We start from the raw sequence: 121,896 nt of genomic DNA, 5'->3' as shown, positions 1-121,896 counted from the left end.
ATTCATGCATGCATGACAATTTAATTCGGTCATGGAATCATTCATTAAAAAAAACTCATTTAGGCATTTGTGTACACCTATGTATAGGGTCTGTGAAAATGGAGAACTCTGTACAGACTTATAAATAAATAAATAAATAAATAAATAAATAAATAAATAAATAAATAAATAAATAAATAAATAAATAAATAAATAAATAAATAAATAAATAAATAAATAAATAAATAAATAAATAAATAAATAAATAAATAAATAAATAAATAAATAAATAAATAAATAAATAAATAAATAAATAAATAAATAAATAAATAAATAAATAAATAAATAAATAAATAAATAAATAAATAAATAAATAAATAAATAAATAAATAAATAAATAAATAAATAAATAAATAAATAAATAAATAAATAAATAAATAAATAAATAAATAAATAAATAAATAAATAAATAAATAAATAAATACATACATACATACATACATACATACATACATACATACATAAATAAATAAATAAATAAATAAATAAATAAATAAATAAATAAATAAATAAATAAATAAATAAATAAATAAATAAATAAATAAATAAATACTAATATAATCAAGTATCGTGTCTGGGTGAAATAACGAGCCCAAATCCACTTCAAGAACTTCAAGAAATTATCCAATCAAGACAAGACAACACAAGTCAAGTTATGGGCCATATTGCGACCGATACCATGTAATGTGGTGTAAAAACAGAGGAATCTCACTAACAGACTTCTGTAAGACATAAAACGGACTAAATATGAAAAACGCAATTTACTCGATATTACCTTTTGTAACATGATCTTACATCTGTATGGCCAATGGCTGCAATAAAATCTATTATTAAATTGGTCTTTCTGATATAACTATGAGAAGGATTGTAGAATAGCCTGCGAAATTTGGACGACGGCCCAAATACAGTATTTGGACGGCCTAAACAATATTGCCACTTCAACACCGGTTCCTTTTGCGCCTATAGGGGGGCTCTGCTCTCATCAAGTTCGACAAGTGAGCTTGAAATCAGTTTAGAAGGCTATGAGAGTGCGGGACTTCTCCATTCAAATAATTTTGTCATTTACAAGGCCATGCATATGTCAATCGTCTAATGATGGCGGATGTCTCGTAAACATTTATCAGAATGAATTTTTATTTTCTTGGAGGATGATGAATTACTCGCCGGAGGAATGTCTAGACGAGGCGTGGATCTTCTTTGGCGCATAAACAAGAGATCCTTTGCTATCACTCTGTTCATGTGTGTCAGTTTTGTTTACCTTTCGTACTCGTTTAACTACTGTCTAATTTCCAACTTAAATCGAGCAATTCGTCACGTAAGTGATATACTTTGACAGATATGTGTGTGAGCTTGTGATGCTGTAGACTGTGTGTTTTGTTTTGAAGAAGAGATTACAAGCTTGATATTTACAACACAATTGCTGTACATTTCCTCATGCATTTATAACGTCCCCCTCTAGACGATATGGTTCTCTGAAGGACATGCGGGCAAAAAATAAATATTTTTCAACCTCAGTATTTGTTAATTTTGTCATAAATAGTCTATAATGGTCCTAACGTTGTTGGCCAGAATTAATAAGCGATGTCGAATTATCGAGATAGATGATCAGCAATCAGTCATTACCGTATTCTTTGGATTAGTTTTCCATTCATGTCTCTTTAGGAAGTTGTATTGGAATATCTTAAATGCATCTCTTTCCATTATCGTAGTTGCTGTTTCCAGCGAGAGGATTATTGCTTACATAATTTCATGTAAGGTCATCAAATGAACCCACTGTTAACTTATTACATTTTTTGGGGATATGCCTGTTTGCGACCAGTACCAGGAAGAACAAAACATCCCTGTACTGTTGTCTTCAGGTTTTCTGAATTAGTTCGATTATTAGCAATCGGTCTCAGTCAGTTCCTTTATAATATTAATGTAAGCATTCTTTGTGCATAGTTGCTCTCTGCGTGGGTAATATATAGGCCTATCACTATAGGAAGTCTAGGCAAGCGAACGTGCTTTAAAAAACCTTATTTTTTCTGTTGTATTTCAGGAGTTATTTATATTAATTGCTTTGTGTTTTACTCAATCATATCCAATTATATATATTTTATTTCATTTTTGAGAAAGGAGTAAAATATAGCCTGCTTGAAAGTGTGATTTACATATTTCACCTTAGGTAGATGGAAAGAGTAAGCCTATCAGTCAATCAGTCAACATTGATATGCATTTAGGGCAGTTGCCCAGGTGGCAGATTTCCTCTCTGTTGTTTTCCTAACATTTTCTTAAATGATTGCAAAGAATTTGGAAATTTATTGAACATTTCCCTTGGTAAATTATTCCAATCCCTAATCCCCAGTTTTTCCCCTTGAATTTCAACTTTATCTTCATAGTGTGATCTTTCCTACTTTTAAAAACACTACTCAAACTTATTCATCTACTAATGTCATTCTACGCTATCTCTCCACTGACAGCTCGGAACATACCACTTAATAATAATAATAATAATAATGACATAGTTGGTCCGTTATTGGACATTATACATTTTCCAGCTAAATATCAACTAATATCCAGCTAATATCAACATACCACTTAATCGAACAGCTCGTCTCCTTTCTTCCAAGACTTCCCAGCCTTTGTATGCAGTCAGGCATGAGTGTGCACATGAAGCAGCCTACTTCAGTACCGGTAATGACCATGTTGAGAATGTTATATGCTTGAGTAGTTTGTACTGTACTGTAGTCATTATGCAACTAGTTGCCACACTTTTTACTAGCTGTCACTGTCAGAATCAGCTAAGTTATTAGCAGCATGTGATTGGTCAGGATATCTTGTTTTGAGTCTTCTGAAAAGAGCGGAACATTGAAAGAAACACATGATAGGATAAACAGAATGATAGTTTAGTGTGAGAAGGAGAAATAGAAAGACTACACAAAAGGACTAGGACATTTTCCACATCTTCATACACTACTGTCTTCAAAGAGATCGGCTCTCTCCTCATCAATCCCAGTTCTTTCATATCCTTCCCGGCCGACAAGCTTTCTCTTTGAAGATGGCAGTGTATGAAGATGTGGAGATTGTCTGTGCTTTCTTTCTATTTCTTCCCCTTCCCACAGTGACATGTCTTTGTTTTGTTCTATTACATGTTCCCTTTGATGTTCCTGTCTTTCTAGACAACTTGATTTTCTCTTGTTTGTTCTTTTTTGTCACTGATGTATTCTTTTACTTTTATATGGGATAGAGCAAATTCCTCTGGCTGTAAAAATGCTGTTGGTGTTCTGATTTGTAATCCAGTTTCATGGCTAACTGGTTAGCATGCTGGCCTGCTTTTTAGTCAGAATCCATGTCGAGGCAAAAGTTGATACCATGCAACCCAAAGTTCATAACGTTATAAGGAAGTGGAAATTACGGAAATCTTACTTGGAGTTGCTTTTAGAGGAGAGATGTGTTCATTGCGATGTCTAGGAACCCACCATCCCTCCTCTAGAAGTACATTTACTTTTATAACCTAATAAAGAGCAGCACCCGGCATTGTCCATTGATAAAGTAGCTACTGCAATCCTATTGGTCTGTGTGAAAAGAATGTGATGTCATTGCCGTCGATGATAACTAGATTGCGTTACCAACCGCGGCTGAATAAAGGCACCATATAAAGGAAACGATGTGAAATACACTACAGCAGTAATTTTATATGAAACTTACCTAAATACAGTGGCGGATATAGGGCTGCAGCAATCTTAAGGCTCACTCCCACCTAGTAGAATCGAATCGAGAGCTGAAATTTCCACTTGACTGCTCATATCTAGCGGAACACAATCGAGCGGGATTCTATGGGAAACTTCAGGCTTGCAATGGACAGTCTGCCAATGGTTTTGTCACTAGCCAGACCTAACCAATCCAGATCAATCACTTTCTCACTGACCCCAAATTAATAATGCAGCTTTTCCACACTGTCCAACATAGACAGCGCTGCTATTGCCCTACAGAATGCTAGGGGCCTAAAAGCCGTTTCCGCAGCTGTGAGCTCGCATCTGGGAGATAGTGGCTTCGAACCCCACTGTCGGGAGCCCTGAAGATGGTTTTTCGTGGTTTCCCATTTTCGCACCGGGCAGATGCTGGGGCTGTACCTTAATTAAGGTCATGGCCGCTTCCTTCCCATTCCTAGGCCTTTCCTGTCCCCTCGTCGCCATAAGACCTATCTGTGTCGCAAAAAAAAAAAAAAAAAAAAAAAAAAAAAAAAAAAAAAAAAAAAAAAAAAAGAGAGAGAGAGCCGCTTCACAGTCCTAACCTCGGGGCTTGTGCCCCCGAGATCCCTTTTGCTTGATCCCAGTCCAATGGTTTTGTCACTAGTCTTAGTTCCCAACTAAACAGTTTGGCAGTGTTGTTGACCACTCAAGGATGTACTCATGTCCTCAGGGAGAAGGCCATGAGAGAAACAAATGGCAGTCATTCTGTGTGCAGCTGAATGTAGTGAGAATTGGGTAGCATGGCGTCAAGTATTGATCAATGTCTAACTGGTTAACATCCTGGTCTTTGGTCTAGTGGGTTCCAAGTTTGATTCTCGGCTAGGTCTGGGATTTTAACTTTCAGTAGTTACAGTATTTCCTCTGGCTCAGGGACTGGGTATTTATGCCATTTTCAACATTAGATTTCATTTTAGTACTCTACCCCAGAAGCGATGCACACCTCTAGTGTCTCCAGAGAAGTGAATGGAGAAGCGCTCGATCCAGGAGCTCCTTGGATGAAAGTTATGTAAGAAGAAGAGGAGAAGAAGAACAACTCTGTCCCTCACAAACACATATGTCGCACATGGGCATCAACTCAAAAGACTTGCATTGCTTCATAACTTTTGCATGTGCACATATCAGAGTCTCGTAGAATATTGTATTGAGGTCCTGAAGCATACGACATGCGTGCAGATGTCAGCAAGGTGAATTAGCTTGGCACTACAAGCTGTGCAGCTATAAGCTTACATTCAGGAGATGATTGATACAAACCCGTACATTTGCAGCCCTGAAGTTGGTTTTCCTTTTTCACACCAGGCAAAAAACTTCGCTACAGTATTTGGCATGATACTTCAAAAAAACATGTCTTGATCTCTCTATTTTATAACACTCTTTGGAAGTTTAAATTCATATGACTGCTGGATCAGTTGATTTGGTTCAGCCAATATTTCCTTGAGCTTTTATCATTCTCTTTCTGAGGAAAGGCTCCTAGTGTCAAACTTTGTGACTCAAAGTGAGAAAATTCACGATGTTAATAATATTGAATAATGTAGTAAGCGAGTGGCTGTGCAGTTTGGGTCACATAGCTCTCAGTTTGCATTCGGGAGGTAGTGGGTTCAAACCCCACTGTCGGCAGCGCTGAAGATGGTTTTCCGTGTTTTCCCGTTTTCACACCAGGCAAATACTGGGGCTATACCTTAATTAAGGCCACCGCTACTTCCTCCCACTTCTAGCCCTTTCCTATCCCATCATCGCCATAAGACCTATCTGTGTGCTTGTGCGACATTAAACAAAGGGTATAAATAAATTTTTAAAAATGAATATATAATACCACAGCAGTTTGTCATTAGATGTGAATCCTCTCTTTGAAATCTGTAATGAGTCAGTGAAGCACATTCAGAATGCCATAAATTCAGACTTTTATTAGTCATTAATATTACATAATATTATTAGGCCTACTATTTTACTTGTTTTGAATATATATTCAATTTCATTTCTTAGAAAAAAAAAGAAGGAAACCAACATATCATGATATCTCTACCTATTATTGTACAAATCTTATTTGATAATTGTTGATGAGGCTAAGAAATTGGCAGCGGCGTCCCCCTGTGGGTGGTGGCAGTAGAGCGTGGGTTGGCGACCACGGGGCCCTTAGCTGAGTCCTGGCATTGCTTCCACATACTTGTGCCAGGCTCCTCACTTTCATCTATCCTATCCAACCTGCCTTGGTCAACTCTTGTTTTTTTTCCAACCCCGACGGTATTATGTATGGAGGCCTAGGGAGTCTTTCATTTTCACGCCCTTCGTGGCCCTTGCCTTCCTTTGGCCGATACCTTCATGTTTCGAAGTGTCGGACCCCTTCCTTTTTTCTGTCTGATTAGTGTTATATAGAGGATGGTTGCCCAGTTGTACTTCCTCTTAAAACAATAATCACCGCCACCTGGCAGGGGCGCCTGCCAACTTGATTTGTATGGGGGTCAAGAATCGATTTGAGCAGCTCTGATTGTACCGTAAGTTAGACCAGGCCTAGCACTTTCCAGTCTCTGTCTACGTTAGTACACCGGGCGAGTTGGCCGTGCGTGTAGAGGCGCGCGGCTGTGAGCTTGCATCCGGGAGATAGTAGGTTCGAATCCCACTATCGGCAGCCCTGAAGATGGTTTTCCGTGGTTTCCCATTTTCACACCAGGCAAATGCTGGGGCTGTACCTTAATTAAGGCCACGGCCGCTTCCTTCCAACTCCTAGGCCTTTCCTATCCCATCATCGCCATAAGACCTATCTGTGTCGGTGCGACGTAAAGCCCCTAGCAAAAAAAAAAAATCTACGTTAGTACGAGATTGAACAGCTAGCACAGAAAAAAACTAGAAATGTTTAACATACTATTCATTCTCAACATGTGGAAAGCCATGTTTCAGGAGTTCATCTTCAAGATGAGTGAGACGAAGACAGTGGTGATGGCAGTAAACAGAGTTGACTATCCAGCAAGCATCAAACTAACAAACCACTAGTTGGTGAGTATGGATACTTTTACGTATGTTTGGAGTATAGTCTCCAGAGACAGCCTGAGGAGAATTCACCTGCAGTGTGCAAAAGAGATCCCTCTTCTTCCAACAAGTAAGGATTCCTCTTTGGGATACAAAGATTTCAAAGAAAACAAAATTGACAATGGTCATCAATTACTTCATACTGATCTTGCCCATGATTTCGAAGCATGCATCCTCATGAAGAGAGACTACCCAAGACTATTGGTACAATGAGTTTCTCTCATCGGTTGGCTGGCAGGTACGCCTAGCTTATCTGTCTCCCGTTGACTCATCACTCCTTGCTCTGCGGCATAGCAACAAGGACAGCACATCGCTCACTTTATCCGTGCATGACATGAGATGACAATTAAAATTAATAAAATCAGTTAAGAATTGTATGGTTTCAGTTTTTAACATTTTCGTAGCCTACCATCCTGAGCTCTTCGAAATCCTGGCTTCTTGTCCAAGTCACCTTAGGGATTTTGTAGACTATGTTTTCATCTTTTTGCGATTTCATTTACTTTTTCCTCGTTAAGTACACTTTTTTAATACTTTGTTTCTTATCGAGTAAAGAACAAGTTCCTCTCAATTTGTCAAAGAGTTTCCGCACAGTCTCTATGTGGAGGGTGTACACCTGAAAATGATGTTACAAATCGCCCAACAACTTCCCTGCAAGACTCTGTTTTTACATAATTATCGTACATAAATACCTTTTTCTCTATCATGTACACATGTGGAGGCATTATGTGAATTATACCCCGAAGTAACACTTCACAACTCGAGAACAGTTGAAGCAACAGATCAACACTTTAACACACATTCTAAGGACAAACCTGAACTGCGAAGTGTGCGCATTTCCGTGCTATCGCTGCGCTGTGTAACGAGAAGTGATGAGTTAACCGGAGGCAGATAAGTTGGGATCACCTACCAGCCAACCGATGAGAGAAACTCACTGTATTTGGGATGAAGTTGCCAAAATCCACTCTGCAGAAGACCAGAATGGGCAAGTTAAGAAATGATGTGGTCAGGCAGAAAACTGGGATTAAGACATCTCTATTAGACAGAGTGGGCACATCTAATCTATGCTGATTTTGATGCATGATGATGAGGATGGAGCTATGAGAACCACCAGAGTGCACTTGGAGAGAGAGGTAGAAGAACTCCTGGTTGGAAGACCTAGAACCTGCTGATTGGGTATGTTCAAGACGTGTAGCTAGGGAATGACACTGGATGATATCATGAAGTGGAAGAGGCTCATCAACAGAACCTGAGAAGGTGGAACTGTAAACCAATGATGATTGTTCACATCCCAGTGAAGTTGTACGAGGGCCATCCGGTAAATAAGTTTCCCTATTTTACAGAAAATACAAGCGGGTTATTTACACTTGTGATATTTTATTTTCATACTACAACTCGTACACTACTTCTTCACATAGTTACCATTTCCATCCAAACACTTTTGCTACCTTGGCAGCAGTTTTTTGATACTTCGTCATACCAGGTCGTGTCCTGTCTCCTTGGCCAGCGGTTCACCTCCGCTTCCACCTCGTTATCAGTTACAAACTGCTTGCCTCCAAGGTGCAACTAGAGTTGTGGGAAGAGATGAAAATCACTTGGGTCAAGTTCCGGAGAGTAAGGTGGATGGGGAAAAAAGTCCCATTTGAAGTTCTGCAGCAAATCCTGGGTTCTTTGTTGTGAAAGAGCAACACTTTACGAGATAGAAGACCACGACGTTTTCGTTTGATTGCAGCTCCGAGGTTTGTAAGGACCGTGCAGTACCTCTCAGCTGTGACCATGTGTCGGGGCAGGTAGTCAACCAGTGCAGCACCATTACAGTCCCAAAAGACAGTAGCCATAACTTTGCCCATAGAGGCTGAGGTCTTGGCCCTTTTTGGTGCACATTCGCCAGGTTTCTTCCATACCATGCTTTGTCGTTTTATTTCTGGAGCTGAATTATGCACACAGCTTTCATCTCCAGTGACAATGCGGGAAAACAATTGATCTCCCTCTCTTTGAAGCATTTGCAGTAAAGCCTGGGCTGCCTTGATCCGTTGTTGCTTGTGAGCATTGCTAAGCAAACGTGGGACTCATCTTGCACAGACTTTTTGATTCTGCAAGACAGGATCATCGCAATAGTGGAATATCCAATTTCCATACCAGGAGGCAGTCAATTCATTATCTTCGTCCACCACGTTCTGAACTGCAAAAATGGCTGCATTGCCTGTAGCGGTAATAGGCCTGCCTCTGAGCTTGTCATCATGCACATTTTTTCTTTCTTCCAGGAACCGTGAATGCCAGCGATGAACCATTTGGATGCTCATGCATCCTTCACCATAAACACAGTCCGGCTCCATGGCTAAATGGTTAGTGTGCTGGCCTTTGTTCACAGGGGTCCCGGGTTCTATTCCTGACAGGGTCTGGAATTTTAACCATAATTGGTTAATTCCCCTGGCATGGGGACTGGGTGCATGTGGCGTCTTCATCATTTAATCCTCATTGTACCATTTGGATGCTCATGCATCCTTCACCATAAACACAGTTCGGCTCCATGGCTAAATGGTTAGTGTGCTGGCCTTTGATCACAGGGGTCCCGGGTTCTATTCCTGACAGGGTCTGGAATTTTAACCATAATTGGTTAATTCCCCTGGCACGGGGACTGGGTGCATGTGGCTTCTTCATCATTTAATCCTCATTACAATGCGCAGGTCACCTACGGGCGCCAAATCAAAATACCTGCACCAGGCCTCTCCAGAGGCCACACGTCATTCTATTCTACCATAAACACACACTAAATGGCAATGAATATTGATAGCCATTTCATTTTTCATCGTGAAAATGTGTATAACAGAACGGAGTTCACAAGCGGACATGCTTTCAAGTGATAGCTTTATGGCAGCTGGCACCATACTGGTGAACGCAGAGCAAGCACGTGCTGTTGACAGTCAAGCGCAGCTACCATACCCCAATGTAAGTTCCTACAGTAGCAACTTAATTTTAAAATTTGCAGAGAAAAAAATAGGGAAACTTATTTATTGGATGGCCTTCGTAATTCTACCTTGGAAAATAGAAATTCTCTTTGAGTGACAAATGCTTTAAATCTAAATTGCATTATGCAGCTTAGTAATCAGATTCAGATTTGTTGTCATCAATTAGCAGTTAGCTGCAACAGACATTGCCAAAAAGTTTTAAAAACCAATATGCTTACAAACAATAATTTACAGAGTAAAAGTTGAATCTGCCATTATGGCACTTTGCAGAGAAAGTGTAGCCATGAGGAAGGAAATTTACCCTGCTGGGGGTGGGTGCAGTAGAATATATCCATGTTATCTTCTGCCTGTCATATGAGGCAACTAAGGAGGGGACTCAAGGGGGTTCTCAACATGGGAGCACAAATTGGCGACCACGGAACCTCTAAGTTTGAGGTTGCTTCTACTTACTTGTGCCAGTCTCATCACTTTCAGCTTTCCTCTCGGACCTCCCTTCAACTCTTGTTCTCTTCTAACCCGGTATGTATTAGGTTTGCATAGAGAGTCTTTCAGTTTTTCGCATTTTGTGCCCCTTCCCTTTCTTTTGCCGTTTCCTTCATTCTTCGAAATGTAAGACCTATTCCTTTACCCTTCTGATTTGAGTAAGGAGAGGATGGTTGTCCAGTTGTACTTCCTCTTAAAACAATAATCACCACAACCGGAAATAAATTTATATGCTTAGAAATATTAAACACACATTTTGTCATTAATCAACAAATTGCTGTTGTAATAGACAGAAAGTCATGCGGTTAGGAGCGCGCAGCTGTGAGCTCGCATCCGGGAGGTAATGGGTTCGAACACCACTGTCGGCAGGCGTGAAAATGGTTTTCCGTGGTTTCCCATTTTCACACCAGGCAAATGCTTGGGCTGTACCTTGATTAAGGCCGCAGCTGCTTCCTTCCAGTTCCTAGGCCTTTCCTATCCCATCATCGCCATAAGACCTATCTGTGTCGGTGCAACGTAAAGCAAAAAAAAAGAGACAAACTCAGAAGAAAGGTGCACAGACCACCAAGGACTTTCAACTGACACAGTTCATTGGATGCTCACTGCAGAACAGATTACTTTTTATCACTGGGCTGGATAAGAGATAAGTTCAGATAAATGGTCTATCCTATGTTGTATAACATATATGACAATGACCAGCCAGTAAAAGTCCAAACCAATGCTATCATCTCTGCAGATGATGTGATTGCTACTCAAGGAAGAACATTTGAGGAAGTTGAAACTGCTAACATCTGCCCTTGAAGACCTAACAGACTATTATACTGCCAACCATCTGAAACTCAATCCAGGAAAAACACAAGTATGTGCATTCCATATGAAGAACTGGGAAGCAAGCAGAAAGCTGAACATTACTTGAAGAGGTCACAAACTGAACTATTATGACACACTAGAATTCTTTATAATTGTGAGGTTCTTCTAAAATTTTAAAATTAATTAATTTTTTTAATTAATGGTATCTTTTTTCAGGTATAATCTGTCAATAAATGTTTTCTTTTACAGGTATTTTCTAAATATGTTATACTGAATTAAGTTTCAGCAGACTGGAGAACCTCACAGCTATAAATTAAGTCAAAATTGAAGAAAATGGCTTCCATTAATTAAAAAGAGGAGGAAAAAAAAAAAAAAAAAAAAAAAAACAACAACCAGAATACTATCCATGTCTGACGAGAAGGTAACAGATACTACACTCTTAGCTATAAACAATAGTCACAACAGCCAATGCGAGCTCCTCCATATTCCTTATTAAACTGTTCATTATGACATACTTACAATAAATGTGTAACTAAAGCACAATTGCACTACCAATTTGAAACTTCACATCAGCACCTAAATTCGCAAGATTCACCATGTACAGAACCGATGTTTATCGTCAGGCCTTGAGACTTGAGATAGGCACATGCGCGGCAGCCGTTCTTATCCCTCGCACCTCGTACCCCACATCAGCGCGACTTCTTGTGAGACAACTGTAGTACCTTGAGAAAAACTGTATTGTGCCCTAACGTATAAACACCACTGTCGGGACACTAAGCAAAAGTTATGTACCAGGAATAACTTCTTTCGCAAATCACTCAACATTAGATGGGGAGCGCAGTCCAGTGTTCTGCAGGCATCTGCTCTGCTGCTCCAGTCTGGATGATTTCTGCCCATGCTAGCCAAGTAGACATAGCTAGGAGTCAGACCGCATTGTTACGGGCTGCTTATGACCTACACTGGTAAATAAGATCGTTCCGCTCCTGGGCATAGTGCCACCAGATGTAAGAAGACAGGAAGAAGTAGAAATTGAAAGGAAGAAATAAGGGGAAGACCCAAATCATCCAATGTGTGGTTTACACCCTCCTTGTTCAAGGTTGAAGTCGAGAAAGAGCTTCCTTCCAGCAACAACACCCATTACATCTTCAGTTGAAGCCCATTGGATTGAAAGTAACACCCAGTGGACCATGTCCAGCAAAGGAGGAATGAGTGGTAGGTTCCTACCTGCCATTTGGAATGTGGAAGACTCTCTACTGATTGGGGGTTACACTGGTAACGAAGAATGTGAATATGGCAAGAGGCAAGATTCAGTACATCTGATCTGTGATCACCTGAGTGAACCACGCAGTGAGGAGGATTTGTTCAGTGCAAATGACAGGGCAATTAAGGTTGCTAATCATTGGATAAGCCAAGTGTAAATATGTACTGATTGTGTATTTATATGTTTCTTTTATAATTGTATAGTGTTCTGGAAATGGATAAATAAAAAACATAATCAAATATTTGGAAAGGGAAATGCTTTTGCTTTCAGGAGATAGTGGGTTCGAACCCCACTATCGGCTACCCTGAATATGGTTTTGCATGGTTTCCCATTTTCACTTCAGCCAAATCAGAACTGTACCTTAACTTTGACCTAGACCTTCCCCACCCTATTGTTACTGATCCTGAAAACTTAAGCAAATAGAAAAAAAAAAAGAAGATAGTGATGGTCTTGTTACCTTATTAAGGTCTCATGAGATATACTTTACCAACATTATAACTTATTAATCCATCAGTAATTGGTTCTGTATATATAGGAATCCATGTATGCCATATTTTGTGGATATTTCACGAGCATATTTTAAATTTTTTTACACAATTTTAGAACTCTTTACTTCAGACTGAATAAAAATGTAAAGGAAATGAAACTCGTATATCTTGTAGTGATTAAATACACTATGTGATCAAAAGTATATGGACACTTGGCTGAACATGATGTACAAGTTCGTGGTGCCCTCCATCGGTAATGCTGGAATTCAATATGGTGTTCCCACCCTTAGCCTTGATGACAGCTTCCACTCTCGCAGGCATACATTCAATCAGGTGCTGGAAGGTTGCTTGGGGAATGGCAGCCCATTCTTCATGGAGCCCAGCACTGAGGAGAGGTAGCGATGTCGGTCGGTAAGGCCTGGCACAAAGTCGGTGTTCCGAAACATCCCAAAGGTGTTCTGTAGGATTCAGGTCGGGACTCTGTGCAGGCCAGTCCATGACAGGGATGTTATTGTCGTGTAACCATTCCGTCACAGGCCGTGCATTATGAACAGGTGCTCGATCGTGTTGCAAGATGCAAACGCCATCCCCGAAGTGCTCTTCAAGAAGGTGCTTAAAACATTAATGTAGGCCTGTGCTGTGATAGTGCCACGCAAAACAACAAGGGGTGCAAGCCCCCTCCATGAAAAGCATGACCACACCATAACACCACTGCCTCCGAATTTTACTTTTGGCACTACACACGCTGGCAGATGACGTTCACCAGGCATTCGCCATACTCACACCCTGCCATCGGATCGCCACATTGTGTACCATGATTTGTCACTCCACACAACGTTTTTCCACTGTTCAATCGTCCAATGTTTATGCTCCTTACACCAAGCGAAGCGTTGTTTGTCATTGACCTGCGTGATGTGTGGCTTATGGGCAGCCGCTCGACCATGAAATCCAAGTTTTCTCACCTCCTGCCGAACTGTCATAGTACTTGGAGTGGATCCTGATGCGGTTTGGAATTCCTGTGTAATGGTCTGGATAAGATGCCTGCCTATTACGCTTGATGATCCTCTTCAACTGTCGGCAGTCTCTGTCAGTCAACAGACGAGGTTGGCCTGTACGCTTTTGTGTTGTGCGTGTCCCTTCACGTTTCCACTTCACTATCACATCAGAAAGAGTGGACCTATAGTTCATTCCATGTTAAGAAAACAGTATTGCTCTTATGACAACAGGGTTGCCATATCGAACGGCTCCGCTCAACACCATAACAGGAAAATGGCAGCACATACATTTGTCAAATTCGGTATTTAAGTTCAAGATAAAAAGCGGAAGAAACTAAGCTGAAAATTATTTTTATGAACTAAACGGGACAGGGTATTTACAGGGGCTATTTTTGGTTTGTAGAGTATCAGAGGTAAACTATGGCACATAAAAGAACTCAGTATTGAATTGTAAGGCAAATTGGGCAGAAAATAGAAAAGTAATATATTTTGTGGAATCGAGGGGTGAAGGATGCATTTAATTGCATTTAACACTAGGTTTACCACAGCGGTCCAAATTACCGTTTTCAGTTTTGTTTTCTCTATCACTCTCGTTATACGGTTAGAACATACAAACCCTTAGGTGGCTTTTATTGATATTAAGTGCACTTTTTGGCATATAGCTTCAAAAACCCGTAACTCCTTTCTAGTTAGCGCTACGAGGTCGTATACCTACTTTTACCGGACGGTCATTTGACCAGTATTGCAGTAGCTACACGATCAGACTTTTGTGGCATTCATTTAGAACGGGATATCATTCTAACAAGCTGTTACAGTGTACTTTGTATGTATGTTGGGTATTCAGCCCGAAGGCTGGTTGGATCCTCAACAGGTTCACCATTAGCTGTCATAGATGGCCTAGGTGTCGCTGAAGAGGCGTACTAGGGAAATGAGGAGTGAGGTAGATTCCCGTTGCTTTCCTCACTGAGCCAGAAGTTGCTATTGCACATCAGTCTGCCAAGCCCATTGAAATGCGTGCACCAACCGATCCTATGAGAGACATTTTCACACCATTCATAGCAGGGACTGGCTGCATAAAGAATGGCATTACTAGCGTCACTCATACCTCAGCCACTTTCATATTGTCAAAGCCAAGTATAAGACTGAGACAGGTCAATGAAAGTAACAATTTTATTCTAGCCCATACCAGAAGACATAGTGCATTGTAAACACTACATCTTGCCAGCAAAGGCATACAGTGTACGTTATTACCGTTGTATCGAATAGAACTTATTGTTGTGCTGCAATGGGACAGCTGTTGGCTCTTTACAAACAATGATACAAGTACACTGACAGGAAAGTATAGTCATTATTTGTTCAGTAATGAAAGGTGTGCAATCGTAACGAGCAGTCAATTGTTGTGTTCACTCATTACAAACATTCAAACTAGATTTCCTGATTGTTTGTAATTACCCCGAAGAAACATATTTTCGCGTAGTCTGCAAATGGATGCCGAAATTCTGAAGCATAAGCATATAATTTCCCCATCACAATCATGCGATGAATCTGGGACTGATTTACACCTCGATAATTGCGAAGACGTGTGTAACTTGACAAACACAAATAGTTTGGATAGTGATTCTAGTTGCATCGAGCATGTAGAATTTCCATGTGAACATGAAATCACATAGCAGCCTTCGACCTCAAAGGTTAGGGAACTACCCGCCAAATGGCGACGGACGCACACTAGCAAAGCAGCTGATGACAAAGGTAAGCCTATTTGAATTTAGTCATTTTGTATTTACGTAATTCTGTGCATGATATCAACTACAGAAGGCCGAGCATACGGTGTGGTAAGTCAACATATGGGCATGGTCAGCATATGACGATCGGCGAGGAAGAAGTCGCTTTGGATGGAACAGTGCGGACTCTTGTTGATCTACAAAGCCTGCCAGGCCGTCGAGGACAGTAAAATGTACTGAGGGAAGTCCGAGGTCCCACAGGACATGCAAAACGCCACATTGAAGGAACTTGTGCCGGTACAGCTTGACGTCTTTTTATTGACGAATCCAAGCTGCGTCACATCGAATGATATAATGAGGTTGGAGCCCGCAAAGTTTTGAACAATCCTGAACGGACACTTTCTTTGGAAGAATTGGACGCTGTAATTGGTATTTTATACGCATGCAGAACTTATGGAGCTGACATGAACGTTGTCAATCTGTGGTCACAGAAGTGGAGTCCTGGAATTTTCTCCCAAACTGTCCCACGAAACAGTTTCCTGGATATCATGAGGTTTCTTGTATTCGATGGAAAATCTACCAGCAGGGATCACCTGAAAATTGACAGATTGGCGCTTGTATCTGTTGTGCGGGACACATTTATATCTAATTTTACTATTTGCTTCAGAACGAGTGAGAACATTACTGTGGATGAACAACTCTTTCCATCGAAAGCTAGATGCCCATTTATGCAGTATATGGCCAATAAACCAAAAACGTTTGGTATGAATTTTGGTTGGCTGTCGATGTGGAAGCCAAGTATGTTGTAAACGGTTTCCCCTATCTTGGAAAAGATGAAACGCAACCCACCGATTGGACTCTAAGTGAACACATTATTGCGTCTTGTGAGTTTTTCATCAATCAGGGAAGAAATGTGCAATGGGAACAAGACAGTTGAAAGGTATGCAATCTGTAGAAAACTGGTCTATGGTCAAGTTCACTTCAAAGGTGACCAAGCAAAGTGTGTGTGTACAGTGCGACAAATAAGTTGAAAAGCAAAAAGTGACATTCATGCAGATATGTATATAATGTAAGCTAAAGTGTGTAAGAAGAACATTCTGCCTTACTAGTGTACTTGTTTATTTATTCATAATAGTGTTTACAAATCATGCATGATAATGATGAAGTCATGGTCTATGATGTTTTTATACTCAATTAAAACCTTTTTCTGGCACCAATATCCTCAAGAAACTAATACGTGCCACTATCGGTCAAAATGACCGCTTCGGTAAAAGTAGGTAGAAAGAGTGTTTGGTAATCCTAGTGTTAATAAATTTCCCCAGGCAAAGCGAGGTACTAATGTGCTGTCATATCGCTCACAAAAAACAATAGTAAAAATTAAATGCGCTCGTAAAAAAAAAAAGAGTGGTAAGATTAAAATGCGTTTAAGAAAGAACAGCTAAATAACAAAACCAAGCACAAGTTATGCCATGATGTATCGCTGCACACCACAACACCAAACTCTTCAGTTACAACTTCTGTACAGTACGAAAATAATAGAACACATACAAATACTATGCAATATACAGCCAACTCTCACTCAACACAAAACAACTACGCACTGATTTAACGCCTAAAAACACACAAGTAAAATTATTTCTTGAATAAAATTACTGTGTCCACCTATTCAACACAATTATATTTTGTAGTGATTACAATCTACATGAAATATAAACACTAGTTAGGGACATGTTACACCCTAGTTTTGGGCATCTTCAGCCTAATACTAATCTTAAGGTCAAGTCTTAACTCTATTAACATTGGAACTTAATACTAAAATTTATGCAAATGCAAATGTGTGCGTATTGGCTAGAGGTTGATCACAGCGTGATTTGGAGTATCTCCAACTGTTTGACTAGAGATTGATCACATCGTGAATTGGGGCTTCTCCAACTTATGGATGAACATTAGGTTGAAGGTTTTACAGCTGGTTTGTTCAAAGGTAGTTATGGTCATTATCATAAGTATATTGTTGCAAAACCGGAACCGTGGTTAAAGTCGGTCGTGATGGATTTGAATATTCCTTTAGAAAGAAGCATGGTTGGACGGTAATGTTTAAACAATAATATATACCATGCAGAAATTGTCTTCAGCAGAGGGTGATGGAGGTTAAAATAGATGTAGGAAGGGGAAGAAGATGATTTGAAATGTCAAGCAAGGTAGAAGCTATAAACCACTGAAACAAGATGCTCAGAACAGAAAATCATGGAGGATGTCCAGTTGATATCTGTCTAAAGACAGATTCACAGAAGAAGAAGAAGAAACTGGAGTGATGGTGGTGATTATTGTTTTAAGAGGAAGTACAACTGAGTAACTATCCTCTATGTAATACTAATCAGAGAGAAAAAAATGGAAGGGATCAGAAACTTCAAAAAATGAAGATATCGGCAAAGAAAAACAAGGGCCACAAAGGGCGTGAAAATGAAGGGACTCCCGAGGCCTCGAGTGCTCTAATACCGAGTTGACCAAGGGAGGTCGGATAGGATAGTTGAAAGTGAAGAGCCTGGCACAAGTAAGTGATGGTGATGCAGATCTCTTTGCTCCTTTCACATTTTTAAAGTTACAACATATCTTGGTGACCATCATGGTACACAGCAGAGAACCTGTTTTGGAGCTCTTTCAACATCTCAGATGCCTGAAAGCTTCAGTGGAAAGGATGTATTTCTCTGTTACACCATAATAATAATAATAATAATCGTATGGCCTCAGCTACCGTGTGCAGACATTTCGATTTGACGCCATCTGGCTGTCTGCTCGTCAATTTCGACGTTCCGTTTTACTCTAGGTCCGCTAGATGGCAGACAGAGTAAACCGGATCTCTCTTGGGCGTCTATGGCTGAGATTTAATGAAATATTTCAAGACCCATGCATTCAACCATCTGGGTTCCACCTACCCCAGATGTCAGTGGAAAATACTTGATCGGGTTAAGACTGATCAAGGCAGATGTGGTGCTACACTCACCAAATAGGGATGAAGACCTCACTGAACTGTGATTACAGTGAGCAGTTAAGATAGTTATACATATTGCTGTTGAATGCCCACGTCAAGATTTCTTGGGCTCTTTGACAGATCTTCATTTCTCATCTAATGAAGCCATCCAGTGGATTTCTAATCTGTATTTGAATTTGTAAATATGTTATGATCTTGTGATTTCACTTTAATTTGCTTCTGTTATGTATGTAATGTGTGCTTATACCTTAATCACATATGTGTATAGACTCTGTAGTCCAATATTGGGTTGGGGATGATGTGAGATGAAATTATATGGTATGTTTTTATGGCCGGATGCCCTTTGTGTTGCCAGCCTCTGTTGAAGAGCTAATGAAGATTAAATTAATGATGGTGAATGAAATTGGGTAAGGAGGTAGAAGGAATCGACTGTGATCTGTGAATAGAAACTGTTCCGGCATTCACCTGGAAGTGAAAATGGGAAACCACAGAAAACTATTCTCAGGTCAGCCAGTGGTGGGATTCCAATCAGTCGATTGCTACTGATCTGAATTTAGGGTAGTCGCCTAGGTGGCAGATACCCTATCTGTTGTTTTCCTATCCTTTCTTAAATGATTGCAAAGAAACTGGAAATTTATTCAACATCTCGCTTGGTAAGTTATTCCATTCGCTAACTCCCCTTCCTATAAACGAATGTTTGCCCCGATTTGTCCTCTTCAATTCCAACTTTATCTTCATATTTTGATCTTTACTACTTTTAAAGACACCATTCAAACTTATTTGTCTACTAATGTCATTCCACACCATCTGTCCACTGACAGCTCAGAACATACCACTTAGTCGAGCAGCTCATCTCCTTTCTCTCAAGTCTTCCCAGCTCAAACTTTGCAATATTTTTGTAACACTACTCTTTTGTCAGAAGTCACCCAGAACAAATCGAGCTGCTTTTCTTTGGATTTTTTCCAGTTCTTGAATCAATAATCCTGGTGAGGGTCCCATACACTGGTACCATACTCTATTTAAGGTCTTAGCAGAGACTTGTATGCCTTCTCCTATACATCCTTACTACAATCCCTAAATACCTTCATAACCATGTGCATAGATCTGTACCCTTTATTTACAATCCCATTTATGTGATTACCCCAATGAAGATCTTTCCTTATATTAACACCTAGGTACTTACAATGATCCCCATAAAGAACTTTCACCCCATCAACGCAGTAATTAAAACTGAGAGGACCTTTTCTGTATGTGAAACTCACAACCCACTCATCTTCTAAATGCAGAGCTTGGTTCCATAGCGCTTAGTATATATCTTTATCACATCATGCTAAATCTATCTATAATTATAAAATGAAGTGTCTGTCTGTCTGTCTGTCTGTGCATGATGCCCAGCAAAATCTACAGCACGCATAGATCTGAAATTTTGAACATCGGTAGATGGAAAGGGGTCCGAATGCACCTTGAAGCCGGAATTATCATTTTCGCTTTCGTTGGTGTGTTATGAATGAAAAACCATCGGAAAACGTGCATTGGGATATGACAATCTAACGTGCTGTCACCAAAATGAATGCATAGAGTCGCTGTCGCTAGGCAACGTACATAAGATAGGTAGAGAACACAATATTCAAGGAGGCATTTTACGTCCAGGACGTAGGAAGCTGTTTTTGGTCTTATATGGTGTGAAGGCATGTGACGCTGTTGATGCTCTGCAATGAACACGGCTCTGAAACTGATGACGAATATTATTGAAGCCACCATCATGAGGTGGTGGTGGTGGTGGTGATTATTGTTTTAAGAGGAAGTACAACTGGGCAACCATCCTCTATTTAACACTAATCGGAGGGAAAAATGGAAGGGATCTGATACTTCGAAAAATGAAGATATCGGCCAAAGTAAGACAAGGGCCACGAAGGGCGTGAAAATGAAAGACTCCCTAGCCCTCGCAAACCTAATAGCGTCGGGGTCGGAAAAGAACAAAAGTTGACCAAGAGAGGTCGGATAGGATAGATGAAAGCGAGGAGCCTGACACAAGTAAGTGGAAGCAATGCCAGGACTCAGCTGAGGGCCCCGTGATCGCCAACCCACGCTCCAAAGTTCAGAGCCCCTGGAGCCCCTTTTAGTCGCCTCTTACGACAGGCAGGGGATACCGTGGGTGTTATTCTACCGCCCCCACCCACAGGGGGGCCACCATCATGACTGAGCATGCCGCGGACGAAGTAGTATTCCTCGGACTGTGAGTCCATTGATTAGGAAGCCATTTTCGGTCCACGACACGAGGAGCCATCAGCCCGTAATATTCGGAGTGTTTGGGTGTATGTGTGCGAAGCCCAGTCAAATCTTCGGCACACACAGATCTGAAATTTTGACATAGGACAATCGCTTAAAGTTGTAGGACTCCATCTTCGAAAACGGTGCTTTTGCCATTGTCAACTGTACGTAGATTGTTCAAGAGTTCGAAAGGCAAACACAATACAGTACTCATTTTACCTTCAAATGGAAGGACATTATTATAGTTCATTCCTAAGCTCTACAAGGAAACAATATATTTTGTATTATATAATAAGGTCTTTTACATGGTTTTAAGGTACCATCCATCAACCCGGTATCTTAAGCATTAAAAGTAACAATATAATAAAAATAAAATAATGTATTTCATGCAATTTACGTCAAAACGATGCGAGTTAATAAATATAAAGTTTAAATTTGCTTTTAAATAAATAGTTTAAAAACATCTAACGGTTGAATTAATAAACGCGGGCAAAGCCGCGGGCACATGCTAGAGTAGAACGCAGCCCGGAAGGCGGTTTGAAGAGGGTTGCGCAGTAACATTCGCGCGCTTTGTAGTATGACGTGTTTTCCGCTGAGCCAATAGAATCATTTCAGTAACAGGGGGGTGACACTTCATAGGGAGCGTCCGAAGCAGTTCCGAGATGGGCCAATCGATCTCCGCCAACTAGTGAAAACTAAAATTCTCTTTTAGAGTGTTAATTTAGAAGGCAGAGGTTGGCATTACACATTCAGTTGCGTGGTACAACAAATTCAAAACACAACACCGTTATCATTGCGCGCGAAGGGACCTTGGTCGTATGGTATGTAATAGTGCTTGTTAGACGAAAATTTGTTGAGATTCTTTCGCATTGAACGAGATTTTTAATCCAGTTTTTTGAGAGTATGGTGTGAAATTATAATTATACGCGTTCTTAGTGTGAAGAAATAGTATTATGATCATGAACGTACTTCACATTGAACTACCTAGCTGTTGCGAGTAAACGTCTGTTTGATAGTGCTTCTTACCTGCTGTTTGGAATAAATAAATTCAAAATATAAACTGTGTGCATGATGCTATGTTTTACTTCTTCCTTTCCTTCTCGTGTTTTCCATTCCCATACATAAAAGTCGTGGGAAGGGTTCAACGAACGAACGAAAGAATGAGGTTATGTTAGATCGTGATTTAGGCAAGTATGGGCGTTTTGGGGTTTTATACGAATTGCATTAACATTTTCAGTAATCAATGTTGCATTTACCACTTAATAGATGTAAATTTACATTAAAATGCGAACGGTGAAACAACGATACAAGCTAGCGTTATAACAGTATTGCCAACATACAAATACGGTAATTGCAATTTACTTTTCAATTAAAAGACACGAGAGAAGCTTTATATACAACTTTCCTACCGAAATGCAATCATTATCTCTATCACAATTAAAATTTTAACAAAGTAACAACTATCATCATCGTGTTTACTACGAGGTGCTAACGTGGGATTTATTTCCTTATGTTGGCAGAGAGAAAGTGGCCACTGTAGCTTCCATGACCTGTTTTCTCAGCCAACTTTATTATACAGGAGTTACGGATCTATTTCTCTTATATGATCCTTGTTTCAGTAAGAGGTGCCTGTTTGTGCTGGTCACGAGTGAATGTTTCGAGTTTTATTTGTAAATATCATAATCAACGAATTTAGGGAACTATTTGCGTGCGTACGATAGATCCAGGAAGAGCAAAAAGGCAAGTATTCCGTCGACAAACGAGGGAAATAGTATTTAAAGTGTATTTGTATTTGGTAAGCATGCAGCAGCAGGCGTTCATAGGCGGAGAAGGTGAGGAACGCCATGTTGCCACGCTTCGAAAGAAGACAGCACTCGCGAGTGGTATTGGCCTGCAAACAGTACAGATAAAACAAGCTTCGGAAATAAAAATAATGCGGTGTTCAGGTCGCCAGAGAAGAACCCTTAGAGGAAGAAGCCAGTGACGGTCCTCGATGATTTCATTAAAAATGTTCTGCGTACAATAATATATTTTGATATGTATAAAAACGGCGAATATCCTACGGCATTGAAACTGGACCGTCCATTTACCTTCCTTAATATCTCGAAAATTTTCCTCAACACTTTCGCGGGGTTTGATGTTAAATATTAATTTGGACTTTCACGAAACTTTTAAGCCCACAAAAATATAGGTCATCGCTTTGGAATTCAAGATATAACTGGATGGAAAAATGTTTACACATTCATGTTATGCTCTCTGCCCTTCGCCTTTCATTTCTCTCACCTTACATTTACCTTCCTTAATATCTCTAGAATTTTCCTTAACACTTTCGCGGGGTTTGATGTTAAAAATTAATCTGGACTTTTAGGAAACGTTTAACCCCACGAAAAATATAGGTCATCGCTTTGGAATTCAAGATATAACTGGATGAAAAAATGTTTACACATACATGCTGTTATGAGTAGCCACATTGACATCACCGCACCTCATACTTCTGTCTCTCTCTCTGCGCAACGAAACCGCCTTCCGGGCTGCGTTCTACTCTAGTATATATATATAAAATAAGAGTTTTGTCTGTACATTGTTCAGAATTTAAAAAGGATGGTATTTCTGTATCAGACGTGTCCACAGTAACAAGGAAATGCACTTTTACATTTTCCGTAATGTCTGTCTGTCTGTCTGTCTGTCTGTCTGTATGTATGTATGTATGTATGTATGTATGTATGTATGTACACGCATCACAAGAAAACGGCTGAAGAGAATTTAATGAAAATCGGTATGCAAAGTCGGGGAATAAGTCGCTACAATCTGGGCCATAAATAATTTTATTCACGCTGAGTGAAATGATAGTTTAGGGGAAGGCCTAAAATGTAATTGTCAAATATTTGTTATTATTGCTCGTATCTTAATGAAAATCGGTATGCAAATTCGGAGTAATAATTCGATATAATCCAGGCCATAAATAATTGTATTCGCGCTGAGTGAAATGGTAGTTTAGCGGAAGCCTAAAATTTAACTCTAGACCGTGGGTTCGAATCCCACTGTCGGCAGCCCTGAAGATGGTTTTCCATTTTCACATCAGGCAAATGCTGGGGCTGTACTTTAATGAAGGCCATGGCCGCTTCCTTCCAACTCCAAGCCCTTTCCTATCCCATCGTCGCCATAAGACCTATCTGTGTCGGTGCGACGTAAAGCCACTAGACAAAATTTAACTCTCAGATATGTATCTTATTACTGGTCGTATCTTAATGAAAATCGGTAGGCAAAGTCAGGAAATAAGTCGCTACAATCTAGGCCATAAACACTTTTATTCACGCTGAGTGAAATGGTAGTTTAGGGCAAGGCCTAACATTTAATTCTCAAATATTCCTGCTGTTAGTGGTCGTAAGGACAAATACTACATAACTAACGTTATACACACTAGCATTAAATTTCCGATCATTTATGTCTTATAGCCTACATTGTTACCGGAACGGATAAGATCACAGAGATATTCATGAATTTGGATTTTTGTTACTAAGTCCGCATTACCACCGAGTCACGAGAAAATGGGTGAACAGAATTTAATGAAAATCGGTATGTTAAGTCAAAGAATAAGGAACTACAGTCTACGCTATAAATAATTTTATAAGACGTCCTAATATCACAGAGTCGAAAGAAAACTAAATGTGAAGGCCTACAATACAGAAAGCTCATAAAATTGATCAACAATAACATTACATTGACTATTGTTTGTTGTGATGTGCTTTGTGTCTTTTGTTGCCACTCCCCTATGATAGATAGGATTACTGCTGCGTACCGAGTAATTTTTTACGTTTACTTTACGTTGCACCGACACAGATAGGTCTTATGGCGACGATGGGATAGAAAAGGGCTAGGAGTGTGAAAGATACGGCCTTGGCCTTAATTAAGGTACATAACAGTATTTGTCTGGTGTGAAAATGGAAAACCACGGAATACCATCATCAGGGCTGCCGACAGTGTGGTTCGAATCCACTATCTCCCAGATGCAAGCTCACATATGCGCACCCCTAACCGCACAGCCAACTCGCCCGGGTGTACCGGGTGTAACAGTCTGCCTGAATATTGGCGGGAAGTAGCTGGGGAGTTAGATAACTTTCTTCTTTAGCATGCTATTCCTCTGGTTTATAAATTTTCTGATACTACTGGTACGTAACATACTGGTACATCCTGGTCATTACAGCTCTGAAACTCTGGACTGTTACATCGGCACCATGGTACTGTTTATTAAAAGTGAGAGAATGTGAGGTTTTTAATTTGATCAAGTATTTTATATTATAACATTGCTTTTAATCGCTGCATTCCTACTGACGTTTTTGTACTGATCTATGTTGACTTCAGTTAGGAAAACCACAAAGTCAGTCTTTCTGAGAATCCTGTAGCGAAGCACGGGTACATCAGCTAGTAAATAAATAAATAAATAAATAACATATTTAACTTTGTCACACTCCAGTTTGACACCTAAAGCTGATTTGAGGAAAGATCTGTTTAGCTTCTGAAGAAATGTAGGAACACATGAAGCATTATTAACACTACATCATTCTGATCTTAGAAGACCAAGTAAAAGAATTAAGCGAGTTGGCCGCATGGTAAGGGTCGTGTAGCTGTGAGCTTGCATTGTAGCTCTGAAGATGGTTTTCCATGGTTTTATCACACCAAGCAAATGGTGGGGTTGTATCTTCATTAAGGCTCCGGCTACTACCATCCCAGTCGTAGCCCTTTCCCATCCTTGTATCCCCGAAAACCCTTGATGTATAAGCAATGGATTTTTCGTCATTAGGTCCATATTGATGAATATGACCTATTTTTAATGAAAGTTTTATTGACCATCTAATCAATACAATTTTTTTTGTGGCGATTAAACACTAGCAAAAAAAAAAGAAAAGAGCAAACTCATGTGCAAAAGATTTGTACTGTAGATGTGGAAAAGATGTTTGTTAACAGTTTTTGGTCTGGGTTCTTTGAGATTCTATAAGTGACTGGAATCAGATACAGAGAAAGAAGATATATATACAGTCGGTATAAAGGTCCAGACCTATCCCCTGGGATTGCACCATCAGGAATATTCTGCTACCACACTAAAGATGACAGGAAGCATCTGTAAGGAAATGAAGGAAATAAATTTGAAGAGAAGAAGAGATAGAATAATAGGACACAACTTAAGACACCCAGGTCTTGTTCAGTCGGTTTTTGAGGGAGGTGTAGGGGGTAAGAACGGTAGGGGTAGACCAAGGTACAAATATGATAAGCAGATTAGAGCTGATGAAGGATGCAGCAGTTATGTAGAAATGAAAAGGTTAGCTCAGGATAAGGTGGTATGGAGAGCTGCATCAAACCAGTCTATGGATGATGACTTGAACACCCATCATCACCCTAACTCCCCACAATGTCTCCCAATCCACATCTGTATATATAAAATAAGAGTTTTGTCTGTACATTGCTCAGAATTTGAAAAGAACGGTATTTCTGTATCGGTCATGTCCATAGTAACAAGGAAATGCATTTTCCTTTTCCGTAATTTCTGTCTGTCTGTCTGTCTGTGTGTGTGTGTACACGCATCACGAGAAAACGGCTGAAGAGAATTTAATGAAAATCGGTATGTGAAGTCGGGTATTGAGCCGCTACAACCTAGGCTATAAATCATTTTACTCACCCTGAGTAAAATTTAATTCTCGAATATTTATATCATTAGTGGTCCTATCGATAAATACTAAATAACTAAAGTTATGTAGAATTAAATTTCTGATCATTTATGTCATGCATTGCTACCATACCGGCTTTGATAACACAGATATTAATGAATTTGTATTTTTGTCGCCAAGTCCATACGAGGGCTATGCCGAAAGTTTTTAGCAGAGTGTGAGAATTTTTTTTTTTCGAAACAACAATTACAACTTTTCAAAATACTCTCCATTAGCTCGTATACATTTTTCCATTCTCTGAAACCACTTAGAAAACGTTTCAGTCCAAGCTTCTTTCGGGATGTCACTTAGTGCACTCTCGTACGCTGCAATGGCGAAAACCGCTGCCCACGTATTTTTTCCTTGGTCTTAGGGAACAGAAAAAGTCACATGGGGCCAGGTCAGGTGAATAGGGGGCATGAGGTAACACTCGCACTTTTTCCCTTTCCAAAAATCCATTGTTTTGGCAGCCCTGTTGCAGATGCATTGTCGTGATGCAGCAGAAGGTGCCCACTCTTGGACTTTGGGTGCTGTGACCCCCAAGTGGCGAAGACTTTGGGAAGACAGTCATTCACATACCATTCAGCATTGACCGTACGACGTGTGTCCAAGGTCACAGAGGTGAGATGCCCCATTTTCGTAAAACAAAAAAAAAGAAAAGTTGCCACCGTCTTCTTTCCGGAGCTCCGACTTCGTCGAACTTTTGTGGGTGGTTCCTCCCCTGGAAAGCACCACACAGAAGACTGTCTCTTCGTTTCAGGGTCATAATGGTAGACCCATGTTTCATCACTTGTGACGATATTGTAGGTATCTTCGGACTGCCCTCCATTGAATTTTTCTAGCATGAAATGACACCAGTCCACTCTCTCCTTTTGGCTTTCTGTCAGGGAATGTGGCACCCAGCGGGCACACCTCTTGGTAAGGCCTAAATAATCGTGAACGATGGTCTGCGCTGCTCTTGACTCAATATTTAAGGTCCCTTCAATGTCACAAAATGTAAGATGTGGATCTGCTGTGATCATTTCCCTCACAGTATCAATGTATTATTGAGTCGCAGCTGTTGCTGGGCGACCGGGACGAGGTTCATCTTCAATTGACTGCCGACTCCTTGAAAACTCGCGAAACCAATTTCCAACTATGGCTCTAGAAGGGGCAGCCTCATCAAAAACGCGCAGCAAAGAAGAATCATTGCTCGAAAATCGCGGCGCGACAGATCCATCTTGCACCGTGTCTGACTCAGTACTGCCTGTGCTTTCTTCCCTCGCTGTGGAGAAACTAGCGCTAGAATGGGTTTCGCGCGCATGTTCCAAGGTCGAAAAACATCGCTCTTTCAAATGAAAATAATCCCATTGTCCTCAGAATTGCGGTTTACGCGCTGCTAAAAACTTTCGGCATAACCTTCGTATCAACGCTGAGCCACGAGAAAATGGGTTAGCAGAATTTAATGGAAGTTGGTATATAGAGTCGGGGAATAAGAAACTACAGTCTAAGTTATAAACAATTTTATTCACCCTGGATTAAATTGTAGTTTAGGGGAAGGCGCCTAAAAATTAATTTTTAAATACCTATGTTATTGGTCCTTTCGAAAAGTACTACATAACAAAAGTTATAGAGAACACACTTTCCGACAATTTATGTTTTATTCGGTTTTACCGTACCGACTATAAGAGTGGTATTTCAGAGTCGGAAGAAAACTAAATGTGAAGGCCCTACAACACTGAAAGCGCATAACATTGATCAACAATAACATTACATTGGTCATCGTAGTGATGTTCTTTCTCTTTTACGCTGCCACTCAACTCCAATAGATGGGATTACTGCTGCGTACCGAGTATAACAGCCTGACTGAATATTGGTGGGAAATAACTGGGGAGTTAGAAAACTTTCTTCTTTAGCATGTCATTCCTCTGGTTCATACATTTTCTGATACCGTACTGGTGGTACGTAACACACTGGTTCGTCATAGTATTCCAGCTATTCGATCCCTACTCTGACGCGCGGTTTTGCATGAGAGTGTACACACTTAAGGCAGAAAGCTCCCTTGTAGTAGTAGTAGTAGTAGTAGTAGTAGTAGTAGTAGTAGTAGTAGTAGTAGTAGTAGTAGTATGCCCTGGTCTAGAATTACAGTTTAGGCATGTTCCAAATTATAGCACCACATTTCAGTAAATAACTCAAAATTCAACCCTGAAAAGAGCCGTTTCTTAAAAAGAGCTTCTTCCTATTTACTTTTATTAAATTCTACATTCATTTCATTCAAAATTAGCAGCGAAGAGGGGGTTTCTTCTCTGGCTTGGAGGCCTTCAAGTCAGACTTTTTCCACCGCCAGTGTAGTGAATTGAGATTTTGCGACTCATCGGGTACTCCTAAGAAACAAAGTAAAAGGGCATAGCTTTTGCCCTAGGACTCGCTACTATTCAACTCCCCCCCTCTCCCCCCGGAAAAGACAGAGTGTTCACGGATAATGGTTCTCTGCGCCCTGGTCATTCCAGCTCTGGAACTTTGGACTCTTAGAACGGCAGCATAGTACTGTACGTTAAAAGTGAAAACATATGTGGTATTTCACTTGATCGAGTATTCCATGTGAAATAATTGCTTTTACTCCCGCCATTCCTACTGACGTCATTGTAATGACCTTTGTTCATTTCAGTTGGGAAAACCACTAAGACAAGTCTTTCTGAGGATGTAAAAAGGCAGGTGGAGAGTGAGTGTCTGCCATTATAATGAAATTCCCCAACCTGATTGTGACTGATGGTTGGCAAGTGGGCCTACCATTACAGTGAAAGTTCCCTAATGCAGTCTTCATATGAGTAAAGACGTTTGGTTATTTCTCCTTGCGTTTCTAGGGTAACGGTAAGCGCTATACAACTTAATACAGTCTTGCTTACAACGTGTACACTACCTAACCTACAATTCTGTATATAGTGTAGAATTCCATAGCGAAGCACGGGTACATCAGCTAGTTAAGAAATATGGGTAAGTGGTTCAATCGTATTTCTTAATGTAAAAAAAAGAATAACTTCATTAATCCTGCTCAAAATCCTAATCTGGGTCATTCGTAGGAATGACTAGCTGCTGTACATGTCCTCAAAAGGTTAGCCATGCAAGTGATTCAGGTAAATGGAGAAAAACACACGTATCTTATTTATGTGATCACCCCAATGAAGATCTTCCCTTACATTAACACCTAGGTACTTATAGTGATCCCCATGAGGAACTCTCACCCCATCAACGCAGTAATTAAAACTGAGTGGACCTTTCCTATTTGTGGAACTCACAACCCGACTTTTAACCCCATTTATCATCATACCATTGCCTGTTGTCCATCTCACAATCCACTCAACTTCTAAATGCAGAGCTTGGTTCCATAGCAGTAGCACGTTAACACATGCGGGCACTCCGGTTGGTATATATCTTTGTCACATTATGCTAAATAAATAAATACATAAATCAATAACATTTAACTTTGTCACACTCCAGTTTGGCACCTAAAGCTGATTGGAGGAAAGATCTGTTCGGTTGTGAGAAATAGTCTCTATATTGACAGCCTTAACAAGCTTGTACTTCGCTCTAATCCTACCTGCTACAACTGACAGTGTCTGACTGAAGTCTCCCATGAATAGCATTGTTACAGTCCCCTTAAGCATGTCCATCTTCCTTATGTCTTTCAGCAACCAGTCTACTACCTGATTCCCGGCTAATGACAATCAGTTACTACTGATCTGCATTTAAGGCAGTCGCCCAGGTGGCCGATTCCTTATCTGTTTTCCAAGCCTTTTCTTAAATGATTGCAAAGAAATTGGAAATTTATTGAACATCTCCCTTGGCAAATTATTCCAATCCTTAACTTCCCTTCCTATAAACAAATAGTTGCCCCAGTTTGTCCTCTTGAATTCCAACTTTATCTTCATATTGTGATCTTTCCTACTTTTAAGTCAACACTCAAACTTATTCGTCTGCTAATGTCATTCTACGCCATCTCCCCACTGACAGTTCGGAACATACCACTTACTGTTGATAAACTTAACCATAATAGGTATTTTATTTGATCCTGTATTGACTTGTCTGAATCTGTTATAGAAACTATTATAGTTTTATTTTCCACGAACCTACTACGCTGGCGTAGCAGGGAGAGAGGTGATACTCCCACGTGGCGCGTCCCAGGTGGCGGATAGGGGGGGGGGGGGTCCTAACCGGCTTGCCGGCGGACTTGAGGGAAATAAAATACCTCTCGCGGACCAAACACAACCTCATGTGGGTGGGGATGCAGACGAAGAATACAACCCTGGCATCCCCTGTCTGTCGTAAGAGGGGACCAAGGGATGATTGTATTAGAACCGTGAAACTACTGGTGATTAGTACCATCAATCAGTCACTACTGATCTGCATTTAGGGCAGTCGCCCAGGTGGCAGATTTCCTACTGTTGTTTTCCTAGCCTTTTCTTAAATGATTGCAAAGAAATTGGAAATTTATTGAACATCTCCCTTGGTAAGTTATTTCAATCCTTAACTCCCCTTCCCATAAACAAATATTTGCCCCAATTTGTCCTCTTGAATTCCAACTTTATCTTCATATTGTGATCTTTCCTACTTTTAAAGACACCATCCAAACTTATTCGTCTAATGATGTCCTCCCACGCCATCTCTCCACTGACAGCTCAGAACATACCACTTAGTTGAGCAGCTCGCCTCCTTTCTCCCAAGTCTTCCCAGCCCAAACTTTGCAACATTTTTGCAACACTACTCTTTTGTTGGAAATCACCCAGAACAAATCGAGCTGCTTTTCTTTGGATTTTTTCCAGTTCCTGAATCAAGTAATCCTGGTAAGGGTCCCATACACTGGAACCATACTCTAGTTGGGGTCTCATCAGAGACAAATAAGCTCTCTCCTTTACATTTACAATCATATTTATGTGATTACTCCAATGAAGATCTTTCCTTATATTAATACCTAGGTATTTACAATGATCCCCAAAGGGAATTTTCACCCCATCAACGCAGTAATTAAAACTGAGAGGACTTTTCCTATTTGTGAAACTTACAGCCTGACATGTATCCCCGTTTATCATCATACCATTGCCTACCGTCCATCTCACTACATTATCGAGGTCATTTTGCAGTTGCTCACAATCTTGTAACTTATTTATTACTCTGTACAGAATAACATCATCAGCGAAAAGCCTTATCTCTGATTCCACTTCTTTACACATATCATTGATATATAAGAAAACATAAAGGTCCAATACCTAATACTGCCTTAAGGAATTCCCCTCTTAATGCAGTATTATTGGACCTTTATGTTTTCTTATATATATAACGACGATATTGGTCGACACGATTCCATAAGAAATAAAAATTCAGTCACTATTAAGTTGAGTTAACCTAGGTTAAGCTATGTTAGGGATTACATTAGGATATTATGTTAGGCTACGGTGGTACGCTAAATTCCAGTAGTTGGTTAGTGCGAGTAAAGCAAGTGTTGTGATCTTTAAGTATTTGTCCAGCCATATATTGTACTCTAGTGAGCATTTAAGATGAATGAAATTTAACTATAAGTAATAACTACAGGTACTGTTTAAGACTGCTATTAACAGCTGTGGTAATGATGCCAGGCTGGACACAAATTGTTAGTTTGAAGTGATAGCCTATTGTTTGTTGTGATTGGTAAATTGGTAAATGAACGGGAACAAGCATGTCAAATATATGTGAAACATTTCTACATTGCCTGTAGGGTTAGTTTACATGAAAAAGACTGGAATGAAATGGCGTATGGCTTTTAGTGCCGGGAGCGTCCGAGTACAAGTTCGGCTCGTCAGATGCAGATCTTTTGATTTGACCCCGTAAGCGATCTGCGCGTCGTGATGAGGATGACATGATAATGAACACGACACATACACCCAGCCCCCGTGCCAGCGAAATTAACCAATTATGGTCAGAACTCCCGACCCCGTCGGGAATCGAACCCGGAACCCCTGTGACCAAAGTCCAGCACGCTAGCCATTTAGCCATGGAGCCGGACACATGAAAAGGAAATTTTCGTAAACATCAATACCGGTACTACTATGACACATTTTCCTGTTATTTTTCTTGCTTGTTTTGAAAGACAATTCTCTTTCTTTGGGAGTTTTTCCGTTATATGTCAAAAATTTGGGTGGATTAGGGACGTTGAAAATTGTTGGGATGGAATTCTACTTGAGTTGTTTCCGTCCATCTGCCGTCTTTAGTTCAAATTGCGATTCTTCAAAATGATGCTAGAAGAAAATACATAATGAGACCTATAAATATAAAACATCGTTCATATAAACATATTATTCAGGAATAATACGAATGTATACTGTAACTTCACTAATCTCGCACAAGACGGAATTATCTGTAGGTTGCCATTTGTCACGCCTACAGTTTTGTACCCACTGAGCTCTCCTTTGCTTATCTCTCGGGAAGCGAAACACTCTAATTTCATCAGTTGCCTTATTTTGACAATTTAGTGCGGCGCAGTATCCCATTTTCCTACAAAATACAAGTAATAACTCACATCATTACATCGGGCACGCCCACATAACAACGACATTTAAGCTCGCGCGGGGAACACCATGGGCCGATTTTACTTGCGCGTAGTAGCGTAGTACCACTATGTTAGGTACCAAATAAGTTTGTGATTAGTAGCACGCATGAGCACCGTGTGGTCAGCCCACCACTTAGAGTGCACTGTCGGCTTTTACAGTATCTATGAGTAGCCACTATATGAGCGACACCATGGTTCTGGCTTGCCTATGATTAGTCCCCACTATGTGAGGAACACCACAGCATAGTACGAGTCCCTGTGGTTAGTACACTTATATGATGAACACCATAGGTTTGCGTTGCCTGTAAATGGTGCCGCAATGTGCGAAACACCATAGGTTTGTATTACACGTGCGAATTGCATTACCTGTGAGTAGTGCCATAATGTGTGGAATACCGCGAGTCTACGCTACTTCTGATTAGTACCACACCATGACAAATACCATGGTTCTACTTTCCTAGCGATAAGTACCATTATGAGAGGCCGATGGACCCATTTAGACTGCAAGCATGATCGATATTTCAGTATTGTGCTTTAGAAGCAGTCACTTGGTCAGTAATACTATTGTTTTACGTCAGTTTCTGTGAATGTGAGGCACTGCAGGTCCGATCCACTGATTGTTTTAAAATCATATCTATTCATTCTTCGTCCTCGCGTTTTGAATTTTGGTCAATGGAGGATTTTGGACTTTTAATTCGTCATTACATTTCGTCTCATTTTGGACCATTAGGGGCCGATGACCTAGATGTTAGGCCCCTTTAAACAACAACCATCATCATCACCATATAGTTTTATTCTGAGTCCACCTTGTCAATACACCTTATAATGATAGAAAAGTATTAATTTAACATACATGTTTGGGGAAAATCATCCTTTCCCTTCATTAGTGATGCTGAACTGACATCAAAATAAAACTATAATAGTTTCTTTAATAGATACATACCACTTAGTCAAGCAGCTCGTCTCCTTTCTCCCAAGTTTTCTCAGCCCAAACTTTGCAACTTTTTGTAATGGTACTCTATTGTCAGAAATCACCCAGAACAAATCGAGCTGCATTTCTTTGGATTTTTTCCAGTTCTTGAATTAAGTAATCCTGGTGAGGGTTCCATACGCTGGAACCATACTCTAGTTGGGGTCTTACCAGAGACTTATATGCCCTTTCCTTTACATTCTTACAACAATCCCCAAATACCTTCATAACTATGTGCAGAGATCTGTACCCCTTATTTATAATACCATTTATATGATTACCCCAATGAAAATATTTCCTTATACTAACCCTTAGTGTGCCGAGGGGTGCGATTGCGTTCCTCATGACTCCCGCTAAAATTGCTGGGAGCGCGATTGCGCTCTTCTCACTAGTGGCTTAATAAACACTTATTAATGAATATTGTTTCGTTAATGGGTGAAAAAAGTAGTTGTTGTATGATAATAAAGGCACAGGATTTTCATTATTGCATGCAGATTGTCACTACGTTTGCTTGTTCGAGTTTTATCAGTGCTTAAACTTGGTGAATGTTTTATGAAGTGTCGCTGAATAACTAGTAAAAATGGCAGCAAGGCATGACGCTGACGGTGATGTGTTCACGAACTATGACGAGTTACTGGACTATTTGAACACTTCACCCTTTAATGGGAGCGATTCCGAGAAAAATGACTCAGAAAGTGACAGTAGTGAGGTTATGGCGGGAACCGCATGAGTAAATGCTACGAATATACGAGGGTCATCCGGAAAGTAGTACCCGTTAGCGCCGCATGAAGAGCTGACGACTCGAGTAGCCGCTGGGCGAGGACAGACCGCGTCAGTGGCTTGTCTGCCTGCTCTGTGCGAGGTTGTGTGACGCTAGCATTGCCTTTGTTTTGTCTGTGATCGTTTAAAATATTTAAACAAATTGAGAACCCCGCCAGTTGTGAAGTGAGGGCCATGATTAAATTTCTTAATGCAAGAAACGTTCGACCTTGTGGTATTCATCGCCAATTAACGGAGGTGTACGGAGACAATGTGATGGGCGAGTCGTCTGTTCGGCGCTGGTGTCGCAACTTCAACCTGGGAAGGGGGAATACACACGACGAGGAGCGTTCAGGGAGACCATCTGTCATTACAGACCAACTGCTGAGCGCAGTAGACGAATGCGTGAGGAACGATCGGCGCATCACAATTGATGAACTCTGCGAACATTTTCCTAATGTGTCGCGAACAATTGTTCATGAAATTGTCAAAGACCATCTGCATTATGCCAAAAGATGTGCAAGGTGGGTCCCTCTCATGCTTACAGAGGATCACAAAACCAAGCGTATGGCTGCAGCACTGACGTTTCTGGGACGTTATTCCGATGAAGGAGACTCATTCCTGACTCGCATCATTACTGGGGATGAAACATGGGTTTGTTATGCATCAACTGAGAGTAAACGACAGTCAATGGGGTGGCATCATGCTCATTCACCAACCAAACCAAAAAAATTCAAGACAGTTCTGTCCACCAGGAAACTCATGGCAACCGTTTTCTGGGATCGCCGAGGTGTACTGCTCGTTGATTTTGTGGCCCGTGGAGACACAATTAATGCTTATGCGTATTGTGAAACATTAAAGAAATTACCGTGGGCAATACAAAATCGAACAGCGTGGTCTATTGTCTACAGGCGTCATTCTCCTTCACGACAATGCCAGGCCTCATGCAGCTGCGATAACAACAACTTTTGCAGCAATTCAAGTGGGAAACCTTCGACCGTCCCCCGTATATCCCGGACTTGGCCCCTTCGGATTTTCATCTCTTTACGAAGCTTAAAGACTTTCTGGCGGGAAAAAAGATTTGACAGCGATGAAGAACTTAAACGAGCCGTGACTACGTATCTCAATACGCTGGCGGCGGAGGACTATGACGCTGGAATACAAAAACTCGTCCCACGTTATGACAAATGCCTAAATTTGCTTGGAGATTATGTGGAGAAATAAAAATGTGTATATTTGTTAATATTTACTCCTGTGTCTTTATTGCGCAAACTTTCCGGATGGCCTTCGTAACTGAGAGCTCGGAGGATTCCGAACTTAGTGATGGTGCAAATGACGGTCCTGAGAATAAGGATAACGACGACGACGATGATAGAAGTAATGCTCCCCAAAGATCTGTGTTTCGGGAGGTTTTCATAGGAAGTGACGCTCGTTATCACCCTGTATCTGCCTACTTGGAAAATCCAGGTCCAAAGCATGCCCCGCCTTGCAATTCGAAATCTATTTCGTATTTTTATCTCTTCTTTGCTCAGGCTCTGTGGCAGTTAATGGCAACAGAAACTGATATGCTACCAAATACAGTAGAGACGATATGCGACACTCCGGAATTAGCCTTGTTAAAATGGGAGACAGTTCGCAAGTGGCGCTCCCAGTGGCGTGACCTGGAAATTCGCGCTAAATTCAAATATCAATGGAAATGTATATACGGAAATGGATAAATAAATTACGTCTAGAAAGAAAGTGTTACTAAGATATTAACTTCAAAGTTGCTAAAACAATTCTGGATAAATGAATGAAGAATTATTTAACAGGTTATTCTATAAAGACTTAAATTAGACATATAATCAAGATGTGAAATGTACTGCTGTGAAAGGATTTGATCTTTCATTTATGCATTACTTTTTTAGCTTTAGCACCCCTGCCTGAACTTTCACGGCTAAATTTATCTTTTTTCTCATTTAAAAGCATTGTATCATCACATTAGGACACTTGTCAATAAAAATATCGGCACATTCCTTACACACATGATTCAGTGAATTTACATTTAAGAGCTGGACAATTTTCATTTTAACTTGAAGCCTACTAACAGAAAGAAAATCTATAAATTTAGCCGCAAAAACATTCAAAATTTCCCTATAAGTAATACTTGCCATTACATTAGGGTAAAGCAAATTTGCATCATCATATCGTTTCAACAAAATATATACATTTCTTAAATCACACATATTTTCTTCAGTGCTTGACAACGCATTACGGCATTCCAAATGGGGTATCTTGGAACACAACCAGCCACACACATATGCATTTTCCTGAATTAAATCAAAACCCACAGATCACACCTACAACAACACATCAGTATTGAAGGTTAACTGCTGCGCTAATACAATAAAATAAGCTTATTTTAAGCCAGTTAAAATATGGGTCGCGCAGGTCAGAAGTTTAGGAAGTACCATAAAAATCTCTTTGTAACTGGAAGGATATATATGCAGATACAGTATTTACTTGCATTTTTCTTGTTATGAGGGAAACAGAAGACCGCGAATCCTTCTGCACCTTCTTAGTTATTACAGCCAAACGCAGCACATATATTTCCACTCATATTGACAGGAGATATAAAGGACTGACACACGCTACTATTTACTTATGTTAATGCAAACGCATAAATAACGCCAAAAATTTCACAAACAAATACGCGTGCTCTTATGACAGAATCAGTAACTCCAGGTCACTCCGCTAGACAGAGCTCTAATCGCTGTCCCTCGATATCTCGCAGTGTGTGGCGTATTGTCTCTACTGTATTTGATGCTACTCAATTCTAGAGGTAAGCACAACAATTGAAGCCGAATTCCCGCGTAAAGCAGTGGCGGCCTGTTACTCTAACGGAAATCAAAGGTTTTATCGCTGTATTGTTAGAGATGGGAATTACATGCAGACCGACAATGTCTTCCTACTGGAACACTGATTTTCGAGTCATTCCGTGGTTTTCAAAGATGTTCTCAAGGAACAGATTCCAGCTAATACTGAAATTACCGAGCTCGATAGCTGCAGTCGCTTAAGTGCGGCCAGTATCCAGTAATCGGGAGATAGTGGGTTCAAGCCCCACTGTCGGCAGCCCTGAAGATGGTTTTCCGTGGTTTCCCATTTTCACACCAGGCAAATGCCGGGGCTGTACCTTAAGGCCACGGCCGCTTTCTTCCAATTCCTAGGCCTTTCCTATCCCATCGTCGCCGCAAGACATATCTGTGTCGGTGCGACGTAAAGCAAATAGCGAAAAAAATACTGAAATTCGTCCACTATGTGAAAATTGATTCGTTGTCTCCACCAAGCCATGAGAAGTATGACCCATGTACTCGCTTCTGTCCTCTTGGGGAACACACTAACAATTTGTTCAGACACCATTACACTCCCCGCCAACACCTTAGCATAGACGAGTCACTTGTTGGAAGAGAATGTCATATTTCTTTATTGCAGTGTCTTCCAAACAAAACATAACAAATGAGGGATAAAATTCTGGATGCTGCTTGGGTTTCTTCTGCTCCAGCAGAGCAAAGCGCAATGTCGATAGGAAAAATATACAGAAACATGGACTAGCATTCTTGTTGTGACTAAATTACTGGCGATAGTGAAGGGCTATCATGTGGTAAGGGACGATTTCTTTACTACGATTAGTCTGGCCCAGCATGTGTCTCCTAAGGGCACATTCTTCACAAGTACTCTCCGGTGAAACAGGAAGGATATCCCTTCAGAAGCGGAAGGTAAATTTGCTATTGGTGAGGCTAGGTACTTTAGAAAGGACGAGGGTCGGCAGAAAAATCTAAAAAAAACATCCAGTTTTGTTCTTGTCTACGCATTCCATTGCCAAAAGAAAAACGACCACTAAACCAAGAAAGAACAGACCTCCTAAGGAGGTAACGAAACCAACAATTGTACACCAGTACAACTAGTTTATGGGGGATGTTGATAGTTCGGATATGATGCTATACATTTAGCTATATGAGCGCCGGACACTCAAATTTTGGAAGGAGGTCTTTTCAATTTTCGGAAAGTGGTGCTGAATACATATATTATCTATAAGGAAAACTGCTCTACCAGGAGAATGATGAGGTTAAATTTTACAACTTCCATTATTCTTGAACTCGAAAATGAGTGGATGTCAGAAAGGAATTATAGGATATTAACTTCATGATAATTGATCCGTATTGAACTGTGATTACATTAATAGTTAAATGTTCCATTCACAAGGTTCACCTATTCAATACAATGTTGTGCATTGTGTTACATTACATCTTTGATTTTGGTTTGAAACTAGTTTCGACACGTTAATGCCCTGAAATATAATACATTTTCAGCAGTAGGCCAACATATGCACGATTATAATCACAAATTTACAGACACAGAACAGGATATGGAAATCCTCAAGGTTATGCATAAAGGACCCCTCCTTAATCTAACGGAAAGCTGCTTCATACATTTTTGGATCAATATTTTAATCCAAACTACAATTTTAATAACGTTTCTGAGAGGCCAAATATTTTATTTAACCTTCTTATCACCGAGCTCGATAGCTGCAGTCGCTTAAGTGCGGCCAGTATCCAGTATTCGGGAGATAGTAGGTTCGAATCCCACTGTCGGCAGCCCTGAAAATGGTTTTCCGTAGTTTCCCATTTTCACACCAGGCAAATGCTGAGGCTGTACCTTAATTAAGGCCACGGCCGCTTCCTTCCCACTCCTAGCCCTTCCCTGTCCCAGCGTCGCCATAAGACCTATCTGTGTCGGTGCGACGTAAAGCAACTAGCAAAAAAAAAAAAAATGACCTTCTTATCAATATTTTTAGAAACGTCAAATCAAAACAATCGATTTTTCATTATATTCACGGCGCCTTCCCCCAGCAACTACCTGTATTACCACATCCCTCGGCCCCGCCTTAAAACCCCTTTCTTTCCCTTCCTTCCCCGCTCTTTCCACGCTTCCTGACGCGCACTTCCCCTTCAGTGTGTCCGCCGAACCTCTGTCTCTCTCTCTCTCTCTCTCACACACACACACACACACACACACTCCTCCGTGTCCGTCAGAAGGCACACAAGCCACGCTCCACACGTTGCAGCGCAAGGTGAGTCACATATAACTTACGCCATTTAATCGGTCCTCTTCCCTTCAGCATGTATCTAATTTAATTTCATGCGTAACAATCTTCATCAGCATTTAATAACACTTCACTGGAAGCACCAACTTTTTTTTTAACGGAATGCATCGCATCCAAGTGGCTTGCTTTAATGCCAGCGTATTGTCTTAATGTCATTGTGATCATTGTCTTCAGATCATTTGAACTTGTTTAACGGAATGAAACACATTTAAGAATCCATTCTTATTTTAATTCCTATGCGTTTTACACACGGTTCATTTTCATGCCATTGTTTGCATTGCTTTGGATCATTTGATGTAATTTGTGTTATGGCTGATGGCCTAGTTTTTAGGTCGAAACTAGTCGCAAACTAAATTCAAAGATGTAAAAAAACCATTACGGCCCGCTCCCACCTAGTGGAATGGAATCTAATCGAACCGAACAGAATTTGTTTTTAACATGGGAGATAGAGATGGCGATCGTCACGAGTCGAATCGAACCGAACGGAACAGGATTCTCTGCCCAGAGTCAGACTTGCTCTCCCAAGAATCAAGACCAACTACAAGCAGGTGGTCTTGCAAGAATATTTTTCGACTAGCGGAGCGGAATCGAAAATAATTATCAAGATTCGTGCAACTTCGTAGATGGTCGGGTCGAGATCTTTCGGACTACCATTTGGCGGCAAATGTGTATCAGCTTCAGCTGGAATGTCAGCTGTTTCTTGGATACGGTCGGGAACGTTCTGGTTTGTGACAGTTTATTTAACTTATTAATATTAGACACGGAAAAACTTCAGTTTAGTTCAAGAATATAATTTCCTCTACTACAAGACCCATGAGCATTACTGCAATGACGTAAAAATGCCTGGGAGAAAATAAGCAAGTCTATGAAAAACCAAACTTATTAGAATATTCAAATTTGTGGTAGGTTACTGTAGTCAATATAGGTACAATTTATTTCCTAATTTTCGTAGACTTCATCACAAAATCATGTTATGTTGCGAGTCCACATACAGTATATCAGTACGATAATTGACATCGCATCTCATATGGGATGTATCTTTAAGTGTTTATTATATTATATTTACAGTGAACGATTTCGTAAGTGGCATTCTCTAGGTTTCAACTTGTCGTATACAGTCAGTCACAACAGTCTACATACACCACCTACAATTCCAAAATATAGGATATTGAAAGGATATTTGCCTATTTAACCCTCGTAAACTAATTCTACACAATTTAATAATCTATTCTACCCATACATGTCCTGTTCAACAAAATACTTCCGGGAAGACAAATAGCAAAAGCGCATCTCACAAAAGTCAACATGCTCATGTGCCTAGAAAATATCTATGGATACTCGTAATTTAATAGTGAAATTACATTATGAAGTTAGATCTTATGGGAATATAGCGGAGATTGTGGAAAAGACTCGTGTAACTGTTCAAACAATTGTATGCAATTTCAAATTGAATGGTATCATGATGAATAAATAACATTCTGGCCGTCTACGCATATTAAATCACCGTGATGTTCGGTTCGGTCCGAAGACAGTGCAGTCCAATCCACGAACAAGTGCCCCTAAAGTAGCGACAGATATTGCAAACACTACACATAAGGCTGTACATCCCGAAACTGTAAGGAGTTTACGGACAAACGGATATCGAAGACGAAAGTGCAAGACGTAAACCTCTTATTACGGAGCAGAATCGGGGGAAGAGGATAGTTTGCCACAGAACATCTTGGGAAAGATGTTACGTTTTGGAAACGAGTTCTCTTTACGGATGGAAGTCCATACAAAGTATTTCGAGCAGATGGCAGTGGTAAAATATGGCGTAAAGCAAATGAAACCATGAAAACTGAATCTTGTACCAACCGTCAAACATGGTGGAGGCACTGTGATGGTATGGAGATTAATAGCGGCGGCTGCGGTGGGGAATTTTATTTTTATTGAAGGCATAATGGATCACAGGCAGTATCTCAACATATTAGGACATCTGAAAGCGTCTGCAGAAAGTTGAGGGCGTGGACGATAATGGATCTTTCAACAGGATAACGATCCAAAACACACTGTTCGCACCGGCCGAGAATGGATCCTGTATAACGTTCCTAAAAAAAATGCAAGCACCACCCCAGACACCCGATTTAAACCCAATCGAGCATATCTAGGCTGAAGTCGAAAAAAATGACTTCGCAAATATCGAATCACAAAGAAAGATACCGGTACTTTGGAGGATGTACTGAAGAGGGCATTCTCCGGAATAACTCCATCGATGACAGAACATCTTGTGGTATCTATGCCTAGAAGACTGCAGGCTGATATAGACGCAGGTGGAGGTCCTACGAAGTATTGAGAGTGAACACTGGTGTTGTATAGACTTTTGTGAGATGGTGCCTTTATTTCTTTCTACATTTTTGTCAATATAAGTACCTAAATGTTTACTTTTATGACAATGTTTACGTCACTGTAAAGAAGCAACGTGGTATAAAAATTCTTAATATTTATTTGTGTTTCTTGTATAGGTGGAACATTTACTAGGTGTATGTCAGACTTTTGTGACTGATTGTGTGTGTTCCTAACAGACTACTGGATACGAAATTGCTCCGCTGTGGACAATGAATACACTTCACGGTCTTTAATGTTACAGGGAGTTGGCCGTGCGGTTAGGGTTGCGTAGGTGTGAGTTTTCTTTCGGGAGATTGTGGGTTCGAAACCCACTATCGGCAGCCCTGAAGATGGTTTTCCGTGGTTTCCTCATTTTCACACCAGGCAAATGCTGAGCCTGTACCTTAAGGCCACGGTCCTAGCACTTTCCTATTCCATCGTCACCATAAGACGTGTGTCGGTGCGACGTAAAGCAAATTGTAACTGCATTAAAGTAGTTTTATAAATGATCACGGGCTCCCATTGCATCTGAAGTAGCATTTTGTCATGTAAAATTGAACTTTTTATAAAATTGTATGTGAAATAGTTATTGAAATTGCAATACAGTACCACAACTCTGAAGTAGGCCTACCGTCGTCCGGCCCCGCGGTGTAGGGGGCAACGCGTCCGCCTGTCACCCGGCGGCCCCGGGTTCGATTCCAGGCTGGGCCAGAGGTTTTTAATTGTGAATGGTCAATATCCCTGGGTGTTTGTCGTCCTTTACGTTCCTTTCCTCACATTCAACACTGTACACTTCCTCCATTCCAATTACACGCAGGTTCTTATCACATGGTGCGAGTAGGCACAAAAGATCTATATAGGTCAACGCCCTGAACAAATATAATTGTTTTAAAAAGGCTTACCGTCGATACTTCGCTCCATCGCGCAATAAACATTCAAATAAGTTTGAATACTCTCCGTTTGGCTCTCTCGTTAATTTCATGCAACAGAAACTTCTCCGATCTCTCGTATGTTTCTGACTCCTCACACCTTCTATCAGACCGTCCATTGCAGGCCTGAAGTTTCCTGTAGAATCCCGTTCGATTCTGTTCCCCTAGAGGCGAGCGGAGTGAAAATTTCCGCTGTTCGGTTCGATTCCACTAGGTAGGAGTCAGCCTTTAGTGTCAGAAAAGAACCTGTTATCTTCAGCACAACATCCGACAGATCCAAGTCTTCCCGGAGCGCTACTGGAAAAACTTCCGGGACGTAACCTAAAACGATATGCCGTGTGTATCGAGAAAGGTGGTGGACCATCAGAGATCCCATTTACAGTGCGTGAAGTGGAAATGAGGGCGGGAGGAGGGGGGGGGGTTCCACCCATTATGCTTGGGGTCCACATGCGTTAACAGTAGTAGTGACTGATGAAGTGTAAATATGTACTGTACATGATTTACTTGTAGATAGTGTTAAACTAATTCAATAAATACTAGGCAGAATATCCCGGTTTTATTTTTACATCTGACTACAACCAAGTACACATCTTAAGACATCCTGACACATTATTAGATGTGTACCTACGTATTTCAGATAACTTTTGTAGATCTGTACTTGAAGAATATCATCTGCTCCATGTTAATTTCCCAGGAAAAATGTTTTCTTCTCCAAATGTGACCTTAGTTGGTATTATTTGCTATCAATATCAATACAGTCAAACTTTCTGAGCAATTTGGGGCAATGATAAATTATCTGGATTTAGAATTTGGGGAATTATGGTTAATCTTGTTCAGCCTTGTAAATTGGTTGTAAAGCAGGTGGCATTCTTTGCATACCCACTGTAAATAGGTGCAGCAATAAGAGGGTTAACACCTAGGTACTTACAATGATCCCCAAAAGGAACTTTCACCCCATCAACACAGTAATTAAAACTGAGAGGACTTTTCCTGTTAGTGAAACTCGCAATCTGACTTTTAAACAGGTTTATCATACCATTGCCTAAACTGTCTGTACTCCCTTGTGGAATGAGGAAGTGAGGGAAGAGGGGATTGGATTGAGTCGTTTGAGGTAAGCATGTGTTAGGTGACAGTTTTGGATTACAAGTTGCATAAAAACCTGAGACATTCTCTCCCAGAATGTTTGAATTATCCCAACCACAGGAGTAGGTACTTAAGTAGAATGTTTTCTAACAGAATACTTATTATATATACAGAGCTCGATAGCTGCAGTCGCTTAAGTGCAGCCAGTAATCAGAGTGGGTTCGAGCCCCACTGTCGGCAGCCCTGAAGATGGTTTTCGGTGGTTCCCCATTTTCACACCAGGCAAATGCCGGGGCTGTACCTTAATTAAGGCCATGGCCGCTTCCTTCCACTTCCTAGGCCTTTCCTATCCCATCGTCGCCATAAGACATCTGTGTCGGTGCAACGTAAAGCAAAAAAAAAACAACTTATTATAGTAATGGAACTGTTGCCGTGGTGTCCTCATCCAAAACATTTAAATTGCATTCTTTCATAACCTGAGCCATTCTGCAATTTCTTGAAATAGAACAAACGTCTCCATCCAGTCACTCTATACAAGTTTTGAACACAATAGAATAGAATAGGATAATTATTATTGTTAGGCAACCAGCAGTTGCAATGAACAGTCACAGGTGTATAGTTACAAAATATTACAAGTATTCATTAATCACAGAAAATAAATACAACTATATACTGTACACAAAAGTTAAAATAAACATAACACTATTCCTCCAAGAGTGGTAAATAACTACCAGTACTAATTTACCAACGTGTTAGGATGGCATTAGCCTTATATAATAATTTCGTGTGGCTATTACTAGCCGAGTGCAGCCCTTGTAAGGCAGACCCTCCGATGAGGGTGGGCGGCATCTGCCATGTGTAGGTAACTGTGTTATTGTGGTGGAGGATAGTGTTGCGTGGTGTGTGAGTTGCAGGGATGTCGGGGACAGCACCAACACCCAGCCCTCGGGCCATTGGAGTTAACCAATGAAGGTTAAAATCTCCGACCCAGCCAGGAATCGAACATGGGGCCCTCTGAACCGAAGGCCAGTACGCTGACCATTCAGCCAACGAGTCGGACATTGGCCTTTATTACCCTCCTTGAAACAGTGTTATTTTTTCTTCAAATTCAGATACAGAGTAGAAGCTATTGGATGTCAACCCAATTTTTAAGGGTTCTTTTGAAGTTACATAGGGGCATATCCTTTACTTGGCCAGGTAGTTTGTTGAATAATTTAATGCCATTATACCTATAGTTTTCTTGTTTTTCTCAGCCTAACATGTGGTAAATCTAAATCGTTACTATATCTTGTGCCATATGAGTGTACATTACTGCGAGTTGTTAGGTTGAGATTTTCTTTAGTATTGAGTATACTCTAATAAATGTATGAGGGAAGAGTCATAATTGCAAGGTCTTGGAACATAGGTCTACAAGACCCCCTTGTGGCCTTACCTTTAATACATCTTATTGCCTTTTTTTGCCACTTGAACACATCTTAAGCCCCTGTTGAGTTATCCCATAACATGGTACCATACGATAAGTGTGAATGAAAGAAGGCATAGTATTCACTCAACATCTGACTACTACTACTAACTGATCCTTTAAATCTGCAAAGCAAAAATATCACTAGCCAGTATTGTACATAACTTTTGCGTGTGTGTGTTCCATGTTAATTTACAATCCAGATACAATCCCAATAATTTGACAGAATTTTGATCATTATTACCAAATACAGTAGAGACAATACGAGACACTCTGCGATATATCAAGGGACAGTGATTAGAGCTCTGTCTAGCGGAGTGACCTGGAAGTTACTGATTCTGTCATAAGTTTTTGGCGTTATTTATGCGTTTGGATTAAGTTGACAAATAGTAGTGTGCGTCATTTCTTTATATCTCCTCTCAGTATGAGTGGAAAGATATATGCTGTGTTTGGCTGCGATGACTATGAAATGCAGAAGGATTCGCGGTCTTTCTTCAGTTCCCCTCGTGACAAGAAAATATAAGTAAATATTGTGTTTGCATAGATATTCTTCCAGTTACAAAGAGATTTTTATGGTACTTCCTAAACTTCTGACCTGCGCAATCCATATTTCTGGTTTAAAATATCTTATTGTATAGTGCAGCAGTTAACCTTCAGTACTGATGTGTTGTGTGATCTGTGGGTTTTGATTTAATTCAAGAAAATGCATATGCATGTTTGTGTGGCTGGTTGTGTTCCAAGTTACCCCATTTGGAATGCTGTAATGCGTTGTCAAGCACTGAAGGAAGTATGGGTTATTTAAGAAATGTACATATTTTGTTGAAACAATATGACGATGCAAATTTGCTTTACCCTAATGTAATGGCAAGTATTGCTTATAGGGAAATTTTGAATGTTCTTGAGGGTAAATTTATAGATTTTCTTTCTGTTAGTAGGCTTCAAGTTAAAAGGAAAATTGTCCAGCTTTTAAATACAAATTCATTTAATCATGTGTGTAATTGTGCCGATATTTTTGACAAGTGCCTTAATGTGATGATACAATGCTTTTAAATGAGAAGACGAATCTAGCCATGAAAGTTCAGGTAGGAATACTAAAGCTAAACTAATGCATAAATGAAAGATCAAGCAGTTTCACAGCAGTCCATTTCACATCTTGGTTGTGTGTCTAATTTGTCTTCAAATAATAACCTGTTAAATAAATTTTCATTTATTTATCCAGAATTCCTGTAGCAACTTTGAAGTTAATATCTTAGTAACACTTTCTTTCTAGACTTAATTTATTTATCCATTTCCGTATATGCATTTCCATTGATATTTGACTTTAGTGCTGATTTTCAGGTCACGTCACTAGGAGTGCCACTTGCGAATTGTCTCCTGTTTTAACAAGGCTAAATCCGGAAGTGTCGTGTATTGTCTCTGTATTACCCAGACCTGAATTGATTAAATGGAAGTAGATCACTTCTGTCTTTTCATTATTTAGGATAAGTTTATTTGCCTGCAACCAAGAGGATGATTTGTGAAGCATTTCTATCCTTTCCTCCTCAACATATTTTAAGTCTCTATTGCTTGTTATGATAGTAATATCATCTGCTTAAAGCACTGACCTACAGGGTAAATTACTAACAATATCATTTATATACACAAGGAAGAGGAAAGTTCCTATAACTGAACCCTGAACTATCCCTGTTTTTACTTTGAGAGCCTCAGTTCGTTGATTTTCTACCAGTACAATTTGATACCTGTCATTGACGTAGGATGTAATTAATAACTCTAAATCTTTCACGCCATAGTAGCTAAGCTTACTTATTAGTATATTGTGCGGTACTGAATCGAAAGCTTTGCTGAGGTCTAACAGTGTATCACTTGTAATGTGGTGAGACTTAAAGCCTTGAATTACTTCAGTTACAACAGCTTCTAAGGCTTTAATGGTGGATTAATTTGTTCTGAACCCAAACTATGCAGCATTTAGTAAATTATACTTTTCAAAATATACAGATAGCTGTTCCTTCATACAGTGTTCTATTATCTTAGATATGATTGGAATAATTGAAGTGGGTTAACTGCCTGGATCCATAACATCTCCATTCTTCAACATAGGAATTGTACCTGTAATTTTTAGACAGTCTGGGAAAGTCCCCTCAACCAATATCCAATTGATGAGGAGAGTTAGAGGAATTATGTCAATAATTTGTTTTAGAATAAAATTACTTATGCCATAGTAGTCTTCAGTTTGAAGAATTTAGTTCTGAAACTATTTTGCAGACTTTCTTAGGGTTTATAACTTGCCATTTAAAGGGAATCTGTTACTTTCAGGAGTTACACAATTCTTTAGTACATTGTTGTATGCAGTTTCATTGTCTCCAGAGGTGTTACTGATTCGTATGTTTGGCACTGTTTATAAAGTATTCATTAAGTACATTCGGTTTTATTGACACAGAATTCTCCCTCTTTGCCCTCTCACTTTCATCGTTTATGATGGACCAGGCAGTCTTACATTTATTTTTAGAGTTATTAATAAAATAATCATTAGCTTGTTTTGCCAGTTGAATTTTCTTACGGTAGATATTTTAATGAGGGTATAATTTTCTTTATCTGTTTTCCTTGCTTTGCTTTATTGTATTAGATCATCATTAAATTCCTGATAGTTGTTTCCCTTTGAGTTTACCTGATCTGTTAATTACCTTTGTAGTTCTCGGACAACACTCTTCCATACAGTAACCTAGTAACTGCATAAAATTTTCAGTTGCTTCCGAGGCATTATTAGAGTTTAGTATAATGTTTTCAAAACTGATGTAAATTAATTCATTTCTTAGCTTTAAAATACTATTTTCTCTCAACCTCCTGAAATGTTTAAATTGCCTATTGTCATGTTGTTTTTCCAAATCAGTTTTTAATCTTAGCCAGAGACCACTGTGATCAGACAATATATGCTCTGTAACACCACATGTGAAGTCTCTGTGATTATGTTGTCCAGACAAGAATTTTTTCTGGTGGGTTGATCATTGGCAAGATAGAAATCATGAGACCTGAGAATATCACAAAATTGTTTTTTGATGGGTGATTCAGCTAAAATATTAATATTATCACCTATGCAATAGATTTTGTAATTCTGATACCTCGCTAAGTACTCTGTAAAATGATCCCACACGTTCGGAAAGGCATAATTATCAGAATCTGGTGTTCGGTACAGGGAAATAATTATCAATTTAGTATTTGTAAATATCACCCCTGCTGTTCCAAATAACTTCTAAAACAGTGTATTTCATATTAGTTTATTTTCCCATATATTGCAACTCCCCCATTTGAAATCCTACTTCTACAAAAATATGTAACTGTCTCATCCTGCTGGGATATAAAAAGCAACCTCATCCTTTACAAGCCTGTTGAGTTTGTAACATATTTGAAATTAAATGTAATATGATGGGGTTGGCAGTAGAGAGAGATGTCTGGGTTGGAGAGTGTGTGTGGGTGTTGAAAAAAAAATGTGAATGGCTGACATAGAGAAGTGCTTGTTTTTTCTTCTGAATAAAAAGTAAAAATATATGACTTCGGCGGGGTGTTTTCTGATTTTTAATTGGTGAACCTAACATTTATTGGCGACCGTGACAGGACATCATTAATAAAGGAAGACCCCCGTGAAAATAAAAAAGATGGAAAACCTCACGAAAGCAAGGACCGTAAAGCGGCGGTTATTTACACGAGTATACAACGAGGTTATGTCGTCGTTACAAGACGGTGAACCAGACACAGAAGAAATTCAGGTACAACTAGAAATCCTTCAAGAAAGGTATGATACTATCGCTAATTTAGATGGATTGGTATTTCAACAGATGATAGATGATAATTGTGAGGTTGATCAAATAGCAGATGAGGAAGAATCAGCTGATGAATATAGACGTAAATTCTTGAGCTGTAGGGCTAAAGCAACAAGATTTTTGAATACCACTGTGCCGGCTTCCTCTACCCAAAGTGTAGTAAATGAAAATGTAGCTGAAAGAAAGAAATACAGGCTTCCAAAAATAGAATTGAAGAAGTTTTCTGGGGAAATAATTGACTGGTTATATTTTTGGAGTCAGTTCCGTAAAATACACGAAGATGAGGACATGGGGGAGGAAGATAAATTCCAGTATCTCATTCAAGCTATGATAGAAGGTTCTAGAGCGTACGAGTTAGTCACAAGTTTCCCTCCGACAGCCGACAATTATCATAAAGCGATAGACAGTCTTCAAGCTCGATTTGGTAGGGAGGACTTACAGGTAGAAGTTTACGTTCGTGAACTACTGAAGCTAGTTTTAAACAATGCAGTAAATTCTACAGAAAAACCAACACTTAGTAGTTTATATGATAAATTAGAATCACATCTCAGGTCTCTGGAAAGTTTAGGAGTTACTACAGAAAAGTGCACTGCAATGCTATACCCCTTAATTGAATCATCCTTGCCAGAAGACTTACTAAGGGCCTGGCAAAGGAATACTTCTTTCAGATGTGATTCTGTCTCCAAAGATCGTTTGAAACAGCTCATGGCTTTTCTCCAAAGTGAAGTTGTTAGTGAGGAAAGAATTTCATTAGCAATGAAAGGGTTCAACATTAATACATCCCAAGGGCTCAAGATTAAGGGAGGCAAAAAACCAAGGGAAGCTGCTGAACCAAATATCCCCACTGCTTCTGCCTTGTTATCTACTGATATTTCTAAAAGACAGGAGTGTGTATTTTGTCTTAAACTTCATTCAAGTTCAGAATGCATTAAAGCTCAACAAATGACTGTGGAGGAAAGAAGGAAAATCTTGAGTAACAAGCACTGTTGTTTTAATTGTTTAAAGAGAGGTCATCAAAGTAAAGCTTGTAAATCCATTATTAGATGTATTGTTTGTGGTGGGAAGCATGTGGTACTAATGTGCTATAAACTTGGTAACAAAGACAAAGAAAGTGTTTCAAAAAATAATTTTGAGGGAGAAAGAAAGTCGATTAGTGAGGATGCCACTCATGTAGATAAGTCTATGGCTAACGTCTCTTGTTCTCCTGAGGTATATTTACAAACTCTGGCGGTTGTTGTTATGGGTAAGAGTAAACAAAAAACAGTGCGAGCGATCATTGATACCGGGTCTACTAAATCTTACATTGTGCGTGGCTTAGCTGAACAAATGGGGTACCAGTCAGTCGGAAAGGAAACTCTAATACACTCTTTGTTTGGGGGAGTACGTTCCCAAGAGGTAAAGCATGATTGTTACAACATAAGTTTAAGAAGATTAGAGGGAAACTATTCCAAGGAACTGCAAGTTTTGAGCCAAGAAATAATTTGTGAAGATGTTCCATATGTTAGAAATGGTGCTTGGAGTAATGAGATAAAGGATCTGAAGATTTGTTTAACAGACGTACAAGACCGAGGACCCATACAGATTCTACTGGGGGCAGATGTCGCAGGTGAATTGCTTACTGGAAAGACACATCAACTAAAGTGTGGTCTAGTTCTAGTAGAGACTGTTCTAGGGTGGACACTAATGGGAAAAATTATAAGTAATAAACCTAGAAGGGATGCAGCGTCACTGTTGGTGACATCATTGTTTTCAAAACAAACAAAAATTTGTGATCTCTGGGACTTAGAAATTCTTGGAATTACTGATCCTGCAGAAAAGGAATCTACCGTCGAGAAGAATGAACGAGTTAGGAAGAATTTCCTTGAGACTGTGAGGCTGAATGAAGACAACAGATATGAAGTGTGTCTACCTTGGAGCGAGCAACATCCACCTCTTCCGGACAATAGCGAAATAGCTCAGCGCAGATTGGAGACAGTCACAATGAAACTACAAACTGAGCAACATTATGGAGGATACGATGGTGTCTTACGAGATTGGATGGGGCAAGGAATTATTGCAATGGTATCCGAAGAAGAGCTGGCGAATGGCGGACACTATTTACCACATCGACCTGTCTTGAAAGAGAACAGCACCACCAAGATAAGACCTGTATTTGACGCCTCTGCGAAACAGAGGAACGCTCCTTCTCTAAATGATTGTATTGAAAAAGGACCTAACCTTATAGAGTTGATTCCTAGTTCATTACTCAAGTTCAGAGAAAATGATATTGGAGTCATCGCAGACATAGAAAAGGCATTTCTCCAAATAAGCGTCCATCCTAGAGACCGTGACTTTCTAAGATTTTTTTGGTGGGATAAGGAAAGTACAAAAAAGATGAAAGTGTTTCGTCATAATAGAGTTGTTTTCGGTCTTGCATGTTCTCCTTTCTTGCTGTCGGCAACAATAGAATTCCATTTGAACGAGATGAAGAGAGAAGCAGTTGATAACAATCCCTACTTGGTTCCGACAATAGAAAGACTGAGAGAATGTTTCTATGTAGATAATTGTACTACAAGTGTTAACAATGAAGCTGAGCTCAATTCATTCATGAAAGAGGCAAAAATAATTATGGAGAAGGCATCTTTCAACCTGCGAGGGTGGGAGTATTCTCACGACAAAACAACTGAAAACCTATCACAAGTGTTGGGACTCGTTTGGAATAAAGAAAACGATACTATGGAGTTGAATCTGGCACATGTCATTGATATCATACCTGATGTAATAACAAAGAGGACAATACTAAGAGCTGCTCATAGATTATTTGATCCTATTGGTTTTTCATGTCCTGTATCTCTCTGCCCTAAATTAATTCTGCAGGAACTTTGGGCTTCTGAGCTGGACTGGGACACTGAGGTAAATGAATCGACAAAGAAAAGGTTTCTGAAATGGTTGGCAGAACTACCTCTCCTGGCTGAGATTAAGATTCACAGATGTCTGATTGGAAGGCTGCAATCGGTTGAAGATATCTCTATACATATATTCTGCGATGCTAGTCAAACCGCATATGCAGCAGTTATATTCTTGCGAGTACAGAGGATTGATAACGTGGATCTACGGCTTGTACAAGCAAAGGCACGAGTGGCACCCAAGAAGAAGATCACCATACCACGTCTGGAATTATTAGCAGCTACCATAGGTGTTAGACTTGCCACATCAGTGTTACCATCATTAAGGTCAAAGGAAATTATTGTTCATTATTGGAGTGACTCATCGACAGTGTTATCCTGGATAAAATTAGACGAACCTTGGGGAACATTCGTATGGAATAGAGTTCAAGAAATCCGAAGATTATCCAGAACTGAACAGTGGCGACATGTTCCTGGAACCATGAATCCAGCTGACCTGGCATCAAGAGGATGTGATCCAAAGCATTTACTGGAACAGAGATGGTGGGAGGGTCCGAAATGGCTGAAACAATCCCCTACTCAATGGCCCTGCTCCGAAGTTACAAGAAACGATGAAGAAGTGTTCGAAGAAAAAAGAAGAAAAGTCAACACTATGACCGCAATAGAAAATAAGTCAAATACGCAAGAGTGGCACCTCGACTATTTCTCGAGTTTTCGGAAAACAGTTCGCATGATGGGGTGGATCTTGAGATTTCTGCACAATTGTCGACAACAAAAATTAACTAGGATATACGCAGAACTATCAGTTGAGGAGACGACCAGAGCGGAGAAAATTGTGATGAAGTTCATACAAAAGGAGTGTTTTGTAGATGTAAAGGACGAGAGATTTAGCACACTCTGTGTTTTCACTGATGACGAGGGAGTGATGAGACTGAAAACAAAGATAATAGCACGTCGGGATGATTACGCTTTCCGCTGTCCTATTATCCTTCCTGCAAAACATGCTTTAGTTCGTGCTCTCATTAGGGAAAAACACAAAGAGTTATGTCATGCTGGTACACAGATTCTGCTCAGCGGGCTCCGACAGAAATACTGGATCCTCGGTGGAAGAAGAACTGTGAAGAGTGCAATTGCATCATGTGTTGTCTGCCGAAGATACCATGGAAAACATCTTGAAGCGGAACAGGCTCATCTACCCGTTGACAGAGTGAGAGAGGCTTCGGTTTTTGAGATATCAGGGGTAGACTTTGCAGGACCTTTGATTTTGAGAGGAGGAGAGAAAGCCTGGGTCTGTTTGTTCACGTGTGCTGTTTTTCGTGCGGTCCATCTGGAGCTTGTGACATCTTTGGCTACCTCAACATTCCTAGAAGCCTTTCGACGCTTTGTATCCAGACGTGGAAGGCCAGCGATAGTCTACAGTGATAATGGGACGAATTTTCATGGCGTCTGTAATGCCTTGGAGACGATTCAGTGGGATAAAATTATTGAATATAGTTCTGCAAATGAAATTGAATGGAAATTTAATCCTCCCGCTGCACCATGGTGGGGAGGTTGGTGGGAGAGATTGATTGGTGTTCTCAAACAAATGCTCAGGAAAGTTCTGGGAAGTTCGTGCTTGTCGTACCAAGAAATGATGACAGTCTTGTGTGACATCGAAGCTGTGATGAATTCTCGGCCGCTTACCTACCTGTCCAATGATGGAAGTGACCTGATGGCAATAACCCCTGCAATGTTTCTGCAAGAGGTCAAGGAGGTTGGAATGCCCGATATCGACATGATAGAAAATGTAAGATTCGACAAAAGATACAGATATAGACAGAAAATAAAAGAAACTTTAAGGTTGAGGTTTAGGAATGAGTATCTTGGACAACTAATTCAGAAGAACCACCATACAAAAAGTCAGTACAAACCCTTCGTGGATGAAGTAGTACTAGTAGACAATGACAACCCCAAGAGACTGAATTGGCCGTTGGCAAGAGTGATGGAAGTTATCCCTGGCAAAGGTGGTGTTGTGAGACTTGTTCGTCTGAAGACTGAAAGAGGGGTACTCGTGAGACCGGTGCAGAAGGTATACCCACTCGAAGTGACATCTGCAGAAGACCATGTCTTCAGACAATTTAAGCTGTGTGAAAAGAAAGAAAGTGACCGAAGGACAATTAAATCATCGACCGATAGCTCCAAACTGAAAACTAGTAGTGGGAGACTGGTGATTAAACCCAAAAGATTTGAGGATTGAGTGATATTTTTTCACAAGTGTTCATTTATTCTATGTGATATTTATCTCAAGTGTTTTTATTTATTTTGAGTTCCAAAAGAGACAAGAAAAGGGGAGAGGTGATCTTGCTGTTTTGTATTGTGTATAGTAAATTCAGTTTTGTATTGTTATGTGGATAAATGATGTGTTGAGTTGTTCCCACAACTCAAGGTGGGAGGATGTTGAGTTTGTAACATATTTGAAATTAAATGTAATATGATGGGGTTGGCAGTAGAGAGAGATGTCTGGGTTGGAGAGTGTGTGTGGGTGTTGAAAAAAAAAATGTGAATGGCTGACATAGAGAAGTGCTTGTTTTTTCTTCTGAATAAAAAGTAAAAATATATGACTTCGGCGGGGTGTTTTCTGATTTTTAATTGGTGAACCTAACAAAGCCAATGTTCATTAATACACAAAATATTAACTGGAGATGAATTCCAGAACATCTGCAGAACAAGGGCATGAATCTAGAAAAGAAATAAAACAAAACACACATAACTCGTACTACCAAGAGCAAATGGTGATATGGAGGGAAAAGCTACAAGGTGACATCAATGATTCTGAATTTTTCTTATTTGTAGAAGTCTTTCTAAAGTTTCTGTCCACTGCAGTTGATTTTTTGCCTGGGCCTAAACACCCAGCAAGGAAATTTTACGAGGCACGTAAAAAAGAAATCTTATGTTAATACGGATAAAGGATATAAACAAAGTTCAAATCCGCAAAGGTCCGCTAATAGGGATAGAGAAAAAAGACGTAAATATTTATATCAGTTAACTCAATTTCAGTTCCACAATCAACGTAGGAAAGCAGTTAGAATTGTCCTTCATGAAAACAATGAAAGATGTCTGATTAATTCTCAACATGTATATGGCTATTTCCATGAAATATTAGGACATGAAAATAATTCAGTGAGAAAATTATCCCCCAAAAGTTAGTGAAGCTACACAAATGGTTTACAATGACACGTTTAATGATGTTATATCTAAAGATGAAATACAGCTTGCAACAAGTAGAATTGTGGTGGACACTTCACCTGGACCTGATTATGTCATCGTTAGAGCTATTAAGTGACATCGCTTCTGAAATAATTGCCCCACAATAGCCACTCGTATGCTTCAAACAGGACAGGTACCACCGTGTTTTAGAAAGGCAAGAACCGTTCTTATACACAAGGGAGGTGCCTCTGATGACATTGCAAACTGACACTTTCCCTTAAACTACCACACAGCATGAATACAATGTTCTAGTATTTTCTCCTCAGACATTAAATACCAATTTTTCATTTAGTTCTGTTTGTCTGGTTTTTTGGAATGCACATATGTACATACATACATACATGATGGAAATTTAAAATTAGCATTTCCTATCTATACTGAACTTGACTGACACAGATATACCAAGTACAGACAAGACTCTTTAGTTACGTAGAGAATTTCAACCTGAGCAAGCTGGCTGTTTACATTAAGGCCTTGTCTGCTTCTTTCCCAGTTCTAACCCTTCATAAACTATCTAGGAAGGAGTGAGGGAGGGGTGAACTGCAGTAAATTCCTCTTGAATGGTATGAAACATACAGTAATAGAAATCAAAAGAAATATGTAGGAGAGGACTAAGAGTTCAATCAATATTTTCTGTTAGGAGAGTAATTGAGCGAGCTCTTGATAAACGCCTGAGAGAATACGTTGCTTTTAATCCACAACGGGGATTTATATCTTGAGCCGGTACACATATCAATACTTCTACACTCGATTCGGTTTTAAATTTCGCGAAACAGAACAAAACTGATCTAACAGTGATTTTTCTAGACGTCAGAAAGGCGTTTTGACAACATTGGGCACCTTCATTTACATGAGACCTTGAGGACATTAGGAATACCTGAGAAATTAAAGGAACTAATATTTAATCTCCATACAGGAAACACTACAAAAATAGAAACTGTAACTGGAAAGACAGCCACCTTAAGCATAAAAAGGTGTTATGCAGGGCTCACCTCTTTCTCCCTGTCTCTACAATCTAGCGACAGATCATATTTTAAACAAACTAACTGAAGACGCTCTCACAAGCCACTATGGATTTTCTTTAGTACCACATCTTCCACCTTTAACTATCATGTGTTTCACTGATGACTTGGTTGTCATAGGAAATAGTCGAACAGCAGCACTTGAGCTCTCAAATAGTCACAAGGAGATTTCATGAAAAAGGCTTTGTTAACCAAATGAAATCTACGGCAATCTGCATCAAACATAGAAAGTTAATCGAAGACCCAGCTGAAGTTAAGAGCTATGATATTTCGAGTTTGTGACGTGGGAAAACAATGTGCTATCTGGAAGTTAACTTTTCAAATGAAATAATTTTTCAACTTACACAGGAGCTTAAAAAATTCAGAATAAAATGGAGAAATTGGTTTCTTCTCCACTATTACAGGCTGACCAGAAATGTAAAGTAATAAACACAGTTATATGCCCATCTCTCATATACCCATTCCAAACTATCAAGCCAGAGAAGATTCCGAAAAAGTTCCTTGCTGATACATACTAATTCGAAGTGCTCTTAAGGAAATTCCTCAAATACCTGCAGACATTCCTGATGGAATGGTCTACACTGAGAAAAAATATAAGGTGTTGGGACTCTTCTGCACCACTTGGGAAGCTCATCTTCAGCACATTAACATCTGTAAGGTACTATTAAGCTCAGGTGACGAATACATCCGTGCTACAAGAAATCTGAAAGAAGAAATAACTTTCTCACTACAATCCCTCAATGTCCCTCCATCTGACATTTCTAGGCGTGGATGTAGCAAATTAACAGATGCCAGGAAAGTGAGAAGAGTACTGAGAGAAAGGGCATTCAGTGAGTGGAGTAACTTGCAGCAGAAAGGAAGAGGTGTATGTTTGTTCAATCAATATACTCCTGCCAACTCCTGGATTCGAGACCATCAAGGCTTATCATGTAGTGAATGGCGTGAAGCAATTAAGATGACAGCAAACATTTCAGCAGTTAGATCGGTTCCAGGAAGATCTCAGAACGATTCCCTTTGTAGGCGCTGCCTCAAGGAGATTGAAACTCTTGCACATGTTCTGGGATCTTGTCCTCATGGTGAACTTTTAAGGAATACGCGTCGTCATAACATCCGCTCGTTAATTGCCGGGAGATTGCCATCATAGCCTTAAGGGGCTCACTGATAATTCTAAGAAATCACTGTTACAATTAGGTTACCTTCAACATTTCTCAAGTACAGTATATCTATTTCTCTTCTAAAAATAAATGTAAAAGTATACTTTGTCACAAGGCAGCCTCTGCATGAGAGGAAGTATTTCACATGAGAGGAAGTATTTCAAAAAATAAATAAATAAATTAATGAATAAAAAATTCAATATTTTTAATGGATTGAAGATTGATATGAAAAACAATGTCTGAATTTACATAATGTTCTCTTGAAACCTTGACTGCTGGTATAGGTTGGTCCACTGAAAGATGTCTGGTATTAATATTCATACTATTTCCTAGTGTTATATTTGACTCATGAGTTGATAGCTTCCCTGGAACACAGATCCTTGTACACAGATCTTGATTTAAGGATCTGGGTTTCCTGGCAGGTTTCCTTGTATGTGCCAGTTTAGTGGTGTAGGTTTTCTCAAGTGTAAATTAATTTGCAAATATCTGTTGATAATTGTAGCAATTTGTATACATTACCATTACCATTCAGATGTAACCCATGCCTAGTGAACATTTGTCTGCCAAGACCTAAAGTATCTACTACATAGACATTTCTAAAACTTTTACATAATCTCTTGATTTTTATATTTACATTATGTATAGCTTTGTTCACACACGAGTCCTCTAAAAGGTCATACCTGAGTAGAACATTAACTACAATTACTTTTGAGTCAGGTAGTTTGGAAATCTTACCTCTGAGGGTCTTAATTCCTCACCTTCATTTGCAGCAGTGTCATTTGTACCACTCATAATCACCACATAATTGTCCTTCTCTAACACTGGATCACAACTTGAAAGGACGTCTCCTGTTTTGGCACCTGGTTTTACTAGTCCTAAAACCTGTTTCTGGATTCTGCACCGCATCCTTGATGCCTTCTGCCATACCCCACACTTGACTGTCTGCATAGAGATGAATTTTTGGCGATCTTGACTTTTCATTGGTTTTCTTCTTCTGTGGGTTACCTCTACTGGATTTAAGATTATTCCTAAAACTTGATGGGTCTTCTTCTGGGACTTGTTGCAATGACTGAAATCTATTTTGGCACTGCAAAGAGCGTGAATACTATGATGTACCAGTGTGTCAAGTATCAGTACTTACCAGAATATATAATCCAGAGGAATGGTAAGATAAAAGTTATCTAACTCCCCATCTCTTCCTTCCTGATATTCAGACACAGATCATATCCAGATCATGATTTATGCAGACATCTGCTCATTGTCCACTTTAGGACAGATGATGCATTGAAGTATCAGGACAACTAACCTTTCTACTACAATAAAGATTTGAGGCATGAAAGATAAGAATTTACTATTCCTCTTCTTTGTTAAAATTGATTCTTCAATAAGATTAACAAGGCTCAGGTGAAATACAAAAAATCAAAATATTTCTTTATATTTTATTGAGGAATAAATTTTTACTGTGCTTAATGTCATAAATGTTATTTTCTACAACTTCTGTCTTTAGCATTTATCATAGGGGCTGTATTAAGATATATTTGGGCATTTACTTTGACACCTTCCCTTAAACTACCACACAGCATGAATACAATGTTACCGGGCGAGTTGGCCGTGCGCGTAGAGGCATGCGGCTGTGAGCTTGCATCCGGGAGATAGTAGGTTCGAATCCCACTATCGGCAGCCCTGAAAATGGTTTTCTGTGGTTTCCCATTTTAACACCAGGCAAATGCTGGGGCTGTACCTTAAGGCCACGGCCGCTTCCTTCCAACTCCTAGGCCTTTCCTATCCCATCGTCGCCATAAGACCTATCTGTGTCGGTGCGACGTAAAGCCCCTAGCAAAAAAAATACAATGTTCTAGTATTTTCTCCTCGGACATTAAATACCAATTTTTCATTAAGTTCTGTTTGTCTGGTTTTTTGGAATGCACATATGTACATACATACATGATGGAAATTTAAAATTAGCATTTCCTACCTATACTGAACTTGACTGACACAGATATATCAAGTACAGACAAGACTCTTTAGTTACGTAGATAATTTCAACCTGAGCAAGCTGGCTGTTTACATTAAGGCCATGTCTGCTTCTTTCCCAGCTCTAACCCTTCATAAACTATCTAGGAAGGAGTGAGGGAGGGGTGAACTGCAGTAAATTCATCCTCTTGAATGGTATGAAACAGACAGTAATAGAAATCAAAAGAAATATGTAGGAGAGGACTAAGAGTTCAAGAAGGAAGAATCAAAACACTTAAGACCTGGCATTGATGTCATGAGTCAGTATCTGAGGAATTTGCTGAATGGGTGGACAGCTTTAGAGGACTACAAGATCAGAATTAGACTAGGACCGCTCAGTTGAAATCAAATGCTGTGTAGATTGAGCACATGTGCCATTTATCATGTTAAATTTTGCATTGAAAATCCATCCTCTGAACATACAGCTGGTAAAATGGTAGGTCTTTGCAGATCTTCTGTAAGGTGCAGAACCATGCATGTTGAATGTGACCACCACAAATAAACTAGACATCTTTGAGATGTGGATCTCTATCAGCCACAGTTATGAACTTGGATGTCCCACGTAATCAGTCCTTGATTTATTTATCTGATCTAATCTGGTCTATTTATTTACCAGTACTGGTTTTGGTCTTTATTAGAGGTAATCTTCAGATGCTGAAGAACTTCGATAAAACATGCATAGTAATATTAAAAACACTTCTTATTTCTAAGTCTATTATTATTATTATTATTATTATTATTATTATTATTATTATTATTATTATTATTATTATTATTATTATTATTATTATTATTATTATTATTATTATTATTATTATTATTATTATTATTATTATTATTATTATTATTATTATTATTATTATTATTATTATTATTATTATTATTATTATTATTATTATTATTATTATTATTATTATTATTATTATTATTATTATTATTATTATTATTATTATTATTATTATTATTATTATTATTATTATTATTATTATTATTATTATTATTATTATTATTATTATTATTATTATTATTATTATTATTATTATTATTATTATTATTATTATTATTATTATTATTATTATTATTATTATTTATTGGCCACATTGGACCACTTGTCTTCCATGTACACTTTGAAGGTTGTGCTGTTTGATTCTTCTCATCTGCTCAGTAGGCTACTTCATTCATTCTGATCTGTTTTCTTAATTCATCTGAAATCTCTACAGGCCTTCTGTGCATCATTTCAGTTGAAAATTTGTGATTATTAAGGAGGGTGGTAATTTTATTTTTACTGGGAGAGTTGGCCATCTGGTTAGGAGCGCGCAGCTGTGAGCTTGCATCTGGGAGATAGTAGGTTCGAATACCACTGTCGGCAGCCCTGATTATGGTTTTCCGTGTTTTCCCATTTTCATACCAGGCAAATGCTGGGGATGTACCTTAAGGCCACAGCCGCTTCCTTCCCACTCCTAGCCCTTTCCTATCCCATCATCGCCATAAGACCTATCTGTGTCGGCGTGACGTAAAGCCACTAGCAAAAAAAAAAAAAAATTGTTCTCTGCATCTGTAATTTTGAGTCCAGTTGTTTCGAGATCCTCTCGAATTTCTTTGATTCAATGCCCTCCAGTCTTCTTTCCCAGATTTCTCATCACAAGTTGTCGTAAAATCTTGTTTCTGGTAATCATCAGATGTGTAAGAAATATTGTCAGATGTGAAAGAAATAAGATTCTTTTCTTCTTCATCGTGCTGGTAACTGTGTCAGTCTCTCAATAGACAGTTTCATTGGGAAGCATTCTCCAGACTCCTTCAACCTGGTTCTTTTTATTTTTGCAAATTCTGATAATTCTTTTCATTTTGAGGAGCTGATCAGTTCTTTCATCTTTAATTTGGAACAAGGTTTCACAAGCTTAAGTGGCTTCAGGCAAAGTGTTGTTGGATCTTAGTGTCTGTTGGCAAGCATTTTATGTTATAAGTTGACCAGCTTAGAAATTGTGCCTTTTTTGTTTTGTTGGTTCTATTTATCAGTGTTGCTTTCTCACTTAAGTTGTGCATAATGATTTCTTCGAGGCATTTAAATCGTAGAACTATGTTCATTTTTTGATCATTTTTTATGACTTGTTCATGTCAAGGGGTTTCATTGGCATGATCTCATTTTTCTCAAAGGATATTTGTAATGCTATTTTTAATGCAGTTTTCTGGAGACTGGTGATCTGAGCACAGACTTCTTTCATGTCAAGGGCTGAGAGAGCTAAATCATCTGCAAACCCTAGGCAGTTTGCCCTTATTGAGGGTTTTGCTCCAATTTTGATTTTAGGTGGGTTTTCTTTTTGCCAAATTTTCATGATGTAATCTAGGGCCACATTGAAAAGCAGTGGGGATAATCTGTCACCTTGTCTGAGGCCTGTTTTTATTGTAAAAGTATTTGACATATCTCCCCTGAACTTTACATTTGAAATTGTGTTGGTTAAAGCTAGTTCAGTCATTTTTGTTCATTTAGGATGAAGGCCATATATGATCTGAAGATTTTTAAGAGTGGGTCAGTGTATACTATCATAAGCCATTTTGAAATCTATGACTGAAATAAACTGCTCTTTATTCCTGTATTTGTAATATTTCATTATTAGTTTCAGGCTGAGAATTTGGTCTGGGCAACTTCTGTATGGGCAAAATCCTCCTTGGTATTCTCCAAGTTGTGGTTCCAGAATGTTTGTTATCCTATTAGATCTATTCTAATACAGTTTGTAATAAACTTTCATCAGATTAAAGTTGTAAAGTTTCAGGTCTAAAATGATGTCTAAAAGTTCATTTACACTGTTCTTGAATACATTCAATATATTCTATTGAATAGAATACATATAATACATGGTTAGTATACATGGACTTGTAAGATTATGGATTTCATGGCTAAACAATTTAACAATATAGTGTGTCGTCATCCACTGAACTGTTCCAAAGTCTAGTAAACAAAGACAAAATTGCCATGTGGACAGCCAGTGTCCAATACTGGATTGGCGCTTGAAGACATGAAAGTTAAATGGAATACAACTGGATTACACCAGCTGATATGAGAAATGCAATATTAGGAAATTAAGTATTAGAAGAAGTTGAATATTATTATTTGGGTGATAGAATAACCCATGGTGTTAAAGATAGGAAGGAGGTATGATGTAGGCTAGCCCAAGAAGAGGCATTTCTTATTGTTATTCTTGTGCCCTATCCAATCCAGATGTTAGTGATCATCATCTTGATCCTATTCTTGTTGACAGTTCCTCTAAAGTGTTCAGTGGATGGCGGTCTGAACCACTGTTATAGATTCCCGAGCCATGAAATACGATGCTGCCTAAGACATCTTTTCCCAAATATTTTCTGTAGAATCAAAAGCTAGAGTATGCAGTGTTGCTCTTCATTCAGCATGATGTTACCATAATATTCCACTTTACGTTCTTTGTAAGTGTTCAACAACTCTTTTTCTTTTTTCTTTGCCGATCCACTGTAATGTTTTTGTGTTAGTCACATGATCAACCCAGGATATTCTGTCATCTATAAATTCAGATTTCAGATGAGTTGGTTTGTTTTTCTGATGCCTCAGTGAGAGTCCGAGCTTCAACTCCATACAGTAAAACAGGATATGGATAGCATTTTACAATGCATAGTTTTGTGGTGAGTCAGATCTCTGCAGCACAGTGTTCTCATTATAATGTGAAGGTCGATCTTGCAACTTCAATTTGGGATAGGATTTTGACGTCATGGTGCCAAGGTGTCTTAAAATTTGTTTGCTTCTTACACAGTTAGTCAGTGGCATGCGGTGAACACATTCATAATCCCAGCTGCAAAAATGTTTTTAAAATATAAACAATCATAGCCCCACTACACTCTCTAAAGTCAGAATTACCATTTTATAAGGCTGTGTTTTTCATGGAAAGGTCTACCTGAGAAAGATCTTTCAAGAATATTTTCAACCACACGCTCACACATACTTCCAAATTGATATTCACGGCAGTGACACCATAACTTAATCAGCAGATTTTAAACAATGTACTTAGTTTCATCCAGTGATGCTTTGTGATAGTAGTCATGGTTTTCACAAAAATACACTGGAACTATTTGTTTTTTTACTTAAAAAGCGTAATAAACTAATCAGCAAAATTTAACTGGTATTTTACCATCACTGAAGTTTCGTAGTTTCACTCGTATACTTAGTGTATGTGTATCAATGACAGACGAGGGAAAATATTTGTCATGACGTATAACACAAGTTATCTTCTTCTTCTGTAGCCTATTTCAATCCACTGCTGGATATAGGCCTCTTCCATGTGCTTCCATAGTCTTCGGTCTTGAGCCACTTGGAACCAGCGTGTTCCAGCCAACAGCTTTATGTCGTCGAGCCATCTCTTCAGGGGTCTTCCAATGCCTCTCTTGTGTCCCCATGGTCTCCAGTGAACAATCCTAGAGGTCCACCTGTTGTAGTCTTGTCGAGCTACGTGTCCTACCCATTGCCATTTTAGTCTTGCTACTATCTCTAGGATGCCTGTTACATTAGTTCTTCTTCTGATGTCCTCTGAACAGATCTTATCCCTAAGGCTGATCCCTAGCATCTGTCGCTCCATGGCTCGTTGTGTTCGCTGAAGCTTGCGAGCACTTTCCTTCGTCAGTCGTCGTTTCCAGACCGTAAGTTGTAACTGGCAGCACGCACGTATTATAAACCTTGGTCTTCAGGTTAATTGGAACATCCTTGTTGGTGAAGATGAATCTTAGTTTTCGGAATGCAGTCCAACTCATACCTATTCTGTGAGGAATTTCTGCACGTTGGTTGTCTTTTTCAAGTTTTATCTTGTGTCCAAGATAGATGCACTCATCGACAGCTTCTATATATTGGTTTCCCATTTTAAGTGGTCGACTCTCTGGGCTTAGTATTTTCGTTTTATTAATGTTCATTTCCAAACCAATCTTAGCAGAAGCAGTTTTTAATTCTTGGATCATGCTTTCTAGCTCATCTAGATTTTCACTTATGAGCACAATGTCATCTGCAAAACGCAGGTGGTTCAAATATAACCCGTTGATTTTTATTCCTTTATTATCCCAATGAAGGGTTTTGAATACATCTTCCAAGGCAAGGGTAAACAGCTTTGGAGAGATTGTCACCTTGTTGAACTCCTTTGCCAACTGGGATTTTATTGGTGATGAGGTCTTCGTCCACTCTGACTACCATTGTTGCTTGATCATAAATGTTTTCCAGAAGCTTTATATACCTTGAGTTTATCATGGCATTTTGAAGTGGATTGCCCAGATCTCCACTGAGTCAAAAGCTTTTTTATAATCAATGAAGGCCAGATGAATCTTTTTTTTTTTTTTTTGCTAGGGGCTTTACGTCGCACCGACACAGATAGGTCTTATGGCGACGATGGGATAGGAAAGGACAAGGAGTTGGAAGGAAGCGGCCGTGGCCTTAATTAAGGTACAGCCCCAGCATTTGCCTGGTGTGAAAATGGAAAACCACGGAAAACCATTTTCAGGGCTGCCGATAGTGGGATTCGAACCTACTATCTCCCGGATGCAAGCTCACAGCCGCGCGCCTCTACGCGCACGGCCAACTCGCCCGGTCAGATGAATCTTGATGTTGTACTCAGTGGTTTTCTCAAGAAGAAGACAAATAGTCTGGATGTGTTCAACAGTTGAGAAACCTTTACGAAATCCCGCTTGCTTGGCAGGTTGATAAAAATCCAGTTCTCTTGTGAGGCGGTTGGTTACAATTTGTCAGGAGCTTGTAAAGGTGTGATAACAAACTCACAGGACGATAGTTCTCTAAATTTTCCTTATCACCTTTCTTGAAGAGAAGTATCACTTCAGCATTTTTCCAATTTTCTGGTATTCTTCCAGAGTTAATACACTTGTTCATGAGTATTCTCACGGCTTCTAGCAGATCTCTTCCACCTAATTTCAGCATTTCATTCGTTATTTTATCCTCCCCAGGGGATTTTTTATTCCTCAGCAGTGGTTACTTCCGGTGTATAATTCTGGGCTAGTTGTTCATCACTGGATGGTTTATTAATGGTTGATGTATACAGCTTGTAGTAGAAATCTCTAATAACTTCAGTAATGTTTTGCCTATCTGTGACTATTTCTCCATTTTGGTTCTTAAGTTTTGTAATTTTTGGTCTTCCTGTAGACATGCTGTTCTTTAAAATCTTCATGTTTTTATTTTCTTCAATTGTCTGCATGATCATGTTATTATTAAATTTCCTTAGATCTTTTCTTATTTCCTTGCAAATGGTCTTGTTAAGATTTTTGTATTCTGCTGTATCCCTGTCCGTTGTCTTCCTGTCGTTAATGAGCTGCATGGTATTGAGTGATAGTCGGCTCTTCTTATTAGTTTTCTTCAATGGGATCTCCTTTGCTGCATTTTGAATACTGACTGTAATTTTCTCATTAAGTTTGTTCACGTCCAAGTATTTCAAATCTTCTGTTGGGTTAAGTTTTTTGGTAAGAGCTTGTTGAAATGATGATTGATGTGTTTCTAAGTCCTCTACTCTTGGAAAAGTGTACCCTCTTGTCATTTTGGACCGTTCAAGTTTGAGGTCAAATGTAAAGGTTGCTCGAACTAGCCTATGGTCGCTTCCTGTATCAAATCTATTGAGAACAGTAACATCTGTACAATATTTCTTCTTGTTGGTCAGGATAAAATCTATCTCATTCTTGGTTTGTCCATCGGGGCTCTTCCATGTCCTTTTTTGTTGGATAGGCTTTTTAAAAAAAGTATTCATGCAATAGAGATTTTCGGCTGTGAGATATTCTAGCAATCTTTCTCCTCTTTCGTTTCGATCGCCTAGTCCATATGTACGAATGTTCTCTGGGTCTCCGATTTCCTTTTGACCCTCTTTTGCATTGAAGTCTCCAATGATGATACAGAGTTGTGTCTTCTGAATTTTTCGCTTTGGTGATATCTTCATACAGCTGTTCCACTGCCTCTTCGTCAGAAGTACTGGTTGGAGCATAGACATGTATGACTTGTATGGAGAATTTACTATTCAATTTGAGGACAATATATATCACTCTGAAAGAGACACAAATCATCTTGTGTATGAATTCTTTGATATTTTTATTGACAAGAATAGCAACCCCATGTGTAGAAGCATCCCCGTTATTACGTAAGATGATATGACCTGATGGAAGGGTCTCAGCTTTTTCTCCTTGAAGGAGAGTCTCACAAATACCCAGAATATCCCATTTTATGTTGTGCAGTTCTTGTTCTAACCTTTCAAGGTCTTCAGCTAGTCTCATAGTTCTTATGTTGTAGGTGGCTATTCTTACTTTTTTAGTCGTTCTTTTCGAAAATTTTGGCCTCCCCCAGAATCCTTGAGGCAGACTGACGTATTGTCAGTGTGAGATTCTGAGTCTTTCATTCTACTCACCTGGGGTAGTTTCGTTTGAAAATTCGAAGTCAGAGAAGTTTATGGAAGGAGTTCGGCAATAAAACAACACGCTTGCCAGACGTGTTGGTGAGTTGCGATTCAGCCACCCCTAACATGGGGAACAGACGCTGTCGGGATACCGCCACTAACATGTGGAACCGTCGTGCCCTTTGTGTGTTGTACACGTACTAATCCCCATGTACAGGGCTGCCTCTTCCAACATCTCCGCCGTACCGAAGGTCACCCTCTCCGCCGTTGATGTCGTTGAGGTCTTCACTCGTAACCCTGAGCTGGGACCCTTACCAGATACTACACACTGGGTCAGCGTGCTCTGGGACTCACATAGGCAGGGGCGCCACTCCCTGGGTAGAGCTGCCTCCAAGGAGAATGCCACAGAACTCGTGAAACCTTCATCTATAATCCAAGAGGAACACTACAAAAATTTACTATATACCACCATCACAGACAACCAAATACAAACTTTGTGTTTATGCTGGGCAACCTAAATATTTTTCTGCAGCTATCGGAACACATACTCTACATGTGCCGTCAATGAATTGCTCAAAAGAACTGTATACATGCTGAAACCCAAGAGGAAAATATATTCTTCTATATTACAGTTGATTGCTCTATTTTTATTAGCAAGATGATGTGTGCAAGTGGCTATACTGTTAAGATGTTGATATTTTTCTTGCGGTCTCTAGTGTGTGGCACTGAAGACTTTGAATGTCGAGTATTAAAACTAACATTACCTTATCTAAGTTAGCTGGCCTGTCACTGTAAATTGCTGTCAGGGGAGGGTCTACAGCTCTGCCCTGCTGCCAGGACAAGGAAGCTTCAAGTGCATGAGTCACCCAAGCAACCTTAAATTTCACTGGGGTAGCTCTGTTTTGCGCTGGCAAGGAAACCCAGTTCGCTGGAGAAGCTGAACTGCGGTAGTGTGAGTGGATTGTCGAGACAGCTGTACTTGGCTTCGCTTAGATGTTTGCAGTTTTTTTAAACACTATAAAAAGTGTTCTAAGCAATAATTAGAAAATGTTAATACAAAGTTCTTTACCCCAGCAGCGCTGGGGTAGATGGGGTTCAGTGCACACCACTGCCGTTATTCACACGAGAAAGGTGTTTCTGAAGGCTTTTATGTGGAGCATGAAATATAATAGAACTTTTAAGTGTGGTGTTATAGGAGATTGCTAAGGGTGAAGTAAGTATATTGGATCACAGGTGAAGAATTATTGAATCGCATTGGGTAGACGAGAGATGTGTGGGAGGTAGTAGCCTCAGGGGCTCTGAACTTTGGAGCGTGGGTTGGCGACCACGAGGCCCTAAGCTGAGTCCTGGCATTGCTTCCACTTACTTGTGCCCGGCTCCTCACTTTCATCTATCCTATCCGACCTCCCTTGGTCAACTCTTGTTCTTTTCCGACCCCGACGCTATTAGGTTTGCGAGGGCTAGGGAGTCTTTCATTTTCATGCCCTTCGTGGCCCTTGTCTTCCTTTGGCCGATACCTTCATTTTTCGAAGTGTCGGACCCCTTCCATTTTTTCTCTCTGATTAGTGTTATATAGAGGATGGTTGCCTAGTTGTACTTCCTCTTAAAACAATAATCACCACCACCACCTGTGGGAGGTAGAATGGTAGGAGGAGGCCAAGACATGGATTTAACAGATTAGTATAGTGACTTAGCTGCTGCTTTCAACCTGGACAGCCGCCTGTGATGGAGTGCTCGCTGAAAATCTTTATTTACATTCAAAGTTGTTAGGTATGGGGATCCACCTATTCACTACGAGAAATAGTGATGATTATAAAATCACATTCATTTATTTGGGACCAGTTTTGGCTATAGGGTATGCCATCATCAGCCTTGGAAGTAAGACAAAGCGGTGGGAAATAGAGTACATTACATTTCTTAAAATTAATATCAATACTTTTTAAAATGTATGTGCTTGAACTGAATTACTTATACATATGTACAAAAGAGTTTGTATCATTAAAATTGAATTTAGAAAGGTGTATACCAAAATATTTGTACAGTTAAAATTACGAAAGTATGAGCTTTTTTCACATTGTAAGAACAATATAGGTCGTTAACTACTTTGTAGTCATAGTTGTATATATGAAATTTAGTTTCTTAGTTCAATATTAACATTTGTAGTCATTATAAATAGACTGATGAACTAGTTACAGTACAACAACCAGTTATTTACTTAAAGTTCCTCATAGATGTTTACTAATTACCGTAGTTTCTAATATATTCAACTTGAATATGGCAATGTGTGAAGTTTAAATAAATGTCTTATTTGGCTGAAATATAGTATGGCATCTGAGTCACAGGTTACGATATCCAAAAAAGTTCAGAAAATTAAAAGGATAAGTCCATTGTATTGCTTGGTTTGTGTGTCTGCAGGTTATTAACTACTTTCCAGTTCTTGTGGTATATGTAAAATTTAGTATATCTTTTTGAACATCTTGATTCAATTTTTAAACCTTTATCAGTATAGATATGCCGATGAGCTAGTTGCTACAATCAGTTATTAAAGTGAAAGAATTTTCTCATGAATGTGTACTAATTAACATTTCTGAGGCATTCAGCTTGGACTTAACAATGTGTGGATTTTGAATAAAAATATCTTATATAGCTAAAATCTAATATGACACTATCACAATTTTGAATGTAAATCTCAATTCAATACAGAATCTAAAAATGACATTTTTGACATTAGATAGGATATCTTTATGGGTGTACCCGTTAGAGAGTAGGGCCATATTGAGGTGGCTGAGTTCCTGTTTAAGTGCTGAGGTTGATGAATTCTCCTAGCACAGTCGGCTAGTGTCTTAATCACTCTGTATTTTTGTTGTGGCTCGTGGCTGGACATCTTCTGAAGATAGCAGTCTTGTGTGGGTCGGCTTGCGATACACTGCGTGTGTCCCAAGTTTAAATCAAGTCCTCATTACCAGAACATCAAGGAAAGGGAGTTTTCCTTCGTCTCCATAGTGAACTAAATATTGGTGTTAATACTACTCAGATGCTGTAGAAACAGCTGTAGTTGTTCCTTTCCATGGTTCCAGACCACAAAGGTGTTTACAAAGCGCAGCCGCACCTTAGGTTTCAGTGGTGCGGTCTTGAGTGCTGTTTGTTTGAACTTTCCGTAAAGAGATTTGCCATCACCGGACTCAGAGGACTGCCCATGATGACACCGTTGATTTGTTACAAGTAACTAACCTTGCGTTTTAATCTGTATTGAAAGTCTGTTTAGTTACAATAAACAATGTTTTATTATAAACCACCTATTCAATACATTAATGTTACTACATTTAGAGTTTCACCATTAATGTAAAGTTATAAGTGGGACATGTTTCGCTCCCTTATAGAGCATCATCAGCCAATCTAGAATCTCAAAGGTTGGTTTGTTTACAACTAATGACTTAAAAACTATTTGTACATTTTGCAATCTTAAACTTACTTTACTAATATCATAGAAGGCAGAATCATTGGTAGCGTGACTTATTAACTAGAACTTAATAGTGGAAAAGTTGATAAAAATACATTCATTTAAAATAATGGTAGAATAAGTTTGCTCCCAAATATTTACAAACATCTTGAAGGATGACTTGTGATTCAATCTTAAGAACTTATGATTAGGTCATAGATATTTAAAGTTTGAAACATGAGATTGGGCTAAAAGTTTATCCTTTGAGGATAAGATTTTGTCTTCTTGTTGATTGTAACATGACAGGTTAAACTTTAGTTTTTACGAAGTATGAACTTTTGTTGTCATCTGACACTGGTGATGTTCTTGATTATGTATTTGTTGACATCAATGACCAAAGCTTTGAAGCAATGAATTAAAATGGAGCGTAGTTAAAAGGGACGTGATTCGATGAGCAATGTAGCTACAAATTGTTAAATAGGCTGCCACTTGTTGGCATGTCTGTAACAAGAAAAAAAGATTTGATCGAGTGTTGAATGTTGTTACTAGTTGAGTGAGCACTTAAGGAAACTTCACTTACCCCTCCAACTACTGCTTGTCTGTCTAGTGTTGTCTAAAGTTGCATAGTGACTGCCTGTTGTTCCGCATCTGCTACTTGTGTTATACGAGTGAAATGGTAGGGGCTGGGGGAGGGAGTCGGGGTGGGCAGAGTAATGTTAGTGGGTGTGGCTTTGGGAGGGGAGCATTTAGAAGTGGTGCAGGAGAGGTTGTGTTCATTAATGTTACATGATTATTGGTTGTTTTGGGGATAAAAACTTTAGCAAAATTACTTTTCTCTAGATTAAATGTTTATAAAAGTTTAGGCAAATTGTTCATGTAAAGAATGTATTTCAATTTCATCATTTAAGATTTTAAATGCTGGTCTAGTTGAATATAAATATTTTCTAATTCTGTCATTAATTTTCCCTTTTCTAATTTTCTTTTTTTTATTGTTGTTGATTTTTTAAGTCCTCTATAGTTGTAAAGTGATGGCCTGATTCTCTCATGTGAACACTCATAGCAGAATGTTTGTGCTTTGCAGCATTGACATGTTCAAGGTATCTTGTAAGAAAGCTACGGCCAGTTTGGGTGAAGTATGAAAATTTGCATTCTGCACATGTTAGTCTATAAATACCAGAAATTAGATAAGGGTTATTGCTTGAATTTGTGCTCTTGTGGTTGAAAAAATGTTTTGGTTTTGTCTTTAATGCTATGTTAACATCTCATTTCGTAACAGAATTAGTTATTTGATAAATGGCTGGATTAATGTATGTTGCAATTTAGGATTTCTTAGTTCTGTCAGGAGTGGCTGATGATGCTCTATAAGGGAGCATGTCCCGGTTAGAACTTTATATTAATGGTGAAACTCTAAATGTAATAACATTTTAATGTATTGAATAGGTGGTTTATAATAAAACATTGTTCATTGTAATTAAACTGTTGATTTGTTTGTAGAATTTGCCATTCCTCAGGAAATAGCTTGTGGTGAGGCAATGGTTGAACAAGTTAGTCATATCCTCAGTAAAAATCTGAGCATTGTAGTCCAGGGCCTCATTTACAGGTACCTTAGTGAGGAGTGAGACCACGTCAAAACTGACAAGCAGGTCTTTGGGTTCTAACTGGATGTTCTTCAGCTTTTCTATGAAGTAGCCTGAGTCTCTGACGTAGGACTGTGCCACTAATGTAAGGTTGTAGTAAAGTGGCCAGATGTTAAGCAATATCGTAATTTGGTGATCCAATAACACTCACGATGGGCCGTAGAGCTACGTTGTCTTTGTGTATCTTATGAAGAATCAGACTGGTTGGATCTTTTGTTTGTCTGCGGTAGGTCTCTGGGTCCAAAGTCTCAGCAGACATCTTCACCGTCTGATCATTAGTAGCCATGATGGAGGCGTTCCCTTCATCCGTGGGAAGAATGAGTATACTCTCCATGTTCAGAGTTTTGATGACCTTCCTCTCTTGAATCATGAGGTTGGTCTTCGGTGCTGGTGCCTTTCTCAGTACCTGTGGGGCTTTGTGGCAGATTTCTTCTGCCTGAATAATAATAAAAAGTAATAATACAATTATTATTATTATTATTATTATTATTATTATTATTATTATTATTATTATTATTATTATTATTATTATTATTATTATTATTATAAACATTTTCTTCAGCTTATTTTGAGTTTTACAGATGCCCTTCTGAAACAAAGTGCCTTTTCAGGAGAAAATTCCAATCCACCTTTTTCATTGTCTTCAGTCTCAGGCTTCTTGTTTTCTGCTCATCCGCCGATATGTTCCGCTGTTTAGTAGGGTTGTCAGGATTCTCCCTCAGATCCGCAATTTTATTTCTGAAGATGGTTCTGTTTTGAATTTCTTGAGAGTTTATACCTCCTTCCTTTAGATCTTTGTGCACTGCTTTAAGCTGACAGGGATGAGTTCCATTTTTCTTGTATTATTATTACTAGGTTGTTGTTGAACATCTCTTATCATAATATCATTTTAAAAATTTTGGATGTATATTCAAGGGTAAGAAAATGCACACTCTTCACTGATGAAGCATTAGATATCCTTATCCAAATACAGTGTATAATAATTAAAAATTCTCTCTACCTTACCTTGTGGCAGTCTGGCAGCTATTAATGCCTAGATAATGGAGTAATGTTATATAAAACTATTTTTTTTTTTTTTTTTTTTGGTCCCACGAACCTACTACACTGGCGTAGCAGGGGGGATGTGATACTCCTAAATGGCGCATTCCAGGTGGTGGATAGGGGCGTCCTAACCGGCTTTCTGGCGGACTTGAGTGAAATAAAATAGCTCTCGTGGACCAAACGCACATCCCCCTGTGGGTGGGGGACACAGGTGAAGAATGCACCCATGGTATCCCCTGCCTGTTGTAAGAGGGGACTAAAAGGGGCAACCAAGGGATGATCGAATTAGAACCATGAGACTTCTGTAATTAGTACCACCATGCGAGGGAACACCATGGGTCACTTTTACTTGTGCGTAATACCACTGTTAGGTACACAATAAGTTTGTGATTAGTAGTGACTGTGTGTGAATCAGGGTGAGTTTTACAGTACCTGTGATTAGTACTACTCCATGAGCGACAGCATGGGTCTGTCTTGCCTATGATTAGTATCCGCTATGTGAGGAACACCACGGGATAGAGTTCCTGTGATTAGTACACCTTTGAGGAACACCACAGGATTGTGTTGCCTGTGAATGGTGCCACAATGTGAGAAACACCATAGGTCTGTGTTACGTGTGCGCATTACATGTGAGTAATACCATAATGTGTGAAATACCACGAGTCTAGGCTACTTCTGATTAGTACCACAACTTGACAAATACCATGGTTCTACTTTCCTAGCAATATGTACCATTGAGGGGCCGATGACCTGGATTTTGGACCCCTTTAGACTACAAACATCATAGATTCAGGATTGTGCTTTAGAAGCAGTCCCGTGGTCAGTAATAATATTGTTGAAGCTAGTTTCTGGGAATGTGGGGTATTGCAGGTCGGATCCAATGATTGTTTTAAATTCATATACCCATTCATTCATTCCTCATCATCACGTTTTGAATTCTGGTCAGTGGATGATTTTGGACTTTTAAATTGTCATTACATTTTCTTATTTCATACCATTAGGGGCTGATGACCTCGATGTTAGGCCCCTTTAAACAACAAGCATCATCAAAATGTTTTTTTTTTGGTCCTTGCCGGATGGGTGGTCAGATTGAGAATGAAACACAACACTGGTGCGGCGATTTATTATGTTTGGGTATCAATAGCATGCACTCTGAGTGCTAAGCTTGTCATAAGCAGTACTGGAAGTGGTGTCATGCATTCACACATTCCTGACATCTTTCGATGAAGTTTCCATTCACACACTTTAGACCTCCTTCTGTAGTTCTTGTAATGTCTGTTATTGTATTGTCTTAAATTCTTCAGTGTGAGGATTATTCCTGTACACTTTAATAGGTTTCCACATAAATGCAAGTTATGCATGGTAAGAACAGTTGGGGGGGGGGCATAACCCTTCAGAAATGATCCTGTCATGAAAAAAAATCTGTTATATTGCCCATGGAATCAACAGCAGTATGGGCTGTGGCAGAATCGTGTAGGAAATATCCATTTTCTCATTATTGGACAACTGAAAAAATGATGCACCAGGTGAGTTGGCCATGCAGGATGTGCAGCTGTGAACTTGCATCCACGAGATAGTGGGTTCGAGCCTCACTGTTGGCAGCCCTGAAGATGGTTATCCATGGTTTCCCATTTTCACACCAGGCAAATGCTGGGGCTGTACCTTAACGAAGGCCAAGGTCAATTCTTTCCCACTCCTAGCCCTTTCCTAATGTATGGTAAATGTGTCAGTGTTGGTGAGATGTAAAGAAAATTGAAAAACAAAAAGAGTATCTATTGTTTTGTGAAGCAACATGCCCACTTAAGTGAAACCATACCTCATAAGAAAAAAAATGATTAAATGCAGTTCAACAATGCCATCAACAATGCTTTGTAAAATAAAATTACAGAAATTGACTCCTTTACCATTGTTAAGGGGTTGCAATTCATGGACAATAGTAACTCTGTAAGGTTTTAAATGTAAAGGTTCAGTAGTCATATGGATTGATGTTCTGCAACTAACAAGATTTCTTGAAATGTGAATGTGATTTTAAGATGTAAATAGAAATTTTGTTTCACTTTCAGCAGCGTGCACGCATATTCTCATTGATGACGGTACCTCAAAATGAACCGCAACAGCAGGTGATAACAGAGAAGCCAACGGTTGTACGAGTAGTACCTCTTACTTGGAATGGTGTGGTTGACTGGAAGGTAAGACACAAGTTTTGAGATGAACATTTCAAGTTTTTGGTATGTATGTATATTGTCTTCTTACTGTTCTTCCTTTGTCATGTCAGGTCCCCCTGACATTGACGATCACTACGGTGAGGGCGTTGCGATCTGGTGCCAGTTGGAATAGCTCTTCATTGCTAGAAATTCCAGTCCATTCTTTGATGTTTATTACCTGTGATATTCTCCTTCTTCCAACACTTCTTGACCCTCAGTTTTTCCTTCTAATTGCCGCTGTAGGACCTAGTAAATGCCATTCTGTAATATGTGGCCAAAACAAGAGATTTTCCTGCATTTGATTGAAGTCATGATTTCTCTGTTAGCTTTTGCGACCCTCAGTTTTTCCTTCTAATTGCCACAGTAGGATCTAGTAGAGGTCATTTGTTCTTTAATATGTGGCCTAAATAAGAAATGAAATGGTGCATGGCTTTTAGTGCCGGGAGTGTCAGAGGAAAAGTTCGGCTCGCCAGATGCAGGTCTTTTGATTTCACGCCCATAGGTGACCTACGCATCATGACGAGGATGAAATGATGATGAAGACGAAACATACACCCAGTCGCTGTGCCAGTGAAATTAACCAATGATGGTTAAAATTCCTCACCCTGCCAGGAATTGAACCCAGGACCCCTGTGACCAAAGGCCAGCATGCTAACCATTTAGCCATGGAGCCAGAATAGACTTTTCTGCATTTCATTGCAGACATGAGTTCTGTTAGCTTTTTCCATGTCCAGCACTTCCTCATTTGTTAGCCAAGCAACCTATGACATTTTCAGTGTTCTATGATGGGTAACATTTCAAAGGTTTCGATGCATTTAAATGACATGTTTCTGAGTGTCCATGTTTCTGCACCATGTAACAGAACAGACCATACGTAAGTTTTTATGATCCTCTGCCTTAGTTTGATTTATGTTGTCATTACAAAAGGACAAATTTTGTGAACACATTCCTTACCATTGCTATTCCATCTGATTTCCTTTTCAGGATCTAGCTGCACAGTTGTTGGAAGTTGTTCACTCTCTTGATCTGTCGGTTGCATAAGAATCACTTGTAATTGGAATGACCTTGTTCGCTGAAGATCATGAATGTGCGAAATCTCAAAGGTCCCCCCCCACTAAAATTTCCCAGGGGGGATTCTTTCATTATAAAATGAGGAAAATGTAACACACATTACTGAAATCAATGTTTTTTTACTGTGCATATTTTCAGAAATACATCAACAATGATATCCTATTATTTCTATCTTATGTGTGACTGCCAGATATTGAGCAATAAAACAACTTAGCGGCAGTAACTCCGCACATGCAGCCTATTGTTCATATTTCACTCTGGCAAGTCCATCTGAAACCCGGGAGTAATTTTGCACTGAACATCATTCTTGTTATAACAGAATTCAAACCAAAACATTTTAAATTTATATTTTTCAGAGGGGGGAAGGTAATTTACTTGCAAGGGAATTATATACCCCCTCCCCAGCCGGGTACTCCTTGAAATAAATACTAGTAGTTAAGCCCTATGATCCTTCTCCCCCCAAGCCCTACGATCCTTCTCCCTCCCCCTCCCCCACAATTTTTTTCCTTTTGCACCTTGTCATAAATGTAGTCTTGTTTACATTTACATTCCCATTTCTTTGCTTGCCGTACATACAGTTCCCAGCAACTGTTGCAGACTGTTGGGATTGTTGGCCATGGTGATTATATCAGGAGCATATCTGATTGTATTGGTAAGAAATCTGTTGAACTTTATGCCTTCCTGCTGATTTTCCAAAGTTTTTTTTTTCTTTTTTTCTTTTTAAGTCTGAATATATGTTGAATATTAAAGCTGATAAAACACAACCTTATTTTACTCCTCGTTGGATAGCTACGTCAGCAGTTGACTTGTTGCTGATATGTATTGTAACTTCTGTCTCTGATAAAGATGCTGTATTATTTTGATATCCTTGCTGTCAACTCTTACTCTTTTGAGCTCTTGGATGAGGTTTCGATGTTGAACTCTATCAAATGCTTTTTCATAGTGTATGAAACAACCAAACACCTCATGCTGCTTGTCAATACAATTTTGGACCAAAATATTCAAAGCATACAATGTTGGCCAGCAGGGTAGGAGAGGTGGTGGTATACAACTTGTAATCACTAGATTGTGTGCCAAAAGCCTGGATTAAATTCCAAACTCTCTGCAGTGCTCATATGGAGTGAGAGCATATGATGCTGTTTATGGTGATTCATCTGTTGGATGGGGACATTAAGCCTTGAGTGGACCCCTTGGTGCTATTCGACAGGAGTAGGCTGTACTGGCACCAGGTTTCACCCTCTCCCTTCCTACTGTCATATATCATAGTCATTCCTTTCATCTCATTAACTCCTGTGATGAGGTTGACGTCAGGAAGGGCATCCAGTCATAAAAATTTGCTATGAAGATTAATCTCGCTTCATATCTGACCCCAGGGAGAAATGGGGACAAGGATTGGATATACACTGAACTCCTGATTAACCGGGATAATGTAGGGTTAAGGCTTACCGGATAAGTAAAATAACGGTTAACCCATAAAAATTTAAAAATAAAACAGGCATACTGAAAGTACAGTTAAAATGATAATAAATTATATTACTGTATTGTTTTTTATTAAATTATCCAATACACTGCATTAGCACAATTAATAAATGTAAAAATAAACAGCACTTTTTGTTGAAACTAATAAGGCAAAGAAAAATATTCACAGTACATAACTTTACTGTTTCTGAAAATAATCGGCCATGGTTTTCTGCTTTTGTGCTGAGAAAAACTTTATTTTGCTTCTCTTGTTTCTCAAAACAAGTTTTTCGGTGATGAGAGCATCATCCTGGCCCTCGATGTACTCCAGCAATAACTCAACATTTGCCAAGGCCGACTCATGCGTAACTGTTTGTGCTTGTATTACTGTAAATCCTAACACTCGTACATTTTCACCGCTTTTGATATCGCGGTCAAGCCACAATGCGGTTGATCTGATTACGGTAAATCGAGAGTTGAGTGTACATACAGAAGGGATACTGACTGGGCGAAATTTATCGAAGATCTTCCTTAGTAAATTACTAGCTGATGTACCTGTGCTTCGCTACGCAATTCTCAGAAAGACTGTCTTTGTGGTTTTCCCAACTGAAGTCAACATAGGTCATTACAATGTCGGTAGGAATGTGTGATTAAAAGCAATGTTATCATATAAAATACTCAATCTAATGATAAACTGCACATTTTCTCACTTTTAACAAACAGTACTACACTGCCGATCTGAGTCCAGTTTTCCAGTGCTGGAATGACCAGGCCGCAGATAGCCGCGAACACTCCTCTGCCATTATTCCATGAAATGCGTGCACTGCTCATTCCAATCATCGCTTCATAGTAGGGATTGAATAGCTGGAATGCTATGATGAACCAGTATGTTGCGTACCAGTAGTATCAGAAAATGTATGAACCAATGGCATGCTAAAGAAGAAAGTTATCTAACTTACCAGCTATTTCCTGCAGATATTCAGGTAGGTTGTTACAGCAGTAATCCCATGTATCGAAGATGAGTGGCAGCAGAAGAGACAAAGCACATCATGGCAAACAATCAATGTAATGTTGATCAATTTTATGAGCTTTCTGTATTGTAGCTCTTCACATTTAGTTTTCTTCCGACTCTGTGATATTAGGGCATCTTATAAAATTATTCATAGCGTAGACTGTAGTTCCATATTCGCCGATTTTACATGCCAATTTTCATAAATTCTGTTTACCCATTTTCTTGTGACTTGGCGCTGATATGGAATTAGCAACAAAAATCCAAATTCATGAATATCTCTATCATATTTGGTACAGTAAAAATGTATAAGACATAAATGATAGGAAATTTAATACTATATAACATTGGTTATGTAGTATTTATTGATAGGACCACTAATAACATAAATATTTGAGAATACAATTTTAGGCCTTCCCCTAAACTACCATTTCACTCAGCGTGAACAAAATTATTTATAGCCTACATTGTAGTGACTTATTATGCGACTTTACATACCTATTTTTATTAAGTTATTTTCAGCCGTTTTCTCGTGATGCGCGTACATACATACAGACCGACAGGAATTACGGAAAATTAAAAAGTGCATTTTCTTGTTACTGTGGATACGACCGATACAGAAATACCATTCTTTTTAAAGTCTGAGCAATGTACAGACAAAACTCTTAATTGAGGACACCAATGGATGTTTTATTTTTATTTGAGGGAACATTAGCCCAAAATTTGTACAAGGTGTATGATTTTAGCCCAAAATTTGTACAAGGTGTAGAAGTTTTTTAGACATGTTTCACCATTCAGTTACATCTGTTCAGCCAGAATTTCTCTTCCACCATCAGAACACTTCAAATTTTTTATATAGGGTAATACATACATACATACATACATACATACATACAATATAGACTGTTATGCCTTTCAGCATTCAGTCTGCAAGCCTCTGTTAATTTACTAAATGTTGCCACAATCCTCCATTTGCAATTAGAGCTGTGGCTTCATTTATTTCTATACCTTTTATCTTTAAATCGTTAGAAACTGTTGTTTCCCATAATCTACTGTCAAATGTGTTGGATAGATCAATACCAATATACTGTAGTCCATTTGACCTCCTGAAGCTTAATCATGTTATATATTGCTGAAATCCCACAAATTGAGCCTCAGTGGAATAATCTTTCCTAAACCCAAACTGCCTTCCATCAAATTGGTAATTTCGTGAACATGTCTAAGTTAAACAGAAAGAACGCTTTTCCAGAGCTTATATGTAACATATTTCAAACTGACTGGCCTGTAATTATTTGTTGTATGTTTATCACCCTGTCCTTTTTTTAGACTGGGACTACTATAGCAACTTGAAATTCATTTGGTATACTGTAACTCCTTCATGCAAGCAATAATCAAATAAGTACCAGGCAATTACAGTTAAACTTCCCATACTTAACTATCTCTGTGTGGAAAAACAGATGATTGCATGACCAGGAAACTTAATGTAAGCATTGCCAAAGATGTGGGGAAGAGAATCAATTACAATGATATACTTTCATGTTTTCATATCATACAGTACAAATCCCTCTTTTTTGTAAAGGTAGTATCGGTGCCCATCTGTATCCAAAACCTTTCAGAATTAAAGCTTTCATATTTTCATTGTCTGCAATAGAATCTTAGTTGGCATTCCCCACCAAACCCAACTTCCAGTTTGATTCATTGTTCTTTATAAATTTTGTAAGAAATTACCAATTACTGATACTGTTTCAACTGGAAAAGATTTCTATGAAGCGTGTTTTTTAAGTAAGGTCCATTTGAAAATAAGTACACAATGAAAGGTTACTGTATTTCAAAAAAGTAAATTTATTTTCAGAAAGTACATACTTCACTCTATTTTTTGACATAGTTGCCAAGTTTGTTCAGACACTTATCATACCTTATAACCAATTTTAAAATACCCTCTTCATAGAAACTTGCCGCCTGCTCCGATAACCAAGAGTTCACTGCCGTTTTCACGTCGTCATTGTAATGGTTACCACTGAGGGAACAGATGGTAATCGCTCGGTGCAAGATCAGGACTGTAGGGTGGGTGGTCTAAAAGTTCCCAGCCAAAACTGTCCAATAAATCACGGGTCTGACCTGCAGTTGATGTCTTGCATCGTCATGGAGAAGGACAATTCCCTTTGTCAGCATGCTGCGTCTTTTGTTTTGAATCGCTCTGCGTAGCTTTCTCAGGGTTTGGCAGTATGCTTCTGCATTGATACTGGTCCCTCGTTGCATGAAGTCGACCAACAAAACACCATGCCTATCCCAAAACAGATGCCATGATATTGCGCTGGGACAGTCTGTTTGGCCTTCACCTTTACAAGAGTGTGTGTGTGTGTGTCTCCATTCCATACTCTGTTGCTTTGATTCGGGCATGATATGCGAAACCCATGTTTTGTCTCCAGTTACGATCTAACTCAAGAAGCCGTCACCTTCTTCGTCATAACGAGTCAAGAACATTGCACACTCAAATCTTTGGTTTTTGTGGTCCTCTGTTAGGAGTTTCAGGATCCAACGGGAGCACAGTTTCCAAAACTTTAGGTGTTCAGAAACAATGTTGTAAAGCACTGATCTCGACACGTCAGGAAATTAGTTTGAGAGATCTGTTGTTGTGAAGCGCCTGTTCTCACGAATCTTCGCTTCAACTGAAGCCACCAAATCGTCTGTCATCAAAGAAGGGCGACCGGAGTGGTCCTCATCATGGACGTTGTCACAGCCATCTTTGAATTGTCATACCCACTTACGCACTTTGCTTTCACTCATAACAGTATCACCGTACATTTTGCAAATCTGTCGATGAATTTCTGCAGCAGACAAGTTCCTTGCTGACAAAAACCGTACCACTGACCGAACCTCACACGTGGTGGGCGAGTTGATAGTCTTCAACATTTTGAAAGCACAGAACAGAACCGCACAGGTTAGCTACAGAGCTGAAACTGAGCACAGTTGTTCCCGAGGCATGCCGGTACACGACGTATGCGCTCGTTGCGATATGCACGCGAACTACTAGTGTCTACAACAAAACGGACCTTACTTAAAAAAACACGCTTAGTACTTGTCTGCTAGGTTTCCATCTAACCTGAAGGTGAGTTTCTAGCCTAAAACAGAAACTAGTAATATACGCGAACCTTTTCTTGAGCCCGATTTTTACGGGGTGAGGAGTAAGGAGGGAGCGCTGCTGGTTCCAGTTATACTGCCAACTGGATGGAAATGAAATCTGAATTGAATCGATAATATGATCGATCGATATGAATTTCCTAAACATTTATTATCTTACGCCAACAATGTCGTGCATACGTTATTTAACATTATATAACATTTCTCAATGCGAATCTTGTTCCTAGCATAAATTATATAGCATGGCTTTGCTGTGTAAGAAACAACGGTACTAGTTCGTAAAGTGTACGCCAGATGTTGCACAAGCGATGCATAGTTTGTTTCAAAGATTGCCAATATGGATGTCGAAGATAACCGAGGTCTACCGATTCAGCACTAGGGAGCTCAGGGTTCAAGAAAAGGTTCACGTGTTGTAAAGTATTGTAATAAACTTTCATATTTTTGATTTTGATCCCCCCCCAGTTCTAGTGTGTAGAGAATGCAAGTTGTATGTGTGTATCTGTGTGATATATGGAGTGTATGTTGTTGTTTGAGTCACCAGTCCATATACTAGTTTGATGCAGCCCTCCATGCCACCCTATCCTGTGCTAACCTTTTCATTTCTATGTAACTATTTCATCCTAATCTGCTCTAATCCGCTAGTCATATTCATACCTTGGTCTACCCCTACCGTTCTTACCACCTACACTTCCTTCAAAAACCAACTGAACAAGTCCTGGGTGTCTTATAATTTTCTCATGTGCATTTTGACACAGATTAATAAGGGAGATATCATTAACAGACTAATTTTTCCCTCTTAAGTTCGAGCGAACTTGGCCTAAGCGGGTCCATGTAAGGCATATTTCTTATAATTGCAAAACTACTGGAAAGATTTTAACGAAACTTTATATTTAGCATCCCCCTGTCGAAAGGTAGTTTTTAAGGTCCATGGCATTTAAAAAAATAGTTTCTGTGGCTCAGGCGGCAGCACGCTGGCGTCTTACCGCTGGGTTCCATGGTTCAAATCCATCACTCCATGTGAGATTTGTACTGAACAATATGGAGGCGGGTCAGGTTTTTCTCCAGGTACTCCGGTTTTCCCTGCCATATTTCATTCCAGCAACACACCAATATCATTTCATTTCATTTGTCATTCATTATCACCCCAGAGAAGTGCGATAGGTTTTGGCAGCTGGCACAATTCCTATCCTCACCGCTAGATGAGGGATTCATTCATTCCATTCCTGATCCAGTCGAATGACTGGAAACAGGCTGGGGATTTTCATTTTCAGCTTTTCAAATACCTGTAGCAGACTGTGGGTTTATAGGAAACTGAAACAGTGATTTTACTCTCCCACAAAATATACCAGACCAATCTTCTGGATGAGAATCAACCAACCTTGATAGAAATCCATTTCTAAAACTTTTTCCTCATGTGCATTTTTTTTCAATAGGATGATTAATAAGGGAGATACCATTAAGACTCTTCTATAAGCTAAGTCCAGTGGACATAGCCCAAAAGGTGTATTTGGAACAGATTCCTTATCTATATAACTTTGGAATGACTGTGTGTCTGTACCTTGACTATTTTGGCAAAATTTTCCTTCAGTTATCCTTTTCAGGTGTAATAATGACAATCTGCATATTTTTTAGCTTTGGTGTCTGTCTGAGTTCTTATAACTTGAAAACTACTGGATATATTTGTACCACACTTCATATCTAGAATCTACCTGTCCTTGGGTAGGTTTTTAGGGTAGTATTGTTTCTAAATCCCTTAATTGACTGGGGGGGTTATAGAAAATCAAAACCACGATTTTGCACTGTCACAAAATATACACAAACTTAATGGAAATCTACCTGTCTTAATAGAAATCAATTTCTAAAACTTCTTTCTCGTGTGCATCATTTTGATATGAGGATTAAGAAGGGAGATATCATTAACAGACCGGTTTTCACTCTGGTTCAAGTGAACTTTCTTAGCTTTTTTCTATTTGTCTGTTCATCTGTTCGTTGAGTTTTTATAACTGGGAAACTACTCTATATATTTCTACCAAACTTTATCTGTCCTTGGGTAGGTACTAGGGTCAATATTATTTCTAAATCCTGGATTGGTTTGAGGTTTATAGGAAGTCGAAACAGTGATTTTTACCCTCCCACAAAATATACATGACCAAACTTAATGGAAAACTACCAGCCTTAATTGACCCAATTTCTAAAAGTTTTTCTCATGTGCACCTTTTCGATAGGACAGATAATAAGGAAGGTTATCATCAACAATTGGTTTCGTGAGTCTTCAGCTACAGTGCCACTCCCGGTTTCATATGAACAATATGTAACCGAGAAATAGGGAGAATTACGCATGACTTTGGACCAGGAACTGTATCGTTCAATAAACTCTCTGATCTACCCCATTCTGTCTCCACTTTGTTCAACTTTATCGTACTTCACGTTTCTGCTATGAGTTTTTGTAGAAGAATATCAGTTTAACATGACGTATTAAACGTTTGAATATAGGCATGTAACTTTGCATAAATTTGTGAAGGAATCGTGAAATCAATTACCAATTCCCGTGAAGAGTATGATCTGCCAAACATTATCATTGTCATATTTTTATTTATTCAGCAATGTGGTATGGCTGTTCTATTTGTTTTTCCTTTTCTGATCCATGTTTGATGTTTATTGAAGCAACACATTCACCCTCTTCATCCTTGTTCTATTTTGCTTCAGGTTTTTATGATCTCATTCTTTGATAAGCACTTCATAAAAAATATTGTTCTCTTGAACGTGCAAAACTTCTTCAATGTAACATTAAAAGCCAGATTTACAAGTTAGGGCACAGTGGTAAGAAAAGGTGCTGTGAATTTATGTTCATATAGATGATGAGCCTACCAATTAAATATTTTTTTTATAGAGCAAGAATGGATCTCACCCAGATCAAATGGATGGAGCTCCAAAGTATAGATTTCTCAGGCAACAGGGACTTCGGCCAAGCCGTAAGCTTCCAGATACCTTGATTATTGGAGTGAAGAAAGGTGGTACAAGGGCTCTGTTAGAGTTTATTCGTCTTCATCCAGATGTCAGGGCAGCAGGATCTGAGGTGCACTTCTTTGACCGATATTACTCCAGAGGATTTCAATGGTACAGGTATGGAATTTCTTGAATTTTGTTTTTTGTTTTGTTTTTTGTTTTTTGCAAATTGCTTTACGTCGCAGGGACAGGAAGGGAGTGGGAAGGAAGCAGCCGTGGCCTTAAGGTACAGACCCAGCATTTGCCTGGTGTGAAAATGGGAAACTACAGAAAACCATCTTCAGGGCTGCCGACAGTGGGGTTCGAACTCACTATCTCCCAAATACTGGATACTGCCGACACTCAAGCGACTGCAGCTATCGAGCTCGGTTTCTTGATGAACAGTGCTGCAATTTATTAGCAGTAAAATACATAAAATAGGCTATGTAGTTATGTGTTCAAGAATGTTGTGCACAATGGTGTAGCACAGTTTTCTGGCATATGCATACCTCTGTGGCAGTCATGAACAGTCCATCATTGATCTACCTCCACTAGGGACTCGAGGAGGTAAATTGTGGTATGTAAACAGCTTGTGTGATTTTTAGAGTAAATGAGGTTTTTTTTGTGATATCTGAAGTTTTGACTCGGTTAATTTATAACTGTTCAACCTACCAAAATTAATTTTGAGTACCATCATGCAGTACTTGAGCAAGCCTTATGTACTGAATGATGGCTTACCACAAGACTCGGTTCTTGCTCCATTACTCTTCAACATCTACACTGCAGATCTCCCAGGAACTGCTTCCAGAAAATTCAAATATGCAGATGACATAGCTCTGACTGCCCAATCCAATGACTTCAAAACATCAGAAATTGTACTTATGGAGGATCTCCATACATTCAACAAATATTTCTTTACGTGGTGACTTAAACCTGCCTGTTTCCATCTAGACAATAAGAGGCAACTAAACACCTCCAATGGAATTCAAAGGCCAACGATTAAAATATAAATCCTTGCCCAAAATATATGGGCGTCACAACGGACCAGGCACTGGCGTATAAACATCTTCATAATACCGCAGAAAAGATAAAAACAAGAAACGTCTTGCTTAAGCTGAGTGGAACAGGTTGGGGGGCAAAAGCATCGGTTCTACAAACTTAAGACCTTGCTTTAGTTTATCCAGTTACTGAATACTGCTGTCCTGTGTTGCTTAACGGTGCACATACTACAAAAGTTGATATTCAACTAAATGACATAATGAGGACAATATCTGACACTATCAAATAAACACCTATACAATGGCTGCCTGTGTTATCCAACGCCCACCTCTTTCATATACGAAGGGAAAGAGGTCTGGTAAGAGAATGGAAGAAATGTCGCAACAACCCTCGACTACCCTTACATCAGAAACCAGTGAGATGGAAATCAAGGAACCTTTCATGGAAATTAGGAGAAAGGCTTACAACCAAACAGGAAAGAAGAATGGTAGTCTTCAAATCCTGATCACCTGGGTTTAATTAATGAAACCAGACGGAGCTTTACATGGTTTAATTTACCTAGAAGGGCATGGACATCTTTAAACAGAATTAGGAAAAACCACGGAAGATGCCAATTCTGGCTTCACAAGTGGGGGAAAAGCTGAAAACTCGTACTGAAACTGTGACAATGTCCCCCAGACCGTTCAACATGTTGCTGTGGAGTGCCCAAGAGGATTATTTCAAGATATATACAGTGCCACCGATTAAGTTGGGAACTGGTTGAATACACTGGACACCTGATCTGTAAATACTGTATATAGCTTATTGTAATATTTAAATTTCCGATGTATCCTTCTTTTGCCATATGAAATAAACCCGAAAAAGAAAACACATAGTAACAGTATTTATTATTTACATATTTTACGCCCACATTGGAGCACTTAAATCAGTACATTTGAGTTAATTTCTTCTCCCAGAACTTTCTCATCCTCTCCGACCTGGAAGCCCTTTGTGTGTCTGATATAGTATATTATTTCCGTTCAACTGTTTTTAGTTTGAGACTTATGCTTTTGTTCTTCGAAATCCTCTTCTCTTTTCTGTCTTTGATTTGTTGCCATGTTATACCCAATTCTACCAAATCATCCTGAACTTCTTTGAACCAATTATTATTGATTTTTCAAAAAGTTATCAAATAACTTAGTTGTTTCAATATCCTGGTGTCTGGTAATCTTGATATGTGACAGAAAAAGGAAATTCTTCTTTTACACATTGTAGATATTATTCACATTCACGATAGACAATGTTAGGCAATAATCTCTACTGTCCATCAACTTGGTGTTTTTTATTAATAATTGTTCTAAGAATTCTATCAGTTTTCTGTAATTTGTCTGTTGTAGATTTTACGTTTAATTTGAATAAAGTTTCACTAGCATACGTTGCCTGTGGTTTAACTATGGAATTACAGTATAGCGTTTCAGCTTGGCGTTTATCAAAAGATTTTTTTTAATAGGTTGGCCAGGTAAGTCTTTGTGCTTATTTAATTGTTCTGTGTTCTATTGCTTCTTTTTCATTTGTGTTCCATGTTATTTCCCCAAGATATTTGAATTTCTGAACAGTTTTAATCTCTTTATTACTGTTCAGTTGAATAACTGGTAAATCAACTGTAAAAGTTGGCATCATTTCTGTTTTTTCAAATGAAATTTGTAATCCCATTTTTTTGGCTATAATTTCTAGTTGTTCAATTTGAAATTTAGTCTCTTCTATTGTATTTGCAAGTAATGCTAAATCATCCGCAAAAGCAAGGCAGTTGAGTTTAATACTTCTACCGATCTTGATAGTTGGTTGGCATTTCTTGTTCCATTCACGCATAATCTTCTTCAATGCACAGTTAAATAACAATGGTGAAAGTCCGTCTCCTTGTTGAAGTCCAGTTCTTATAGTGAATGATTCTGATAATTCACCTCTAAATTTAAATTTTGCCTTCGTATTTTTAAGTCATACTGATGAGGTTGACAAGTTTTTGGTGTAATCCAAATTCTTTATGGCTTTTTAATAATGATTCATGATGAATACTGTCGTATGCTTTTTTTAAATCTACAAACATGACTAGACCCTTACTTCGAACTCTTTGCTGCTTCATTATCCATTTTAAACTAATGATTTGATCTGGACAGCTTCTACCTGGTCGAAATCCTCCCTGATATTCTCCAAGTTCTTAGTTGAGTTGTTCTTGGATTCTTGTGTATATAATCTTGGATAAAATCTTATGTGATATCGAGCAAGGATATCCCCCGATAATTAATTGGATCAGAGTGATCACCTTTCTTATGCAGCGGGTGGATTATCGCTGTATTCTATTCCTTGGGAAGCATCTCCATATTCCAAATATCAATGATGTATTTATGTAGGTTTTGAATAGTCTGATCATTAGCATTCTTCCATATTTCTGCTGCTGTTTGATTTTCTCCTGCTGCTTTGTAGTTTTTAAGTGCATTAATTGCTGTTTTCACTTCATTGTAAACTGGTGGTATCTTTTGTAATGGAGTTTTATTTTTTGGCTTAGGGTAAAATTCTAAACGTTCCGCAGGATCCTCAAAATTAAGTAACTCTTGATATTCTGCAAGGATGGTAGCATTATCTTGATTATTGTGTGCCATTTTTCCATTTTTATTTCTTAACATAAGTGTGGGAGGGGTAAACTTAGATTGATATTGCTTGAATGTTTTGTAATAGTCTCTTGTTTTATGCTGATTGAATGTTTCCTCTATAGTGCTAAGCATTTCCTTTTGATAATTTCTTTTAATTGTCCTGATTACTTTAGCTGTTTGTCTTCTGGCATTAATTAGTTCTTCTCAAGATTTTTCTATTTTCCTCTGATCATTTAACAATGCCTTGTGCCTTGCTTGAATTGCTTTGTCACATTTCCAGTTCCACCACGCATCTTTCTTTCTCCTTTTAATTGGAGCGATTTCTTCAGCTATGGTTTTAAGTTTGTAGATCATCGTCTCTAATTTGTCATTTAAAGGTGTTTTGGATCTCTCTAAATATATTTTATTATTTATTGACTGGGATCATAATTTCTCCTTGCTTTGAGATGATTGTTTCCTTTTTGGTGTTAACTTGATTTTTATTTTTGAGATATAATGATCCGAGTCAATGTCTACCCCACAGAGGACTCTGACATTATAAAGTTCTTTATGATAATCTTTATCCATAGCAAATGATCGATCTGAAATTCTCCCAATTTTACGTTAGGGCATTTCCATGTCATAAGTTTGTGCTCGCCTCATGAATCTGGTGGTTTCCAAAATGAGTCCATGATCTGCACAAAGTTTAATTAATCTTTGGCCATTTTTGTTCGGTAATTTATGAGCTGGCCATTTTCCTACAACTGTGCGATACTTCTTTTCTCTGCCTATTTCAGCATTGAAATCTCCAAGATTATTATATGCTTATCAGGGCTCTTCGATACTATGTAATCAAGTTCTTCCCAAAAGTTTTCAACTCCTTATCTATCTCGTTTTTGTGATTTGTTGGTGCATGGACATTTATTAAAGTATAAGTTTTATTCCCTACTTTAACTGTTAGAAGTGCCATCCTCAAAGAGTTTGAAGAAAAATCTTAAATTGAGTCCATTATGCTACTATGAACAAGAAAACCTACACAAAATTGGGACGTTCTTAATTACTCTTTGTCCTGGAGGTCCTTTGCAGAGACGATAACCTCCTGATTCAATTGGGTCCTGGTCTGTGTTCCTAAGTTCTTGCAAAGCCATTATTAAAATCCTATGTTGGTCCATCACATCAGTTAAATGTTTCAACTTGCCTACCTTACTTAGTGAATTAATGTTTAATGTTGCAAAATATGAAAATTTTCCTGATTTGTTGAACTTAAGTCTCTTCTTACATTGTTGGGTTTGTCCACTGTCTGTCAGCTGTCTGTTGATTGTCTGTTGGGCTTCCAGGCGCTCCGACTCGCCTAGGTCTTCTACTTGACACCCCACAGATTCCAAGTGGCGTCTTTGTGCAGATCCTTGTTCACACCGGTGGATTTATTCATTAGAAGACTCATCATCACTGTCTGATCTTTCGATCGAAACATTTCTGACCAAAGTCAGGCTTTACAATTCCAGATGTGGTCTGGAAAGGTGATTAATGAAGTATGAATTGGTGATAAATGAAAAGCTACAAGTTCATCCTAGTCGTTCAGTATTATACTTGAAAAAGAAAATTAATTAAAATACAATAAGACTGTGGATCACAAGGTGATGCATGGTCAGTGCACAAATTCTCTTTGCTTTTATTCTTGGCTTCCTGGACTGAGGCCACTGATTTTATGTAGTCGTGAGTTGATCTCGAGCCAGCAATCGCATCTAGGGAATTAAACCAAAAGCTTCTGGGTAGGAGATAGACCGCAAGGCCAGCAATAAATGTCACAAATTAGTGAAATACAAGCCATGGAGACCTTACAAGACCTAGGAAAGTGTGTTTTCAGAGGCTTTTTCTTCATTTTTTGTAATAAGTTGTATGTGTAATGCTTTTCTGTAAACTGTGAAGTGATTGGGATGTGCTATCAGTGAAATTGCAAAAGTGTATGTAGTGCAAAAGGTTAATCAGGAATGGGAGACTTGAACACAATCCTTGTGGTTTTTCAAATAAATGTGATCCATTTTAGCCAGAACGGCTACTGCTCCAGGCACCCTTTCCCAATTCGTGATAGAAATGGAGACGTAACTGTTTAGATCCTATAGTTTCTTACTTTTAGTGTTAGCTGAGGATAGTGAGATGTTGTTTGTTTTTCAGACATCATATGCCTCCTACTCTGGAGGGGCAGGTCACTATGGAAAAGACTCCAAGTTACTTTATTACCCGTGAAGTGCCTCAGAGAGTGCGTCAGATGAATCCAGCTATGAAATTACTTGTAGTGGTTCGAGATCCTGTTACAAGAGCAATATCTGATTATACTCAGGCTGCCAGGTATATTCTCAATACCAGTCTTTTTATTTTATTTTTAATATTGGTTAATTCTAGAACAGTGTGCTCCATTCTAGTGTTTACTACAGTTATATATGCACTTTACCCAAGTTCACTGTGTGGCAAGTGTTGTATATTAGTCCAAATATCACATAAGACATTTATTGATTAACATGAAATGAAGATGCAAATACATTACCAAGCTCTTCTTTGAGTGGAGAAATCAACTAAAACAGTTAAACACAAGAGCCTCTGTGCTGAAATTAATTAAAATTCCCACATCCACTTGCACTCTATTAACAGGAGGAATATTTACACAGTTGTATACTCTTATACCAAACACTAGTAAAATAGTCAGTGTACTTGGTTTCTAGAGTCTTCTGTGAACAGATCTTACTTAACATTGTCTTAAACTATCAGCTGTCCAGATATCTCGTACGTTTGAACAGAATGACAAGCTAAAGTCCATAAGTTCTCTCTCTTTACCACTTCATGTAAAGCTTTTAAGTATGTCACACGAACTGCTAGTCCTGTACACCATAAGTCTGGGGATACACAACACACAAGATTGGGTGAATAAGGCAGGTGTGGCATGCATTTCTGCTGCGGAGAATTGCTATTTTAATATATAATCATTGCTCCTGCTTGTTGACTTCCATTTTGTGATGCTCTCTCACACACTGAACTTGGGGGCATGCTTAGACCCACACTGTTGTTTACATACACCTAGTGGCATTATATGCAAGTACATACTGTACATTTCCAAATGCATATAATAGATTGTCTGTGTTTTCTCCTGTTCGCGAGAAAAAAATAGTTGCCATGGCTTATGACTCGACCTCCGTATGTGTGCAGTGGTGGAAAAAGTACTAAATGAAAGTATTTGAGCTGTGTTCAAGCTGAGAGATATTTTACTCAATTAAAATTACTAATTACTTTTTCAAAAAATAATTGGTAAAATTACAATTACTTCAGTCAGTCATTAGGAAATCACTGACTTTCAAACGGAACTGGAATGTTATCAAAGTTTGCAAGAAAAAAAAGCCATTGCTCCATTTTGCTATTGTTTTAGCATGCACAGTAAGCAGCTATCATTACTAAGCGAGAGTAAACAAACTTTTAAAATGATTGCTCCCAGTCAAAATTTGTCGCATTCTTGTTTTAATTATTTTCAGGGCCAATTAATTCAAAATTAACCCCTTTGCCATCACATGTTTATTCCGGTTCTATTCTCGACCAGGTAGTACATGATTACCTAAACCTTAACTAGCAATCACAACAAGCTGCGAGTAAAGGAACGAGTGAACGTCCTATACCGTTGGTGCAAAGCTTTGCGAGTGCTGGGGCTCCAAAGCTGCCAAATTCTTGATGTGATGTACATAGATTACTATTACAGTCAAACACAGGATGACGAAAACAACTGATGGCACAACACCACAGAGAGTTTAGATTGCCAGTACTACCTAGGGTGACCAGATATTCAAAGACAAAAAGCAGGACCTGATCGTATGATCTAGCAACGAACTTGATCGCTTATTTTTCTCGTTCCTTTTAAGCGATACCAAGCATAAAAAGCAAACAATGAATCATACATTCCTATTCACTACAGCATGATGAAACTTAAAACTCTGATTTTAGATGCTATAAAAAAGGAAGTAATGTGCTCCAATAACAAAAATTACCAAATTTTAGTAACCTACTAACCTATTATGCTATTACATTTGTTTACATTACAACAGTGTTACATTAACACATTGCAGTGTGAAGTCACTGTGACAGGCTCTCATACTTTTCACTTGAATGAATTGTCTTCAACAGCTTTAAGTTTCCATGCAGTATGTCGTAAAACTCTGCGCAGTTATAATGGAACTTGCACCTAGTGATTTTCAGGCTTTAGCCTGGATTTTTCATTTGTCTAAAGGTTGTTCATTAATGAAATTACCCATTCTGTAGGAGCATTTGTAACAGGCAAGCTTAACACAAATTCTACAATATCACCTTTATTCCTGAAGCCAATATTCCTATATTCAAAATTAGTGAATATCTCCACCCACTTTAAATGAGTTTGTGTATGAGCTGAATTCCATTCCTTTACTTTAGTAATTGTGACATATTCCCTGACATTAACAATCTCATCAAAAAGCATTGTATCACATGTCTTTCCCAGTGTACTTAAGTACAAAATCTAATGACCTTTGTACATCACTCCATTCGAACACAGAATTAAGATCTGCCCAAATTACCACACTGAGTTCAGAAAAATAAAAAGTCCACTGGTCTAAGTATTCCAAGCAAGTGGAGTAAAATGTTTCAACATTTTTTGGGAAATGTGAAATATCAACTAAGCCATCATTTTCAAGGGTATTTAGTATAGATTGAACAACAGTTTATAACTCTACTCATACCAATTTTCCATCTTTTACAGACAACATATATCAGCATACAGTTATAGATGAGGAAGGAGCCACCACTCTGCATCAGAAATACTTACGCACAACCTAGACCACAATTTACTCCGATACTTAAAGATAATACCAATCACAGCTGCACATATTTACCTCCGTCTATACACTGGATTTGTTAATAATAGAGAATTTACCACCCATACAAGTGGAGGCATTCTAACACAAAATAGGACTTCCTAAGAGAGCACTGCCCATGAATGCAAGCACTGAATTATTCTGTAACAAATTGGACTCAAAACAAGAACGTAGACTAACGCAAGACGTATAAATTCATTTCAACAAAAGTGTTTTATAGGATTTTAACATGTACTGTGTATTTTAATGTGATTTTAACAAGCACTGTATATTTTAAAGTGTTTAATGTACTTGTAATTTAGAATTAAGTTTAAGTTCCACAAACAAATTTTAGGCCTAAAAGATAACTCCACACCTAAGTACCTGAATTGTATTATATTAACCATTTTACTCTCAAACATGCCCAATTTGGACGCTTGGACATAATGCTTCCCCATGGCTTCTCCATTTAGAAAGGTACATTAACTGTTCTTTGACATATGTAAAGGTATCAATGTACAGCTGATGACTGTTTAGGGTCGAAACCGGTCCTGTAGTTATCAATAAAATTGTATTGATAAGGTGGAACCTTTTCTTATCTATATATTAGTGAACTATCAATACGGAAATGAAACTAGTAAATCAAGAATCAATGGATTCGACGCTATTATCGATTTTTATATATCACTGCCCCCTCGCCCCTCTTTACGAAGGGGCTGACTTGGACTTTTGAAAAATCCAGCATGTCACTATTCATGTCAGCAAACCCGAAAACGATTTATTCGACACTACTTTCTATTAATTTTATATATAACCCCCCTGACCCCCCACCCCTAAGGGTGCTAGGGATGACTTACCCCCACAGTGTTCGTCTCCAGATGATAAGTTATGAGTGTACCAAATTTCTTTGATTTTTCTCCAGTGGTTTAGGAGATGTCATTTACATACATACATACATACATACATACATACATACATACAAATGTTCATTTATATTTATTATATTTATATATATATATATATATATATATATATATATATATATATATATAGATTAAAATATAAGATTATACTGTGTAGTATTGAATAGATGGAAATTTTATATCTTTATAGATACTATAGTCAATATGGAACTTGAAACAATAAATTTCATTTCTTCCAAATGTAACGATTACAAGAAAAATTACTGAATTGTTGCAAATAATGAAATTAGTTTTACTCAGTTACTTCTCAACTCTGTGTGCGTGCGTGCATGTCGTCAGCCGGTATTCATATCAGAGTTTATGCTTCTCACCTGCAGTTCTGTAATTCATTGGTCCACTCAATAGAGGTGGTGCTGATTGCTTATCAGACCAATTCTTATATAAAATGTATGGCCGCACATGTTGCATCTGATGGAAAGTAGAGGGGCGTGGTAGTTTTGATGTAGTTTCTTTCTCTGGCGAGTTTCCTTTTCCTTTCTTCGACATTCCTGCTCAAATTGTACAACTACAGTTCAGATGGTAGCATGCCAGTGAGTGCAATCCACTGCAAGAGTATGCCAAGTATTCAGGTTTATATCTACTCTTCTCATGGTCTGTTTATCCTTATACCGCTTCAGAGGAGCAACGAGTCTTCTTGCCAGTGCTGAGTTCACCATATAGGATTTCCCCAGGGAGTCTGCTGTCACTCATACGATGTACCTGGCCTACCCACCTAAGGTGATGACTTCTATACTGTTTAGCTGTGCTTTCTCGAGAGCCATGGAGAGACTATGGAGTGGGTATGTGGGAAACTGGGAGTGAAATTTCTAGATCCTAATGGGTGGGTAGGAGAAAGGGATCTGCGCTCGGATGGCCTTCATTTAAACCGCAGTGGTACGTATAAGTTAGGAAATTTGTTTGGAAGGGTAATACGGAGGTACATTCAGGGAAACTGGATGGCCTAGGGAGCGGTGATAAGGGAACAGGGAACTGGAAATCAAGTAGGGATGACATAAAATTGTTAGTGTTGAACTGTAGAAGTATTGTAAAGAAAGGAATAGAATTAAGTAATTTAATAGATATATATTTACCAGATATTGTAATAGGAGTTGAATCATGGCTGAGAAATGATATAATGGATGCAGAAATTTTCTCACGGCACTGGAGTGTGTATCGTAGAGATAGGATAGGAAAGGTGGGAGGGGGAGTTTTCATTCTGGTGAAAGAAGAATTTGTAAACTACGAAAAAGTTAAAGATGAGACACATGAAATTCTAGGTGTAAGGCTCATTTCTAAAGATAATAGGCAACTTGATATATTTGGAGTGTACAGATCGGGAAAGGGTAGCACTGATGCGGATTCGGAATTATTTGATAGGATAGTCAGCTATGTGGGAAACGACATGGAAAGAAATGTGATTGTAGCGGGAGATCTGAATTTGCCAGATGTCAATTGGGAAGGAAATGCGAACGACAGGAAGCATGACCAACAAATGGCAAATAAGTTACTATGGGAAGGACAGCTGATTCAGAAAGTGATGGAACCAACCAGAGGGAAAAATATTTTGGATGTGGTGCTGATAAAACCAGATGAGCTCTATAGGGAAACTGAAGTAATAGATGGTATTAGTGATCATGAAGCTGTTTTTGTGGTAGTTAAAAATAAATGTGATAGAAAAGAAGGTCTTAAAAGTAGGACTGTTAGGCAGTACCATATGGCTGATAAAGCAGGTATGAGGCAGTTTCTAAAAAGTAACTATGATCGGTGGAAAACGGTAAATAAAAATGTAAACAGACTCTGGGATGGGTTTAAAGAAATTGTTGAGGAATGCGAAAACAGGTTTGTACCTTTAAGGGTGGTAAGGAATGGTAAAGACCCACCTTATTATAATAGAGAAATAAAGAGACTAAGAAGGAGGTGCAGACTGGAAAGAAATAGAGTTAGAAATGGCTGTGGAAGTAAGGAGAAATTGAAGGAACTTACTAGAAAATTGAATCTAGCAAAGAAGGCAGCTAAGGATAACATGATGGCAAGCATAATTGGCATTCATACAAATTTTAGTGAAAAATGGAAGGGTATGTATAGGTATTTTAAGGCAGAAACAGGTTCCAAGAAGGACATTCCAGGAATAATTAATGAACAAGGGGAGTGTATATGTGAGGATCTTCAAAAGGCAGAAGTATTCAGTCAGCAGTATGTAAAGATTGTTGGTTACAAGGATAATGTCGAGATAGAGGAAGAGACTAAGGCCAAAGAAGTAATAAAATTTACGTATGATAACAATGATATTTACAATAAGATACAAAAGTTGAAAACTAGAAAAGCGGCTGGAATTGATCAGATTTCTGGGGATATACTAAAGACAATGGGTTGGGATATAGTGCCATATCTGAAGTACTTATTTGATTATTGTTTGGCTGAAGGAGCTATACCAGATGAATGGAGAGTTGCTATAGTAGCCCCTGTGTATAAAGGAAAGGGTGATAGACATAAAGCTGAAAATTACAAGCCAGTAAGTTTGACATGCATTGTATGTAAGCTTTGGGAAGGCATTCTTTCTGATTATATTAGACATGTTTGTGAAATTAATAACTGGTTCGATAGAAGGCAATTCGGTTTTAGGAAAGGTTATTCCACTGAAGCTCAACTTGTAGGATTCCAGCAAGATATAGCAGATATCTTGGATTCTGGAGGTCAAATGGACTGTATCGCGATTGCCATGTCTAAAGCATTTGATAGGGTGGATCATGGGAGACTACTGGCAAAAATGAGTGCAATTGGACTAGACAAAAGAGTGACTGAATGGGTTGCTATATTTCTAGAAAATAGATCTCAGAGAGTTAGAGTAGGTGAAGCTTTGTCTGACCCTGTAATAGTTGAGAGGGGAGTTCCTCAGGGCAGTGTTATCGGACCTTTATGTTTTCTTATATATATAAATGATATGAGTAAAGGAGTGGAATCGGAGGTAAGGCTTTTTGCGGATGATGTTATTCTCTATAGAGTGATAAATAAGTTACAAGATTGTCAGCAACTGCAACGTGACCTCGAAAATATTGTGAGATGGACAGCAGGCAATGGTATGTTGATAAACGGGGCTAAAAGTCAGGTTGTGAGTTTTACAAATAGGAAAAGTCCTCTCAGTTTTAATTACTGCGTTGATGGGGTGAAAGTTCCTTTTGGGGATCATTGTAAGTATCTAGGTGTTAATATAAGGAAAGATCTTCACTGGGGTAATCACATAAATGGGATTGTAAATAAAGGGTACCGATCTCTGCACATGGTTATGAGGGTGTTTAGGGGTTGTAGTAAGGATGTAAAGGAGAGTGCATATAAGTCTCTGGTAAGACCCCAACTAGAGTATGGTTCCAGTGTATGGGACCCTCACCAGGATTACCTGATTCAAGAACTGGAAAAAATCCAAAGAAAAGCAGCTCGATTTGTTCTGGGTGATTTCCGACAAAAGAGTAGAGTTACAAAAATGTTGCAATGTTTGGGTTGGGAAGAATTGAGAGAAAGTATATTTGAAAATGCTTGAGAAGGATCACGAAAAAAGAATTGGAATTTCTCCACCTACAGATAGCCCTACAGCTTATTCCTCCTCAGTTGAAGCTATAGGTGACAGCAAGGAAGTTCTTGACACACCTATATCCCCCGCTCCTCCACCTCCTCAGGTGCAAGAGCAAGGAAGAACGCATCACCAATATTACACCCGGCGCAAAACTGTGAAAGAATGACAGGAGTTACTGTTCCAAAGGAAAGCAGGCTTAATAAGATTTGACAAATAGGAATTAGTTATATTTTCATCTACATTAATAATAAGAGCCGCACTGTGATATCAGGATTTCTTCATTTCGATAATTACTTATAAATTGTATAATTTTTAATTTATAAATTGATCTTGTTTCATGAATTATTAAGAAAAGAATATTTATTAGGACAATTTCTCTATGGAATAATGTACAAGTGTTTCCTTGACGACTGCTTTCTATTGTAGAAATAATTTATATATTTTCTCTTGAGTTATTTGTTTGTTTTAGTCTTGTCAATCTTATGTTAATTTTAAGGACACTTCCTCTAAAGCATTACTTTGTCAATTTTATATATTTTTCATCTAAACAGTGTTATGTGGCTGAAGATGTTGATAATATACGAAACATGTACCACTTTTGACCATTAAAAATTGCCTTAAGCAATCATTGTATCGACTAGGTGGAAAATAAATAAATACTTAATTGTGAATCTAAGTGGTATGTTCCGAGCTGTCAGCGGAGAGATGGCGTGGAATGACATTAGTAGACGAATAGGTTTGAATGGCGTCTATAAAAGTAGGAAAGATCACAATATGAAGATAAAGTTGGAATTCAAGAGGACAAACTGGGGCAAATATTCATTTATAGGAAGGGGAGTTAGGGATTGGAATAACTTACCAAGGGAGATGTTCAATAAATTTCCAATTTCTTTGAAATCATTTAGGAAAAGGCTAGGAAAGCAACAGATAGGGAATCTGCCACCTGGGCGACTGCCCTAAATGCAGATCAGTATTGATTGATTGATTGATAACATTAGTCATCCTATTTGATCATAATGTACCTAAGTGGACCTGCCTACAAAGTCCACTGCCTGAAGGCCATTTGGATAATCAGTAGATCTACCATTAGCTGCGATAGCTTAGGTGTTCCTGAGGATGCATATTATGGAAATTATCATTTTAGAATACTGTAGCCTTGTTTATGGTAAGTCTTAAATTATGTTTAAATGTTAATAGATTCTTGTACTGTTAAGATTGGTAGAAATATTTGACTAAATTGTCTTGCATTTGCTGATCTGGCACTATTAGCAAATAGTATAGAAGCGAAATTTCAAGTAGAGGAACTAGGAAGATTAGCATCGAAGGTTGGGTTGAAAATATCTTGTGAGAAAACAAATGCCATCCTTTAAAGTTGACACTCCACGTATTATTTAATATAAAAGTTGTAAATAAATTTAAATATCTTGGTGAAATTATCACTTGGAATGCTAATGAAAAAGCATCCATAGATAATAGAACTCAAAATTGAGACGAGCACAACAACTTACATGGCTGAGTTACAAAAAAGGTCTCTTTAAATTAATGCTAAATGTTGCCATTATAACTGTCATCAGACCAGAAGCAATGTATGCAAGTGAAACGTTATTCAAACCTAATACCCAAGTAACAACAGACAAACTGCAGAAAGTGGATAGAACAATTCTCCAGACAATTATTAATAAAAAACAGGTTGATGGCCAGTGGAGACTTTTACCCAATTCAGTAATTTACAAGGAAAGTGAATTGGTTAACATGATGAGAAAACTGAGGATTGTATTTTTTGGACACATACCATTTGCCGAATTTGACTCCTAAAACAGCTTTTTGATTTCTTTTGGAATAGTAAATCAGAAAGCATGTGGCTTAAAGAAATACAAATGGATTTGGATTAATTGAAAATTACTACAGAGCAAATTAAAAATAGAGAAGAGATGATTCTAAACAACAAATATACAAAACCATCGCTTAAAACATCAATGTAAGCAGTATGTTATATCAGCAGAAGAATGAACTGCAAGATCATCTAGAAATAAGTTTTGGGAAAAGAAGAAATTATAAAGTTTTTAAAAATGAACTTACTTTTTGATGTACTTATTTTTTGAAGATTTTGTTGTATAAAGTTGATTTTGGTGCTCCAATGTGGGCATGAACAGTATAAATAAACTCCTCCCCGGTTTTACCACACCACGAGATGAGGTCACAGATGTGAACTGTTGCAAACAAGAACTTGGCCCAGTTTTATGGCCTGGTGCCTTTCTGATGCCAACCCTGTATGGAAAGGTGTGTTCTCTATTACATCTTTCAGTGTTGATTGGCAGTGGCGAGTGTTGTTTGTATATGAAGAGGTGTCTATTGAGACAAACACACAACTCAGTTCCGAGCCAGAAAAATTAACCAGTTGCAGCTGAAATTCCTGACCTGGCCAGGAATGGAACCCAGGACCCTCCGAGCTGTAGCCCACGACATTGACCATTCAGCCAAGAAGTTTGACATTTTAATAATAAATGATAATCATACATTCATGAAAAACTATTACTCTGCCAAATTGCTACATTTTTATAGCTTTGTTTCATCTAGTTTTGTTCATAGGGTTATTTCATTCGACAGCACCAAAAAAGATAAATAACTCAATCCATGTCAGCAAAATAAGTGTATTTGCAAGAACAAATTTGTTCTTACGTAATTTGGTACCTAGAAGATAAATCCAAATGTAAGGTACAGTAAGGGTTATTCTGCCCGAAGGCAGGTCCGAACCTCCGCAGAGGTGTTCCTGAGCCGGAGTTTACGTGCGGTAGGGTGGCCAGTTCCTTTCTGCTCCTCCATTCCCTTACCTCCACCAACAGCGCGTGGCAACCCATCCAACTCCTGACCACGCCCAATGTTGCTTAACTTCGGAGATCTCGCGGGATCCGGTGTTTCAACATGGCTACGGCCATTGGCATCCAAATGTAAATACCATCAAAGGAAATAAATCCAAATATATGTACCATCAAACCAGAGTCAACCTGTTTTTTTTCTTTTTTTCATACTTTTGATGCTACTTCACAGAGAAACTGATCTGCATTAAGAATGAAAATAGTGTATGATAACTCATAATTTTTGAAGTGTCTCCTGTTACTTTCATGTTCTGAACTCCCATGGGGCTGAGGAAAATTGTAAGGACTGGTTACCTCAACCTGGGAAACTGGGTTAATTACCAGAAGAGTTGGTCTGTTATTGGACATTATAAATTTTCCAGCTAACTCATTCCTGGTTGCCAGCGTTTCACCCCAGGTAAATAACACACCTACCAAGACGCATGGCTAGTGCATATCGTTAAGGCTACTGCGTAGGCTACTTGGAGCAGTCTGAACTGCACTGTGAGAAACTTTCTCATTTTCCAAAATTGATGCCTGCCTGGCCATCAGATAATATGTTGATTCCCAAGAAAACCTGAAATATTTGTCCCAAATGAGTAAATTTATAATACCAACATTGTTGGTCTGTTAGTCGACTGCTGTCTTCAAATATTCAGAAATAAGGTTTTACTCGTGTGCTGGACAGTCTCGGCCAGCTTATTTGATTGTGTACTTTTCATCATTAGGTAAGAAATCTGAGATGGGGAACATTTGAGGTTATGCAAGTTTGAACATTTAATTCATTACATACAATGAAACTCTGTTCATGAATTTATTTGAATATTTTCTCTCAGTTAATTGGCTAATGTAAAATTACATTAAAGACTGTCTAAACATAAACGCTGAGGACAAGACGATGGTATCACATGGTTGCCCTACGATCCTTATTGAGAGTTGAATATGTGCAAATTTCTTAATTTGCCTCATATCAACATCTAAATTGTAATTTCTGGCCCATGATGTGTGTCAATGAATAGAGAATCTTAAGGCCACGGCCGCTTCCTTCCCATTCCTAAGCCTTTCCTATCCCATCGTCTCCATAAGACCTATCTGTGTTGGTGCGACATAAAGCAAATAGAAAGGAGAATAAAAACCATTTAGTAATTTCAAAAATTGAATAGATTTAATAACAAAATTTACCAAATGTTTTGGAGCATTACTATGCTTGGTATCAGTACCATTGACTTTATGCGAGTTAAACTACTATGCACCAGACATTCTGCATGAAGAACACTGCATACTTTTCTCCTAACTCCAGCCTTGCATGATTCAAGTGAAATATACTGTATAAGGTGAGAGAAATAACTTTTCATCAAGCTCCTGTTTGTAATCATTTTTTCTTATTGCCTTGAAAGTGGACAACTAGTCATGTCTAGTTTCCATATTTTAGCCCTGAAGATCATGTCTGGTGCTTCCAGTTGACTAGATATTGACAGAGAATTAGTATAACAGTCTGACAAAATATTTTTAATCTTTCATTTCTGATTGGACCTATTTATTCTATTGACATATTCCCTCTTTTGTTTTAGCAAGAAAGCTGGCATGAGACGTTTCGAAGAATTAGCGTTTTTGAACGGCTCGGATGGCCCTGGTCTTATCGACACTTCTTGGGGACCTGTCAAAATAGGTGTATATGCACGTCATTTGGAACGATGGTTAAGATACTTCTCCCTGAATCAGTTACTGTTTGTCAGTGGGGAAAGGCTCATTGTTGATCCTGCTGCAGAACTTGCGAGAGTCCAGGTGTGTTATGTTATTGTTATTATTATTATTATTATTATTATTATTATTATTATTATTATTATTATTATTATTATTATTACACTGACCTGCAAATTCGAACTTTCCGATCATTGCATGAAGTTTACATAGTGATATTTTATATCTCGGGCATGCTGATTCCGGAACTGAAGTCGGTTTTCCCCTATCACATCAGGTTTTTGTGAAAATTCAAAGCGAAATTTTGATAAATATGCAGCACGCACATATGCAAGATTACTATTATCACATGTAAAGAATGCTTCTTATTATTTTCACCCATCTGAACACTCCTATCTTACACTGGTATACTTATCTACGTAATATAGATATGTAGTGTATTGTTAACAGATCTGTAGAAAAACACAGCCACATGGATCAAATTTACCTCGCATTAAGCCTAATAACATACTGAGAATGGTAAGTCTACAGTTTCAATTTTATAATGTCCTACCTTAGTATAAGAAACGTCTTCGCCTTGTTTTTCGCGTGTGAGGAGTATTGGACCTTCTCTCTTTAGCAACCAGCAGTAATCTGCCAGCATGCTTTTGTTCCATTTCCTTTCATATCTGCGTTCCATTTTCTGTAGATCCTGATGGAATCCTTCTCCTTGCTCTCTTTGCTCAGCATTCCTAGGTTCTCAGGGAAATAGTCCAGATGTGAATGTAACATGTGCTCTTTCAAGCTCATTTTGCAGCCTAAATCTTGGAAAGAAACAAGCAATCTATTCACCATTTGTTTGTATTCTGAATCCTTTGGGTTTCCAAGAAAGTTTTTGACCACATTCCGGAATGCTGTCCACGTCGATTGCTCTGCAGCGCACATAACATCTTCAAAATTAGCATCAGAAAGAAGTTTTCTGATATCTGGACCTGTGAAAATACCCTCCTTGATTTTGGAATTACTGATGCCTGGGAATCGATGACACAGGTACTGAAAGCATTCACCTTCATTGTTTAGGGCCTTAACAAATTGCCCTAGTTTGATATGAAGTGGAGGTAACAGTATTTTGCTCTTGTGAACAAGTTTCTTGTTTTGTTTTTTGACCCTACAATCCATTGTGTACGTGTCCATTCTTTTTGAGTCCAGTGATGTAACCTTGCTCGACTGCCTCACTCAGACAGAAAGGAGGGGTGCTTTGTGTAACTTCTTTGTAAACTTAACAGATTACCTATCACTTTGAAATTGCCACACACTTGTCACTTGTGTTCTTGGTACTTCAGTTTACACAACAGCATTTCAAGATTTCCGTATGTTTCTCTCATAACTGAATGAGCAATGGGAATGGATACAAGTTTTTCATTGTGAAGGAGGACGCACTTCAAACTACACTTAGGGGCGTCGATGAAGTCTCCACTCAATAAGGTCGTACTATGGTGCTCCTAGTTTTAAGATAACCTCCGGAATCTTGTTGCAGTAAACCAAGGCTCCCTCTTCAGGAAGGGTGTAAATTCTTGTTGACGATGTCTGTACTAATAGTACATTGTGCCTGGTGCCAACAGTTCGTTTCATGAAGTCTAGACTCGAGTAACTCGGGAGATTCCTTTGTAAACCAAGATCTCGAACAAAGTAATTTAATGCACTTTGCTCGAACAGTATTGGTTTTTTTTCAACGCATTCAGGGGAGAAATCAGAGCTAGTGCCCACCATTTCTGCATCACATTCAGAAGAGGGACAATCCTGTAAATGTTCTGGACGTTGTGGTACTGGTGTATCAGGGCCATGAGGAACGGGTAAAATTGCAGATTGAATATTGCTTGGATACACAATGTTACCTTTGTTGCTGCTGTTAAATCCCCTCACATTCACAGAACAGAAGTAGCACTGAGTACTGTGGTTTGGGGGTTATCGCCACACCATTGGAATACCAAATGGCAACGCAGTTCGCTTACCGTTCACCCATTGTTATAACTGCTCTGTACAGGTTCTACAAACCTTATGTGGTGCCCACGGCTTGTCTTGGTCTCCAAGTTTCAAGCCAAAGTAGGCATAGTAGGCCTTTCTCACGAACTCGGTTATATTGCGCCGCTGTTTCATCGGCATAAAATTCCACATACATAGCAGAATGTATCTGGATTGTTCTTGCAGCCACGTCGTGGCATGTTGATAGATGGAAGTTCAATAAAAATATTAACACAGTACGTCACTAACATATAGAACGCTTCTGAAGACAAATCTCTTCACTAGCAAGCGAAACATCTCGGACTGTTGCGGATGAAGCACGAGAAAATGTCATTCAGCCAAAACCGCGTGTCCAAGCTATTTTGTACATAGTTGCCAGTTCTACACTCTGAGCATGATAATACAGGACTACAAGACGGCTGGAGGACGTCACATTAATAAAATGTGGAAAGAATATGGAAATCAAAATTAAAGCAACACACTTCCTAACAACATAAGAAGTGCGTGTGATGAAATAAACGTAATATAGGATTTTTGAGAAAATATGATGTGATGGGGAAAAATTAACATTGGATCCTGATTCAGAATGCAGAAGTCATCCTAAAAAGCAATACAGGATGGCTGCAATGAAACCATCGCAGGACAGTGTTGTTGTTGTTGTTGTTGTTATTATTATTATTATTATTATTATTATTATTATTATTATTATTATTATTATTATTATTATTATTATTTTGTTTTCCATGTGATAATACTAATCATGCAGAATTTTTTGAAGTTTTTTGAAAAATGCTTGATCGATCGCCAAATTCACTAAGAAAACTAGTAGGAATACAGCAATATGTTTTACTTGGATTTTACATGGTCCTTCACATTGTTTTTAGTATTACTTATTCAACATTATTTCATGTAAATTTTAATATATTTTCACTGAAGATGGCTCATAAATGAGCAGAAACATGTTTGGCTAAAAATCATTCCATCCAAAGATGGATACAAGTATTGAATAGGAGGAAGTAATAAAAGCTTTTCTATTGTAAAGTGTAAACCATCAATATGGATTGAAACCAATATCTTGCCATGTGTCCACTGATAATCAAACTTGTGACTTTGTGTCTGAGTGCATCTGAAGAAGAGTTGATCTTGGTGCAGTTCTCACAGGGGGTTGTACATTGGGTCAAACTATTGAGACTTGTTCAGTGAAACATGAGCTTGAGTATAAGAAGGAAGGTATCATTGTCACTGCAATCATTAAAAATAAGAAAAGGAACTCTAGAAGATCTACTCCATCACATTTCTTTGATTTTATCTTCCTTAATTCATGACACATTGATTTCTCAATGGAGTTTCCTACTTATTTCATAAATTGTTTTAGAATGATTTGCAAGAACACTTGATGTACATGATTTTTTTTGGACTGTTTTTGTAAATGGCAGATTTCACGCCTCACAAGTCCTCATGACACTTGTATTGTTTTATCTCCATTCTTTCTTCCTTGACCATGTTTTTTATGACTACATTGTTCCTGCTTATATGCGAGAAGCAATCCGTTCAAAACAATTTGGAAATCTGCAAGCAGCTGGCATGACTAGTTGTACACAGCTCTACACTAGCAAGAAGTTGTGGTCTGTGTGAGCGACTGCTTGCAGCCACAGCTACACTGTTGATTTTGCACTCAGACAGCTTAACATTAAAAATTAAATAATTGAAGTTCAACCAATTCAATACATAAAAGAAAGAAATGTAGTAATTACATTCTTATTTAAATGGGACCGGTTTCGACCCTAGTACAGGTCATCGTCAGCCGTAAAAACAAGTAGGCGAAATCACACAATGTTTACGAATATTGGAGAAATGGGTCAGTTTCACACTCTGTCAGGCACAAAGTCACAACACTATCAAATAATATATGAAGATTATAAATAAACTTGAAGTCGCAGAAACTGACCCATTTCTCCAATATTCATAAACATTGTGTGATTTCGCCTACTTGTTTTTACGGCTGACGATGACCTGGACTAGGGTCGAAACCGGTCCCATTTAAATAAGAATGTAATTACTACATTTCTTTCTTTTATGTATTGAATTGGTTGAACTTCAATTATTTAATTTTTAATGTTAATAATTTCAATACGGAACAATGAAATTTTTATCTTTAAACTCAGACAGCTTCTCACAGGTGGAAAGTCACCAGTGTATTCCTAGCTTAAGATACATGGCCAAATACTAAAGAACCTTAAATTAGAGTAATTTGTGTGAATTAAAAAGAACAATCCAGTAAGCGAGATATTAATCCATTTGCTTGTTACGTAGTTTTACCTTTCTAATAATATTTGCTTCAATGTGGTGGACATTCGTTTCTCAGTTCAATCAATCAATACTATTCTGCATTTAGGGCAGTTGCCCAGGTGGCAGATTTCCTATCTCTTTTCCTAGCCTTTTCTTAAATGATTGCAAACAAATTGGAAATTTATTGAACATCTCCCTTGGTAAGTTATTCCAATCCCTAACTCCTCATCCTATAAATGAATATTTACCCCAATTTGCCCCGTGAATTCCAACTTTACCTTCATATTGTGATCTTTCCTATTTTTTTTAGATGCCACTCGAACTTATTCGTCTACTAATGTCATTCCACGCCATCTCTCCGCTGACAGCTCAGAACATACCACTTAGTAGAGCAGCTCGTCTTCTTTCTCTCACTTCTTCCCAGCCCAAATTTTGCAACATTTTTGTAAAGCTACTCTTTTGTTGGAAATCACCCAGAACGAATCGAGCTGCTTTTCTTTGGATTTTTTCCAGTTCTTGAATCAGGTAATCCTGGTGTGGGTCTCATACACTGGAACCATACTCTAGTTGTGGTCTTACCAGAGACTTATATGCCCTCTCCTTTACATCCTTACTACAACCCCTAAACACCATGTGCAGAGATCTGTACCCTTTATTTACAATCCCATTTATGTCACTACCCCAATGAATATCCCTCCTTATAAAAGGAACTTTCACCCCATCAACGCAGTAATTAAAACTGAGAGGACTTTCCTATTTGTGAAGCTCACAAACTGACTTTTAACCCCGTTTATCAACATACCATTGCCTGCTGTCCATCTCACAACATTATCTAGGTCACATTGCAGTTGCTCAGTCTTGTAACTTATTTATTACTCTCTAGAGAATATCATCATCCGCAGAAAGCCTTACCTCTGATTCCACTTCTTTATTCATATCATTCATATATATATATAAGAAAACAAAGATCCAATAATACTCCCCTTTTAATTATTACAGGGGTAGATAAATCTACTTTCGAGACCTTCCTTTCTACCACATTTATTTTTAACTGCGACAAAAACAGCTTCATGATCACTAATGCCATCTATTACTTCGGTTTCTCCATAGAGCCCATCTGGTTTTATCAGCACCACAGCCGGGAATATTTTTCCCTATAGTTGGTTCCATCACATTGTGAATCAGCTGTCCTTCCCATATTAGCTTATTTGCTATTTGTTGGTTATGCTTCCTGTCATTCGCATTTCCTTCTCAATTGACATTTGGTAAATTCAGATCTCCTGCTACAATCACATTTCTTTCCATATTGTTTCCCAGATAGCTGATTATCTTATAAAATAATTCTGAATCCGTGTCAGCGCTACCCTTTCCCGGTCTGTGCACTCCAAAGACATCAAGTTGCCTGTTATCTTTAGAAATGAACCTTACACCTAGAATTTCATGCTTCTCATCTTTAACCTTTTCGTAGCTTACAAATTCTTCTTTCACCAGAATGAATACTCCCCTCCCACCATTCCTCTCCTATCTCTACGATACTCTCCAGTTCCGTGAGAAAATTTCTGCATCCATTATCATTTTTCAGCCATGATTCAACTCCTATTACAACATCTGGTAAATATATATCTATTAAATTACTTAATTCTATTCCTTTTTTTACAATACCCCACTATCGGCAGCCCTGAAAATGGTTTTCCGTGGTTTCCCATTTTCACACCAGGCAAATGCTGGGGCTGTACCTTAATTAAGGCCACGGCCGATTCCTTCCCACTCCTAGCCCTATCCTGTCCCATCGTCGCCATAAGACCTATCTGAGTCGGTGCGATGTAAAGCAACTAGCATTATTATCTTTACAATACTTCTACAGTTCAACACTAACATTGTCATTCCTAGTTGACTTCCAGATCTCTATACCCTTATCACCGCTCCCTAGACAACCCATTTTCCCTGAATGTATCTCCCTATTACCCTTCCAAACAAATTTCCTAATTTATACGTACCACTGCGGTTTAAGTGAAGGCCGCCTGAGCGCAGATCCCTATCTCCTACCCACCCATTAGGATCTAAAAATTTCACTCCCGGTTTCCCACATACCCATTCCGTAGTCTCATTTAAATCCCCAATCGCCCTCCAGTCAGTATCCCTCCTACATAGTATTCCACTGATAACAATCTCTGCTTCCTTAAACTTCACCTGTGCTGCATTTACCAGATCCCACACATCCCCAACTATATTGGTACTTATATCAGCTTGCCTTACGTTGTTGGCACCAACGTGAAACACTACCACCTTCTGTGTCCTGGTAACAAGCAGAGGAGAGGAGATAAGGAGATGCACTGTGTGCAACGGTGAAGCTAACTGGGATGTGGAAAGATAGATCCACCACTAAAACACCAAACTCAGGCTGGTAAATGTTCTGGTTTTCTCCATTACCACATACGCTGCTGAGATATTTTAAGCAAACATCAAGAAGATTGAAGTGATAGAAATGAGTGTTACTGCCTAGTCCTATGAGTATCCTGGACAAAGCACATGATGAAAACTTCTATCCTAGAAGAGCTCATCAATATCATCCAGGCTTAAGATACTTAAGTCATATATCACGGAGAATTGGACCTATGGAGAACCTGATTGTATAGGGGAATATGCAAGGAACAAGGCCCCAAGGAAAAGCTCCAACAAGGTGGATTGACCAAATAAAGGAGTTGGTTGAGAGGTCTCTACATCAAGCGATGTATCCAACACAGGATAGTAAAACATGGGGAAAATGACGTAGATTTCTTCTTAGAACTGAAGAATTTAATAATAATGAACATTAAAACTGACCCAACTTAATGATATTTCAAAAATTTGTTGCAGAGGTTCTCTTAATTGTTTAATGAAATTCCAAGTGTGCTCTATTTAACAAACTTCCTGATTTGTTTCAGGATTTCCTTGGTCTGAAGCGAGTTGTCACAGAGAAACATTTCTACTTTAACTCAACTAAAGGCTTCCCCTGTTTGATGAAATCAGAAGGGCGTTCAAGTCCACACTGCCTGGGTAAAACCAAAGGGCGAAATCATCCGCACATTGATCCTGTTGCCGTGCAGCGCCTGCGGGAATTTTATCGTCCATTTAATGCTCGCTTTTATCAGCTAACCGGAATAAACTTTGGCTGGCCTTAGTCATTTATCTGCCATGGACGAGTTCTTCCAGTCCGTGTTACTATTTGTACAGAACCATGTTTTTCCACTGTGTACTCCTAAACAAGCTCCCCATCATTACCAGCAATAAATAAAATTGTCAGTGGCATTATGTGACAGTTACAAACTAGTCTGTGACTTTCAAAGAATATGAAAGTGATATTTGGCCCTAGTCATGATAGTTCATAGCAAGCTCCTTGTATGTGTGTCCATGCCTGCAGTTCAAATTCTGCATTGTTTTCTTTCTAGACTTATTGGAGGAATTGATGAATGATTGCAGGTCGATTCATCTTTGATATAATGAGTGGGCATAAACTATTTTACAAAAAGTACACCATCTCTCTTTTTGATACTATGTTTTTTATGAAGGTACAAGAAAAAGTGAGACTGAGTGATATTTAGTACAACTGAATAACTTATTTCAGTTTTATTTCCTGACTTAATTTCAAAAAGACTTGAAATACTCATACATGTGACTGACTTCTTCTCCATATCACTGAGAGAATGGGAAATAGTTCTGTAGTTTCTGAATTAACTACTGGATTTAACTGCATTTAAATGCAGCTAAATGAGGTGAATTAAAACAGTGGTAAAAGGTAAGAAAATTCAGAAATGGAAGGCATTAGCATGCCTAGGATAGAGCTGTGATAGTATTGCATGAATGAAGATTTTGTCTGAAATAGAAACTGCCATTCTCCATTTGTATATTCTTTCTAATGTCATAATGTTACTGTAGCCATTTTTCTATGTATATATAAAATATTGAGTTGAAAAAGTAAAAAATATACTTGGGACTGGAAAATTTAGCATTTGGCTATAAAAGAACTTGGATCATAGAATAATATAATTTTAATTGCTGATCAGGTCATTCAGAGCACTGAATTTTTTAATGTGCAATAAATTTAATAACCAGTTTGAAGTCTAAACATGATTATAGTTTTACTGTAGAATAGTGGAGTAAGAACGTGCATTTATTTGTACTGTTGGGTGTCTGTATGATGACTCTAGACTATAACAGTTATGATCATCTGGTGTCATGGAAATCAAATCCCTACAGATCAAATCCCATTGGAGACCCCCATCAACCTATTGCAAACAATCATAGTTCTTACATGAAGCACAGAAGAGTGAGAAAGCTACTCATGGGTAGGTGACACCTCCCATGTATTTCACTTCCCCTTCTTTATTACTGTGCCCCACCAATTCCACTGTTTAGGGCATGAATATGGCTCACATATTAGAACTACATTCACAATTGTGCAGCTTCCTTGGAACACTACACAAAGGTACAACGTAAGAGCAGTAAACCCAAGTTTGAAACCACATACTGGACCATGAGTAAATTGTTTAATTTTACAAGAAGATAATTGTTTTTCCTGAAACTAGTGAACTCAGGGAAAGTACTTCAGTGCAGTCTAACTTGTTTTCAGTGTTCAGAATTTCCAAAGAAAAAGTGATATTTAATATCATCAATCTCGGAGCCACTCTTAACTGATGTCGTCAATAGTAACATATATATACTTTATTTAATTTAATTCATTCATTCATTCTCAGCATTCCCCCCCCCCCCTCCCAAACAAAAAAGAAACACAATTACACATGGGTTTAGGTCTCTTGTTTTACTAGTGACGATAGTAATGCTAGAACATTATTTTACCCAAGTATGACGTACATCTTTTTTCCTCACTTGACTCGATGTAGGTGAATCTTCAATTAAATTAAAATTCTTGAAATATATTGGTACCTTGTATCCATGGTGGCCCAATACTTTTTTCAAATCCACGTAAGCATGGAATGGCTTTTATTCTGAACTCTGAGGGCAAGTAATCTTCAATAAAACAATAAGTCATGGAGATTCTTAATAAGGCCAAATATATATCATATCTCCTTGGCATTTTCCACTGAATCTGAATAGTTCTTAGGATATTTCATTGCATTAGATACTTCCTCACACGAATCACGCCATATTTTTCTGCCTTACATGTCTTATATATAGGGCTACTCGCAGATTGTGAGAACGGTATTGATCAGTAGTTTGGGTACCCAAGCTTTAGGTTTCTTAAATGGTGGACCCATCAGGATCAATGGATTTTGATTTTAGAGGTTTTGTAGATTTCGTATTAACAGTCTTCAGGGCTTCAAAATAATCTTGTACAGTCCTTGGTTTCTTTTGTTTTTTTTATGGAGGTTTTCTTCAATCTTTTTCTTTTTTGATTCATTTCCATTGCTTTCTCAAGGTCTTGATTTTTCTGGAGAGATTGACTCAAACCTGAGACATCATTAGCATGTCCTTTTGCTGGAAGTGAGAGCAAGTTATCTTTATCAGCATTCTTTGTTCCTTCAGAAAATATAACACTTTTACACAATAACGACTCATTGGTCCTCTGCATGGGAGGTTTGCCCACTCCATTTCCCTTCTCATTTGACAACCTGAATCTGGAGATGCTTTCCTTAGTGTTTGTTTTTACAATAGAGAAAGATTCAAACTGATCTCTACTTGAATGATATATTAGTGGGGTCATTTTCTATTGCTGACTAATCCAGATGAATGGTGAAGATCTGTATTATTTCCACTCTTCCTAGTAGAAGAATCTTGAGACAATTGTTTAACTTCATATTAGTTCCATGAGAAAGTTTACTTTGTGTGAGAGATTTATTACTTCTCATAAAAGGAAAAGTCTCTGAAGTTTCATTATTATGCAAGAAGCTTCTTTAGTTTGGGCTAGGAATGTGTGAACTCCTTTCTACTAAAGAACTACTGCCACCAGCACCAGATATTGTGACTGCTGTATATTTCATCTTCTTAGCAAGATAATGAATAACAGCTGTAGAGTTTGTAACTAGAACTGCTTCTGAATTTGAAGAGGACATTCCAACTCTCATGATGGTTTCACAAGGACTTGGCTCCATGATGGCATCTTGCTCTCACTCTCAGATAAAGATCTTATCTGAGCAGCTGCAAAATCAGCTTCATTTGATATTTGATTTATTATTGTGAAAAGGTTTTGCAAACTTTTTATTTTGGAATTCTGACCACTATGAAGACAAGTTAGACTCCTCTGAAGTACTTTTCTGGAGAAGTTCACTAGTTTGAGGCAAAACAAAATTATCTTCCATAACAAATTTCAAACTTTTAGAAACAGATGATTTTTCTTGCAGAAGATACATTATTTAATGAGGGCTGTATGTTGCAAATCTCCTTTTGTCTGATGGATTCTTGCTGTATCTGATCAGATTTTCTGGATTTATTTTTATCAGATGCCCTAGAATCGCTAATATAAAAAGCTTTTTCAAAATGTTGATAATAAGTTATAATCTTGGGAGTTCTTTTCGAATGGTCTTATGTTACAAACTATCCACTTCATTCCCGTATCGATAATGTAATCCAATCAATAAATGAAAAAAGGTTCCACCTAATCGATACTTTCTCTTTTTTATTTAGCCTTGGGCTATTTATAAAGACATTAATAATCACAGAATATGTTTAGATTGCTTAGCAATCATCATCAGCTGTTGTCAATTTCAAGTTAATTTCATTTTTTAACATTGAATACAAAAGATTTTGCAAGAAGTGAGATCAATCTGTGTAAATATATATATCTCTTTTGCATTTCCCAAATAGTCCTTAAAGACATTGGGTTCTTCCATTTTTTTTTCATTTTTTTTTTCAGTTTCTGATTTGAGTTTCGTAATCTGTCACGTGATTTTATGGCTGAAGTCTCAAATAGAGTCGAGACAACATGTCCCTAAATATTTTTAAATGGTTTTTAATTAAATAGTTCACTTGTGCAGTGATGTGTATTGATTGGTTGGACCAAAACCTAGCATTGTTTCTTAGTTTTAACTGTATCAATATGGATCTACATGATGAAGTTCGTAAATTGTATTTGAGTCCTGTTGATCGAAAAAATGTCAGCTTCAGGGTATTGGCTGATATATACAATTTCCAATCACTGGATTGCATGCAAAATCCATGGATTCAATTCCAAACCTCTCCAGTGTTCTTATGGAGTTGAGGGCATATGATGCTGTTGACAGTGATTCATCCATCGGATGGGGATATTAAACCTTGAGCAGACCCCTTGGTGCTATTTGACTGGAATAGGCTATGTGCCAGTACCGGGTTTCAACCTCTCCCTACTATCATATGTCACTCAGGAATGGCATCTGGTTGTAAATGCCCAATTCCGTAGAGAAACAGGACTCCGTAATCAGAGAACACAAAAATCAGACGGTTCAACTTAAATAATGCCTATGTATATCAGCCCATGTTGAAACACAAACCACACCAAAGGACAACAAAACATTGAAACAGAGAGACCTCCAGCTCAAGACTGTTTTGAAGATTAACATTTCAGAGTTTTTTAACTTTCATCATGTAAGACTTTTTAATTAGTATTTCATTTTGTGTGTTTCCTATTTTTTAAAATTCAAAATAGTATCCTCACATCAAGAGTAACTATGTTGTAATAAAAAAGTGATAATATAACATTAGGCTTAGATTGTAACAAAATATGTGCAAATTAAAAACGAGCATTTGTCGTGGAATGCATTAACGATGGCAATCTGTGAAATTAGAAACCACCACGGGGTTGTTAAGTATGACAATAGATATTGTGGACATTAAAATATACATCAATGCCTGAAGCATGGATAAATTGAGGATAGAGTTCCCTCAAATTACATAAAAACAAGAGTTAAAATAGAGTACATTGAATTATCGCGAGTCCAAGTTGAACCAGTCAAGAGACATAACGGCCAACAATCTAAGGTTGATGTATGAATGAACTCCAATAGTTGCGAATTCCATAGGAGAGAGAATCTTGATACCAGAAAGAAAGTAAAAGTTAAACTAGTCAAAATTCACCCGCTAGAAATAAAACTAGAATTGTATGTAACGTAGACACCAAATAATGGACTCATTAAAGAGTAAAGACGATCTTGAATATAGGGAGAGTTCTAGCAATCCTTCAGTGAAAGAGAACAGATTATGGCACAAGATGGAGTTTGAAATCCCCTGGGACTGCTGTGAGGTGTCCGCTAGCGTTGGCTGAGTGAAACAGACTGGCGAGTAGCTTTATTACTGCTTCTAGTGTTGTATGTATACGTAGAGGCATGGTTACGACATGGTTACTCTTTTGATATGAGGATACTATTTTGATCATTTTTAAGATCAGGGCCCTGACCTAGTCTTTGTGTATTAACGGCTGATGTTCGCTATGCCGAATGAAACGTCCCATTATTTAAGACACTTCATGATTATATAATTCAGTGAGTGTATTGTAATGTATTGAATAGGTGGTTGTCAATAAAAGAATTTTACAATTTTAACATACCACTTAGTTAAGTAACTACAGAGTTCAATAGCTGCAGTCGCTTAAGTGCGGCCAGTATCCAGTAATCGGGAGATAGTGCGTTTGAGCCCCACTGTCGGCAGCCCTGAAGATGGTTTTCTGTGGTTTCCCATTTTCACACCAGGCTAATGCCGGGGCTGTACCTTAATTAAGACCACGGCCGCTTCCTTCCACTTCCTAGGCCTTTCCTATCCCATAGTTGCCATAAGACCTATCTGTGTCAGTGCAACGTAAAGCAAATAGCAAAAAGAAATGTAACTCTATTTTGGCGTACATTAAGCTCAATGCAAGTTGATGGCTACGTAACCCAAACCGTACAGCCACTCGCTCGGTAAAGTTTAAAAAGAAGTTGGCATAGAACAGAACATACGGTATTTTATGCTACAAAAATGCAGCCTGCAAAGTAGAAATTACTAGCCAATACTTGACTGCCTTGAAATATCTCATGGCTGTTGAAATGGTTAATCAGGAACAAATGACACTGAAGTTTACGAGCAGAAGGTTGCCAGTCTTGACCATACACCATAAAACAAGATCCGGCTCAAATGAAATGAGTTTGTGCTGTCTACTTATGGGCTGATGGTAAATCAGACCTCCTGCTATCTTGCTTAGTGCTTGCACATACTGTATGTCTGCTATTCAATGCGACTGGAAGACTGAACTGCCTCCTGATTCACGCACTTGACTGACTGAAACACAGCAAGTCATCCTCTAGAGTGTACTGCGTGACGTTAGAAGTGTGCATACTCGTCTCGAGAGTCTCAAGATTTTTCTTGTCGGCAGGACCTCTCTTCCCATCAGTAAAAGAAACTAATGAACGGGCTGTTCTGCGTACAGTTATCCAAATGGATTGTTGGCTTTGATAGTTGAGAATGTAACTTTTCCTTTGAGGTGTTGTGTGAATTAAATATCTTCTGTTGAGTGAAATTGTTTGTAACTTAATATTTAAATTTCTAAAATCTTGTCTGATGAAGAATTTGAAGAAACATTCCTCAGATAATTTTTACGAACTGTTTGACAACTCAGAATTTTGACATATTATGGTTACATGTATACAATATGTTTCACCCCCTGTCTTGCTTTGCACAAGGGAAATTACAGCAGAATGTTTTCTGATTTAGGAAGAAATGAATGCTAAATTTTCCAGTACAAGGAAATGATAGACATGAAGGAAAATACAAAACCACTTCTCTCATATCATGTTAGTGCTAAGAGAAGAGTATTCGGTGAGGGAATCAGTTTTGTCAGATTGTGGATCATAATTTTTCTGCAAGTTTTTGAATTGCCCAAAAGTTGACTCTTCGGCAAATATTTCCAAATGATTCACTACAAAATCAATTCAGCATTATGCTATAAAGAGGATTCATTATCACAACCATTCATCATTTGAACATAATGACACACTTATTTTATGGTATCGCAAAATTCACATACATTACTTAAAATGAAATCCTCACCACTTGCACAACATTTCAGTGCTACCTGTCATTGAAGTCGATGTACAAGTATCGTCAGCAGTGGTAATTTGATGTAAACCAAGCAAGAATTCGGCTTATCATATCCAATGCACAAACTAAAAGGGTAAACAGGTGTGTTATAGTGATACGTCAAGCACAGTGGTGCACAGATTATTTAGAGGTTTATATTTTGGTAATCATTAAAGGCATGACTTGCACAATTTGTTTTAAGCAATGCAGAATAAATTGCAGATCTTTGTCCATTAATTTTTTGTAGGTTCAGGTGAATTTTTATACAGAATAAATTGTATGAAAGTATAACTTTTTAGGATCTTCAACCATTCAGATGAAAAGAAGCTAACTACATAACCTCTTTATAATATACATACATTTGCATTTTACATAAGAAATATCACAACTTGAATATTTCTGAATTAGAGACAATTGAACCAAAATGTTACTTTTAGTGTATAAGACTACTTTCAGATTATGTAATCAAATCATATACTGTACAATAATATTTTAATCATGACATAATAAAATAAAACAATGCAATATAAAATATATATCATTAGTTTTTGCAAACACACAATATTTTTGGGGTAATTAAAGGGCATCAATACATTTTGAGTGCAACAACTTCAGTTGTCAGAGAACGCACTGTTTCTAGTAACCCCACCCCCTGTAGCAGGCAGGTGATCCTGCATTTGTTTACATTGGCCTACCATTGTTAACAATACATGTACATTATCAGTAAATAAAAGTAACACAAATTTAATTTTAGAATGAAGAATGAGATTTAAACTGAGGTTTGATCCCCTGTAGTAGCAAGAGTAGTTACTAGTTTTCCTCCCTCCAGATTTCTTAGCCAGTTGTAAAGAGTAAAAGGAATTCACTTCATCCAGGGATACAGACCAGTCAAGGTGTGGTGTGACCACATCATCCTAGTTATCTATGTCAGAGATCTAGAAAGTATGGGACTTTCTCTCTTTGGTCGCTGGGCCAGTGGTAGTTCATAATTTGTTTTTAATCTTCCTAATTTTCTGAGAAGCTTCCATTTAATGGATACTCTACAGTTTCAACAAATTATATTGTTATTGATGATATTGATCATTTTCCATTGGAGACGGTGCATGCTTTAATATGTTTATTTTTTTCATAACAAATTTTTCCTTGCGTAAAAGACACACTGTGGATTTTCTTTTTTATAAACGTGTAAATGCTTACATCTGCATTATAAACTATTATGCCTTTCAGCATTCAGTCTTCAAGCCTCTGTGAATTAAATAAACACCTCCACAATCTTATATTTCCAACTAGTTCTGTGGCCTCATTTAGTTCCTTACCTCTTATCAATAAATCATTAAGAGTCTGAATATCTTCATTATCATCAAGATCTCCCTCTACTTCTCTTTTCCTCCATGATCAAATCCGTAGTTCTCCTAGGTAACCTATCTTCCTCCTTTCGCCTAACATGTTATAAAAATGGGAGGAAAAAGGTGCATCTTGTCACATGGATAAATACAATAATGGCCTACATTTTGGCTGCCTGCACATCACTTATGACATTCCATTTGTACTCTACCAGATGGCAATGAAACTAGAATTCTTTGGGTAACATATTTCTGAGTACTGTTGAGCATTGCCATAGAAATATTTCCCTTCAATACAAACAGTAGGAGGTCTCTCTCTGACAGTAAAAGGATCTAGGTGGTTCTACCAGCTGACTGCTCAAACATTTTAGAACTCCAGTGAAATTTGGAAAGAAGAGAAGATTTAAATCAAGTAAAGCTACTATGATTCACTCGACAATCAACTCACACTTTGTACTGAAAATTTTCCTCCATGTATTTCAGAGTTCCCTATTTTGAGAAAAATGTACCCCAATCTGACAAGACTGAAGAGTATCCTTTGCTTGATGTTATATCCGTGCTTTAGTAAATTGTAGTTCATTGCAGGCATGGTGCTCAAATTGAAGTGTAGCCTTAGATTAGTCTCAGCACACTTGTAAATTGATGTAATCATTTTGGATATATTCAGTTTTGATGATGCACATACAATTAAAACCAAAGCACTCTGCAGATTTTGTTGTGTCTAGTCACGTTTTCATACTTGTATGAAAAAAAAAATGCATTTCTATTAACTGTGATATACTCTCAGCTGAATTTGTACTAATTTGTTGTTAAAATGCACAAAGTAAATTCATATGTATTTCTGGATTTTAAAAATTACTGAAGTCAATTCTCTTGGATATTTAATGTTCAGACCCTCATCTCAAGAAAAAGTTGTTCACTAACAAGCATGAAAAATGTACTGTAGCAATTCACCACATGGGAGCTACAATAGAATTTCTCTAGTTCAGATAGTATCTTCCGAGTTTTAAATTAAGACTTGCAGCATTGTATATTTTTATACAAACATGGTTGGCAATTTTAATTTTGAGTTTTAATTCAAACCCTGCTTACACCCAAACAGATAAAAGAAATATTGTTCATATGAACTGATTAGGAGGCCAATAATTTTGATTCCCTAATAGCGGCAGTTGTCAGGTGGGACAAATTATTCTGCCCGCTATTCCCTTAATCTTGATCATGAGTAAAAGTAGCCAGTTTGAGTTTTAGCAGATATTTCAATTATTAAATCCTCACTCACTTCGTAGGCTTCTGAGGGACGTGAAGTTCCCGTGCCGATCTCGCAATCCTCTTCCATCCTTTTCGATCTTGAACCTGCTCTTCCCAGTTATCAATTTGAAGGGTCTGGCGTATCTTATTGATCTCCTTCCAGGTGCTTCAGGGTCTTCCTAAAGGTCTTTTCCCATTAAGAGATCCCTTGTATAGATCTACTGGTGCTCTGTTAGCCTGCATCCTCAGTACATGTCCAGCCCAGTGCAGTCTGTTGGATTCTATCACACCCATTATAGTGTGTTGTTGAGAGACGGTGTAAAACTTGTTAGATCTTTTCTGCCAGCTTTGAGAGATAGGATCGAACCATGGGACAAATATTTTTCTATAAACTTTATTCTCAAAGACTTGCAACTGCTGCTGCTCTTTCTTGGTTATACTCCATGTCTCGGAACCATACAGAGGTACTGGTCAAATGATTGTATTATTGTTTTATTATTCTTAATATATTATATATTATGAGAAGGTAAGAGAGATAATCCACCTGACAGCCACCCCTATTAGGGAATGAAAAACTGGCTTCCTAATCAGTTCATATAAACAATATTTATTTTATATATGTTTGGATTAAGGAGGGCTTGAGTCATAACTCAAGATTAAAATTGCCACTGGCAGGCAGATTGTCTCTTTCAGATTTTATTTGAAAAAAATAAATCCAATACATAGTACAGATGGTGTCTAACAATTGCCAGTGAATTTTTCAACACAGTCCGCTATGGTCTGGATAATGGTGTCCGGGATTTTGTTAATTCTTAAGAAGTTAAGAGTCTCATTAGGAATTGTCCCTCTGGTGTCAATCATAAGGCCAATGACTTCCCATTTTGTAATTTCATACGTCTTTCCAAGATCCTCAAGGCTTAATTCATATATGGCCTTATTTTCCTCACACACTAATCGAGGCTGCTGTTCATTATCCTCGAATCTTACAGTGGGATCAATTACCATACCCATACTTTTCGCCTGGTCAATGACGATGTCATCTCGTCTTGTAGATCCATTTGTGGAAATACATCCTACTTCTTCATAGATCTCCAAGTTGTGTTTATGAAGCTGTAAATTATCCAGCCTAAAACATCTGTAAAAATTCTAAATCAGCAAATACATTAAACTAAATTTTTTAGTGCATATAATGCATATTTTAGAGGAGGAAAATGCTCGTCTTTAGTTAAGTTTCCTTTCTTTAATATGAAGGATCGTTACTGTCTTCCTTAATTCTCTGTATACTGAATGTATTTGATTTCTTCCCCTTTCAGTCATCAACACATACTTATCCACTTTGTTAGTGAGAAAGGAACTGGCCACCCACTTGGTGGATGTTTGTTGCTTGGTATTTACTATGACACTTGTAGAAAATATTTGTGACCCTGTGTGTGTGAGTTTGGAGACTGTTTACTTTCAGTTGTGCTGCTGCTTTTTTTTAACTTTTATGATGAATGAATTGACTTCATAGTTGTACTTCTTAAAGACCCAGTAAACTCTTGAAAACCGTTTTTTTTTTTTTTTTTTGCTTTTAATTCGGTTTGATTTCGTGTAGAAGAGTGAAATGCTGAAATCTGAACTTAGAAATCTCCTTAGATTGTAAGACGCGAAGATCTTAAGTTTTAGATGGGGGTCAGTGGGACGTCACTCTTGTTTTATGACAGGATATCGCGCGCCACTTCCGTCTGCCTACAAGTGTTTCTCAGTATCAGCACATTGTTTGGAATGAAAAATGATGTCCAGAAGAGTGAAGCCTTTTAAATTTGAACCAAAGTGCACGGTATCTCGACTAGAAAACAAACCATCGGCATCTGTTATTTCGGAAAGAAAAGGACACACCAACTGATGTAAGTGCAAACATTGTGAAGTTGTGCCACTGTTGCTGAAAAGTTTCTGCTGCAAAAAGAGTGAAACAGTAAATGAAATGCACTGAAGTGTGACGTGTGTTGTTTGGCATGAGGACTTTTCTAATGTTGTCTTAAATTACAGTGTGTTAAATACAGCATGTTGTCTACATGTGGATAAAACTAATATCCCAAATATGAGGGAAACTATTGCTAACAAGTGGTCCATAGCCTTTTGTCAGTTTGTGTACTGGGTCATTTCATGGACTCGTTTAAGAAGAGAAGATAAGTTATACCATCTT

At 38.4% G+C, this 121,896-nt stretch overlaps 1 protein-coding gene across 1 annotated transcript; it reads left to right on the top strand.

Annotated features, from left to right (window-relative positions):
* The first annotated feature begins 1,142 nt into the window (after nucleotides 1-1,142).
* Hs3st-B (Heparan sulfate 3-O sulfotransferase-B) lies at nucleotides 1,143-111,537 on the top strand. The gene is made up of 6 exons (XM_067148984.2): nucleotides 1,143-1,354; nucleotides 75,453-75,575; nucleotides 85,160-85,392; nucleotides 91,035-91,208; nucleotides 102,681-102,894; nucleotides 110,025-111,537. The coding sequence occupies exons 1-6, from the start codon at nucleotides 1,211-1,213 to the stop codon at nucleotides 110,259-110,261; spliced, it is 1,125 nt and encodes a 374-aa protein (XP_067005085.1). The 5' UTR covers nucleotides 1,143-1,210; the 3' UTR covers nucleotides 110,262-111,537.
* Nucleotides 111,538-121,896: the final 10,359 nt, after the last annotated feature.

The sequence above is a fragment of the Anabrus simplex genome, chromosome 6 (assembly GCF_040414725.1).
Source record: "Anabrus simplex isolate iqAnaSimp1 chromosome 6, ASM4041472v1, whole genome shotgun sequence".
Taxonomy (NCBI): domain Eukaryota; kingdom Metazoa; phylum Arthropoda; class Insecta; order Orthoptera; family Tettigoniidae; genus Anabrus; species Anabrus simplex.
Note: the sequence above shows the minus strand (reverse complement) of the source record. Positions and strands in the feature narration are given on the sequence as shown.

Excerpts from the sequence above, each read along its gene's own strand:
- Hs3st-B (XM_067148984.2), top strand. The coding sequence starts at position 1,211 with ATGTCTAGACGAGGCGTGGATCTTCTTTGGCGCATAAACAAGAGATCC. Across the intron at positions 85,393-91,034 it reads AGAGGATTTCAATGGTACAG|ACATCATATGCCTCCTACTC; the intron begins GTATGGAATTTC and ends TTTGTTTTTCAG. Across the intron at positions 102,895-110,024 it reads CAGAACTTGCGAGAGTCCAG|GATTTCCTTGGTCTGAAGCG; the intron begins GTGTGTTATGTT and ends GATTTGTTTCAG.